The sequence below is a fragment of the Haematobia irritans genome, chromosome 2 (genome assembly GCF_050003625.1).
Source record: "Haematobia irritans isolate KBUSLIRL chromosome 2, ASM5000362v1, whole genome shotgun sequence".
NCBI lineage: Eukaryota > Metazoa > Arthropoda > Insecta > Diptera > Muscidae > Haematobia > Haematobia irritans.
The window spans coordinates 176242093-176386271 of NC_134398.1; the positions used below are offsets into that span (position 1 = coordinate 176242093).

The 144179-nt window shown below is 29.3% G+C and overlaps 6 protein-coding genes across 8 annotated transcripts; 4 read left to right on the forward strand and 2 right to left on the reverse strand.

Annotated features, from left to right (window-relative positions):
- Nucleotides 1-4173: 4173 nt before the first annotated feature.
- mTerf3 (mitochondrial transcription termination factor 3) lies at nucleotides 4174-5608 on the forward strand. The gene is made up of 2 exons (XM_075296895.1): nucleotides 4174-5083; nucleotides 5153-5608. The coding sequence occupies exons 1-2, from the start codon at nucleotides 4213-4215 to the stop codon at nucleotides 5428-5430; spliced, it is 1149 nt and encodes a 382-aa protein (XP_075153010.1). The 5' UTR covers nucleotides 4174-4212; the 3' UTR covers nucleotides 5431-5608.
- A 3701-nt stretch (nucleotides 5609-9309) lies between these two features.
- On the forward strand, nucleotides 9310-18488 carry LOC142226738 (ubiquinone biosynthesis O-methyltransferase-like). Its single transcript, XM_075296897.1, has 5 exons — nucleotides 9310-9445; nucleotides 9544-9711; nucleotides 9974-10349; nucleotides 13190-13349; nucleotides 18278-18488. Exons 1-5 carry the CDS (start codon nucleotides 9393-9395, stop codon nucleotides 18388-18390), a joined length of 870 nt encoding a protein of 289 aa, XP_075153012.1. The 5' UTR covers nucleotides 9310-9392; the 3' UTR covers nucleotides 18391-18488.
- Nucleotides 18489-19373: 885 nt separating this feature from the next.
- On the reverse strand, nucleotides 19374-20702 carry Mpp6 (M-phase phosphoprotein 6). The gene is made up of 2 exons (XM_075296898.1): nucleotides 19814-20702; nucleotides 19374-19716 (listed from the first exon to the last, which is right to left on the reverse strand). Exon 1 carries the CDS (start codon nucleotides 20586-20588, stop codon nucleotides 20055-20057), a length of 534 nt encoding a protein of 177 aa, XP_075153013.1. The 5' UTR covers nucleotides 20589-20702; the 3' UTR covers nucleotides 19374-19716; nucleotides 19814-20054.
- A 2187-nt stretch (nucleotides 20703-22889) lies between these two features.
- Nucleotides 22890-27580, forward strand: E2f2 (E2F transcription factor 2). The gene is made up of 5 exons (XM_075296899.1): nucleotides 22890-23268; nucleotides 23589-23698; nucleotides 23760-24015; nucleotides 26280-26634; nucleotides 26705-27580. The coding sequence occupies exons 1-5, from the start codon at nucleotides 23071-23073 to the stop codon at nucleotides 26809-26811; spliced, it is 1026 nt and encodes a 341-aa protein (XP_075153014.1). The 5' UTR covers nucleotides 22890-23070; the 3' UTR covers nucleotides 26812-27580.
- Nucleotides 27581-30911: 3331 nt separating this feature from the next.
- On the reverse strand, nucleotides 30912-32715 carry pths (probable ATP-dependent RNA helicase DDX47). Its single transcript, XM_075296900.1, has 3 exons — nucleotides 32438-32715; nucleotides 32114-32372; nucleotides 30912-32055 (listed from the first exon to the last, which is right to left on the reverse strand). The coding sequence occupies exons 1-3, from the start codon at nucleotides 32618-32620 to the stop codon at nucleotides 31004-31006; spliced, it is 1494 nt and encodes a 497-aa protein (XP_075153015.1). The 5' UTR covers nucleotides 32621-32715; the 3' UTR covers nucleotides 30912-31003.
- Nucleotides 32716-35183: 2468 nt separating this feature from the next.
- On the forward strand, nucleotides 35184-69322 carry Dap160 (dynamin associated protein 160). Of its 3 annotated transcripts, XM_075296902.1 has the most exons (13): nucleotides 35184-35318; nucleotides 35796-36961; nucleotides 44562-45317; nucleotides 45374-45798; nucleotides 45875-46148; nucleotides 46216-46363; nucleotides 46438-46698; nucleotides 51852-52456; nucleotides 52521-52791; nucleotides 53077-53373; nucleotides 53703-53976; nucleotides 58598-58771; nucleotides 68474-69322. In XM_075296902.1, the coding sequence occupies exons 2-13, from the start codon at nucleotides 36798-36800 to the stop codon at nucleotides 68482-68484; spliced, it is 3660 nt and encodes a 1219-aa protein (XP_075153017.1). In that variant the 5' UTR covers nucleotides 35184-35318; nucleotides 35796-36797; the 3' UTR covers nucleotides 68485-69322. The 3 variants fall into 3 exon arrangements, with proteins under 3 accessions (XP_075153017.1, XP_075153016.1, XP_075153018.1); XM_075296901.1 differs by lacking the exon at nucleotides 68474-69322 and having other exon boundaries at nucleotides 58598-59700; XM_075296903.1 differs by lacking the exons at nucleotides 53077-53373; nucleotides 68474-69322 and having other exon boundaries at nucleotides 58598-59703.
- Nucleotides 69323-144179: the final 74857 nt, after the last annotated feature.

Consider the following 144179-nt stretch of genomic DNA (forward strand, 5'->3'; position numbering starts at 1 on the left):
ATTCTCAGATCATTTTCCACTTAAATTGAATTTAAAACTTCAGCACACTGGCTTCCTTCTGAGAACTCCAAATACCATAATATCATATAAAAACACAAATTGGGATAATTTTCGCCGTGACTTGGATTCTGCCTCAAATCGATTGATGCCTCCGCACAATAATAATTTGGAAAATATAGAAATTGATAATTTAATTAATGGATTTAATGAAACATATAAATCGATACATAATACTCACTCCCAACAAATCCAGATCGTTGATAATAAATTCCCTTTGTCAGAAAGAACTAAAAAACTTTTCAAACTTAAACACAACTGGCAGAAGCAACTGAAAAAAATCTTTCATCGGACAGGAAACAGAGTGAGTATTGAGTATACCATTCTTTCAAAGCAAATACAGCTGTTGAAGATAATCATAAAAGAATCCGTTAATATTGAGCAAGCAGAAAAATTTAATAAGAAATTGCAAAATATAAAACCTGGTCCGTCCGCCTTTAAGGAAATATACCAAATAACTGGTAAAATAAAATCTCCATTTTGTAGCCAAATTGTCATCAACAATGATGTTTCCAAAAATCCCAACGAAATAGCCCATCACTTTCAACAATATTATAACACAGTGTTTCAGAGAACAATTCCTCGTCATCCAGTCTCCGATTTAAATACAAAAGTACCTGCATACATTAGTGCCACAACTCCTCATATTTACTCATTCGATGATGAATTTAGCGCTTGCCAAAATCCTGATAATCTCCATTTTACTAATATAGAGCGGATCGGAAACATTATCCAGAATACAAATAATAAAAAGTCAAGTGGGATTGATGAAATTTCAAACTTTATTATAAAAAAATTCCCCAGTGCAACATTAAAATTACTTACATGCATTTTTAATCACTGTATCAATAATGGATATTTTCCCTCTGCTTGGAAAGTAGCAAAAATATTGCCTATTAAGAAAAAAACGGATAGTGCTGAACCGGCAGATTTTCGTCCTATTTCTCTCCTCTCTAACATCGGGAAACTTTTTGAGCATGTCCTAAAGGAAAAAATTGAAAATGGTTACATAATTGATCCAATTCCAAATTTTCAATTTGGTTTTAAAAAAGGTCATTCCACCCAACATGCTCTTTTGAAATTTCACAACGATATAGTTTCACATCTCAACTATAAAAAATGTACTGTTGCCATTGCACTAGACATTCAAAAGGCATTTGATTCTGTATGTCATATGGGAATCTTATACAAACTTGTTGAATTGGAAACTGACCCATTCATCGTCAAAATGCTTACCAGCTATTTTACAAACCGAAAATTCTCTGTAAATATTCAAGGAATATCATCCAGCTTAGGTGAAGTAAATAGCGGGGTACCTCAGGGCAGTGTCCTGGCACCAATTCTGTTCAACATTTTCCTGAACGATTTTCCACACACCCACGCGGACTCACAGGCAATTCTTTACGCAGATGATTGTTTAATTTACGCCCACAGCACTTCCCCGGCAGAGGCGCTACACAAAGCAACACAACACCTCCAGCTCATTAGCGATTTCTACGTAAAGTGGGGAATAACAATTAACGCATCAAAATCTGAAGCAATATGTATAAGAAATGCTTCCGGCAAATGTCCCAGATTTGTAGTTCCAGAGAGCAAGTCACTGAAACTCACACTAAATGATATCGAAATTCCCTTCGAGACAGAAATAAAATATCTGGGAGTCACTTTCGACAACTTGTTAAAGTTCAACACTCATGCCCGATTATCACTGAAAAAGACAAAACGTATACTTGGGTCATTCTCATACATTCTGGGGAATAAATACTTACCTCAAAAAACAAAGCTCCTACTCTACAAAGTAGCCATAAGACCAATGCTGATATATGGATTTCCGATCTGGTTCACTATCTCCCCGACAGTGGCTAATGAATTAGAAATCTTTGAACGGAAAATATTAAGAAAATGCATCAACAAACATTACCAAAGCCGCGTAAAAAAATACTCCAACTCATACATTTATGAAACTTCTGGAGTACAACCATTATGCAGTTACGCCCTCAACCTCCAGCGATCATTTATAGAGAGGCTTGCCGCACATGAAAATGAATTGTTGAGCACAATTTACAACATTGAAGAAAATTCTAATTGGACTGATTCTAAATACCTCTCGTCTGTTGCCATCATTAATGAATTACTTGACAATGAATCAGCCAATCTTACCTTGCCACAATTCTTCCAGAAAACGACACCTGGAACACATAGAGGATAAATGATAATTATATTTAACTCTCTCTTATAAAATAATCTTTTAAAAGAAATATGTGCAATCATTTATATTAGACCATAAGTCATATTATAATACTTACGTACCTACCCTATGCTCATGCATATTCGCTTCAACTGTGATACTATTGTAAAGACAAATACTTACCATTGTACCTTAAAAGCTATTCTTATTAGCCCTCGACGCTATTATACAAATTGTTAATTCGTTTTAAGTGTTGTTTTTAGTAGTAGATTTAGTATTAATCATTTATTTATGTTTTCAACAGACACCCGCGCTCTGTAAGACAACAACAAAGGTTAATGAGCAAGCCTTTTTTTTTCATTCATCTCATGTGCCATGTACGCACAATCGATAATTGTTCACTATAAAGCAAGAGCTATGTTACATTATTTAACTGTGTATTAGAACAAGACAGATATAGTTCTAAGTTTACCACTAACTTATCGATAAGTTCATATCATCAATGTAATCGAAATTAATAAGTCTCAAATAAACATACTTACTTACTTACTTACTTGAATAAATATTAAACAAAAAAAAAAACAATTACAAATAATAAAAGCATTTTAAGAATTTTCTTACAATAGATAAAAGATACGCCCGCTAAAACATTGAATACTTTGGAAATTAAAATTTTCTCTTCCGAAGATATTGCTCTGAGTTCAGATGCTCTGTAATGTAATTCTAATGGTGTTTTCTTTTCTGAAAAAAGTGCTTTGCCTTCATTTTTACAGAATGCGCATTTTTAAAATGTTACCAGCAACCTAAAAAAATGCTATCATTTCAGCGGGCAGAAAAGAATTCAAAGAAGGAAACAGGGCAATCGCAGCACTCTCTTTTGTTGGCAGTGCTGAAAATGCCCGTAATTGGCTCTAATGGTGGCGCTATTTTCACAACAGAATTCGAAGCCTTTTCGCACTTTTGCCTGTTTTTTTAGAAAAGAATCTAAAGAGTACATTTTCCGGGCAAAATGCAAAAAAAGTGTGCATTTTTTACAAGAAAAGAAAACGCCATAAGCCTTTTCAGCAAAATAAAGTTATTACAATAGACTACTAGGTAGATTTTCATACATTAAATGTATTCAATAATATACAACGGTTTATAAAATAAAGATATTTCATAAAATATTAAATAATCTTTTATGAAAACAAAATTAAAAATCTATAAACACGATGCCTTTACTCAAACAATTCTATATCTTTTGCCAAATTTGTTGCAACAGTAACTTATAATCACTGTGCACAGATCAGCTTTTCCCAATGATGCCAACTCCCGAAGGGCAAAAAGCACCAAAAATATATTATAAATTCTAACATACTAGTTCCCACCATAAAAACTACTCCACTACTGCTACTCAAATTAAAAAAGGACACCATAAGCACTAAAAAACGCCAGAAAGCACCAAGTTAGTGCTTTTTTTGAAAAGGGAATTTGGTACTTTTTGGAAATCAATCCAACAAACACAAGGATGAACATTTTTCGTAGGTAACGCCATATCAATTTGGTGGTAAATCCCGTCTTCAACATTAGTTCAAATGGTCTTGCATATTGCTTGCCTTCAACAAATTTTCCAATGGGTTTGAAGCATTAAAATTAAATTTAGTTTGAAAAGTTGTTGCTACTATGTTGAGAAATTGTTACTAACGTGTTGAATTCTACTGATGAGGGTAATGTCTGTTTTTTTCAGAACGCGATTTTCTCAACAATTTCTAAAATTGAATTCTAAGCTAATTCTTTGAAAAAATGTTTGAAAGCGTATTGCATATAAGCATTTCTCCAATGCTTGTGTTTATTGGGAAAAAGAAATAATTTAGTGCTAAAAGCACCAAATTAGCATCACTGACATTTCCATTCGTAAGACCGTATTTACATTATTATTTGTTTACAAAAATCAGCTGCTACCTAATATATAAGCTACCATCGATAGGATGTTACGAATTTTATCAAGATTTATTATACAAAAACCTAAATTAGTAGAAAATGTAGTAAATAAACGTTATATCAGAGGTTTGCCCAGGCAAAAAGTGGAAGTCAAATCATTACCCCTTATCAATGAAGAGAAATCTAATCCACCCAATGAAGTGGAAATGGCTCGAAAGGAGTTGGCTGAATTGACCGGTGGCATAGAATTCGAGGAGTTGAAACAAATGATGCAAAGGAAAAAAGAGGGCAAACATATCCCATCGGTGAAAGATACAAACCAACTGGAACTTCAAACTGAAGGAGAAGAGAAACAAGCACTAGAGCCCACATATAATTTGGCAGCTTATGTGAATAAATCTGAACTCTTACAGGGTTTCATAAAGTTAGGTGTTGATTTGAGTTCAATAGAAAAACGTAAAGGTTTGCCAGAATTTGTCTTAAAGCTTGATATGGAAAAGGACGTACATCCTCGCTTACTCTTTTTACAAGATCAAGGAGTGCCAGCAGAGTGTTTTGGTGAACTGATTTCCAAAAACCCTTTAATATTTAAAGTTGATCTCGATGACATGCAGACTAGAGTTAACTACTTGGAGTCAAAAAAGTTTACCAAACCCCAAATACAAAGAATCCTAACAATGAATCCCTTTTGGCTAATGTTTTCCACAAAACGTATCGACAAGCGTTTGGGTTTTTTTCAAAAAGAATTCTACCTCAGAGGAGATGATGTAAGATTTCTAAGTAGCAAACAACCTAGGCTAATTACTTATAATATGCAACACATTGCCGATGCCACATTTTGTATCAGAGAAGAAATGGGTTTCACAAAGGACGAAATTAAAGTGCTGCTGCTTAGCAAACCTAGACTTTGGATGTTAAGTAAGAAAAGCAAAACATATTCGTACTTAATTAAACATTTATATAAATTTAATCTATTTCATTTCCCAGAACCTGATGATTTGATTGAACGTTTTTCCTATGCCCATCAAGAAATGAAATTATCCCATCAAATGTTACTCCAGCAACCAGAAATTCTAACATCCCGAGAGTTTCGTTTAAGAGAACGTCATGAGTTTTTGAAAATGTTAGGTCGAGCCCAATATGAACCCGAAAAGGATATGTATATATCACCCAAGGCATTGGTGGAAGGCAATAACTATCATTTTGTACGTAATGTAGCGAAAAGTGATATGGAAACGTTTAATTTGTTCTTAAAGACTCGATGATTTGGATAATTCATGAAAATATTTCTAAGAAATGGACCCGACCAGCTTAACTAGAATATAATTGTGGAATCTGAATTCTTTGTTTTGTAAGCCATTAAAATGGTATACAAGTTTTGAATTTCTATATTTATCTTTTGTTACTAAGCCCTATAAATAAAATCTAATTAAATTAAAAAAAGATCTATTTCATAATTAAATTCAACAAGGAAATTGTATTATATAGGTATCTTAAACTTCGAAGAAAAAACTTAATTCCACATGGATGAGTAACTCCGAGGTTACTCAACCAAATATAATTTTCAACATTATATAAACAACTTTATCGATATAGTCTAATACTGATGACGATGTGGAAATCCGAAAAAGCTGTCTTTCCCTCCATTTAGAACAGTTTTATGTTCCCATAACGCCATAAAAAATAAGTAACAATAGGCTAATGAGTAAGCCACTATATAATTACTTGTACCAAATTACGTTAAAAAAATCTTGAATCCACATCATATATAAGATCATATCGATGTCTTCATTCTAAAGTGCGCTAAGTCTAAAAAGTGAATTTTACAGGAAACAAGTTCAAAGTTTTTGTTTTGGATTTTCTCAAAAACCGTATAAGACCCTTTTTTCGGTCTTAAAATCATATTTATTACAGATTTTTTTTTTAAATATATACGAACTCAAACTAGTGATAATAGAACATGGCTAAAAGTGACTTAGACCACTTTAGACCGAACAAAGTTTTTTGCCCTATTTGGATTGGATATTTTTCAAACTTTAGTCACAGGCTAAGTACAATATTAACCATAACTTTTGATAGAATTGTCCAATAAATTTTGAAATTGACAGGATGTAATTCACATCAATCCGAATAGAAAACAACGAACTCCGTCAAAACGTGCTAAGTCGACTTAGCGTACTCTGGAATGAGGGCATCGATATATAAATAAAATTTGGCCAAAATTTTGTATAGAAATAAAATTTTACAAAATTTTGACACAATTTTCTATAGAAATAAAATTTTGACAAAATTTTCTATAGAAATAAAATTTTGACACAATTTTCTATAGAAATAAAATTTTGACACAATATTCTATAGAAATAAAATTTTGACAAAATTTTATTAGAAATAAAATTTTGACAAAATTTTCTATACAAATAAAATTTGAAAAAATTTTCTATCGAAATAAAATTTTGATAAAATTTTATATAGAAATAAAATTTTGACAAAATTTTCTATAGAAATAAAATTTTGACACAATTTTCTATAGAAATACAATTTTCACAAAATTTTCTATAGAAATAAAATTTTCACAAAATTTTCTATAGAAATAAAATTTTGACAAAATTTTCTATAGAAATAAAATTTTGACAAAATTATCTATAGAAATAAAATTTTGACAAAATTTTCTATAGAAATAAAATTTGAAAAAATTTTCTTTAGAAATAACATTTTGACAAAATTTTCTATAGAAATAAAATTTTGACAAAATTTTATATAGAAATAAAATTTTGACAAAATTTTATATAGAAATAAAATTTTGACAAAATTTTCTATAGAAATAAAATTTTGACACAATTTTCTATAGAAATACAATTTTCACAAAATTTTATATAAAAGTACAATTTTGACAAAATTTTCTATAGAAATAACATTTTGACACAATTTTCTATAGAAATAAAATTTTGACACAATTTTCTATAGAAATAACATTTTCACAAAATTTTCTATAGAAATAAAATGTTCACAAAATTTTCTATAGAAATAAAATTTTGACAACATCTTCTATAGAAATACAATTTTGACAAAATTTTCTATAGAAATACAATTTTGACAAAATTTTCTATAGAAATACAATTTTCACAAAATTTTCTATAGAAATAAAATTTTCACGAAATTTTCTAAGAAATAAAATTTTGACACAATTTTCTATAGAAATAACATTTTCACAAAATTTTCTATATAAATAAAATGTTCACAAAATTTTCTATAGAAATAAAATTTTGACAAAATCTTCTATAGAAATGCAATTTTGACAAAATTTTCTATAGAAATACAATTTTGACAAAATTTTCTATAGAAATACAATTTTGACAAAATTTTCTATAGAAATACAATTTTCACAAAATTTTCACGAAATTTTCTAAGAAATAAAATTTTGACACAATTTTCTATAGAAATAAAATTTTGACAAAATTTTCTATAGAAATAAAATTTTGACAAAATTCTCTAGAGAAATAAAATTTTGACACAATTTTCTATAGAAATAAAATTTTCTATAGAAATAAAATTTTGACAAAATTTTCTATAGAAATAAAATTTTGACACAATTTTCTATAGAAATAAAATTTTGACACAATATTCTATAGAAATAAAATTTTGACAAAATTTTATATAGAAATAAAATTTTGACAAAATTTTCTATACAAATAAAATTTGAAAAAATTTTCTATCGAAATAAAATTTTGATAAAATTTTATATAGAAATAAAATTTTGACAAAATTTTCTATAGAAATAAAATTTTGACACAATTTTCTATAGAATACAATTTTCACAAAATTTTCTATAGACATAAAATTTTCACAAAATTTTCTATAGAAATAAAATTTTGACAAAATTTTCTATAGAAATAAAATTTTGACAAAATTATCTATAGAAATAAAATTTTGACAAAATTTTCTATAGAAATTAAATTTTGACACAATTTTCTATAGAAAAACAATTTTCACAAAATTTTATATAAAAGTACAATTTTGACAAAATTTTTTATAGAAATAACATTTTGACACAATTTTCTATAGAAATAAAATTTTGACACAATTTTCTATAGAAATAAAATTTTGACAACATCTTCTATAGAAATACAATTTTAACAAAATTTTCTATAGAAATACAATTTTGACAAAATTTTCTATAGAAATACAATTTTCAACAATTTTCTATAGAAATAAAATTTTCACGAAATTTTCTAAGAAATAAAATTTTGACACAATTTTCTATAGAAATAACATTTTCACAAAATTTTCTATAGAAATAAAATGTTCACAAAATTTTCTATAGAAATAAAATTTTGACAACATCTTCTATAGAAATACAATTTTGACAAAATTTTCTATAGAAATACAATTTTGACAAAATTTTCTATAGAAATACAATTTTCACAAATTTTCTAAGAAATAAAATTTTGACACAATTTTCTATAGAAATAAAATTTTGACAAAATTTTATATAAAAGTACAATTTTAATAATGTTTTTGGCAACTTTTTCTATAGAAATAAAATTTTGACAAAAATTTCTATTTAAATAAAATTTTGACAAAGTTTTCTATAGAAATAAAGTTTTGGCAACTTTTTCTATAGAAATAAAATTTTGACAAAAATTTCTATTTAAATAAAATTTTGAAAAAAATGTTTTCTATAGAAATAAAATTTTAACAAAATTTTCTATAGAAATAAAATTTTGACAAATCTTTCTATAGAAATAAAATTTTGACAACATTTTCTATAGAAATAAAATTTTGATAAATATTTCTATAGAAATAAAATTTTGACAAATCTTTCTATAGAAATAAAAGTTTGACAAAATTGTCTATAGAAATAAAATGTTGACAAAATTGTCTATAGAAATTATTGACAAATTTTCTATAGAAATAAAATTTTGACAGAAATTCGGCTTAATTTTTACTTTTCGGACAATTATATTTAAAACAGTCAAAGTTTCAACAAACAGCTTTTGTTTTTTCATTTTTCTGCAGATTTTTCTTTTGCTTCGACTAGCAAATTTCTTTCGGTGTAATACTTCCCGGAAATGTCCATAATCTATTTAAAATGTTAAATCAGTTGGACAAGAATGAACAACAATAAACTGGATTTTAACACGTCAAGATGAAAAAATTAAATATCGCAAAGATTGTGATTAACGGACAATTATGAAAACACTTCAGTTTTATAATTCATCGCATCAACATGTCTGGCCGGCTTCAAAAAAGTATTACTCTGGTTCTTCTAAATCATTGCAGGTAGAGAGAAATTGATATGATTGATTTAATTTATATGACGATAAAATTTTAATATATGCAAAAACCACTTTCGCTTTGAATAATCCTCACAACAATAGTGTGCGTACAATTAGTACTACAAGGAGACTTCAAACTAAATCCGTGCAGCCAAAATTAAATCTTAGCGATCAAACTAAAAGCGAAATTATACATCACTCAAAATTGGGCATTCACTGGTGGAATCCCCATGGACCTGTAAAGGCTCTACATTCTTTAAATAAACTAAGGTGGGTAAAATGCAAAAATTAAAAAAAAAAACAAATATTCCCATCGACTAGTTTTCAAGACTTTCGAATAAAAACGATTAACAAAATGGGACATTTTGTTGGCGCTACTAAAAATATAAAGAGGATTTACCAAAAAACTTTGCCTTTGTGATTCAAAACCAAGATATATACTTTGGTCGTGGTTTGCATAAAATTTACTCTAATTTAATTTGATTAAATTTGATTTCTTTACTCTAATTTTTTCACTTTATCCATCATTTAGGGTCCCATTTGTATATGAAGGTTTGATAACACAGGGCAAAATTTCATCAGATTTAATAAATACATCAAAAGTCCTAAAAAATCAACAAATTTTGGAAGTAGGTTGTGGTGGTGGGATTCTCACAGAAGATTTAGCACGTCATGGAGCAACAGTAACTGCTTTGGATTTAAGTGAAGATCTTATAATATTGGCACGCAACCATTTAGCTTCCAAAGAAAATGTTGAGATTTGTGATCGTGTACATTATAAAGTTGAACCAATAGAACAACATGTTAAGAAGAACAATTGTTGCTATGATGCTGTAGTTATTTCTGAAGTTTTGGAACATGTTGATGATAAAATTGGATTTTTAAAAGCCAGTGTTGCGGCTATAAAGGTATAACATATCTCTATAAATACAAATTGTCAAAAATTTATTTCTATAGAAAATTTTGTCAAAATTTAATGTCTATAGAAATTTCTATAGAAAATTTTTCAAAATTTTATTTCTATAGAAAATTTTGTCATAATTTTATTTCTATAGAAAATTTTGTCAACATTTTATTTCTATAGAAAATTTTGTCAAAATTGTATTTCTATAGAAAATTTTGTCAAAAATGTAATTTAAAGAACATTTTCTCAAAAATTTAATTTCTATAGAAAATTTGGCCAAAATTTTATTTCTATTGAAAATTTTTTCAAAATTTTATTTCTATTGAAAATTTTATCAAAATTTAATTTCTATAGAAAATTTTGTTAAAATGTTATTTCAGTAGAAGATTGTGTTAAAATTTTATTTCTATAGAAAATTTTCTCAAAATTTTATTTCTACAGAAAATTTTCTCAAAATTTTATTTCTATAGAATCTTTCTCAAAATTTTATTTCCATAGAAAAATTTGCTAAAACTTTATTTCTATAGAAAATTTTGTCAAAATTTTATTTCTATAGAAAAATTGGTCAAAATTTTATTTCAATAGAAAATTTTGTCAAAATTTTATTTCTATAGAAAATTTTTTCAAAATTTTATTTCTATAGAAAATTTTTTCAAAATTTTATTTCTATAGAAAATTTCGTTAAAATGTTATTTCAATAGGTTTTGCTAAAATTTTATTTCTATAGAAAATTTTATTCCTATAGAAAATTTTGTCAAAATTTTATTTCAATAGAAAATTTTATTCCTATAGAAAATTTTGTCAAAATTTTATTTCAATAGAAAATTTTGTTAAAATGTTATTTCAATAGGTTTTGTTAAAATTTTATTTCTGTAGATAATTTTCTAAAAATTTTATTTCTATAGAAAATTTTGTCAATATTTATTTCTATAGAAATTATTCTAAAAATTTTATTTCTATAGAAAAATTTACTAAAGCTTTATTTCTATAGAAAATTTTGTCAAAATTTAATTTCTATAGAAAATTTTGTCAAAATTTAATTTCCATAGAAAATTTTGTTAAAATGTTATTTCAATAGAAGATTGTGTTAAAATTTTATTTCTATAGAAAATTTTCTCTAAATTTTATTTCTATAGAATCTTTCTCAAAATTTTATTTGTATAGAAATTTTTCTCAAAATTTTATTTCCAAAGAAAAATTTGCTAAAACTTTATTTCTATAGAAAATTTTGTCAGAATTTTATTTCTATAGAATATTTGGTCAAAATTTTATTTCAATAGAAAATTTTGTCAAAATTTTATTTCTATAGAAATTATTCTCAAAATTTTATTTCTATAGAAAATTTTGTTAAAATGTTATTTCAATAGAAGATTGTGTTAAAATTTTATTTCTATAGAAAATTTTCTGAAAATTTTATTTCTATAGAATCTTTCTCAAAATTTTATTTGTATAGAAATTTTTCTCAAAATTTTATTTCCAAAGAAAAATTTGCTAAAACTTTATTTCTATAGAAAATTTTGTCAGAATTTTATTTCTATAGAATATTTGGTCAAAATTTTATTTCAATAGAAAATTTTGTCAAAATTTTATTTCTATAGAAAATTTTATTCCTATAGAAAATTTTGTCAAAATTTTATTTCAATAGAAAATTTTGTTAAAATGTTATTTCAATAGGTTTTGTTGAAATTTTATTTCTGTAGATAATTTTCTCAAAATTTTATTTCTATAGAAATTTTTGTCAAAATTTTATTTCTATAGTAAATTTTATCAAAATTTTATTTCTATAAAGGTAAATGTATAACATATCTCAAAGGTATAACATATCTCAATTAAATACAAAATGAGAAGTATTTGAATACAACTCATTTTCAAACTTGATTATTTGAAATTTAATTGAATTCAAACGTATATCTCTTTCTAATTATTCCTTTTAGCCTGGAGGATCCATTTTTATAACAACAATTTCTATGTGGATTTTTCAAATTTTTCAAAATTTTATTTCTATAGAAAATTTTGTCAACATTTTATTTCAATAGAAAATATTGTCAAAATTTTATTTCTATAAAAAATTTTATCAAAAATGTAATTTATACAGCATTTTCTCAAAATTTTAATTTCTATAGAAAATTTGGTCAAAATTTTATTTCAATAGAAAATTTGGTCAAAATTTTATTTCTATTGAAAATTTGTCCAAAATTTTATTTCTATTGAAAATTTTATCAAAATTTAATTTCTATAGAAAATTTTGTTAAAATGTTATTTCATTAGAAGATTGTGTTAAAATTTTATTTCTGTAGAAAATTTTATTTCTATAGAAAATTTTCTGAAAATTTTATTTCTATAGAATCTTTCTCAAAATTTTATTTGTATAGAAATTTTTCTCAAAATTTTATTTCCATAGAAAAATTTTATTTCAATAGAAAATTTTGTCAATATTTTATTTCTATAAAAATTTTTCTCAAAATTTTATTTCTATAGAAAAATTTGCTAAAACTTTATTTCTATAGAAAATTTTGTCAAAATTTTATTTCTATAGAAAATTTTGTCAAAATTTTATTTCTACAGAATATTTTGTCAAAATTTTGTTTCTAGTATAGAACATTTTATCAAAATTTTGTTTCTAGTATAGAACATTTATCAAAATGTCATTTCTATAGAAATTTTTGTCAAAATTTTATTTCTATAGAAAATGTTATCAAAATTTTATTTCAATAGAGGTAAATGTATAATATATCTCAATTAAATACAAAATGAGAAGTATTTGAATACAACTCATTTTCAAACATGATTATTTGAAATTTAATTGAATTCAAACGTATATCTCTTTCTAATTATTCCTTTTAGCCTGGAGGATCCATTTTTATAACAACTCTTAGCAAAACAATTTCTATGTGGATTTATGGTGTCCTAATTGCTGAATATGTGTTACAAGCTATTCCTATAGGTACACATCATTACGATAAAATGATAAGACCAGCAGATGTGGAAAATATTTTAAAAACGAGTAAGTTACAAAATAATATGAAGTAATTTAGATGGTTTGCATTATTTTCACGGGGAGCGAAGAAGGGTATAGCCAAAAAATTTTGTTACTCATAATAGCAAAAATGTTTGCTGAAACAGCAGTCTTTGTTTGCTGAAAAACAGCAGACAGCGTTTGTTATTAACAACAGACTTTTTTCTATGAGTGTATGCAGCGAGGACGACGAGGCGAAGTTCCTAAGTTAGAAAACTACAGTACCAACGGAAAATTGTGCTACAGCACACAATAAGCAGGCTCACAACAACTCAGCGAGTCATTTGATCGTACGAAAAATGATGTCATATTTTCAATTTAAAGGAATCTGATAAATATCGCAACTTGTATAGGCCCAAGCACTACCCAGCAAAAAAATTTTGGAAGTTCTTCTAAAAGCACTTCCAAAAATGTCCTCCCACAAATGTTCTTTATTTTAACTACACATGAAGTCCTTTTAATTCAATTTTTTTAACTCGCTCTTTATACCCTTCACCACTACTGTGGTACAGGGTATAATAAGTTTGTGCATTTGTATGTAACGCCAAGAAGGAGTAATCATAGACCAACATTTTTGAATACGGATCGTCTTAGAATTAAATTCTGAGTCGATTTAGAGATGTCCGTCTGTCTGTCTGTTGGTATATTTTTGTGTGCAAAGTACAGCTCGCAGTTTTAGTCCGATGGTCCTAAAATTTGGTATAGGGTCCTGTTTCGGCTCAAAGACGATCCCTATTTATTTTGGAAAAAATCGGTTCAGATTTAGATATAGCTGTCATATATATTTTTCACCGATCTGGTCATAATTGGCGTGTATATCAACCGATCTTCCTCAAATTCCGTACATCCGAATATTTTATGAGTCTCGAAAAACTTGCAAAATATCAGCTAAATCGGTTCAGATTTAGATATAGCTCCCATATATAGCTTTCGCCCGATTTACACTCATTTGCCCACAGAGGCCAATTGTTTGCTCCGATTTAGTTGAAATTTTGCATAGGGAGTAGAATTAGCATTGTAACTATGCGTGCCAAATTTGGTGAAATCGGTCCAGATTTGGATATATCTCCCATATAAATGTTTTTCTGATTTCGACAAAAATGGTCAAAATACCAACATTTTCCTTGTTAAATCGCCACTGCTTAGTCGAAAAGTTGTAAAAGTGACTCTAATTTTCCTAAACTTCAAACGTTTCAGACATAACAAATTACAGAAAAATATTTATTTGCCAGAATATCACAATTTGTTAATTCTCATCCAAAACACACCTTAAGAAATTATGCAAATTCAGTGCAGCGGCTGTTGAAACAGTGTATATCCATCCTATGACAAGCCCATGTTAAATTCATTGCTTACGCGCTAATTTTTGCACCACTTCCGGAACCCCAAAGAACATTTTCACAACTTTTTTGTCGACTCTTTTTTTGCTGGGTAAAATTTGCTGATATAAGCCTATTAATTTTATATCTTTATAAGTCAACAAAAACATCCAGATTACAGCATATCAGATAAAAATTGTGATATACGGATGATTTAGAAATAAAAAATAAGGCAATCAACCTAAATTTGGGGTTTAACAAAAAATTAACCGATATAAACCACATTCATTACATTTGTTAATAGATCTTAATTAACTTCATATTTTTAGGTTCATTTCATGTGACTCCACGAAAAACCCCACAATGTAAAATTTCGAATCGGCGAAAAGATCTTAATTATGCACAATAACAGGAAAACTTTTGTATATAATTAGTTTGAAAACAAAAAAGTAATAAAACATTACTAATGCGGAAATTGTAACTATCTTGTAACTTGTAAACATTAATTCGATTGCATACCCAGCAATTAACGATAAAGAGCAACATATAAAATAAGGAAGAAATTTTTTATTATCTTTCTTACTTTGTGTAACCTAACCTAACCTAACCTATCGTTGACGTCGCTCGATACAAAGTTATCGTTTACTATTATTCCACAAATTAAACTAATTTGTTGCAAAATATTAAACGAGTTTGCCAAAGCTATTGGATTTAGCACCACGGTTGCAAAAACACAACTTATAATATGGCCTAAAACAAAAATTACAATTTTAAACGATGTTGATTTTATATAAGATTTAGTCAAAAAGTTATTTTTATAGAAAATTTTTTCTAAAGTGATGTTTCTATTGAATATTTTCTTATCTAAAGGAAATGTCGTCGAAATTTGTTTCTATAGAAAACTTTGGCAAAATTTTATTTCTATAGAAAATTTTGTCAAAATTTTATTTCTATAGAAGATTTTGTCAAAATTTTATTTCTATAGAAAATAATATTTCTATAGAAAATTTTGTCAAAATTTAATTTCTGTTGTTGTTTTTTATTTCAGCTTAAAACCATGCATTGACTAAACTACAAGTGTAGCTTAACCAACAGAGGAAAGGAATGTTTGTCAAATTTATTTGGGCAAAGCCCTATAGCCCTATTTCGGAAGGTTTAAGTGTGGTTCATTGTTGGGTTTATTGAACTGCCTGAATTTATTCTGATAATTGGTTGAGAGTTTTTCTGCAAGTAGATGCTGATGAGAAATGTGGTAATTCCGAAACGTGCGTCCATCCAACCATCTTGCAGTCTATAGGGCTTTGCCCAAATAAATTTGAGAAACATTCTTTTCCTCTGCTGGTTAAGCTACACTTGTAGTTTAGTCAATGCATGGTTTTAAGCTGAAATCAAAAAAACAACAACAATGATTAAAGAACAAAACGAACAATAACAAAACAAAACGAATGAAGATAGAGGAAGCATGCTCAAAATAAACCCAGCCAACTGCACTCAAATCGATGATTTGACGGTGGCAAAGGAAAAGAGATATGTTTGTACGAATTTATTTCGACATAAGCCGGCTATCTATGTAAAACCTTTTTTCGGAAGGTTTAAGTGTGGTTCATTGTTGGGTTTAATGAACTGCCTGAATTTATTCTGATAATTGGTTGATAGTTTTGCTGCAAGTAGAGGATGCTGATGAGAAATGTGGTAATTCCGAAACGGTCGTCCATCCAACCATCTTGCAGTCTATAGGGTTTTGCCCAAATAAATTTGACAAACATTCTTTTCCTCTGTTGGTTAAGCTACACTTGTAGTTTAGTCAATGCATGGTTTTAAGCTGAAATCAAAAAAAAAAACAACATCAATGATTAAAGAACAAAACCAACAATAACAAAACAAAAAAAAAAAAACGAAAATTTATTTTAATTAAATTTTCTCAATTTTATTTCTATAGAAAATTTTGCAACAATTTTATTGCATTAAAAAAAATTCAAAATTTTATTTCTATAGAAAATTTTGTCAAAATTTTATTTCTATAGAAAAATTTGTCAAAATTTTATTTCTATAAAAAAATTTTGTTAAAATCTTATTTAAATAGAAAATTTTGTTAAAATTTTATTTCAATAGAAAATTTTGTCTAAATTGTATTTCTATACAAAATTTTCTCAAAATTTTATTTCAATAGAAATTTTTGTCAATATTTTATTTCACTAGAACATTTTTTCAAAATTTTATTTATAATGAAAAATGTCTTAAAATTTTATTTCTATAGAAAATTTGTCAAAATCGTATTTCTAGAGAAAATATTGTCAAAATTTTATTTCTATAGAAAATTTTGACAAAGTTTTTTTTATAGAAAATTTTAGATAATTTTGTCAAAATTTTATTTTTATGGAAAATTTTATCAAAATTTAATCTAATAGAAAATTGTGTCAAAATTTTATTTCTATAGAAAATTTTGTCAAAATTTTATTTTATAGAGAAAATTTCGTTAAAATTTTACTTAGATAGAAAAGTCATTATTTATCTACCGATTGTTTATCCCCAGTATGCACTAATCGGATGATTATGATTATTATTATTTTTTAACATTAAAAGTAGAACATGTATTCCAACACCTCTTTTGGAAGAGTTAGTACTTTATTTTATTTTTTTTTTTTTTGCGTTTTTGCATCATATAACTTTACAATTCCCGTTCTATATGAATTTCAATCAAATACTATCATAAGCGTAGGAAGGCCTCTGGGGAGGGGGCTTAGACCCCCCCAGAAAAATTTTAGCCCCCCCCCAGAATTTGAAGCTCAATTTATGATTTTCCATTTTTCAATAAATGTCAATAGTTTTTTTAATTTTTATAAAAATTAAACAAGTATATACAATCGCACAAAGTTCCGCTAAAGATTTTCTTTTCGGGTCTAGAAGTGGTGCAAAATTGGCGGAGAAGCAATGAATGTAATATGAGCTTGTCATAGGACAAATGTCCACCGTTTCAACTGCCGTTGCAATGAATTTGCATCACTTCTTAAGGTGAGATCCGAATTCAGTGTTTTGAATGTGAATTAAAAAATTTTGTGATATTTTCCCAAATAAATAATTTTTATATTGTTTTTATGATTTTTAATGCATTCTGACGCTTGTTTGAAACGTTTTTGCTCGAACAATTTCCAAAATTATCGATTTTTCTATAATGGATTTAGCAGTTTTGTGGCAAAATTTGAATAATTTGTACCAATTTATTTATTCTTACTCTTTTTTAAACAATTTGAAAAAAAAAGAAAACAAAAAATTACACATTATAATATGAAAAAAAAATCAATTAAAAAACTTCCTGTGTAGTTCAAATAATTGAGGACATTTTTGGAAGTTCTTTTAAAGTTGTGCCTTTAGAACAACTCACAATTTTTTTGTTGGGAAAAGTGTGGAACTACTTTTAGTTGCTTTATTATAAATTAATTGACGAGTTATTTTGATGTCTAATTTTTTATTCAATTTTATGAAATAAAACATTAATTGAACCTATAACTTCAGTCTATAAATTCTAAGCTAGGGGGGCTATAGCCCCCCCTAGGAAAATTGTCTAGCTACGCTAATGAATACTATTCTCATTTTCAGTGGATTGTGATACCGTACTAGTAAAAGGAAGCATATATGATTTTTTCACTAACAATTGGCGTTGGATTAATTCGACCAATCTTTTTTATGCTCTGCACGCTGTTAAAAAATAACTCTTTTATACGGAGTTTGAGGATGACTGGGAGAAATAGTGAAAAATCAACTATTGTATATAAAAATTTAAATAAAGTTAAGAACTTCATAATTGTAATTAATATTGTACACTCATAGGAAAAGAATCAGGTAGTATTTGCAAACACCGACTACAATTTTAACTCATTTTACAACAAAGCCCAAATGGTCATATACGGTTACAGAGATACTCAACATAAAGAAAATTCATTAAACGTATTAAAAAAAAAACAATAAAAAATGTTTTTGCAAAACCAGCATATCTAAAATGTGAACATTTTTAACATCATTTCATTTTTATTTATTTATATGTTATACTAAGCCTACAAGGCCAATAATTAAAGTACAACTTGTCTTAAAGCCTAGGCAAAGAAATATAATCATAATTCTAACAATAATAATAATAATAAATGCAAATATGAATATAATCATAGTTATAAATGTAACTATCAAGATTGTTGAAAGTTTGTTTGAAGGGCTCCCACCCAAAAAAAAAGAAATACAACGAGTCATTCGTATGGAAGTATGTGTCCTAAACAACACCAATAAATCATAACCATTAATCAGAACGGAAACAAAAAATTATATATTTTCAAGCGAAAAGCATTATTCGTATGAGAAAAAATCCTTAAGTCAATTGGAAGCAAGTTCCAGCAACGAGCAATGCGAACAAGAAAAGAGCGCTCATACAATGGGTACGTTATTCTAGGTATAATTATCTGAGTATTCCTTGTCGAGCGAGTAAAATTAAAGGCCTCATTTCATTTTATTTCGCATCAAATGTTAACGAAATTGTTTGAAATAATTTAAGAGTACTCATAGCAAAAAGTCTGTTGAAAACAGCAGTCCGTATCTGCTGTTATATTTTTGTACTTCAGACTCTAGCAAAAAATAGTAAAAAATACGATCTCAAGCTTGATTAATTATTTTCTATTGGATTAAATAAAGATCAATAAAATCAAAATTTCTAATTATAGTAAAATTTATTTATCCAAATGTTATCCAAAGCATATTGAAGAACAAAAAATACTTGTTTGTATAATTCTGTTCTTAAAAACTCGTAAATACGATCAGCAAGTATTGCTTTCGCTTTTTCATTCTTTTGGTGTAATAACCAAAACTTTCGTCTTGAAGATTCTTCAAGACGACGCCCTATTCTGAATGTGAAACTTTGTAGGATCTGTTTAAGGGTGTGTGTGTGTTGGCCTTTTGTAGAATAAACCGGGTTTTTACTTCGTAAACAGCTAATAAGATTTCTTTGACTGCATGTCAAATACAACCGCCAACTGAATCCGAATAAGTTTTTGCTGTAATTGATAAAATATGTTTTATTTTCATATATATATACAGATTTTTTATATAACAGGTAACGTCTTAAATTGTTATCTAAAAATATATTCATACCATTATCCTAGCTGCGGCATCATGGTTATTTCCATAGTAATATATATATTGAGTCAAATTATGTACATTTGTAATTTTTTTAAATGTTTTAAATTTGACAGATATGGAAAGGGAAATGCGTTATGCTAGGGACAATCTTTAAATATGCATCAAGTACATAAATCCTAGAATTCAATTTCTTAAAAATCGAAATTTAAATCATAAGCAACCGTAGTGCTACGCTAATTCTAAAATTATATAACTAATTGTCATCGTCATCTTTAGGTTTCATAAATTTTCCTTTTTTCTTTTTCGCCGATCCATGATTTGAATTATTTCTCGAACTATCATCGTCATTCATGTGTCTCTTTTGCCCATTGACCTTTTTATATTTATTGAATTTATTTTCCATAGTTCGTCCTGCTCCCGCTGACTCTGACGTTTTATTTAAATGATAAAATTTAGCCATATCTTCTGTTGATACTTCTGCGGTTTGATCTTTTCGCTCTGATGCTGCTTTTTCCTCTCGTTCTAATTCCAAAAGTCTTTCAATTTCCGGATTCATTCCTCGAAAACTTAAACGACCCTCTATAAGATTTTCACAGTGTACGAAACTGGGTTCGATGATAAAATTAGATTTACTATTCAACATGCGCTCCGTAATTTCACTGGAATACATCTTCTGTCCTTCTGCAGCTTCAATTTCCTTATTTACTTTTTCCTTTGTTCGCTGCATAAATTTCATTTCCAATATACCCTTAGAGAGTCGTGGCTTATTGGCTTGTTTATTGGCCATGTTTGAATTTAGAAGTATAATTCGAAATCCTTTGAATTTATAAAAATATTGCCGGTATTATAGGAGAGAAGAAAAACTCGTGGTGGTACTTGAAAACAAATTGTATTAGTGATGGTACATTTGTTACGATTATCGATTAGTATATTTTGTTTGCTCTAATATCTAGGGTTGCCAAGTATTCCAATTATAGCAATAAACAGACGTTCACACTAGTCACGAAATCTCGCTATTTAAGGTGGGTATACAGTTCGAATTTAAGGTGAGTATTAAGTTCGAGTTTAAGCCTAGTTCTAAGATCACGTTTTCGCGCGAAAAACTGTTATACTCCATATAAAAAACGTTAGCGCGGAATAAATGCGAAATCTTTGTTTTGCGCATTTTTAAACACATATTTTAACAACCCTGGATTTTTCGCACGAAAAAATCGGCACGTATATTATTTCGCATAAATAAGTTAACGTCCCTGCGTTTGAGACCCTATTTACGGAGATAGATGAAGATATTCGTTTTTCGCAGAAACGAACTTAGTACTAAGCATTAGCCGCTAAAATCGTTAAATTGAAAACTAAATCAGTAAGAAGAATGCATGAAATTATACATATTTGTTGCAAATTTTATTATAACATGATGGGGAAAAGCCCAAAGCAAATTTTCACAAAGTTTGTATTCCTTAAAATGGATTATTAAAGTATTAAGTAATCATGAAAAAAATTAGGTTTTTAGCGGCTAAACTCGAACTTAATACCCACCTTTAGCCGCTAAAATTGTCATTTTTTTCACTAAAGTGAACAGTAAATCAGTAAAAAAAAGGGATAACTTGATGGGGGAATAGCCCAAAGCAAATTTTAACAAAGTTTGTATTCCTTACGACATTAGCGGCTAAACTCGAACTTAATACCACCTTTAGAACTCAAATCTCTTTACAAATCTCAAGTGTTCGGAATTGAGATTTATAGAGTGACCGCAACTTATATGGGACAAAAAAATGTCGCCTTAACCCCACAAAACGAATCCCTTTTCCAGATATTGGGATAGCCAAAATTTGAGCCTACAATGATTCTTTTACAAACTATCTTAAAATGCACTTTCTCTGATTGTTTGAAGGGGCTCTTATTGGTGTCCTTCTAAATGTATCCAGAAGGGCACCTAATAATTGCACTCATGCGATACTTTTTTGTAGTAACTTGGCGTGGTGCAACTTCTCAATAGTGACGGCGCTTTTCCGAGGAGTTTTGGATATCGTATACGACTGTTTTCGACATAGTGGGGATTCTCAGAAGTGCCCCAAATTCAAAAAATGTTGGGAGGGTTGTTGTTTACAAGTAGAAAAGGTATACATTGAGACACTTTTCAGTTCACACTGAATAATACGATTTTAACATAAAATTAGCCGTTGAGCTATTGATTTCTATTGACTTAAGATAAGTTAGGAGCAAACAATTGAGTTTTTGCCAACATAAAAATTGCTCAAATACAAACACAAACCCCCATGTGCACACGCACACACACATTCATCTTTGGGGCAGAGTCCTCGCCGGCAATTAGCAATTCGTATCGATGGGGGACACAGACATTCCGCCCGGAATAACTTATATTCTGGACGGCGTATAGTCTGTGTTTCGCTTGGCAACCCTACTACGAAAAACGTTGAAATGGAAGAATAGCACAAAAACGGTTTGAAAATTGAAAATTATTTGTTAATTTAAAAGGAATACACATCAATCTATATGAAATTCCCTATAATTCAAGACAATTTAAGGCAGTTCCGGAGGACTAAATTCTTAGAACGGCTTTTCACCTTTAGATATTCCAGAAAACTCGCTTGTAGTAAAAATGGATCAATTATTTTACTTTTAAAAGTAACCTACATCATTATATACATAATTTTGCACGAATGACATTTGCATGAATGAAATTAACAGCAATTCACTCGAGAAAATAAACAACCAAAAAATGTTCGTTGTTTATTTAACCATGTATTTATTGTTATCTGCACTACCGATTTTAAATCATTGGAAATTTAGTTTAAAACGATTACCGAATAGCTTGGTTGTTATTTTTCCTTTTTATCTCTTCTTAACGATGCGACTCAACGTTAAAATTGTTTAGAAAATTCCACTACTGTTTGCCAATTGTCAAAATTGAGTTTTCCAAATTCGTCAATCTCTTACCGCTTTCAATGTGTTTGTCACTTTATTGAAGTACATTATTTTATTTAGTGTTTTGCAACACTAAGCAAAATTCTTGAAATATATTTTGTCCTTCTGCATTCTGTCATTCTCTCAAGTTTCGTAATAAAAGTACCAGAAAAAAGTGAATAAAAATACGAAATGGCGGCGGGCAATCTAACAAGCGCCAAATTTTAGAATTTAATTCGTGAAATAATAAAAGTAAACGCAAACGAAAACGTTATACATTGCTGAAAAACTAAAAGTGCATTACTAGAGAACATTTCAAAAGCGATTTTGGCGCTACAAGCAAAATGGAAACGCCAGAAAATACACCCAAAAAATCGTATCCCCCAAAAGATGGATATGGGACTCCTCGTCAAAAGCCCACTGATAGGGAAAAACACGGAACTCCTCAAACACCTGGACGTGCTATAGGTTCCCTGGTTTTGTTAACGCAAAAATTTGTCGATCTTATGATTGCAAATGGAGGAGAAATTGATCTGAAAGATGTAAGATACCACATTCGTCATGAGTTTCGTTAGAGAGTTGTCAAAATTCCAACAAAAAACAACCACCAAAAGCAATTCGTAAATGATATTGGGCGCCTATGGCAATATTATTGTTACGAACTATGTTGGTAATTCGTGTAATATGTGAGAGTGTGGTGTGTCGTGATTAGAATGTTTTGGTATATTTGTTAAATATTCACCTGAGCGAGCGGGCGAGTTAGCCCGCCAAATAAAATAAAATTGTTAAATTCTTTAAACAGGTGCAAATTGTTTACAACAATGATTTAACTAGAGTTCTTTGATCTTTTGTGTTCCCATAGGCTGCCGATATTTTGGATGTACAAAAACGCCGTATTTACGATATAACAAATGTTTTGGAAGGAGTGGGCCTCATTGAAAAAACACGTTATTCAAGTGTGGTCCGATGGAGGTAAAGGTTTTTCTCATAACGATTATTCATAGTTTTAATTTAATTGGTTTCGTTTATTTAGGGGTGGTCTGGATGGACAAAGTGATGACTCGATATTCAAAGAAGCGAAAGATACATGTGCACAATTAATCGCTCTGGAAGCTGATATTGATGAACAGTTAGACACTGCCCGCCGCAATCTCCAATATGTTAAAGAAGATGCCACGAATAGATCATTTGCATATGTAACCCGCGACGATTTACTTTCGGTTTTCGGTGATGATGTAGTTCTGACAATTCCAAGTCATGATGAAGAAGTTCAAATAACAAGACGAAAGGTAAAATTATAATATGGATATCTTCCTAAGCATATTAATATAACATTTTTTGTTACAATAATGTTCAAATATGTGTCAACATTGTGGTATTGTATTGTTGTTGAAAAGCATTCAGCACGAAATTGCACAGTTCCATCATATTACCTTCAAGCATTGAAAGGTGGCTTTGAAAAACATTCGTAGCATTGGAAATATATATGTACCAATTTTTAGTGGGGGCTTCAAATAGTACAAAGATGCATTTTACTAGTCTTCTAAATTTGATCAAATGGTTACTGTACCAATGATTAATTCGTTTCAATATCACGTCATGGCAAATATGATGAATAATTGAGAAGTATTTTTGTTATTTCTATAATTATGCCGGCTGTCATACTGATGTAACGTTTTTCTTAGCACTTTCTACCACAGAGATATTTGAGACACGAATTGTCTCATTTTATGCAGTGAAAATATTCTTTAAAGATTCAAATGTTATGAAGATAACCTCAATTTCAGAATCCATTTGTTTTTCCTCAATATGACCACCTTTTTCATTGTCTGTTTCTCTGGGTCGAAAAAAAACTAGTTGCAACCGGCACGAATTAAATCTACCGGTGGTACTTGGTACTAAATGTGGTACTTGAAGGAGAGTTAGGGGTCTAGAATAACATTCAAGCTCTGAGTCGATTTACAGATTTTAAGAGAAATAGATTAGGCACAGATAATCCGCGATACATGGTACCAATCATTGAAGACTTATATTTAGATCAGTTTTATTTCGAAAAATTTGTAAAAGGTATTGTCCATCGCCTCTTTACCCATCTTTCTGACGATATATGGATACCACGACGAAAAACGACTTTTCTTTTGTTCACAAATCGAACCTTTGGCTTCCTCATAAGAACGAATTATAACTTTGGCTATGGTATACGTATATCCCGTATATGCCGATCCCGCATTATCATCCATGGCATCCGGATAATTGTTGATGATGTATGCGATCAATCGTTAGACGTTGCTGACCAGTTATTTCATATTGAGGATATCTGTCAACAAATCCTCAGCCAAACTATTCACTACATGGATGGCGGAAGTACGATGGCGAGATAATTCCGACTATAAATTACATTCGACAGCCTTTTTAAGTCGTCTGCCCAAGCGACTGCAGTAGAAACATAAAGATTCGGTAGAAACAAGGACAAAGAATCCTTGTTGACTATATATAAAGCAATTGGCCGGTCAGTGGTAAACTATGCAGCGCCAGTGTAAACACCTTAGAAATACGGTGGGATGTCTTCACAGTACACCCCTGGATCACCAAGACCAAGATCCAAGATCTTCGCAGTGCGTAGACACAATTACAATAGCAGTAGCCTTCCAAATCACCATCTTGTGGATAGGCACCCACCATCCAGGAATGTAAGGGTTGATATTCACCATATAGATCACGAGATCCAGCGTTACAAAAGAGAGACTCTACCAGACGGACAACATACCAGACAGGTCTGAACAACATTCATGAGGAAGCCAGCAAAAAAATTGGAAGTTGTTCCAGCCATAAATTTAAAAGCACTTCCAAAAATGTCCTCTTAAAGATGTTCTTTATTTTAACTACAGAAAGTTCTTTTATCAGGCTCACTTAGACTATTCATTCCATTGTGATACCACATTGGTGAACTTCTCTCTTATCACTGAGTACTGCCCGATTCCATGTTAAGCTCAATGACAAGGGACCTCCTTTTTATAGCCGAGCCCGAACGGCATTCCACATTGCAGTGAAACCACTTAGAGAAGCTTTGAAACCCTCAGAAATGTCACCAGCATTACTGAGGGATAATCCACCGCTGAAAAACTTTTTGGTGCTTGGTCGAAACTGGTTTGCTAACCATTGCACCACGGTGTCTCCCTACCTATCAGTGATTGATAGCAGCGTCACCTTTTCACTTGTCCAGCTAAACCTACCTGACTCACCATCAGATCACTCTGGACACATCCCATCCTAATGTCATATTAAAAAACCATAAACCATATTAAAAACTGTTACAATAATAACAACACTCCTGCATTACTGATTTGCGATCGCAAAATATTTTTAGAAAAGTTTATTAAAACAATGTTTGGTTTATTATGTTTTACTTAGTTGGACAAGATCAAAATTACTTTAAAATATAATGGGGAATTTGCTGAGTAATTATTCTTATAGGCGATTATTGTAATATTAGAAACAATTTGTTATTAATTATTTAGTATAAATTTTTCGTATTTTTTTTTTAATCTTTCAGAACTCATTACATATTTCCCTCGACAATGGTAGTACAATCGATGTGCGATTGGTTACAAATCAAGGACGTTGTAGTACTACTAAACCGGAAACTGAATCAGCAAGACATTTTTCACGTTTGGAAACACCCTCACCCACATTATCAGCTTCATCGACACACTCTACGTCATCGGGTACATTGCAACAAACAACAACCAAAGCCAATCTAGTCACCGAAGAACATACATATTTTTGCAATCCCGAATTGAAAGAAGAAATGGAAGCCCTTGAGAACAAAATGACAGCGCGAATAATTCTGCAAAACTGCACGGCAGGGCATTCATTGCGAAGATTCTTTCCTGACGATCCTAATATGGGTAAGATGCAAATAGCCCCAGTACAATGTATAAATATTTACTCATAATAAAATTCTAAATTCTTTTTCAGAAAATCCCCCTTTAATGCCTTTAAATCCTCCACAAAATGATTATACTTTCGATTTAAGTCAAGACGAAGGCATATGTGAATTATATGACATACCATGTTGTCCGTAGCAATAAAAACCACAATAGCGGCTGGATAAGGTTTAAGCAATGTGGAAAATCCTTCTTACCATCCCAAAACCCATCATATTCATGAAAATAGTGCAAATATTTAAAATTAAAAAAAAAATGTAAACATTAAAAGCTAGCAGAATTAGTTTCACCACACAGAGAGAGAGAGAGATAGTAAGAGGTTTTATATCGAAATTAGGTTTTATGAATTTTTACTTTTACTTTTATTTTCAAATTTTGAGAAAAGTAGTCTATGGAATCATTATATGCTTCCTATTCTCTGCTATAAAGGGACATTTTATTTTGGTTGTTTCATATACATTTTAGATCATAGCAAATGTTTTTCTCTCATTTACAAATTTGGATTGACTTCTATAAACGATCTTGACCAAGAGTTCAATTATAGATTATTGTTTTATTTTATTATTATGATTTTTTTTTTTCATTTTTATTTGTTAGTATGTATTTAGTTGCATTTCAAACTGATCTTTCGTAGAAAATTATTTTAACAAAACGCAAGGTTTTGTTTAGGTTGTTCGTCCAATATATTATGCTTTAACCCCCTTCCAATTTGTTGTGTGAAAAAAAAAATATTTAGCTGATCGCATTTTTTGACCAAGCAATTTTTTGCGTTCAATTTCTTCGTATTGTAATTTTCTGCTTTCAAACGAATTCTTAATAATAGCTAATATGGTACTTTAAGATCTATTTAATAAATATTTTAAATAACCATTGATGACATTTATTAATAAATAATTGCCTAAAAATATTTTTGCGATTTATTATATTTTCATGTTCATGTTTTGTCCATTCAGAGTTCCATACGAGGAAAGAAATGTGGAGCAGTTTGCAGAACTTGTTTCTCAAGAAATATATAATAAACCCACTTATTTTGGGGAAGAAATTGGCCAAACTCGGAATGAATGAAGGTAATACTACTGTAGATCATGAAAACTTGGTGAGACGATGGAAGACTCCGATTTTTTGGGCCACTCTTAATAGAAATGTGACCCTCTAGTTACAGCATTGTAAAATGGAATGTAGAGCAGTTTGGATTATTATAGTTTCATGTTCAAGTTTCGTCTATTCAGAGTTTCATACGATAAAACGAATGTGGAGCAGTTTGCAGAACTTGTTTCTCAAGAAATATATAATAAACCCACTTATTTTGGGGAAGAAATTGGCCAAACTCGGAATGAATGAAGGTAATACTACTGTAGATCATGAAAACTTGGTGAGACGATGGAAGACTGCGATTTTTTGGGCCACTCTTCATAAAAATATGACCCTCTGGTTACAGCATTGCAAAATATGAATGACGGAAAACTGTATTTGTATTTCCTAGAAGAGCGCTTAATATCTGAAGAAAAACAAAATCTGCGTGAGTACAAAACAAGTGAGTACTAAGGGAAACCATAGAGGAATGACGTTTGCACATTCAGTTGGTGTAATCCCTCTGCCAGTACTAGAGTAGACAATTTCGCCACTGGCGCATAGCTATCCAAACAATCGATTCCGTACTTTTGAATGCAACCTTTTACTATCAACCTGACATTGGCTTTACTCAAATTGTCATACTCGTCCTCTTTCGAAATACCCACTTTGAATTAAGTAATTTTATATTGATAGGAATCTGGACTAATTGCCACACACAATTTTTTTTTTCATATGAAATTGTTTATCCCTTTGCTAGTTTTCGCTATCGTCTCTCAAATAATCGATTTCATACTCTTGAGTATATCCTTTTACTAACTTCAAGGCTTTGTTTTTTTTTTCTCAAATTAACAATCTCGTCGACTTTTATACGAAATTCCCACTTTGCTTTAAGTAATTTTGTATTGGAAGTGATCTGGACACAAGATTTTTCTACATAGAAAGCAATTCATCATTTATAGCCTGATGCCACTTTTCGCTGTCATCGTAGACAAAAATGCACACGTGAACAAGATTCATGAGGATACTGTGCGAAGCTACAAAGTTAATCCTGTTTTCGGAGTCCGACCACCGCCCATAGCACTAGAATAAAGAGACCTCCCGCGGCAGACCAGGGTAGTTTTGGCCCAACTAAGATCAGCAAGTACAGCCACCTCAATTCGTACCAATTGGTTGATTGATAGCAGCCTATTTGACGTGTGTCCCACCTGTAACCAAGGCCCACATAACACTCGTCACCTTTTCGCTTGCCCAGCTAAACCTACCCGATTCGCCACCAGATTACTCTGAACGCACCCCATCCTTGTCGCAGAGTTCCTAGATTTGGATACTAGTTGAAGTACCAAAGCATAGAAAAAAATGGATGAAATTACACTAAAAACTGTTACAACAACAAAAATGCATACATTTGGTCCTGTACGCCGAAAATTTACTCATTGGGAATAATGAAAACGGGTCTTGCGTATAATTTCGATTTTTCTGATTGTAGCCTTGGAATCAAGTTTGTATTAGAGGTGTGCACGTGAGTAATATTTTACTCACGCTCATGCACACTCACGAGGGAGAAATCTTATTCACGCACACTCACGCACGATATTTTTTGGTAGGACTCATGCTCACGAAAAGAAAATTTGTACTCACTTTAAATGACGTGACTCACGAAAAATGTCGTGACTCACGAATAATTTTATGTGTAATTTACCTATAGAATAGAGGTGTGCACGTGAGTAATATTTTACTCACGCTCACTCACGACGGAGAAATCTTATTCACGCACGATATTTTTTGGTAGGACTCACGCTCACGAAATGAAAATTTGTACTCACGCACGAAAATCTTTTAAATGTCGTGACTCACGAATAATTTTATGAGTAATTTACCTATAGAATAGACGTGTGCACGCGAGTATTATTTTACTCACGCACACTCACGACGGAGATATGTTATTCACGCACACTCACGCACGATATTTTTTGGTAGGACTCACGCACGCTCACGAAAAGAAAATTTGTAATCACGCACACTCACGCACGAAAATCTTTTAAATGTCGTGACTCACGAAAAACCTCGTGACTCACGAATAATTTTATGAGTAATTTGCCTATAGAACCTGATTGAAAACATGAGTATAATTAAAATCGAGAGCGTTATAAGAATCTTTACACCATGTCACTAATATTATAAATGAATTCAACTCGTAAGCATTTTATGTTCGTACGCGGAATTATTTTCGTGAGTGTGTTTTTCCGAAATTCGTTACTCACGCACACTCACGAAGATATTATTTTCGTGACTCACGCATGACATTTGTTTGGTTAATCACACTCACGCCGTTACCATCAAAGTGACAACAATTTCGTGTCACGTGGACACCTCTAGTTTGTATATGAAAATGGGAAGCTATAATTAATATCGCAAGAACCCAGTACTTGAGAAATTTGGGAGAAAAGAAGCCAATGGAGCAGGGGTTACAACTTCAAGCAGCTGAAGAAGAGGAACAACTAAATCAACCACATCGCGATCAATTGGGCAACTTGATAGACTCAATGTCTGCTATCAAGTCGAATATCTAGGGTGATTCCACCAAAATCCATATGAACTGCATTGGAAGAATTTGAAGAAAATCTCTATCTGAAAGGAACGATTTCCATGAAGTTAGCATTCACTAAAGAAAATTCTGACAGTTATTGGCTATGTGGCTGCTGACTGGGCTTCAGATACAACCGGAAGGAAGTCAGTCAGCGGGTATATTTTACAAATTTATGGTTATTATGGCTCATGGTGCAAACCTTGGCAACCTAATCTTCGGAAGCTGAATACGATGCTTTAAGCCTTGCGAATGATGAAGCAAGACTTACATGAAATATAGAAATCATCATCAATCATATGCAATAAAATTTTTATATGGCAATTGAGGATGTATTGCAATAGCAAATAATTGGGAAAGTAAACTGTATTCGCTGAAATAAGAAATATTGTTTGCTATTTTTCATATTCGTTTATAGTAAAACATTTTTTAGCTCGTGCCTATTCTGGTACGCACATTTATCGCTTTCGTGGGGTGCCACACGTAAAAGGTGGTCTGATCTACACTTTACACCGTCACATACTAAAGTATAATTTGAACGCCGGACTAATAAATTGATTTAGTAAATTTAACAGTAACATTTTGTTCAAAATAGTACATAATGTATTTTTTACATTTTCTTTTCTCATTTACATAAAATAATCACAAATAAATCAATTATGAAACAACTATTCACTTCCTTTTCGCTTTCTTCCAATTAGTTTTTCCCCCACCACCGCCGGTTTTCATACGTTTACGTGCCCCTGTGAAATGTTCGGAATCGTCATAGTCATCACCACCTCCTTTCTTAAAACGTCCTTTGGTTCCTTTTGACTCTTCAATATCTTTTAGTTCAAGTTTGGCCGTACGTTGAGCCTCGCTGACACGTTCCTGCAAAGCCATTACCTCATCTTCTTCACACTTGTATAGTGGTAACTGTTTTCCCAATAAATGTTCGATGCGCTGATACAACTCCACATCGTATTGGGTAACAAATGTTATGGCTTTACCGGCGCGTCCTGCTCTTGCAGTACGACCCACACGATGAATATAATCTTTGCTGTGTGTTGGTATATCGAAATTCAACACTACGTCTACATGGGGTATATCGAGACCTCTTGAGGCAACATCAGTGGATATGAGAATGGAACGATTCTTTGCTTTAAATTTATTAAGAGCAGCCAAACGTTTGTTTTGGGACATTTGACCGTGTAGCGGAATGGCAGCCAAACCTAACGCTCTTAACATAAGAGCTGTCTTCACTGTATTATTACAAGTACTGCAGAATATCATAAAACTATTGCCAGCCAGTTCGTTCAGTATATGCACAAGGTATACATCTTTATATTTGACAGGTATGAAAATGTAGTACTGCTGCAATTGTTCCACTGTCTGAAATTTATTGGATACTTCCACTTTGACGGGATCTTTGAGGGAAGCTCTTTGCAATTTCTTTACTTTCTTGGTCATGGTGGCGCTGAATAAGAAGGTTCTTCTTTCTCGTGGTAGAACTTTTAGAATTTTATCCAATTCAACTTCAAAATCCATGTTCAATATACGATCGGCTTCGTCCATGACTAAGTATTTAATTGCTTTTAAATTGAAACCCTTTAAATTCTCCAAGTGATCAACGAGGCGACCAGGAGTGGCAATAATAATGTGGGGCTTTTTGCCCAGCTGTAAAGCCTGTGATACCATATCCATTCCACCGACAACTACACAACATTTGACACCAATAGAACTTCCTAAAAATTATAATAAATTATTATGTAGTCATATTACAAGATCGCATCAAATACTTACCTAATGCCTCAAATTGCTCGGATATTTGAAAAGCCAACTCTCTTGTTGGAGTCAAGATCAAAGCAAAATATCTTTGAGGATTATCTAGAAGAGCTTGTAGAATGGGCAAAGCAAAGGCTCCTGTTTTACCGGAACCTGTTTCGGCCAGTCCTATTACATCTTTGCCTTGCAAAGCAACAGGTATAGCTTCCTTTTGAATCTTGGATGGCGCCTTCCATTTTAATTCTTCGCAAGCCTTACACAAGGTATCGTTTAGACCCTAAAAATGTGAAATATCTTTTTAAATTAAATATATGAAAACATCCGTAACATATTGCCTTTTACCAAATCTCTCCACGTAGGTTCCTTCTCAGCGTTTTCATTTTGTGACTTTTCTTCTCCCTCATCTTCTTGCTCAGAGCCTTCATCATTAGATTCTTCTTCATTGGATTCATCTCCACTAGCTTCCTCCTCCTCTTCTTCTTCACCACTTACAATATTTTCTTCATCCTCTGATGTTATGGACATTTTGGATGGATTATTAATTAATTGTATTTATGGTGACAAAAACACGTGCAGCTGCTTGTTTATTTTCACAAAGACCAGAGTAGTGTTGGGAAAGTAAGGAGTATTTGATGACAAGTACTCGTTACTGACGAAACGAATAAAGAGGTTGAATCACGATTACAAAAACAAAAATTTCAATATGTTGTTTACAATTTTAAGAAGTCAAAATCAGCTGATAAAAGAATCGTATAGCATTGGTAAAAGTGACAATTATTTATTCTTTCAATTGTCCTGAAAAAATAATTCAAATCCAGAGAAAAGTGAAGGTTCAAATTTAATTGTGTCACCTATGACTCTGCCAGCATTTCAAAGTTCCATTTCATCCTCATCACTACCACAGACTCATGACACTGCAACAATCGCCAACTGTGATGGGGGAAGTGTATGAAAAAGTATAAAATGTACATAAAAGTATTTTCCCATCGCTATTGTTACAAGAGCCATTTTATATTTTGTGAAACCCCAAGCGCAACTAGCTTCTTATAATTTTGTTAACTAAAATCGATAATGAAGTGCTGAAAACATAGTTATTTCACTTAAAATTGTAAAAGGTATATTGGTGAACAATTTTGACTTTCCAAATGGAATAAAGTGATTGTTTTTCAGATACATTTAGAAGGACGCCAATAAGAGCCCCTTCAAACAATCGGACAAAGTGCATTTTATGATAGTTGTAAAAGAATCATTGTGGTCAAGTAAAACACGATTGTTTAGATGTTTATTAATTTTGTTAAAAATTTATAAATTCTCATAATATAACATTTATACGACTATCACATTTAACATATTTTTATGTATTGATAAAAGATTGATGTTGAGTTACAACTCTGCCAACATTTTTTGAACTTGGGGGCGCTTCTGAGAATCCCCATCACGTCGAAAACAGTCGTATACGATATCTAAAACTCCTTGGAAAAGCGCCGTCACTATTGAGAAGTTGTACCACGCCAAGTTACTACAAAAAAGTATCGCATGAGTGCAATTATAAGAAGGACACCAATAAGAGCCCCTTCAAACAATCAGAGAAAGTGCATTTTAAGATAGTTGTAAAAGAATCACGATTGTTTAGATGTTTATTAATTTTATTAAACATTTACAAATTCTCATAAATATTACAATTATACGGCTATCACACAAGGCATATTAAAAAGGTAAAGTCATGCAATCAGGTGACTAATATCGACATTCATCTTGCCAAAGGCTTTGTTTACGTTTTGTAGGTTTGTTTACATTCTTTGTGTACATAAATATTGCTTTTATTTACATTGTGTTACAATACAACAACACTACACATACACAAAATGTCAACTTAAGTGACCTGCCATTTTAGTTTGACTTTCTAAATATCATGGGGTGTACACACGTTTGCTCGTGACTTTACCTTTAATTAATATGCCTTGGCTATCACATCAAATTCAATATATTTTATGCATTAATAAAAGATTGATGTTGAGATGCAAGTTGCAAGTTACATGTTGTAGCGTCTATCAGCCAGTGCTTTTATTCCCAATGGAAGCAGCGTGTCTGGAAAAATATTTGAAAAACTATCACTTTATTCCATTTGGAAAGTCAAAAATTGTTCAACAATATACCTTTAACAATATTAAGCGAAATAACTATGTTTTCAGCACTTCATTATCGTTTTTATTTAAATTAATTATAAGAAGTTGGTTGTGCTTAGTGTTTCACAAAATATAAAATGGCTCTTGTAACAATAGTGATGGCAAAATACTTTCATGCAAATAGTGATGGCAAAATACTATCACAGTTGGCGATTGTTGCAATGTAACTTACGGGTCTGTAGTAGCGATGAGGATTAAATGGAACTTTGAAATGCTGGCAGGGAAGTTGCAAGTTAAGGTAAGTACTATGTTCGAGTAGAAATTTTCGCGGTTACTTTATTAAAAAAGTTTTGTTCCTCTAGATTTCGACAAGACTTTACAGGAATATGTTTGGTTTCATTTGTTATTTTGATTATTTCATAAAAAGTAATCGCGAAAATAAAGTGATTTTCAACTCGAAAACCGAACATGGTACCCACCTTTACATGTTGTAGCGTCTATCAGCCAGTGCTTTTATTCCCAATGGAGGAAGCGTGTCTGTAAAATATCTGAAAAACAATCACTTTATTCCATTTGGAAAGTCATAAATTGTTCAACAATATACCTTTTACAATTTGGCGATTGTTGCAGTGTCACTTAGGATGAAATGGAACTTTGAAATGCTGGCAGGGTGTGTATCAGAACAGGCACGATTCTAATTTAGAAAATTTTTGGGGGATTTTATGTAACATTTCAATAATTAAATCAACATATAAATCAAGAAAACTTGTAGGAGATATCTAAAAGCGGTTTCGTTACTCCGCGGATAAATTCTATGAATGAAACAAATCCCTTGTTGTACAATGATTGTTACTAACTGAACATCCCCTTTGCCCTACGCTTTCCACTAATTGAGCTTACATTTTCTTAAGTTAGTGCTATACATGGTAACCCTGGACTTATTGATTAAAGTGACGTTTAATAGTAGTAGAAAAAATCATCGCGAAGAGAAAAAAGCAATTTGATGACCGATTTAATTATTACTATTATACAAATTAATATCAAAAGCTATTGGATATATTCTAGTTTCTAAAGTGAATAAACCTTCAGTAGCCGAGGTGATTTGGAAAAATTTCATATTTTAGTCTTTAAAAAAGAGTATACAAAGAAAATTAATAGACAAAAATATTGATGTGTTCACAGTCATAAAGATAAAAAATGCCTATGTATTTATCTATACATAAAATGCAATCCATTGATGAAAAGCAATAATTTTAAGCAAAGAAATTCCTTATGATAAAAATTGAAACAAAAAAAGAATTAGGTATGCAAAAGGAAAATTAAAGATTTCCAAGCTTGAAAAGAAAGTGGAGACAGTGAATCTGAGAAAAGTTTGCAATACAGTGGTTCTCTATAACAAGATGTAATGTTTAATTAATTGAGGAATTTAGTGTTTTTAACAATTAAAAAAACGTTTCTTTTTCTACTTTTTTTGATACAACTTCTTTTACATATTTTTTTTCAATCATCCATTGGTGGATACACAACCTACGTTGTACGTTTTCCTTTTCGCCTTTCGGTTTCGGTACCTTCAGGCCAGCAGCTGAGAGTGAGAGGGGCTCTTGTATGTGTGTGCGTGCATCTTTCACAAATTTTATCACAACTCTCCTCCGACAACATCGTCTAAACGAGGTGACATTTCGTTAGACAGTAGCAGCAGCAGCAGCACAGAACGGGAACAACAAAAAGCGGAGCAAACGAACAACTTCAACGAAATAATAACCATTAATATCACTTGCCATTTAGCAAGCACCAAACCAAGAGTAAGGAGAGTAAACGAAAGCGTATAATAGTAGAGCGGGTGGTGGGAGTTTAAACGCAAACGCAATAGCAAGGAACAAGGAATATGTAAAAACACCAACAACAAACATTTGATTCACATGAAAATATATAGAGGCACAAGCAACCGACCGACCGACCAATCGACCTAAACTAAAAGGAAGAAAGTAGTACAATTGCAAAAAAGAGCAAAATAACTATATAGAATCCAAGAGTAGTGAAAAAATAACAATCCAAAGGAATCACCCACATTGCCAGGAATTTATAACAAAAAAGCAAAACTATTTCCTTGTAAAAAAATAGTTTTTTGATGCAAAGGGAGAAGCTAAAAACACAAATTGGAACACTGTATGTTTGATGCATCTTAATGATTCCATAGAGGAAAAAAAGGAAATTTGGTGTCTATCAGCAAAGCCGGAAGCAACAAAGTGTGTCACTTCCCACTTGTGACATCCATCGTGCATTCATTCAAAAAGCTGTTGTCCCAATTTTAATGTCGTGTCATCAAAACTCTTAGAGAACTAACATCGACGAAAGAACAATTGAAAAAGGCAAAGAGCCGTTGTTCAGTCATTATCTATACCACCACCAGCACCTCCATACACCACATTAATCATAACGTCCTCAATAACAACGATATCCACCCACAATTAAAATTGTCTTTTAGATCGTCTCCATTTGTTCCACATTAAAAACGCTTAAAAATCGTTCTAAATTATCTACTTAACCACACCAACAATAATAATCAACTATCCACCATGAATCCAGCAACGGATCCCTGGATAATTACACAACGAGAAAAACTGAAATATATGGAGCAATTTAAGGCTTTACAACCACAAGCCGGCTTTGTTACCGGTGGCCAGGCAAAAGGTTTCTTTTTGCAATCACAATTGCCTCCTCTTATACTTGGACAAATATGGTGAGTATTGGTTCTCTTTTAGGTTTTGATAAAGTTTCTTTATTATTGTCATTGAGTTGATGCAATAATCATTTATGATTCCATTTATATACATACAAGTTGAGAAATTACTTACAGGCATATAAATAAATGTTTTTTCTGATATTTATTATTTTATCTGAACTGGCTACTCGAGTGTTTTGCCAACTGAAGTGGGAGCATTGTAGCTATTAGTCCGGAAATTCTAATGGAATTTAACTAATAAAATTCTAATGGAATTTAACTAATAAAACAAAACTCGAATATTTAATAATCACATGTGTCTTCCCGTGAAACCCTAAATATGGACCCATCTCATATCTCAGAAAATAAAAAAATGCAAGATTAACAAAACACCGTGCTGGTGTTTTTGTTTGAAAACATTTTTCGTATAAGAAAAAACTTATGTAGGAACATTACAATCGAACCACTTGGCTATTCTATAAAAAATATATTTCTTATAAGAATATTTGGTTTTTCAATGGCAACACTATAATGCACTTCATGTGAGGAAAAATAAATTCGTATATAAATATTCGTATCAGAGACGCCTATATGGCAAAAAACCACTTACGAATACAAAAACAAAAAAAGAAAAAAAGAAAATTGCGATATAATTCTTCATAGAATTTGGCATATATTGGGAGAGGCAAATTTTATCCAGTGATAAAAAAAACGTTTGTCGAAATCCTATTGAATCATAGTAAAGCAACTTATAAAACTGGGACAAATATGTCCAATATGACCAAATGGGTCCAATTATGGTCTCCGCGTCCCAATTATGGTCTACAAAAACGTGGAGGCTGTGCTAGTCGTGCGAAAAATATCCACTATGATCAAAGGCAAATTATTGGTTTTCAGTTTTATATGGGAAAGATAGATACTTTTGTGAATGTCTATCATTCATATATAAATATGGGTAGCCATTTTTTTCCATTTGCTCCCAATGATCACATATCTCTCGAGGAGCAGTGCGTCCATTTGTTTCTAGGGCCACTAAGACACATTTTGCAATATCACATATAAATCTGGATGCCCAACTTTACGAATTTGCCCACAGTACTCACAGTGCGTTCACTTCTTTCCAGGCCATATATTGAGACAGCCAAACACATTTGCCATTTACCACTACATAGAGGACTATAAGATCTATATTTTCCATATAAAGCTGGATGCCTATCTTTTCCAATTTGCCCGCAGTGGTCACATTCCTCCCGAAGAGCAGTGCGTCTATTTTTTCTAGGCCAAATTCAAAGACTTCCAAACACGTTTTGCAATATCCGTTTTCACCATCGGAGCACATATTGAGCACTAAAAGATCTAGCTTTCACATAGAAAGATCAATCCTTCACATATAAATCTGGATGTCCACTATTTCCAATTTGGCCGCTGTGGTCACATTTCTCTCGAGGAGCAGTGGGCCCATTTTTTTCTAGGGCTCCCAACGCATTTTGCAATATCCATTTTAACCTTCGGACTAAAAGATCTATCTTTCACATATAAATTTGGATGCCCATCTTTTTCCATTTGGCCACAGTGTTGAAATTTCTCTCGAGGAGCAGTGCATATATTGAGACTCCCAAACACATTTCGCAATATACGTTTTTGCCATCGGGTAGAGCACTAAAAGATCCACCTTTCACATAGAAATCTGGATGCCCATCTTTTCCAAATTGGCCACAGTGCTTATATTTCTCTCGAGAAGCAGTGCGTCGACATTTTCTAGGCCATATATTGGGGCCTCCAAACCCGTTTTGCAATATCCGTTTCTATCATTGGATGAAGGCCTAAAAGTACCATCTTTTTTGCTTCATTACTGCGATCCAGAAGACTTTTTTTGTCAAAATTTTATTTCTATAGAAAATTTTTGTCAAAATTTTATTTCTATAGAAAATTTTGGACAAAATTTTATTTCTATAGAAATTTTTTGAAAAAATTTTATTTCTATAGAAATTTTTTTCAAAATTTTATTTCTATAGAAAATTTTGTCAAAATTTTATTTCTATAGAAATTTTGTCAAAACTTTATTTCTGTAGAAAATTTTGTCAAAATTTTATTTGTATAGAAAATTTTTGAAAAATTTTTATTTCTATAGAAAATTTTGTCAAAATTTTATTTCTATAGAAAATTTTGTCAACATTTTATTTCTTTAGAAAATTTTGTCAAAATTTTATTTCTGTAGAAAATTTTGTCAAAGTTTTATTTCTATAGAAAATTTTGTCAAAAATTTATTTCTATAGAAAATTTTGTCAAAATTTTATTTCTATAGAAAATTTTTGACAACATTTTATTTCTATAGAAAATTTTGTCAAAATTTTATTTCTATAGAAAATTTTTGACAACATTTTATTTCTATAGAAAATTTTTGACAACAGTTTATCTCTATAGAAAATTTTTGACAAAAGTTTATCTCTATAGGAAATTTTGTCAAAACTTTATTTCTATAGAAAATTTTTGACAAAATGTTATTTCTATAGAAAATTTTGTCAAAATTTTATTTCTATAGAAAATGTTCTAAGGAAAATTTTGTCAAAATATTATTTCTATAGAAATTTTTGTCAAAATTTTATTTCTATAGAAAATTTTGTCAAAATTTTATTTCTATAGAAAATTTGGTCAAAATTTTATTTCTATGGAAAAATTTGTCAAAATTTTATTTCTATAGAAAATTTTGTCAAAATTTTATTTCTATAGAAAATTTGGTCAAAATTTTATTTCTATAGAAAATTTTATCAAAATTTTATTTCCATAAAAAATTTTGTCAAAATTGTATTTCTATAGAAATAAAATTTTTGTCAAAATTTTATTGTCAAAATATTATTTCTATAAAAAATTTTGTTAAAATTTTATTTCTATAGAAAATTTTGTCAAAATTTATTTCTATAAAAATTTTGTCAAAATTTTATTTCTATAGAAATTTTTTGACAAAATCTTATTTCTATAGAAAATTATTGACAAATTTTTATTTCTATAGAAAATTTTGTCAATTTTATTTCTATATAGAAAATTTTGTCAAAATTTTATTTCTATAGAAAATTTTGTCAAAATTTTACTTCTATTGAACATTTTGTCAAAATTTTATTTCTATATAGAAAATTTTGTCAAAATTATATTTCTATATAGAAATTTTTGTCAAAATTTTATTTCTCTATAGAAAATTTTGTCAAAATTTTATATCTATATAGAAAATTTTGTCAAAACTTTATTTCTATAGAAAATTTTGTCAAACAGTTTTTATACCAAACGAAAGCTATCGTTTGAGTGTATCTATGGTTCAAAATTGGATTTCCTATCTCTTGAGGTTTGGTAAAAAAAAATATTTTTCTTGCCTCTTTTGTAAACCATTCAGCAGTAACGATTTGTCAGCCCACGTATTTTCAGTTGGAAGGAATTTGGAAGTTTCCCCCTAGGATGAAGGGCTCATAATGCAATATAGACAATATCTCGACTCCCCAGCTGCTCAGGAACACAGAAATTGTGTTTTTGAACAGATCTCGGTTTCTACCTCTATTCTACCCGATTGCAGTCAGCCCACATATTTTTAGTTGGGTGCCATGTAGCTCACTTTAGACCAATAATTGTTGATCGAACAAAATGAATATAATAATATCAACTGTGTGCTCTATCTATCGATGTTATAATACCATAACCACATAGTGATAATTAGAATAAAATATCCTGAAATTTGGTAGGAAAGAAGTTGAAATGACAATTCATGGGTTTACTGTAAAAAGTGTGGATAGAACTTCTAATACCAAAAAGGTCACAGTGATGAAATCAAAGCTAATGTGCAAAAGATATATACATTACAACTTACATGCATTTCTTATTTCCTCCTAAAATGTCTTGTCCTTTGCAAACATATCATTGTTCATTGTTTACTTACCCTCTTATCCCTCGTGTCTTCCTGCATACAAAGTTGTATACACACTTACCTGAATACCCTATCAATGCAGTTGCAAAATTTAAATGGCAACTTGTTATGCTGTGGCTAGAAATAAAACAATGACATGACATGAACCTAGAATTTTATGAATGGTTAAAATACATTTTGGCAAAGACCCAAAATAGTAGTATTCGTACAAAAACATTGGTGATATCTTATTATCGATTATCCATGGGATGATTTTCTTTGTCTTGTCCAAAAAAACAAAGAAATAATTTATGGCTTTGTAATGAATATGATGACAAATGGGCTAAATGAAGATGTCCAAATATTATGTGCAGCAAACTATTGCTGAGAGTTATTCTGTTGATTATGCTGGAGTGTTTGTTATTATATCATTCGACATAGCATAGGGGAAGAAGGGCTCAATTTGCCTTTAAGTTTTCCCCTATCATTTCATAAACTACACATTTCGTCCTTGTGTAGAGAAATTATACCTTATAAGTAACTACGGCCGGTATTAGAAAACCCTTCGGGAATATGTCGAGACCGAGTTCATAAACTAAAACAAATAAGGAAAGTCTAAAGTCGGGTGGAGTCGACCTTATAGAACCCTTAGCCACTTTGTAGATGTATATTTACCCTCAAATGTATTGGGTGCAATATATAAAGTTTTATATTCCCATATAAATATATTTAAATCTGATTTGGTTTAAAAATTAAAATTAATTTAAACCGGCATATCCCCAGGGACGAAGCAGAATGTCAATGAAAATGTGGCAAATATTTAAAGCTAAATCCAATTGTATAAAACTTTCCAAAAAGCGCGTTTATAATTTGTCGGAAGATACATATCAGTTAGAGATTTAGTTAAATTTCAGGCATTTTTCTAACCTAGCAGCGACGATTTTCAAGGAAATGGGCTAGATCCACGGTTGCCACTCGTGCCAAAAATAATTTACCAAAATTTGAAGAACATTTTACCATTAGCGAAATTTTTTTGGGCGTATACATTTAGATTCTCTAATTTGATAGTATGACCGACCTAAAACGAAAATTAAAATTTTTAAAGATATTGAATTTATAGAAACTTTTTGACAAAATGTTATTTCTATAGAAAATTTTGTTAAAATTTGATTGCTATAGAAAATTTTGTCAAAATTTTATTTCTATAGAAAATATTGTCAAAATGTTTTTTCTATAGAAAATTTTATCAAAAATTAATTTCTATAGAAAATTTTTGACAAAATTTTATTTCTATAGAAAATTTTTGACAAAATTCTATTTCTATCGAAAATTTTTTCAAAATTTTTTTCTATAGAAAATATTGTCAAAATTTTATTTCTATAGAAAATATTGTCAAAATTTTATTTCTATAGGAAATTTTATCAAAAATTAATTTCTATAGAAAATTTTTGACAAAATTTTATTTCTATAGAAAATTTTTGACAAAATTTTATTTCTATAGAACATTTTGTCAAAATTGTCTTTCTATAGAAAGTTTTTTATTTCTATAGAAAATTTTGTCAAAATTTTATTTCTATAGAAAATTTTGTCATATTTTTATTTCTATAGAAAATTGTTGACAAAACTTTATTTCTATAGAAAATTTTTGACATTTTATTTCTATAGAAAATTTTTGACAAAATTTTATTTCTTAGAAAATTTTTGACAAAATTTTATTTCTATAGAAAATTTTGTCAAAATTTTAATTCTATAGAAAATTTTTTCAAAATTTTATTTCTATAGTAAATTTTGTCAAAATTTTATTTCCATAGAAAAATTTGTGAAAATTTTATTTCTATAGAAAATTTTGTCCAAATTTTATTTCTATAGAAAATTTTGTCCAAATTTTATTTCTATAGAAAATTTTGTTAAAATTTTATTTCAATAAAATTTTTTTGACAAAATTTTATTTCAATAGAAAATTTTTGACAAAATTTTATTTTAATACAAAATTTTATTTCTATTAGGCGATAAGTCTAAAACTTAAAAATTTAAAAAACTTATAGTGTAAAAAAGATCAACATACAAAAACGTAAAATCTGTTTATATTTGCATAATCTATCCCAGGAAGATGGGATTGTTTTGTCAACAAAATATTTTTCTGAAAATCTCATAGACTGTCAAAGACCCCGTTGGGCATATTTACGATAACATGTCTGTGCAATTTTAAAATTCTTTGGCTATATCAAATAGCTATAGAAAATTTTTTTAAAATTTTATTTCAATAGAAAATTTTTGTTAAAATTTTATTTCTATAGAAAATTTTGTCAAATTTTATTTCTATAGAAAATTTTGTTAAAATTTAGTTATATAGAAAATTTTGTTAAAATTTTATTTATATAGAAAAAATGTGTCAAAAATTTTCTATGGAAAATTTTGTCAAATTTTTTTTTCTATAGAAAATTTTCTCAACATTTTATTTTATAGAAAATTTTGTAAAAATTTTATTTCTATAGAAAATTTTGTCCAAATTTTATTTCTATAGGAAACTTTATCAAAAATTAATTTCCATAGAAAATTTTTGAAAAAATGTTATTTCTATAGAAAATTTTTGACAAAATGTTATTTCTATAGAAAATTTTGTCAAAATTTTATTTCTATAGAAAATATTGTCAAAATTTTATTTCTATAGAAAATTTTATGAAAAATTAATTTCTATAGAAAGTTTTGTCTAAATTTTATTTCTATAGAAAATTTTGTCAACATTTTATTTCTATCGAAAATGTTTGACAAAACGTTATTTCTATAGAAAGTTTTGTCAAAATTTTATTTCTATTGAAAATTTTGTCCAAATTTTATTTCTATTGAAAATTTTGTCCAAATTTTATTTCTATTGAAAATTTTGTCAAAATTTTATTTCTAAGGAACATTTTGTCAAAATGTTATTTCTATAGAAAATTTTGTCAAAATTTTATTTCAATAGAAAATTTTGTTAAAATTTTATTTCTATATTTCTCCAAGTTTGTCCAAGTTTTATTTCTATAGAAAATTTTGTTAAAATTTTATTTATATAGAAAAAATGTGTCAAAAATTTTCTGTGGAAAATTTTGTCAAAATTTTTTTTCTATAGAAAATTTTCTCAACATTTTTCTCAATATTATGTCAAAATTTTATTTCTATAGAAAGTTTTGTCAAAATTTTATTTCAATAGAAAATTTTTTCCAAATTTTATTTCTATAGAAAATTTTGTCAAAATTTTATTTCTATAGAAAATTTTTTTCAACATCTTATTTCTATAGAAAATTTTGCAAAAATTTTATTTCTATAGAAAATTTTGTTAAAATTTTATTTCTATAGAAAATTTTATTTCTATAGAAATTTTTTCAATTTAAAAAAGTTAAAGTGTAAAAAAGATCAATGTACAAAAACGTAAAATCTGCTTATATTTGCATAACCTATCCCAGGAAGTTGGGATTTTTTTATCAACAAAATATTTTTCTGAAAATCTCATAGACTGTCAAAGACCCCGTTGGGCATATTTACGATAACATGTCTGTGCAATTTTAAAATTCTTTGGCTATATCAAATAGCTGGATTCATATGAAATGCTTTGTTCATCATCATCATCAACCTCATCATCATTTTCGTAATATATAAGCATCATCAAATAATCCTCAGTTCATTTCCACAATGATTCAAATTTATTTGTATTTATTTTTTTCCATTTTGTTTTAATTCTTTTCTTATCAGGGCCTTGGCCGATACGGATTCCGATGGAAAAATGAATATCAACGAGTTCAGTATTGCATGTAAGCTGATCAATTTGAAATTGCGTGGCATGGAAGTGCCAAAAGCTTTGCCACCATCACTTTTGGCCTCGTTGAGCACCGGTACAACTCCAACATTGACACCAACAGGCGCTGGTAGCCTAAGTCCATTGGAAGCTACAAAAGCGGCCGTAGCAGCGGTTAAACCAGCCGAAGTTCCAGTGATGCCCAATGTAGCTGCAACAGCTGCAGCTCCAGCACCTATGGTGCCAATGCCTGGAGCTGTTCCCATTGTTCCAGGTATGGTACCTGGTTCACTTCCTGGTGTAGTTCCACAGCCTAGTATGGCCCCAGCAGCCATGGTTGGTATACCACCCATGCAACAAATGACTGGGGCAGTTCCAGTAATGCCAGCTGCCATGCAAGCTGGTATGATGCATGGCGCAGTGGCCGGTGTACCTGGAGTTCCTGCTGTTGCCGGGATGCCTGTAGTAACACAACCTGGGGTAATGCCTGGCATTCCACCAGCAGCTGGAATGATACCCGGCGTGGTTCCTGGTGTGGTACCCACCGTTCTCCCAGGGGCTGTGCCAGGTGTTGCGCCTGGTATGGTTCCGGCAGTGGCAGCAAAAGTCGTATCTCCTCCAACGGCCTTGCCGGCGGGACCAACACCACCCGGTAGTAATCCTCCTAGTCGAAATATGTCTATATCTGAAAGAGCTCCTTCGCTGGAATCACCGTAAGTTGGAATTTCCTTTAAATATCGATTTTGTTATTACACTCTCCTATTTTCAGACAAGGCGAATGGGCTGTTAAGGCTCCGGCCAAACGCAAATATACCCAAGTCTTCAATGCCACCGATCGTAATCGCACCGGCTATTTAACTGGACCCCAAGCACGTGGAATTCTGGTTCAAAGTAAATTGCCTCAGGCCACTTTAGCCCAAATTTGGACACTTTCGGATTTGGATAGTGATGGCCGTCTAAGTTGTGACGAATTTATATTGGCCATGTTTTTGTGCGATAAAGCCATGAATGGGGAAAAGATACCTCCCACACTTCCAGCTGATTGGATACCACCAAGTTTCCGCAAGAGTAAATCGCGACAAGGTTCAGTTTCAGGCAATGTTTCAAGACCAGGATCTCAACCAGCTTCAAGGCATGCCTCAGTATCCTCGCAAGGAGCAGTAGATGCTGATCCTTTGGCTGGTTTACCACAAAGTAAATATGTTTAGGCTTTTAATCAGCTGGCATAGTTGAAAATATCTTTGTATTTTGTTTTATTATCAATGCCCAGCTTCATTTGAAGACAAACGCAAGGAGAACTTTGATAAAGGTCAGGCTGAACTTGATAGACGACGTAAACTTTTGCAAGATCAACAGCGTAAAGAGAAAGAAGAACGAGAACGTAAAGAACGAGAAGAGGCAGAAAAACGTGAAAAAGCTCGTCTGGAAGCTGAGCGTAAACAGCAAGAGGAGATGGAAAGACAGTTGCAAAAGCAACGTGAATTGGAAATGGAAAAGGAAGAACAACGAAAGCGTGAGCTAGAAGCCAAAGAAGCTGCCAGAAAGTAAGAAATTCTTCGCCTATACTAAAAAGGTAACGAAGCTAATATTCTCTTTTGTAAAATTTTGCAGGGAACTGGAAAAACAACGCCTTTTGGAATGGGAACAGGCACGCATTGCTGAACTGAATTCACAAAAGCAACGTGAACAAGAAAGAGTACTCAAACAAAAGGCCCATAACACCCAATTAAATGTGGAGTTGAGCACTTTAAATGAAAAGGTTTTGCAAAAAAAAAGTTTTTCCTTCGTTTTTTGCTTTATTAAGATGTGTTTCTATTTTATTTTTTATTTCAGATCAAAGATTTATCTCAAAAGATTTGTGAAACTCGTGCCGGTGTTACAAATGTAAAATCTGTTATTGATGGTATGCGTTCCCAGCGCGACACTTCTATGTCCGATATGTCTCAACTAAAGGCTCGTATAAAAGAACAAAATGCAAAACTGCTACAACTAACACAGGAACGAGCCAAGTGGGATGCGAAAGCCAAGGCTGCTGGTGTATCAGGAGATGCGGCACAACAAGAACAACTAACGGCAGCATTTGCCAATAAACAAGTAAGTTATAATCTAAAATGGATCTAAACGTCGAGAACAAAAGCCGAGTAAAAATAACTCTGCAGTGATTTCCTTAAAACAATTGACCTATTTGTGCAAAAAAAAAATGGATAGGATTTATATTTTGATTTCAAATCCTTCTTAAGTTTAACTACAAATGCTGTATAGGAAAATATAACTGTTTCGTTTCAGAACATCTAATCGTATACTTAATTTTAACTTATCATGAGTTTAATACGTATACGTCATAAAACGACAAATATTTTTTTTCTATATACGTTGATATTAAGAAAATCATCAGAAAGTTAAGAAAAATAAAATTCAAATGAATTTTGATCTTCTGATTAATTTATTATAAAATTGTAGATGTGTTTTAGCTTATGGTCAGGTTTGCCATTTTGGTCCGATCGGACCAAAATTGGTCCAAAAAATTATTAATTTTTAAATTTGGTCCGATGGTCGAACCAAATGGAATTTGGTTGATTTTGGTCCATTATCGTCAAATCGGTATTTTTTTCAAAATTTTCTATAGAAATAAAATTTTGACAAAATTTTCTAAAGAAATAAAATTTTGACAAAATTTTCTAAAGAAATAAAATTTTGACAAAAATTTTCTAAAGAAATAAAATTTTGACAAAATTTTCTAAAGAAATAAAATTTTGACAAAAATTTCTATAGAAATAAAATTTTAACAATATTTTTCTTAGAAATAAAATTTTGATAAAATTTTGTACATAAAATAAATTTTAAAATAATTTTGTATAAATACAAAATTATGCAAAAATTTGGTTAGGAATAAGATTTTGATAACTTTCCATAGATATAAAAGTTTGACAAGTTTTCTATAGAAATAAAATTTTTCTAAAGAAATAAAATTTTTGGTTAAATTTTCTATAGAAATCAAATTTTGGCAACATTTTCTACAGAAATAGAAGATGGACAAAATTTTCTAATGAACTAAAAGTTTAACAAAGTTTTCTACAAAAATAAAATTTTGACAACATTTTATTTCTGTAGAATTTGCGATAACTTTCTATAGATATTAAAGTTTGACAGATTTTCTATAGAAATAAATTTTTTCTATAGAAATCATGTTTTTCTATAGAAATGAAATTTTGACAAAATGTTCTATAGAAATAAAATCTTGACGACATTTTCTATAGAGATAATATTGTGACAAAGTTTTCTATAGAAATAAAATTTTGACAACTTTTTTTTTTATAGATATACAATTTTGAGAAAATTTTTATAGAAATAAAATTTTGACAAAATTTTATATAAAAACTAGTATATACGGCCGTAAGTTTGGCCAGACCGAAGCTTATGTACCCTCCACCATGGATTGCTTAGAAACTTCTACTAAAGACTGTCATCCACAATCGAATTACTTGGGTTGCGGTAACACTTACCAATGCCACGGTATCTCAAAACTTCCTAACACCGTCTTCTAAATTGTATTTTTAGAAGACGAGGTATATATTAGACAGGTATATATTAGGTAAGTCTGCAAGACGAGGTATATATTAGATAAGTCTGCAAATAATTACGATATCGGTTCGGACTTTTGCGCCGTAATTAAAGAGCCAGAATCGAAATATGGGAGGTCGTTTTATATGGGGGCTTTGTACAATTATGAACCGATATGTGAGGCTATATATAACTATAGACCGATATGGACCTAGTTTGGCATGGTGGTTAGCGGCCATATTTCAACCAGATCGGATGAATTTTGCATCTCCAAAAGGCATCGGAGGTCTAATCTGGGGATCGGTTTATATGGGGGCTATATATAATTATGGACCGATATAGACCAATTCCTGCATGGATGTTAGAGACCATATACTAGCACAATGTGCCAAATTTCAATCAGATCGGATGAATTTTGCTCTTCCCAGAGGCTCCGGAGCTCAAATCAGGGAATCGGTTTATATGGGGGCTATATATAATTATGAACCGATGTGACCCAATTTTGCATGTATGTTAAAGACCATATACTAGCACAATGTGCCAAATTTCAACCAGATCGGATGAATTTTGCTCTTCCAAGAGGCTCCGGAGCTCAAATCTGGGGATAGGTTTATATGGGGGCTATATATAATTATGAACCGTTATGGACCAATTCTTCCATGGTTGTTAGAGACCATATACTAACATCATGTACCAAATTTCAACTAGATCGGATGAATTTTGCTCTTCCAAGAGGCTCCGGAGGTCAAATCTGGGGATCGGTTTATATGAGGACTATATATAATTGTGGACCGATATGGACCAATTCCTCCATGGTTGTTAGATACCATATACTTATACCATGTACCAAATTTCAACCGAATCGGATTAATTTTGCTCTTCCAAGAGGCTCCGGAGGTCAAATCTGGGGATCGGTTTATATGGGGGCTATATATAATTATGAACCGATGTGGCCCAAGTACCAAATTTCAACCGAATCGGATGAATTTTGCTCTTCCAAGAGGCTCCGGAGCTCAAATCTGGATATAGTTTTATATGGGGGCTATATATAATTATGGACCGTCATGGACCAATTCTTCCATGGTTGTTAGAGATCATATACTAACACCACGTACCAAATTTCAACCGAATCGGGTGAAATATGATTCTCCTAGAGGCTCCGAAAGCCAAATCTGGGGATCGGTTTATATGGAGGCTATATATAATTATGGACCGATGTGGACCAATTTTTGCATGGTTATTATAGACTGTATACTAACAAAACCTACCAAATTTCAGCCAAATCGGATGAAATATACTTCTCCTAGAGGCTCCGCAAGCCAAATCTGGGAGTCCGTTTATATGGGAGCTATACGTAAAAGTGGACCGATATGGTCCATTTGCAATACCATCCGACCTACATCAATAACAACTACTTTTGCCAAGTTTCAAGTCGATAGCTTGTTTCGTTCGGAAGGTAGCGGGATTTCAACAAACGGACGGACGGATGGATATGCTTAGATCGACTCAAAATTTCACCACGGCCCAGAATATATATAATATTTCGATGTGTTACAAACGGAATGACAAAGTTAATATACCCCCATCCTATGGTGGAGGGTATAAAAATGTTGACAAAATAGAAATAAAATTTTGACAAAATTTTTTATCGAAGTACAATTTTGGAAATATTTTAACTTTTAAATTATATTAATTTAATTTGTAAAAATGGTCAACTGGTAGGAATTTTGGTCTAATGTTTGAAAAATCTTGGTCCAAAATAAAAATTAATTGTGGAAACGCTGATTGTGGTACATGATATAATCAAAATTTGTGCAATTTTATGTAATGCCGAGAAGGACCTGTCTTAGACCTATTATTTAATGCACCGATCGTCTTAGAATTAAATTCCGAGTCGATTTAGCGATGTCCGTCTATGTGATTGTTCATGTATTTTTAATGTGCAAAATACAGTTCGTAGTTTAAGTCTGATCGTCCCAAAGGGGGAGTAGAATTAGCATTGTAGCTATGCGTGCCAAATTTGGTTGAAATTTTGCACAGGGAGTAGAATTAGCATTGTAGCTATGCGTGCCAAATTTGGTTGAAATCGGTTCAGATTTAGATATAGCTCCCATATATAGCTTTCGCCCGATTTACACTCATATGACCACAGAGGCCAATTTTTTGCTCCGATTTAGTTGAAATTTTGCACAGGGAGCATTGTTGCTATGCGTGCCAAATTTGGTTGAAATCGGTTCAGATTTAGATATAGCTCCCATATATAGCTTTCGCCCGATTTAGACTCATATGACCACAAAGGCCGATTTTTAACTCCGATTTAGTTGAAATTTTGTACAGGGAGTAGAATTAGCATTGTTGCTATGCGTGCCAAATTTGGTTGAAATCGGTTCAGATTTAGATATAGCTCCCATATATATGTTTTTCTGATTTCGACAAAAATGGTCAAAATACCAACATTTTCCTTGTAAAATCGCCACTGCTTTGTCGAAAAGTTGTAAAAATGACTCTAATTTTCCTAAACTTCAAATACATATGTATATATCGAGCTATGAATCATAAATAAACTTTTTCGAAGTTTCCTTAAAATTGCTTCAGATTTAAACGTTTCCCATATTTTTTTACTAACATTGTGTTCCACCCTAGTGCATTAGCCAACTTAAATTTTGAGTCTATAGACTTTGTAGAAGTCTATCAAATTCTTCCAGATCGAGTGATATTTAAATGTATGTATTTGGGACAAACCTTTATATATGTTATCGAAAATTTAGATCTACAAAGTGGGGCAGGGTATAATATAGTTGGCCCCGCCCGACTTTAGACTTTCCTTACTTTTTTTTTATAAAAGAGCCAAATTTTAAAAATTAAATTTATTGGAAGAAAACGTATTGCAAATTCATAGACACAAGAGTACAGTCTGCAAAGAAAACCTGAAAAAAAAATTACGCATTTAATTCAATTGTAATTAAAGAATTTCTGCTTGAATTTTTCAGAAGATTTCCATTCTTTTTCTTCATCGTTGAAAAAATTCCCTAATACATCAACCCTGGTATCACTAAGTTGCAAGATTTTATGTTCTGGGACTTTCAAAAAAAAAGTTTTGTTTTCCCTTGTAATTGTTCGACGTCATGTATTTTAATATGGCCTTGTTAACTAAATTCATTGATTGACAAAATCATTCAATACGGACCAGATTTATTTTTTTTACTCATTCATTTACAGCCTGTTTCTGTATGTCGAACGAGATCTATCGATCGACTGAAATGCATAGAAACAACTGATTTATGGTTATAAATTCAGCTGGTTGTTTCCATTTCAGTCGATCGATAGAGCTCGTTCGACATACAGAAATAGGTTGTTAATCAACCAATGTCCGTCCCTATGGACTATAGGGATTTATTTAGGATTTTTTTTTCTTTAACATGGTGGTTGCTTAGATCCAACCCTACAATCTGCTTAAGATTTCCTCTGTCGCCTTAAATTTAGTCACTTTAATTAAAAATGAAAGAGCTAAAGTTGAAGCCAGAAAAAGGCCAGCAGATCAAAAAGAGTCATTTTGTCTCTATAGAGCCAGTAACGGAAACGATGTACACAGGGTCATACTTCGGCTCAAAGACAATCCCTATTGATTTGGGAAAATGGGTTCAAAATAAACATGTGCATAATTTTCACGATTTCTTTTATTTCAGCTAATTATCAAACAACTGAAAGACAAAGTGGAAAATATCAGATCCGAAATCGATTCAAAGAAAGAAGACATCAATTCACATGATTTACAAGTAACCGAAGTCAAAGGAGAACTCTCGGAATTAATTAAAAAATGTGAAGAACTCTATGCGGATTATGACAAACAACGCACTCAAATCTTGGAAATGAAATACAATAAAAAGAATGAAAATGTTACGGCAACATCGACGTGGGATACCAGTTCAGCATGGGGCGCTACAACTACTTCCAGTATTGATCAATATGGTATTACGAATGATAATAGTACGGCGCCAGCAATGGAAAATGCTGTCGATACAAGTGGGCCAGCACCCGAAGGTTTTGTAAAATATAAAGCGGTCTATGAGTTTTCAGCACGAAATGCTGATGAAATATCATTTGTACCGGGTGACATAATATTGGTGCCGTTAGAGCAGAATGCTGAACCCGGTTGGTTAGCGGGTGAGATTAATGGTCATACGGGATGGTTCCCAGAGACATATGTGGAAAAAATGGAAGAAGATGCGGTGGCAACACAAAGCTATACCAGTGCACAGGATACCTATAATGATAATAGTCAGCAATATAGGTAGGTTGTAGACACAATTTGAAGCTTGAAGCATTTCAAAAGAGTTTGTTTTTATTTTCTATAGCACCACAGAGACCACAGACGTTGCTCCAACCGATGCCTATAATGGAGATGTAGAATATTATATAGCTGCTTATCCTTATGAATCTGCCGAGGCCGGTGATTTAACCTTCAGTGCGGGTGAAATGGTTATGGTGATAAAGAAAGAAGGTGATTGGTGGACGGGAACAATAGGAAATCGAACTGGTATGTTCCCTTCAAATTATGTCCAGAAAGCTGATGTGGGCGGTACGGCGACAACGACGGTTCCCGATACAACGGATGATACCTATAAGGTAGGTGTGCAAATGCAAAAAAAAAAAAATGCGCTATGCCAAAATACACAATGTGAAGCGTGCACTAGCTTAACAAATGTTAATTGTAAGTACTAACGATAAAAAATGTTTTTTGTTAGATTAAAAAAAAACGAGATAAGCTCAAAATGATTACCAGAGAGCACATGAAGCACTTCTCTATTAGAAACCATTCGATTCATTAGCCGTTAATATCCCTCCTTTAATTGTAAAACCCGCAAATTTTTGTGTGTTTCTCTCTCTCTCTCTCATTTACCCATTTTCTAGGATAATACATATAATGGCAATGCTCATAATGAACAAATAAATGAAAATGCTTCGGTGGCTTTGTCAGAAACAGTGCCCGCTGGCGATATGCAATTAACCAATGATATGCCCCCCGCCTCAAATGATAGCGCAAAAACGCATGATGATGCAGAAGCTGTAGCCGATGAGACACGTACAAATGAGGAACTGGATACTGAAGTCTCACAAATAAATACACAATCTAACAATAAGACCCAGTCTAATGAACCTGCTGAATCGTATAGTCGTCCCATGTCACGTACTTCTTCCATGACTCCAGTAATTAAAATTCAATTTTTACTCTCCTCTCTCTATCTCTCTCTATCATAGTACTCTACTTATCACTATCTATCGAAATCTGTCTGTCTATATATATTTGTATGCTTGTGTTTTTTTAATTGCAAATGTGTAAAATGCAAAGGTTTTTGTTTTTTATTCTGTGTAAAGCTTTTTGTTTTGTCTTTTTTTATTTAAAGCTATTTTAAAATTTTTATTTTTGCTTTTTACCAAACTCAAAGTACTAATTGTATAAATGGTGTAAAATCCACTTATCATTTACTTAGTAACACCTATTGTGTTTTCTTTTTTGGTTTATATTCTCTTATTAGGGTATGCGAGCTAAACGTTCGGATATTGCACAAGTTATTGCTCCTTATGAAGCTACTAGCGCTGAACAATTATCATTGACCCGTGGTCAACTGATAATGATCCGTAAGAAGACCGAAACTGGCTGGTGGGAAGGTGAATTACAGGCTAAAGGTCGTAGACGTCAAATTGGTTGGTTCCCCGCCACTTATGTGAAAGTGTTGCAGGGAGGACGTAACAGTGGTCGTAACACCCCCGTCTCTGGCAGTCGAGTAGAAATGACGGAAACAATTTTAGGTAAGTATATATGATATAGTGTTTCATGGTTCTTTTAACTTTTATTTGATTTCATGGGGATTTTTTATTTTGTTTTCGTAGAAATCTGATTTTTGATCTTGGATATTTATATTTCCAGCTCAGTTTTTTATATCGTTATTCAATGATGTGTTATAACCGCTCAGAGACAACTTCTTAAAGCTTCTCACGTAGGAGGTTTTAAGCAGCATCAATAATTGCCAATGACCAATTATTCTTCCATTTATTAAAGACTATAAATTTCAATACCGTACAGCTAGATCTATACTCACACTAGGGATACAAAACGTGGATTTTTTATAGTGACTAAAATCGATTTTTAACAAAAAATCGAACCTACTTTAAAAAGCAAATGTGTAGATACTTTTATGCTTATAATTCATCAAAAAGTCTAAGGTTGCGAGGTCAAAAAGTTGACTTTTCAATAACTGCAAGAGTCGAATGTTGACTTTTTCAAAAATTTTAAAAGTCAAAATTTGGAGAAAGCCGAAAAGATATTAGTCGAAAGTCGAATTTTTATTTTATAATATGAAAAAATTACTACCCTGTTTTGAGAAAGTTGATGCCGAATACCGGACGCCGAATATCGGATATTTATTTTTTTTATATACGAAAAAATGAATTTTACCTGTTTTGATGTGAGTTGATGTCGGATGCCGGCTTTTTTGACTCGACCCTCGAGAAAAAATCCCCTTTGGAGAAAATTTTGATTGTTCGAAAAGTCTGATGTCGATTTGTAAATCTGTAAACTATACAAATCGGATTTTTTGACAAAAAATCTATGTGGAGTTTTCATAATTTTCCTTTGTAGTACAAGCCATGTAATTCGGTAAAACAACTGATGTGCCGTCAGCCAAGAAATTATGCACGTATTAAATCAAAGTGTTTAAAGTTGGTGGGACCCTTATCACGGTTGCCACAATTAGTAGAATTCTACAAAAAAGAATTCTTTATGTTTTGGTAGATGTTGTAAAATTGTCCTCTCCAAGTAGTTGGTACTTCACAAATTTTCTCTAGAAAAAAAATTTTGACAAAATTTTTTATAGAAATAAAATTTTGACAAAATTTTCTATAGAAATAAAATTTTGACAAAATTTTCTATAGAAATAAAATTTTGACAAAATTTTCTATAGATATAAAATTTTGACAAAATTTTCTATAGATATACAATTTTGATAAAATTTTCTATAGAAATAGAATTTTGATAAAATTTTCTAAAGAAATAGAATATTGACAAAATTTTCTACAGATATAAAATTTTGACAAAATTTTCCATAGATATAAAATTTCGACAAAAAATTCTAAAGAAATAAAATTTTGACAAAAAATTCTATAGAAATAAAATTTTACAAAATTTTCTATAGAAATAAAGTTTTGACAAAATTTTCTTTAGAAATAAAATTTTGACAAAATTTTCTATAGAAATAAAATTTTGACAAAATTTTCTATAGAAATAACATTTTGATAACATTTTCTACAGAAATACAATTTTGACAAAAAATTCTAAAGAAATAAAATTTTGACAAAAAATTCTATAGAAATAAAATTTTACAAAATTTTCTATAGAAATAAAGTTTTGACAAAATTTTCTTTAGAAATAAAATTTTGACAAAATTTTCTATAGAAATAAAATTTTGACAAAATTTTCTATAGAAATAAAATTTTGATAAAATTTTCTATAGAAATAACATTTTGATAACTTTTTCTACAGAAATACAAATTTGACAAAATTTTCTATAGATATAAAATTTTGACAAAATTTTCTATAGTAATAAAATTTTGACAAAATTTTCTATAGAAATAAAACGTTGACTAAAATTTTGATAACTTTTTTTTATAAAAGTAAAGTTTTGACAAAATTTTTTATACTAATAAAATTTTGATAAAATTTTCTATAGAAATAAAATTTGGCAAAATTTTCTATAGAAATAGAATTTTGATAACATTTTCAATAGAAATAGAATTCTGATAAAATTTTCTATAGTAATAAAATTTTGACAAAATTTTCTATTGAAATAAAATTTTGACAAAATTTTCTATAGAAATACAATTTTGACAAAATTTTCTATAGAAATAAAATTTTGACAAAATTTTCTTTAGAAATAACATTTTGACAAAATTTTCTATAGATATAAAATTTTGACAAAATTTTCTATAGTAATAAAATTTTGACAAAATTTTTTATAGAAATAAAATTTTGACAAAATTTTCTATAGAAATAAAATTTTGACAAAATTTTCTATAGAAATAAAATTTTGACAAAATTTTCTATAGATATAAAATTTTGACAAAATTTTCTATAGATATACAATTTTGATAAAATTTTCTATAGAAATAGAATTTTGATAAAATTTTCTATAGAAATAGAATTTTGATAAAATTTTCTAAAGAAATAGAATATTGACAAAATTTTCTACAGATATAAAATTTTGACAAAATTTTCCATAGATATAAAATTTCGACAAAAAATTCTAAAGAAATAAAATTTTGACAAAAAATTCTATAGAAATAAAATTTTGACTAATATTTTTCTATAGAAATACAATTTTGACAAAATTTTCTATAGAAATAAAATTTTGACTAATATTTTTCTATAGAAATAAAGTTTGGACAAAATATTCTATAGTAATAAAATTTTGAAAAAACTTTTCTATAGTAATAAAATTTTGACAAAATTTTCTATAGAAATAAAATTTTGACAAAATTTTCTTTAGAAATAAAATTTTGACAAAATTTTCTATAGAAATAAAATGTTGACAACAATTTTCTATAGAAATAAAATTTTGACTAATATTTTTCTATAGAAATACAATTTTGACAAAATTTTCCATAGAAATAAAATTTTGACTAATATTTTTCTATAGAAATAAAGTTTGGACAAAATTTTCTATAGTAATAAAATTTTGAAGAAAAAATTTCTATAGAAATAAAATTTTGACAAAATTTTCTATAGAAATAAAATTTTGACAAAATTTTCTATAGAAATAAAATTTTAACAAAATTTTTTATAGAAATAAAATTTTGACAAAATTTTCTATAGAAATAAAATTTTGAACAAAATTTTCTATAGTAATAAAATTTTATAATAGTATTTTATTTTAATTAGATATAATACATTTGGACGTCAATTGCCTGTTTCTGTATCAGGCTAACATGAAATATAGTAATAAAATTTTGACAAAATTTCCTATAGATATAAAATTTTTACAAAATTTTTTATAGAAATAAAATTTTGACAAAATTTTCTATAGAAATAAAATTTTGAAAAAAATTTCTATAGAAATAAAATTTCGACAAAATTTTCTGTAGAAATAAAATTTTGAAAAAATTTTCTATAGTAATAAAATTTTGACAAAATTTTCTATAGATATACAATTTTGAGAAAGTTTTCTATAGAATAAACATTTTGACAAAATTTTCTTGAGAAATAAAATTTTGACAAAATTTTCTATAGAAATAAAATTTTGACAACAATTTTCTATAGAAATAACATTTTGAGAAAATTATCTATAGAAATAAAATTTTGAGAAAATTTTCTATAGAAATAAAATGTTGACAAAATTTTCTTTAGTAATAAAATTTTGACAAAATGTTCTATATTAATATATTTTTAACAACATTTTCTATAGAAATAAAATTTTCTATAGAAATAAAATGTTGACATTTTCTATAGGAGCAACATTTTGACAAAATTTTCTATAGTAATAAAATTTTGGGAAAATTTTCTATAGAAATAAAATTTTGCCAAAATTTTCTATAGAAATAAAATTTTGACAAAATTTTCTATAGAAATAAAATTTTGACAAAAATTTTCTGTAGAAATAAAATTTTGACAAAATTTTCTATAGAAATAAAATTTTAACAATAATTTTCTATAGAAATAAAAATTCGGCAAAATTTTCTATAGAAATAAAATTTTGACAAAATTGTCTATAGCAATAAAATTTTGAGAAAATTTTCAATAGAAATAAAATTTGGAGAAAATTTTCTATAGAAATAAAATTTTGACAAAATTTTTATATAGAAGTAAAATTTTGACAAATTTTTCTATAGACATACAATTTTGAGAAAGTTATCTATAGAAATAAAATTTTGACAAAATTTTCTATAGAAATAAAATTTTGATAAAATTTTCTATAGAAGTTAAATTTTGACAAAATTTTCTATAAAAATTAAATTTTGACAAAATTTTCTATAGTAAGCAATGGTGAGTGATTTTGAGAATTATCGGTAGGCAGGTTGAAGCTGAGGTAATGTCGGGTTGCCAGGATGCGTCACCATATAGGCTAAGCAATGCCAAGTGAAGTCATCATTATGGAAGAAACTTTCTATAATCTCATACAGAGAAGAACACAGAATTCAGATTCGAGAGGGTCCGAACGAATATTTACAACCATACGCATGTTAGTTTCCTAAGGATGTTTTTGTTTTCATTATTATTGAGAAAGTTATATAAGACACACGAAAAAAATAGTTAAATTTAATTTAAAAAATATTTAATTGATCCAACAAATAGAATGGAATTTTATCGAAAATTTTTATACACATTTCTATAAAATATTCAAAATTCTTTTATAAAAACTTTTTCACTTTTTAATTTTAGATAAAGTCATTGCTCTGTATCCCTACAAAGCACAAAATGATGATGAATTGTCATTTGATAAAGATGACATTATCAGTGTATTGGGACGAGATGAACCCGAATGGTGGCGCGGTGAATTGAATGGACTCACCGGTCTCTTCCCCAGCAATTATGTAGGACCTTTTGTGACGTCCGGTAAGAAAGCCAAAGGCAAATAATTCTGCATTTACAAATGGCATTAAAGGTCATACATACACAAGAAGCCAATTCACAAAAATAAAACAAATAAATTCAAAATGCTTTAAATTAATTTAGTAACTCCCAAATAATGCTCTCTATTTAAATGCTGTACATTATTACTGTTTATTGTTACGATTATCATTATTATTGTCTTTATATAGACATTTTATAAGCATTTTAGTTTTTCTTAAATTTGTTGATATTAATTTTTTTTGAACACGAATATATTCGAACATTCCGTAAAGCAAAAAAACAAAAAATTCGAAATTTTTTATCCTTCTCTCTCTTTTTTTCTTTGACCAATGTATTCTCGAACGAATGTTAAAAACATTTTTTATTTAAGTTTTTTTCTGTTATCTTTAAGTGAATTATATGATTTAAGTTTAGGCTATTTGCAATAATCTGTTTTGTTTTTTGTAGGTAGCCAAGTTATGTTCATTATTATTATATGCTATTGTCCTTTATATATATATAATTTTCAATGCCACCCAAGAATTAATGCAATTTTATTAATTAGTTTATGCTATCCCTAGACATACACTATTATTATGAAATGTGTATGCATTATCATGTTTTGTAAAATTAGCTAAATTAGTTAATATATTACGTTACGTTTTGCACGTAATTGTGTTTTCTTTTTCGTTTGGTTTCCTGGCTTTATTTTGTTTTATTTTTTTTGCAATACCTTATTAAAGTCTGTATAGAGTTATATATATTTTTTTAATATTATTTATGTAAAATTTGTTTAAGTTTCATTTTAAGTTTTTTTTTTTTTTTCAAATTGCCAATGTATATGTAAATAAATATTTATATATGTATTCATTACACATACAAAAATTATTATTCGATATTACCAAAATATACAAAAACGAAAAATACATGCCTATGTATGTTTAATAAAAACCAAAATACACTATTGTTAAAATTTAGTTTGTTTTTGTTTTTGTTTTTGTTTTATGATTTTTATATTTTATTTCTTAAACCATGGATTAGTTATATGGTTAGCATAAGCGCGATATACGCGATACACGTGGATCATAAAGAAAAATTCATAGCGATTCTCGTGAATGTGCGTGTTTGCAAAGTGACAGTAACGATAAAATTCGCCTTCATTTCCCAATTTACGCCTACGATTGTCTTAAGATTATGATTTTAATCTCCATGGTGATAATTTTGTTTATATTTTTTTCAGCTTTTTATCCCCAAATTATGATTTTTTCGTCCCCAAAAATCCCCAATACATTTTTTACAAGTTTTTTTGAAAACAAAAAATAAAGCAAAAGGCTCTGCTGAAAAAAATCAGTAATAATTAAAAATTAAAATTTTGTCATATCCAGCAAGCAATATTAAAATTTCGTACCACAACACCAAGAGACTGGAGATATATATTCTGGATATAAAAATGGGAGTTCGGTCACCTTGTATTTATGAACGAAAATTTACTTCTAATTATTCAATTAGTAAAATTGGATGGTAGACACGTTGCCAAAGTTGGTAAACATTTTCTATAGAAATAAAATTTTGACAAAATTTTCTGAAGAAATAAAATGTTGACAAAATTTTCGGTAGAAACAAAATTTTGACAAAATTTTTTTATAGAAAAGAAATTTTGGTAAAAATTTCTATAGAAATAAAATTTTTACAAAATTTTCTATAGGAATAAAATTTTGCCAAAATCTTCTATATAGAAATGACATTTTGATAAAATTTTCTATAGAAATAAATTTTTGACAAAATTTTCCATATATTTAGTAATAAAATTTCGACAACATTTTTATATAGAAATAAAATGTTGACAAAATTTTCTATAGAAATTAAATTATGTCAACATTTTCTATAGATATAAAATTTTGTCTAAATTTTCTATAGAAAAAAATTTTTTTGAAACAATTTCCTATAGAAATATAGTTTTGACAAAATTTCCTATAGAAATAACATTTTGACAAAATTTCCTATAGAAATACAATTTTGTTAAAAAATATTAAACTGTTTTCTCCAAAAAATATCACCACAAAAATCCCCAAATTTATGGAAATTCCCCACCAAATCCCCAAGTCCCCAACTCAGAAATGTCCTCCCCATTCACGAAATATATTCCCAATTTGGGGGGGGGAAATCCCCAATACTGGCAACATTCCCCATAAAGTATATATTTTCTTGATCGTGTGGAAATTTTTAGTCGATATAGTGACGACCGTCCGTCCGTCTGTTGAAATCACGCTAACATGCGTGATTTTCTATAGAAGTAAAATTTTGACATAATTTTCTATAGAAGTAAAATTTTGACAAAATGTTCTATAGAAATAAAATGTTGACAAAATTTTCTATAGAAATAAAATTTTAATAAATTTTTCTAAGAAATAACATTTTGTCAAAATTTTATTTCTATAGAAATAACATTTAGTCAAAATTTTATTTCTATATAAATAAAATTTTGAGAAAATATCTATAGAAATAAAATATTGACAAAATTTTCTATAGAAATTAAATTTTACTAAAATGTTCTATAGAAATAAAATTTTAATAAATTTTTCTACGAAATAACATTTTGACAAAATTTTCTATAGAAATGAAATTTTACCAACATTTTATTTCTATAGAAAATTTTGTCAAAATTTTATTTCTATATAATTGTCAAAATTTTTTTCCATAAAAAAATTTGTCAAAAGTTTATTTCTATAGAAATTTTGTCAAATTTTTATTTCTAAAGAAAATTTTGTCATTTTTTTTGTAAGATGCCTGTTAGCTGTTTATTCTTATACCCGTACGTGTCAAATGCGGTTAACATTGGTCAATCTCCCGATTTATTTTTTTTGGGGGACGGAATTTTTGATCGATTATACCACACACAAATGGATATTCCATATGCAAGGCCGTATTCAGGGGGTGGGATGAGGGGGATCAAACCCCCCCCCCCGAAATGAATGAATATTTTTATATAAATAAATATATATTTTTAGCTGAATAGAAAAATCTTATCGAAGATGTTGAAGGAAAGCTGAAGGTTTTATTTTGAAAACGCTTACCTATAAAACTTGCACAAATCCTAGAATACTAGTTGAAAAGCCCGTCAAACGACGGTCGAAAAAAACAAATTGTTTTTGTTCTCGCACCACAAATTTCATTTTTGGAAAATGTATTTCTGCTTTTTATGTGTGTTTGTTGTTCTTTTTGTGAACATGACTCACTTTGTTTGGCCATAGCAACAACAAGGAAACAGCCAAACACACATGTGTAAATGATATGGCGCAAAACATGCGAAAAGAACCTTCCTAATTCAGCGATGGAAGCACTTGGAGAGTGCAATAAAGAGATATTTCCATACGTGCATATTCGTTTAAAAATTTTGGTCACTTTGCCAGTAACTCAGGGATGGAAAATACAATTTTTAAGAAAGTACAAAAAAGGTATTTTTTGAGCGGAAAGGTACTTTTTACTAAATTTCAACAAAAATTTAACTGGAAGATTATTGTCAAGAGACTGAATTTTAAAGAAAATAAAATTTTGACAAAATTTTCTATATAAATAAAATTTTGCAAAAATTTTCTATAGCCGGCTATCATACAAAAACCTTTTTTTCGGAAGGTTCAAGTGTGGTTCATTGTTGGGTTTAATGAACTGCCTGAATTTATTCTTATAATTGGTTGATAGTTTTGCTGCAAGTAGGGGATGCTGATGAGGAATGTGGTAATTCCGAAACGTGCGTCCATCCACACAGAGAATACAAATTGGTTGTGACAATCGAATTTATTGCCAACCTCCTTTTGGCAGTTGTAGCAACTACCAGTTGGCAGTTGTGACACCCAACAAATTCGGTCAACTCAATCGAATGATGGGAAACCCAACTAATACTATATATGGAGTTGGTTGTGTCAGACGATGAAATTGGTCGTTGCTCCCTTCTTCATTTGGTTGTATCTCCCAACTTTAAAGCACCATGACCGAATTGAATAACAAAATCCCACAAAATACTGCATTTTATTTATATTTTGTAGATGATAGGAAGGTACATATACTTAAATACAATATATTAATACATTCTAAAATACATTCCTTAAAAGTATACCCTCCAGCATGAATAGGTTATGGAATCGACAGATAATGGAGCTAAATCTTTGGTACTCTTTGCATATTAGTATTTATAGATGGTGTCCGAACTGTCTATAGCCCGTCTAAAACACACAATAAATTAAGTAAAGAAATTAGTGTGGAGTTTTAAAAACGACATACGAACCTATCCCCGATGGTCACTTTCTTGGGGTTTCATATATATAAGGTAGATGTAGAGATGGATTGTTTCAGAGCCGCCGTGTTAAACACAATGAAATTATTCCATATTGAGGATGCGCACCGCAGCATTTAGTACCCTGAAGCTATTTGCAATATAGCCAATATTGCTGTGTATTATTTTAGTTTCACAGCCAATATAGTGTACCAAGGCCAGTTTCGCACGGCGCGAATTGTTCACGACAATATTTTATAGGCAGCCTACGGATGAGGCAGATAAAATTCGAAACGAATAATAAATATATCGTTTTCAGTTGTAGTTATTTGAAATAAAAAAAAAACACTATACTTGAACGTTGATGGTAATAATTTTATTGACATTTCAAAAATATGTTCAAAGGAATTCGGCTGTGAGTACCAAATGGAAGTGCTGACTACTAAATGTCAGTTACAAAGGCTTTATAAGGTTGGTTGTGCCTATCGAATTCGATCAAAATTTTTCAAAAGAAAGGCATTTAGTTTAGACAACTAATTGTCTTGTATTACAAACAACAAATGGTATAAGGAACGAAATAACGATTGTAAATAAAGTAAAATGAATGACACAACTGTGATTTGATTGTAAATGTAGAATTTTCGTTACAATAATCGATTTTCAACCTATCTGTTTTCTGTGTGCAACCATCTTGCAGTCTATAGGGCTTTGCCCAAATAAATTTGACAAACATTCTTTTCCTCTGTTGGTTAAGCTACACTTGTAGTTTAGTCAATGTATGGTTTTAAGCTGCAATAAAAAACAACAACAATGCTTAAAGAACAAAACCAACAATAACAAAAAACGAAGGGAAATAAAATTTTGCAAAAAAATTCTATAGAAAAAAAAATTTGCAAAAATTTCCTATAGAAATAACATTTTTACAAAATTTTCAATTGAAATTAAATTTTGACAAAATTATCTATAAAAATAAAATTTTGCAAAAATTCTATATAGAAATAAAATTTAGACAACATTTTCTACCGAAATAAAAAATTGATAATATAGAATCGCATTCTTTTTTCGACTAAAACATTCTTGAAGTTCAATAAAATCCTGTTTTTGACTATATCTTTTACAAAATCGAGATTTTCTTCCCACATGAACATGTCTTTTTTGCCATATTTGTAAAAGACTATTAGCAAATAAGGTTGATAAAGACTTTCTCAAAATATTTTGTCAAAGCTATTGTACCATAAATATGATATCGACTCAAAAATGTCTACACAAAAGGTACTAACTCATTCGCGGGGGTACTACGGTACTGACCGGGGTGAAAAAGTATTGAAAAAAGTACTTTAGTACTGCATTTTCCATCCCTGCAGTTACTACGTGCTCATCCGAACGTTCATTTTCAAAAATGAAGAGATTAAAGACGTGTCTTAGATATTCGACTGGCGAGAGTAGACTCAATGGATTGGCATTAATGTCGGTTCATCGCCGAATAAATGTGCCGACTGAAGAAGTTGCTGCCCAAAAAGCCCGTCGGCTCAATTTAATATTATAAAAATATTGTATACATACCTATGCATAAATAAAATTTTCTACACATTAGATTATATGAATATTTTTTTTTAAAGTTGAACCCCCCCGAATTAAAATCCTGGCTACGGCCTTGTCCATATGTAGTTCTGTCTGAGAACTATAGTTGTTTCTATTGAAAATTTTGTCAAAATTTTATTTCTATAGGGAATTGTGTAAAAATTTTTGTTTCTATAGAAAATTTTGTTAAAATTTTATTTCTGTAGAAAATGTTGTCAACATTTTATTTCTATAGAAATTTTTTCTCAACATTTCGTTTCTATAGAAAATTTTCTCAAAATTTCATTCCTATAGAAAATTTTGTCATTTTTTTTTTCTATAGAACATTTTGTCACAATTTTATTTCTATAGAAAATTTTGTCAAAATTTTATTTCTATATAAATGTTTGTCAAAATTTTTTTCTATAGAAAATGTTGTCAAAATTTTATTTCTATAGAAATTTTTGTCAAAATTTTATTTCTATTTAAAAGTTTATTTCTATGGAAATTTTTATTAAAAGTTTATTTCTATAGAAAATTTTGTCAAAATTTTATTTCTACAGAAAATTTTGTCAAAATTTTATTTCTATAGAAAATTTTGTCAAAATTTAATTTCTATAGAAAATTTTGTCAACATTTTATTTCTATAGAAAATTTTGTCAAAATTTTATTTGTATAGAAAATTTTGTCATTTTTTTTGTAAGATGCATGTTAGCTGTTTATTCTTATACCCGTACGTGTCAAATGCGGTTAACATTGGCCAATCTCCCAATTTATTTTTTTTTTGGGGACGGAATTTTTGATCGATTATACCACACACAAATGGATATTCCATATGTAGTTCTGTCTGAGAACTATAGTTGTTTCTATTGAAAATTTTGTCAACATTTTATTTCTATAGAGAATTGTGTAAAAATTGTTGTTTCTATAGAAAATTTTCCCAAAATTTCGTTTCTATAGAAAATTTTGTAAATTTTTTTTTCTATAGCACATTTTGTCACAATTTTATTTCTATAGAACATTTTGTCACAATTTTATTTCTATAGAAAATTTTGTCAACATTTTATTTCTATAGAAAATTTTGTAAAAATGTTATTTCTACAGAAAATTTTGTCAAAATTTTATTTCTATAGAAAATTTTGTCAAAATTTAATTTCTATAGAAAATTTTGTCAAAATTTTATTTCTATAGAAAATTTTGTCAAAATTTTATTTCTATAGAAAATTTTGTCAAAATTTTATTTCTATAGAAAATTTTGTCAAAATTTTATTTCTATAGAAAATGTTGTCAAAATTTTATTTCTATAGAAAATTTTTTCAAAATTTTATTTCTATAGAAAATTTTGTCAAAATTTTATTTCTATAGAAAATTTTGTCAAAATTTTATTTCTGTAGAAAATTTCGTCAAAATTTTATTTCTATACAAAATTTTTGTCAAAATTTTATTTTGATAGAAAATTTTGTCAATTTTTTTTTGTAAGATGCCTGTTAGCTATTTATGTGTCAAATGCGGTCAACATTGGTCAATCTCCCGATTTCATTTTTTGGGGGTCGGAATTTTTGATGGATTATACCACACACAAATGGATATTCCATATGTAGTTCTGTCTGAGAACTATAGTTGTTTCTATTGAAAATTTTGTCAAAATTTTATTTCTATAGGGAATTGTGTAAAAATTTTTGTTTCTATAGAAAATTTTGTTAAAATTTTATTTCTGTAGAAACTGTTGTCAACATTTTATTTCTATAGAAATTTTTTCTCAACATTTCGTTTCTATAGAAAATTTTCTCAAAATTTCATTCCTATAGAAAATTTTGGCAATTTTTTTTTCTATAGAACATTTTGTCACAATTTTATTTCTATATAAACGTTTGTCAAACTTTTTTTCTATAAAAAATTTTGTCAAAATTTTATTTCTATAGAAGTTTTTGCCAAAATTTTATTTCTATGGAAATTTTTATTAAAAGTTTATTTCTATGGAAATTTTTGTTAAATGTTTATTTCTATAGAAAATTTTGTCAAAATTTTATTTCTATAGAAAAGTTTTATAAAAATGTTATTTCTATAGAAAATTTTGTAAAAATGTTATTTCTACAGAAAATTTTGTCAAAATTTTATTTCTATAGAAAATTTTGTCAAAATTTAATTTCTATAGAAAATTTTGTCAAAATTTAATTTCTATAGAAAATTTTGTCAAAATTTAATTTCTATAGAAAATTTTGTCAAAATTTTATTTGTATAGAAAATTTTGTCAAAATTTTATTTCTATAGAAAATTTTGTCAAAATTTTATTTCTATAGAAAATTTTGTCAAAATTTTATTTCTATAGAAAATTTTGTCAAAATTTTATTTCTATAGAAAATTTTGTCAAAATTTTATTTCTATAGAAAATTTTGTCAAAATTTTATTTCTATAGAAAATTTTGTCAAAATTTTATTTCTGTAGAAAATTTCGTCAAAATTTTATTTCTATACAAAATTTTTGTCAAAATTTTATTTTTATAGAAAATTTTGTCAATTTTTTTTGTAAGATGCCTGTTAGCTATTTATGTGTCAAATGCGGTCAACATTGGTCAATCTCCCGATTTCATTTTTTGGGGGTCGGAATTTTTGATGGATTATACCATACACAAATGGATATTCCATATATAGTTCTGTCTGAGAACTTTAGTTGTTTCTATTGAAAATTTTGTCAAAATTTTATGTCTATAGGGAATTGTGTAAAAATTTTTGTTTCTATTGAAAATTTTGTTAAAATTTTATTTCTGTAGAAAATGTTGTCAACATTTTATTTCTATAGAAATTTTTTCTCAACATTTCGTTTCTATAGAAAATTTTCTCAAAATTTCATTCCTATAGAAAATTTTGTCAATTTTTTTTTTTCTATAGAACATTTTGTCACAATTTTATTTCTATAGAAAATTTTGTCAAAATTTTATTTCTATATAAATGTTTGTCAAAATTTTTTTCTATAGAAAATGTTGTCAAAATTTTATTTCTATAGAAATTTTTGTCAAAATTTTATTTCTATGGAAATTTTTATTAAAAGTTTATTTCTATGGAAATTTTTGTTAAATGTTTATTTCTATAGAAAATTTTGTCAAAATTTATTTCTATAGAAAAGTTTTGTAAAAATGTTATTTCTATAGAAAATTTTGTCAAAATTTTATTTCTATAGAAAATATTGTCAAAATTTTATTTCTATAGAAAATTTTGTCAAAATTTTATTTCTATAGAAAATTTTTTCAAAATTTTATTTCCATAGAAATTTTTTTCAAAATTTTATTTCTATAGAAAATTTTGTCAAAATTTTATTTCTATAGAATTTCTTTTTTTTTCAAAATTTTATTTCTATAGAAAATTTTGTCAAAATTTTGTCAAAATTTTATTTCTATAGAAAATTTTTTTAAAATTTTATTTCTATAGAAAATTTTGTGAAAATTTTATTTCTATAGAAAATTTTGTCAAAATTTAATTTCTATAGAAAATTTTGACAAATTTTATTTCTATAGAAAATTTTGTCAAAATTTTATTTCTATAGAAAATTTTTGTCAAAATTTTATTTCTCTAGAAAATTTTGTAAATTTTTTTTGTAAGATGCCTGTTAGCTATTTATTCTTATACCCGTTAACAATTGTCAATCTCCCGATTTAATTTTTTGGGGGACGTTATTGTTGATCGATTATACCACACACACAAATGGATATTCCATATTTACTTCTGTCGATTTTTTGGCCATATCTATATTTGCTTAACGGCACATTGTATATGTTTTTTGTTTATGAGTTGCAGTTAAAACTCTTAATTCCCAATTTTTTTCTTGAAAGACTTAATTTTGAGTTTTAACTAAAATAAAAAAATTTCATTATTTTCCAGGTAATGTATAACAAGTTATGCCCGCTCCTGCATATTAAGAACTAACAAAAGGGAAGTAGAAAATATATATGTGTTAAATATATGTTAACAACATGCCCCACTTATGTAATTTGCTAAATAAAGCAAATATATATGTATTTACATAAACACAAGTCAAAGCAACTATGAATTGTAAGTGAAAAAAAAAAAACGAAATTAAGAAAATTAGTTTCAATTTAGTAAAAACAAAATTAAAGAAAATTACAATTTATAAAAAAAAAAAAATCTGGCAAGAAACAATAATTAATAGAAGATAAAATTCACAAAAGAAAAATTAAAAAAAAAAAAATGAATTTGCAACATATGGTATTAAACAAATAAAAGAAGAAATTAGAAATTACTAGAAAAACATTTATTCATTCATTATTCAAATTCACTTAAAATGGAGACAAAGTTTATTAATGATGGATCTGTAATGAGTCAAAAGAAAAACAAAAACCTTTCCCTTCTCCATCTTCCCAAAATTACCCCACCACCCCATTCATATGTATTAAGGACAATATAAAGCTTTCTTTAATGGTACATACATATAATAAATAATCGAAAAACAAAATATAGTTAAAGAAATATGATATTGAGAAAGTAAAATGTAGCATTCATTTAAATTATATAAAAGAATGGAAATCATATTATATACATACATACATATAAATGGGAAACACTTAAAATGAATTTCAGACTAGTTATTTGCATCTATATATATACTACAATATATGTAAATTAATAATAAATTACAAGTATATATAAAAAAAACAAAGGTATTATAAAAAATATAAAAACCAAAATAAAATTATAAAAGAAAACTTAAAATCATAGGTGTTTTTTGTGAAAAATCGTTTTTTTTTTTAAATAAATTTTCATTAATTGATAGGAAATAATATGGCAGAAGATATATGCATTTGTACTTTAAATTTTAATGTAAAAATTGATTTTGTATTGTTTGCTTTCAATACGATTTCCAGTAATATCATAGACCAAGAAAATATAGAGACTAGAGGTGTGCGCGTGACACGAAATTCTCGTGACACGCGTGAATCACGTGAGTCGTGAACAAAATCCAAAGCATTTCTCGTGAGTGTGCGTGAATGGGACTAAAATAATTATGTCGTGCGTGAAAAATAAAATCGGTTCGTGAATGTGCGTGAATAAAATTTCTGCAAAATCACGCTCACGAAAAAAAAAAAATAAAAATTTAATTCATACTCGTAGGTTAACTGAAATTAATTTTGCTATCGGACTATATTCTATTTTGGAATTTTGTTACCTTTGCTGATTTCCGTTTGGAAAATGTCGTGAGTATCGTGAATCCCGTGAATTGTCGTGAATCGTGAGCCTTTAAAAGTAGTTCGTGCGTGAGCGTGCGTGAGTACTGGTTTTCATTTCGTGAGTGTGCGTGAGTGGGATTGGCTACTACACGTATCGTGCGTGAGCGTGCGTGAATAAACATTTTGCTTCGTGAATGTGCGTGAGTGTGAATGAAATTTCAGTCACGCGCACACCTCTAATAGAGACATACCTTGATAATTCACCATGGTTTTGTTTATTTGCAGTGCGCAGTCATTCCACTCAATTGCGCAGTCAAGTGACTCAATTTCTTTTTGGAAAACGAGAATAACCGTATAAATTAGTAAATTTGCATTACAAAAAAGGTGTAGATGAATAGTATTTTATAAACTTTCACAATATTTGGTGTTTCAACGAGAGAACAAAGGAAAGAAAACAAATTAAAGCCAAATTAAAGAATCACTCAATTGCAGACGAAAAAGAGCCATCTACGGTGTGCAGACAAACTACAGCGCTGTGAATTCACTTGAGATGTCTATACCTTCCTTGGTCTATGGTAATATTCATTTGAAAGAGTTGTGAATTCAATTGTTTTCTCAATCTTCTATCCCGCTCAGTGAATAATAATAGAGTGAGTGTACAAGTGAGAAATAATAACTGGTACATGGTGGCGTATGGTACACACATACATATAAAATCATACGCCACCATGTACAACATACTAGTTACCAGGTGTAGAGTTGTTACAGTTGCCAACTACGCCTTGACGAAGCCAAGACGCTTAAAGTGCGTTTCATTGCCCGCAAATACTGTTTTAAAGAGTTTCAATGTGGTCGCACGCCTAGTTAAGGATATAGTGACAAAGGTTAGGTTAGGTTAGGTTAGGTGGCAGCCCGATGTATCAGGCTCACTTAGACTATTCAGTCCATTGTGATACCACATTGGTGAACTTCTCTCTTATCACTGAGTGCTGCCCGATTCCATGTTAAGCTCAATGACAAAGGGACCTCCTTTTTATAGTCGAGTCCGAACGGCGTTCTACATTGCAGTGAAACCACTTAGAGAAGCTTTGAAACCCTCAGAAATGTCACCAGCATTACTGAGGTGGAAAAACTTTTTGGTGTTCGGTGTATGCAAGGCGGGCATGCTAACCATTGCACCACGGTGGCTCCCATATAGTGACAAAAACGCCCGATCTCGTATTGGCAGACCGCAGATTGAAGTGCGCATAGTAACTGAGACCGTATGTACGAGGGTCGCCTTTTATATTTCGGTTTTAAAGAACAAAATCAAATATTAATCATTGTAAATCGCTTTATTGTTTTTTTTTTAATATTAAGATCTATACAATTGTGCATACTTTTCAACCAATTGTCGAAGCACTTTTTGAGGTATATTCAAAACATGCATTCTGAACGCATCAACCTCTTCTTCAGTTGGTGGAAATGGTTGACCTCTCATTGAGTGATCCACTCTACGGGAAATTGGTGCAAACTGCCACTGACGGACCTATCACAGGACTGGTACCGGTGATTCAGTTTGTCGCAGTTTTTAAGTAGTCATAATTTAATGATTTCCATAGTCGCTTGATGTAAAAACCTACACATTTAGTGAAGTAGAATTACCAACTTATTTCAAAATTTTTCATTTCTGGTGCGATTCGGATAACCAAAATGAAATAGATTCCTAAGAGTTTGTCCGAGACTGGTTCATGAGGACCTGTCTATGGAGTGCTAATACTAAAATGTCCCAGGATGTGTTCTTAGGAACGAGTCCAAGACGTGTCCTAAAGTGTAAATTTACCCCGTCAATGACAAACCCATGTTAAAACAAGTAAGGAAAGTCTAAAGTCGGGCGGGGCCGACTATATTATACCCTGCACCACTTTGTAGATCTAAATTTTCGATACCATATCACATCCGTCAAATGTGTTGGGTGCTACATATATAGGTTTGTCCCAAATACATACATTTAAATATCATTCGATTTGGACAGAATTTGATAGACTTCTACAAAATCTATAGACTCAAAATTTAAGTCGGCTAATGCACTAGGGTGGAACACAATGTTAGTAAAACAATATGGGAAACATTTAAATCTGAAGCAATTTTAAGGAAACTTCGCAAAAGTTTATTTATGATTTATCGCTCGATATATATGTATTAGAAGTTTAGGAAAATTAGAGTCTTTTTTACAACTTTTCGACTAAGCAGTGGCGATTTAACAAGGAAAATGTTGGTATTTTGACCATTTTTGTCGAAATCAGAAAAACATATATATGGGAGCTATATCTAAATCTGAACCGATTTCAATCAAATTTGGCACACATGACTATATTACTAATTGTACTCCTAGTGCAAAATTTCAACCAAATTGGGCCAAAACTCTGGCTTCTGGGGTCATAAAAGTCCATATCGGGCGAAAAATATATATGGAAACTATATCTAAATCTGAGCCGATTTCAATCAAATTTGGCACACATGACTATACTAGCAATTGTACTTCTTGTGCAAAATTTCAAGCAAATCGGTATAAAACTCTGGCTGCTGGGTCCATATTAGTGCATATCGGGCGAAAGATATATATGGGAGCTATGTCTAAATCTGAACCGATTTCTTCCAAAATCAATAGGGTTCTATTATGACCCAAATTAGGAACATGTGCCAAATTTGAAGGCGATTGGACTTAAATTGCGACCTAGACTTTGATCACAAAAATGTGTTCACAGACAGACGGACGGAATGACAGACGGACATGGTTATATCGACTCAGGGACCCACCCTGAGCATTATTGCCAAAGACACCATGTGTCTATCTCGTCTCCTTCTGGGTGTTACAAACATATGCACTAACTTATAATACCCTGTTCCACAGTGTGGCGCAGGGTATAATGACCGGTCCCTTCCATACGTCTTGATCAGAACTAGGTTAGGTTAGGTTAGGTGGCAGTCCGATGTATCGGGCTCACTTAGACTATTTAGTCCATTGTGATACCACATTGGTGAACATCTCTCTTATCTCTGAATGCTGCCCGATTCCATGTTAAGATCAATGACAAGGGACCTCCTTTTTATAGCCGAGTCCGAACGGCGTTCCACATTGCAGTGAAACCACTTAGAGAAGCTTTGAAACCCTCATAAATGTCACCAGCATTACTGAGGTGGGATAATCCACCGCTGAAAAACTTTTTGGTGTTCGGTCAAAGCAGGAATCGCACCCACGACCTTGTGTATGCAAGGCGGGCATGCTAACCATTGCATCATGGTGGCTCTCTTGATCAGAACTGGGAGTGGTCCATACACACCAGGGCCTAGTCCTGTACTGGTCCTGTGGTTGATCCATTTCCATTTCATAAGGCATCTTTGGAAGTTGATTTTCTTGATTTGTTGGAAGACAATTGGCAAACAGATGGTTGTGTTCTACTCAAAATTCACTGCTATGCGTTTTTCTAGTGGTACGATTGCGATATATCCAGTTTTTTTTTTCAAAAAAAGAAAAAACAGACGATCATTTACTTCGAAATAAGAAAGAAATAAAATTTCTATAAAATTTTCTATAGAAATAAAATTTTGACAAAATTTTCTATAGAAATAAAATTTTTACAAAAATTTCTATAGAAATAAAATTTTGACAACATTTTCTATAGCAATAAAATTTTGAAAAAAAATTCTATAGAAATAAAATTTTGACAAAATTGCCTATAGAAATAAAATTTTGACAACATTTTCTATAGAAATAAAATTTTGACAACATTTTCCATAGAAATACAATTTTGACAAAGTCTTGACAACATTTTCTGTAGAAATAAAAGTTTGACACATTTTTCTATAGAAATAAAATTTTGACAAAATTTTCTATAGAAATAAAATTTTGACAAAATTTTCTATATAAATAAAATGTTGACAAAATTTTCTATTGGAAATAAAATTTTGGCAAAATTTTCTATTGGAAATAACATTTTGACAAAATTTTCTATAGAAATAAAATTTTGAGAAAATTTTCTATTGAAATAAAATTTTGAGAAAATTTTCCAAAAGAAAAAAAATTTGACAAAATTTTTTGTAGAAATATAATTGTGACAAAACTTTCTGAAAAAATAAATTTTTGCAAAATAATATTTTTTGGTAGTTTTAGGTTCTCATCTAGAAAGTGTTCGTGTGCAAGCGTAATATAGAAACGCGTGCTTTTTTCGACTAAAGCAAAAATTGGTGTTTTTGACTATGGCTTTTACAAAATCGAGATTTTATTCTCGCATGAACTTGTCTGTTTTGCCAAATTTGTAAAAGATTATTAGCAAATAAGTTTGTTAAAGACTTTCTCAAAATATTAAAATATTTTGTCAAAACTATTGTCTACACAAAAGGTACTAAATCATTCGCGGGGGTACTAAGCTACTGACCAGGGTGGGAAAATATTGAAAAAAGTACTATAGTACTGCATTTTCCATCCCTGTCACCAACATAAAACGCTTAAGAGTTAAATTCATTTACAATTTTAGTGACACCTGGGATGTTTGTTAAGAGTGTAATAACGCTCTCGATTTTAATAATGCTCATATTATCAGACACGTCGCTAAGGTAAATTACTCAAAAAATTGTTCGTGAGTCACGACATTTTTCGTGAGTCACGATATTTTTCGTGAGTCACGGTATTTTTCGTGAGTCACGACATTTTCGTGCGTGAGTACAAATTTTCTTTTCGTGAGTGTGCGTGAGCGTGAGTCCTATCAAACAATATCGTGCGTGAGTAAGATTTTTCCGTCGTGAGTGTGTGTGAGCGTGAGCAAAATATTACTCACGTGCACACCTCTACTTTCGGGCTCATACTCGTAAATTCACAATTCATCAACTGTCACGATGTAATAGACGTGTTTCTAAACACTGTGTATTTTTGGAGCATTTCTTTCGACCAATTGACATGAGGCCTTTTTTAACAATTTGTGTGGGATCCAACGCAAAAAAAAAAAATTTTTTTTGACGGTCAACTATTCATAAAATATTGGTCCCACTAAAGCCTAAGATTGTCTCAATTTCACGATAGGCCACATGACGATTTTGTCAAATCAAAAAATTGGCACACAGCATCAATGGTTTCCGGAATAAAAACTGAAGAAATCTTTCTTATTGAAGTACGCCCCCCCAGGTATTTCAAATGGAACACATGGTCTAACAGTGGATGCAGAGGCCCAAGTGCTAACTTACACTTTTATTGGGGACAAGAACTAAAAAAATTTGGGGTCAAGAACTAAAAAAAATGACAGCTCTGTAACAGGGTGGTTGATATGTAACGCCCCAAAGTAAAGCGTTATATATTTCATATATTCGTTGTTTTTGTTTTTTTTTTTTGTTAAAAAGCAAAAAATATCGGAAATAACCACAAATTTTAGAATAAGTATAGATGATGTGTTGGCTGAAAAAGCCTTCACATGCTGTACGAAAGTGGAATTTGTGGGATTTGGGGTCATTTCTGCGGCGGAAAACTCCGACGGATTGAGATCCAAAGATTTTTGTGGCCATTATGAGGTAGAAACGAAGCGAGGAAAATTGTTTTTAAGTCAAACTTAATTGACTTAAAAACAATTCCTGTTAGATATTCCAACAGGACACAGTACCTGTTGGAATATCTAATCTTGTCTGCCCAGGGCTTCAATATTGTCTTTAGGGCATTTTCCCTATAATATTTGACATTTATTTTCACCTCACGATCGATGAGTACAAGTGGGGAGCGACCATCGGCCATTACGGCAGCCCCCACCATTACCATCGGCGGTATTATTTTGGGAGCCATCGTGGTGCAATGGTTAGCATGCTCGCCTTGCATACATAGGGTCGTGGGTTCAACCCAAGTTTTGAGCGAACACAAAAAAGTTTTTCAGCGGTGGATTATGCTCTCTCAGTACAGCGGTGGATTATGCCCTCTCAGTAATGCTGGTGACATTACTGAATGTTTCAAAGCTTCTCTAAGTAGTTTCGCTGCAATATGGAACGCCGTTCGTATTCGGCTATAAAAAGGAGGTCCCTTGTCATTGGACTAAATAAAGAATCCAACACTCAGTGATAAGAGAGAAGTTCACCACTGTGGTATGACAATGGATAGAATAGTTTAAGTGAGCCTGCATGTGGATGGCTTCTCATCGGAGAAAACCGAATTCGGTAACTGGTTGCATTAATTTTCCCGATATGTTTAGCTCACGAGCAATTTTTTTGACACGTGCTGAATGCGATAGTGCTGGGCGGAAATATTTGTCTGCCTAGGGTTTCAATACTGTCTTTAAGACATTTTCCCGATAACATTCGGCATTTACCATTGCCATTGGCGGCGCTTGAGTACGGTGGACAAACAAAGGTGGACATATTTTTCTGGCAAGTAAACCCACTTGGCCACTTGCAAGCGATACAACTCTTTGTTTTTTTTTTCAGGGAAAATTTTTTTTGTGCATTGATGAATTCTTGCACATTTTGGAATTTCAGTGGTTTTAGTCCAAGCTCATTTTTAAATATGTGTTGCATTCGTTCTTATGAGCAATTTGTTTTTATCACTGCGGCATTGATTTCGATTAAATCTGACACTCATTTTTCAATATGTGTTGCATTCGTTCTGATGAGCATTTTTTTTTTGATTTTACCACTGCGGCATTGATTTCAATCAAATCTGACGTTCATTTTTAGGACCATTGCTGGTGTTGTTAGCGGGTTTTTTCATCCACTTTTTGAATGCGATGCACCACTGTCTTAATGCTGAAGGGCTCTAACGATAGCCACTTCTGGGTTTCCAGCCGAATATAAAAAACCATATATTTTCATTAGTTCATGATCTCAAGTAAAACAATACAAAAATTTTAAATTTCGAATAATTTTACACCGATATAGATTTGAAATCTATGTAAAATTTATTCGTATTTATTTATCGATTAATTACATTTACAATAAAATTATAAATATAATTCAAAGATTTGACTGCTATGGTCTTAAGCTAATTATTCGTATTAGTTTTATTCGTTTATAATGTCTATTGCATTTTATATTATTTTATGAAAAATTTCGTTAAAAAAATTTTCAATTTTATATTTTTTTATGATAAATTTCGTTAAAAAAATTTTCAATTTTTTTTCTTAATTTTCTAAATGTTTTAAATTCGAAATATTTATGACAAATGTTTTCCCATAATCTTCTGCTTAATACCACTAACCAAAGTATATCAAATCAGGTTTGAATTATGGAAATAGATAAATAAAAAAAGTTTCTTTTTTTGGTATATTAAAATACATAAACTACCCACAAAGGAAATTCTCCAAGAAATTGATAACAATGAAATTAAAATTAAATACAAAAAATACATATACCTATATAACCACCTTATTAAGTGTTTCTTAAAATTTATACCAGATACCAGACGAAAACGAAAAAAAAGAAAATTATAAATCTAAAAAAATGGAAATCAAATATATCAGATGTATTTCAAAAGACAAATTACCATTAAATGAAAAAAATCGTATTACTATTAATAGAGCATAGAGAACATTCCAAAGAAAAAAGTAAAAAAATACTAAATCCACAACAGCAAACATTTCTTTGTATATAAATGAGTTATTTAAGTAAAAAAATTGAAGGTTATGCGTTAATCAAACCAAGAAGAAAATTACTAACACAATAAAAAAATTCAACTACTTAAAAAAATGGAAACGCAATATATCACATAAATAAATGGTGACTTGAAATTATAGTACATGTTGGATTTTTTGCAAGATTTTTTTTTTATTCAAAATATTCCTTGGTGATTTAAGAAGTTTTACTATGGACTATGTCTTACAAATATTCAACGAAATATATATAAAAAAATACTTTTATATTTTATTAAATTTTAACTATTCTCTCATAAAAAAAAATTATTTTGTAAAAATTTAATTCTTCAGAAAGTTTTGTCAAAGTTTTCTTTCTATCGAAAATTTTGTCAAAATTTTATTTCTATAGAAAATTTTGTCAAAATTTTATTTCTGTAGAAAATCTTGCCAAATTTTATTTCTATAAAAATATTTGTCAAACTTTTATATCAATAAAAAATTTGTCAAACTTTCATTTCTATGGAAAATTTTGTCAAAATTTTATTTCTATAGAAAGTTTTGTCAAAATGTTATGTCTTAAGAAAATTTTGTCAAAACTTTATTTCTATTGAAGATTTTGTCAAAATATTATTTTTATAGAAAATTTTGTCAAAATATTATTTCTATAGAAAATTTTGTCAAAATTGTATTTCTGTAGAAAAATTTGGCAAAATTTTATTGCTGTAGAAAAATTGCCAAATTTTATTTCTATAGAAAATTTTTATTTCTATAGAAAATTTTGTCTACATTTTATTTCTATAGAAAATTGTGTCATAGTTTTATTTCTATAGAAAATTGTGTCAAAATTTTATTTCTATAGAAAATTTTGACAACATTTTATTTCTATAGAAAATGTTGTCAAAATTTTATTTCTGTAGAAAGATTTGGCAACATTTTATTTCTATAGAAAATTTTTATTTCTATCGAAAATTTTTATTTCTATAGAAGAAGTTTGTCTCTATAGAAAATTTTGTCAAAATTTTATTTCTATAGATAATTTTATCAAAATGTTATTTCTACAGAAAATGTTGTCAAAATTTTATTTCTATAGAAAATTTTGTTAAAAATTTATTTCTATAGAAAATTTTGTCAAAATTTTATTTATATAGAAAATTTTGTCAAAATTTTATTGCTATGGAAAATTTTATCAAAATTTTATTTCAATAGAAAATTTTGTCAATTTTTTTATTCTTTATTTTTTTATTTATTTCTATAGACGATTTTGTCAAAATTTTATTTCTATAGAAAAATTATTCAACATTTTATTGCTATGGAAAATTTTGTCGAAAGTGTATTTCTATTGAAAATTTTGTCAAATTTTGTTATTCTTTATTTTTTTTATTTATTTCTATAGAAGATTTTGTCAACATTTGATTTCTATAGAAAATTTTGTTAAAATTATATTGCTATGGAAAATTTTGTCAACATTTTATTTCTATAGAAAATTTTGTCTACATTTTATTACTATAGAAAATTTTGTCAAAATTTTATTTCTATAGAAAATTTTGTCAAAATTTTATTTCTATAAAAAATTTTGTCAAAATTTTATTTTTATAGAAAATTTTGTCAAAATTTTATTTCTATAGAAAATTTTGTCAAAATTTTATTTCTATAGAAAATTTTGTCAAAATTTTATTTCTATAGAAAATTTTGTCAAAATTTTATTTCTATAGAAAATTTTATCAATATTTAATTTCTATAGAAAATTTTGTCAAAATCTTATTTCTATAGAAAATTTTGCAAAAATTTTATTTATATAGAAAATTTTGTCAAAATTTTATTTCTATAAAAAATTTTATCAAAATTTTATTTCTATAAAAAATTTTATCAAAATTTTATTTCTATAGAAAATGTTGTCAAAATCCTATTTCTATAGAAAATTTTGTCAAAATGCTATTTCTATAGAAAATGTTGTCAAAGTTTTATTTCTATAGAAAAGTTGTATTTCTGTAGATAATTTTGCCAAAGTTTTGTTTCTATAGAAAATTTTATTTCTGTAGAAAAATTTGCCAAAATTTTATTTCTGTAGACAAATTTGCCAAAATTTTATTTCTATAGAGAATTTTGTCAAAATTTTATTGCTATGGAACATTTTATCAAAATTTTGTCAAATTTGTTTATTCTTTATTTTTTTATTTATTTCTATAGAAGATTTTGTCAAAATTTTACTTCCTTAGAATTTTTTTTCAAAATTTTATTTCTATAGAACATTTTGTCAAAATTTTATTTATATAGAAAATTTTGTCAAAATGTTATTGCTATGGAAAATTTTGTCAAAATTTTATTTCTATAAAAAATTTTGTCAAAATTTTATTTCTATAGAAAAGTGTGTCAAAAATTGTTATATCTATAGAAAATGTTGTCGAAATTTTATTTCTATAGACAATTTTGTCAAAATTTTATTTCTATAGAAAATTTTAGCGAAATTTTATTTCTATAGAAAATTTTATCAAAATTTTATTTCTATAGAAAATTTTGTCAAAATTTTATTTCTATAGAAAATTTTGTCAAAACATTATTTCTATAGAAAATTTTGTCAAAATTTTATTGCTGTGGAAAATTTTGTCAAAATTTTATTTTGTAAAGAAAATTTTATCAGAATTTTATTTCTATAGAAAATTTTGACAACATTTTGTTTTTATAGAAAATTTTCTCAAAATTTTATTTCTATAGAAAATTTTCTCAAAATTTTATTTCTATAGAAAATTTTCTCAAAATGTTATTTCTATAGAAAATTTTGTCAAAATTTTATTGCTATGGAAATTTTTTTTTGCTATAGAAAATGTGTGTCAACATTTTATTTCTATAGAATATTTTGTCAAAATTTTATTTCTGTAGAAAAATTTGGCAAAATTTTATTTCTATAGAAAGTTTTGTGAAAATTTTATGTCTATAGAAAATTTTGTCATCATTTTATTTCTATAGAAAATTTTGTCGAAATATTATTTCTATAGAAAATTTTGTCAAAATTTTATTTCTGTTGAAAAATTTGACAAAATTTTATTTTTATAGAAAATTTTGTCTAAATTTTATTTCTATAGAAAATATTGTCATAGTTTTATTTCTATAGAAAATTTTGCCAAAATTTTGGTAATAACATTTGTAACATTTTCACCAACATGTATTTACCATGAAAAGTTATTCTCCATAATTTTCACCATCACATTCCATTAGCATATAAACAAAAAAAAGTATGTATCTTCTAGAGTCCTAAATACTTTACCAATCACACTGTGTCAGCCTTTACAATGAAAACTTTAAACCTTAATTAAAAAAAGATCTATAACTAAAACGATAAAAAAATGCATTAATTTTCTAAAGTATCATTGAATATTTGTTGCTTATTATATTAATGAAGAATTTAATTATAAATGAATACTGCCACTTGATTATTTTTTAAGTTTATTAAATGGGTTAAAATTACAAAACAAAAAAAAAATATGAATGAAAAATGGAAAATCCTTAAAAAACACAAACACATGTAATTGTTTATTAATTTATAAGAGAAAAAGATGAAGCTAAGAAATTCTTGTTATTTGTATTTTATTGCTATTATCATTAATGTTATATTAAAATTTTAGTAAAATTATGTTTAGCTAAAAGTCCTGTATTCATGTTTTGTAAATACAAAAAAAAAAAATTATTGAAGGAAGCAGAATGAGGTTGTTTGGGCATATATAATAAAACTTGTTTTTTCCTAGTGCAAATACACGATTGCATATATAAGTACTTGGGGTTGTATTAAGAATATTAATTGAAATAAAGAATTCTCCTGGTATTATAAGAACAAAAAATATATAGGTATTCGAAATAATTCAATGTTCAAATGCAAAAATCGAAGATGGTTGCCTAGGTCTTTATATTAACCAAAAAAAAAAAATTTTTTTTGAATGATTTTTCTATTAAATCTCTTTCATGGATCTATTGAACTTTAATATAAATTGATATTCATAAACTGTTAACAATAATTAGTTTTCTATTAAATCATATTTTAGAATACATAAACTTTCACTTTGTGTGCAACCATATATTATCATAAAATCGGTGGCCAAACCTTTATGAATATTTGTAGACCATTAATGAGTCAATAATATTACATAATTCATATTTTCCTAGTAAAACCATTTTGTATGTGTACAAATTTACGTGAAAGACTCTACAGTCCTATGAATAACCAATGGAAAATCGTTCTGTGTGTATTTTTATTAGCTGTTTAAACAGCATTATAATTTCTGAATGAACTCTCCTTTCACTATATTTTATTTCCTTTAATGAATTCATCCATCTATCATTGGTGTATATCACAATGGACTGAATAGCCTAAGTGAGCCTGAAATATAATTGGGCTGCCATTGGTGTTTTGAATCGCAATATAAATTGATATTCATAAATTGGTAATTACATTCAGTCCAGGAATAAATTGTATTTTAGGCAACATGAATCAAATCTTTGTGTGCAAATATTTATTATTATAAAATCAGCCTGTAATGATACATTAAAATATATTTATATATTAAGTCGATTATATTATAATCATGAAACGTTAACTACTTTTATTAACAAGCTCTTTTGATGAGTCCATCCCTTCTTAGATTTATTGAATCGTTATATGAATTTATATTCCTACAGTAATAACTACATTTAGCCCTTCATTAAATAATAATTCTGAGTCCAGGAACCAGTGTTGTGTGTGCAACCATATTTGATCATTAAACCAGTCGTCAAATCCATTTGAATATATTCCAATATACACATTTGAAGATCTATGGGTATGATCTACTTAAGCCCATTAGATTGTAATATGAATTTATATTCATAAACTTCTAGTCACAGTTAGTTTTCGGTTTCATGTATAAGAACTTGTGGTTTAATGAGTGATATTAATTGTTATTAGTTTTATAGATTGTCGGTTTTATGTATTAGTACTTTTAATATATTTACATCACCTTTAATGAGTCCATCCCTTTTTAGATTTCTTGAATCGTTCTATGAATTGATATTCACAAACTAATACATACAGTTGGACTTGCACTAAACAGTATTTCCGGATATATTAACAAATATTTTGTGTGCAATAATATCTTATCATTAAAGCAGTCATAAAATCCGTATCAACATATATTACCATATATTTTTAGAACTACCATTAATGATTTTTTAATACTATTCGAGTATGGTGCATATAGGACGTATTTGAGGATGATGAGACCTTGGAACACTACCTTTGTCACTGCCCTACCTTTACTAGGCAAAGTGTTAACCATATCGGTAAAGAAGTGATTCGGGACTTGGCACAGCTTGGAAACAGGAACTGGAAAAAATTAGGGAATTCGTTAGGGACACAAACTTCCTGAAAAACAGAAGGGTGCAATGGAATGTTAGAGCACACATACTGGCCGAATACTGGCTAAGGAATATTTGAATATATTTCAATATACATATTTGAAGACCTATGGGTATGATCTACTTAAGTCTATTAAATTGTAATATGAATTTATATTTATAAACTTCTAGTCATAGTTAGTTCTTGGTTTCATGTATAAGAACTTGTGGTTTAATGAGTAATATTAATTGTTATTAGTTTTATAGATTGTCGGTTTCATGTATTAGTACTTTTAATATATTTACATCACCTTTAATGAGTCCATCCCTTTTTAGATTTCTTGAATCGTTCTATGAATTGATATTCACAAACTAATACATACAGTTGGACTTGTACTAAACAGTATTTCCGGATATATTAACAAATATTTTGTGTGCAATAATATCTTATCATTAAAACAGTCATAAAATCCGTATCAACATATATTACCATATATTTTTAGAACTACCATTAATGCATTTTTTTTGATACTATTCGAGGATGGTGCATGTAGGAAGTGTTTGAGGATGATGAGACCTTGGAACACTACCTTTGTCACTGCTCTAGCTTTACTAGGCAAAGTGTTAACCATATCGGTGAAGAAGTGATTCGGGTCCTGACACAGCTTGGAAACAGGAACTGGAAAAAATTAGGGAATTCGTTAGGGACACAAACTTCCTGAAAAACAAAAGGCTGCAATGGAATGTTAGAGCACACAAACTGGCCGAATACTGGCTAAGGAGTATGTCAGACGAGATGAGACAGGGCAAACTGAATCCTGAATTTCAATCTAACCTAACTCGTAATACTCGAAGAGTACATTGGCTCATTTGAGCAATTTGTAAATTACAATATTATATAATAAAGCTTTGTCTTAAATTGATCTTCAGAATTTGTGAAGATTGTGCAACCATATTTATGACAAAACCAGTATCCAAATCCTTGCAATATATTTGCTGACCTTTGATGAGTTTCACCTTTCTTAAGTCAATCAATACTTAATATGAATTGCTATTTAAAATCTGCTAATTTCAGTTAGTTTTATATTCAATCCTATTTCATACTACATCATCCAGTGATCTGTGTGCAACTATGTACTTTGAATTGATATTCATGCACTGATAACTATAGTTAGCTTTGCTTTAAACTGCGCTTTATAATATTTGAATCTGTGTTCTGTGTGCAAACCTTATGAACAAATTACTACATATTTGTTGACCTCTGACGAATCCCACCTTATTTCAGTCGATCAATTCTTAATATGAATTGCTATTTAAAAACTGCTAACTTCAGTTAGTTCTATATTCAATCCTATTTCAGACTATATCATCCACTGATCTGTGAGCAGCTATGTGATTTGAATTGATATTCATGGACTGATAACTATAGTTAGCTTTGCTTTAAACTGCGCTTCAGAATATTTGAATCCGTGTTCTGTGTGCAATCCTTATGAACAAATTACTATATATTTGTTGACCTCTGACGAATCCCACCTTTTTTTAGTCGATAAACTCTTAATATGAATTGATATTTAAAAACTTCTAATTTCAGTTAGTTTTATATTCAATCCTATTTCAGACTACATCATTCAGTTATCTGTGTGCAACTATGTGCTTTGAATTGATATTCATGCACTGATAACTATAGTTAGCTTTGCTATAAACTGCGCTTCAGAATATTTGAATCCGTGTTCTGTGTGCAATCCTTATGAACAAATTACTATATATTTGCTGACCTCTGACGAATCCCACCTTTCTTCAGTCGATAAACTCTTAATATGAATTGATATTTAAAAACTGCTAACTTCAGTTAGTTTTATATTCAATCCTATTTCAGACTACATCATTCAGTGATCTGTGTGCAACTATGTGCTTTGAATTGATATTCATGCACTGATAACTATAGTTAGCTTTGCTATAAACTGCGCTTCAGAATATTTGAATCCGTGTTCTGTGTGCAATCCTTATGAACAAATTACTATATATTTGCTGACCTCTGACGAATCCCACCTTTCTTCAGTCGATAAACTCTTAATATGAATTGATATTTAAAAACTGCTAACTTCAGTTAGTTTTATATTCAATCCTATTTCAGACTACATCCTTCAGTGATCTGTGTGCAACTATGTGCTTTGAATTGATATTCATGCACTGATAACTATAGTTAGCTTTGCTTTAAACTGCGCTTCAGAATATTTGAATCCGTGTTCTGTGTGCAATCCTTATGAACAAATTACTATATATTTGTTGACCTCTGACGAATCCCACATTTCTTCAGTCGATAAACTCTTAATATATATTTAAAATTTAAAAACTGCTAACTTCAGTTAGTTTGATATTCAACCTTATTTCAGAATACGCCATCCAGTGATGTGCTTTGAACAGATATTTATTTATTTATTTCGTCTAGGGAAAATATTCCTTACAGACTAATGCTTAATAATAATGCACTGAAAACTATAGTTAGCATTAGCCTTAGACTACGCTTCAGAAGAAGTCAATCAGTGTTCTGTGTGAAATGATGAACCAAATATGAACTGATTACTATATATTTGTTGCTGATGAGTACTATGTTTTCGTCGATCAACTCTTAAAATGAACTGCTATTAAAAAACTGCTAACTGCAGTTATTTTTGTATTCATCCCTATTAAAGAATACATCACCAATTAACCTGTGTCCAACCATATGATTTTAATTGATATTCATAGACTGGCGGCTATTTAAAATTTTGTCTTGAATTGCACTTTATAATACGTGATCTAGTGCTATGTGTGCAATCCTATTCATAATAAAAACATGTTGTCAAATTCTTATGAATCGATTACAATATATTTGCTGACCTTTATTGAGTTCCATCATTCTTCAGTCGATCAACTCTTAAAATGAATTGCTATTCAAGAATTGCTAACTACGATTAGTTTTCCATTCAACTTTATTTCATAATATATCACCCCTTGATCTGTGTGCAACCATATGTTGTGAATTGATATTCATAGACTGATTGCTGTAGACACTTTTATCTTAGATTGTACTTCAGAATACATCTACCAGTAATCTGTGTGTAACTATGTCCTTTGAATTGATATTCATGCCCTCATAACTATAATTAGCTTTGCCCCGAAATGCGCTTCAGAATAAGTGAATCCGTGTTCTGTGTGCAATCCTTTTGAACAGATTAATATATATTTGCTGACCTTTGAGGGGTCCCACCCTTCTACTGTTTATCAACTCTTAATATGAATTTATATTTAAAAACTGCTAACTTCAGTTAGTTTTATATTCAACCTTATTACAGAATACATCACCCCTTGACCTGTGTGCAACCATATATTTTGAATGAATTGCTATTCAAAAATTGCTAACTACGATTAGTTTTCCATTCAACTTTATTTCATAATACATCACCCTTTGATCTGTGTGCAAACATATGTTGTGAATTGATATTCATAGACTGATTACTGTAGACACTTTTATCTTAGATTGTACTTCAGAATACATCGTGTTCTGTGTGCAATATGTTACTTATGAACAGATTACTATATATTTGCTGACCTTTGAGGGGTCCCACCCTTCTACAGTTTATTAACTCTTAATATGAATTGCTATTCAAAAACTGCTCACTACGGTTAGTTTTATATTCAAACTTATTTAAGAATACATCGCCCCTTGACCTGTGTGCAACCATATATTTTGAATTGATATTTATAGACTGATGACTATTTAAAATTTTGTCTAGAATTGCTCTTTAAAATACGTGAATTAGAGCTATGTGTGCAATTATATTCATAATAAAACCAGTGGTCAATTCCTTATGAATCGATGACGATCTATTTACTGATCTTTGGCTAGTTCCACTTTTTCTCAATCTGTCATTTTTTCATATGAATTGATATTTATAAACTGGTAATTGATATTAGTCTTATATTAAACTATGTTTCAGAATAAATTATTTAGTGAACTGTGTGCAACCATTTTTGCTTTTCATAAAATCAATTTGAAATATGCATAAACATATTATATGTGTATTTAGTTTTTTTCTTACGAAATGAATTTTCAAATTATCTCAATATTTTTAGCTGCATGCCATATCTTAATGATATTGTTAGTTGATATTATTGCCCCCAAAATCATTTTGCTTCCTCAAAAAATATTATATCACCATATGTCTTTGTATAATTTCCTCCATCACCATACACCCTATGTATTCTGGCTTTAACTATCATCTCTTCCACAATATTTCTTTAAATAGTTATGCAAAAACCATATATACATCTCTATAGAAAATTGAGAAAAACGGTTATATATCTCTGTCTAATAAACTATAAAAAAATCTTTAGTTCTTAAACTATCTATTATTATTATTATTAAATTATATATATGAATAAGTAAGCTTTTTGTGCGAAGATTTGTGTTAATTTTAAATTATAACTATTTAAGTATTTACTGTTCGAATTGTTGATAAGATATATGAAATTTAATTACTTATTAATTACATAATTTAACAAAGGAATATATATCTAAGAAAAATCTAATAACAATACAAAAAAAATTAAAACTCTCCCCTCCCCCCCCAAAAACGATATTAATATTCCGATTATGAATAGCTATGCTACTATATTGCTGAATTACTTCAAAATGAAATGAATATCCTTATCCGCATAAATCCTCTCTACCTTGCATACTTACATACATATTATATATATATAAAGTTATTTACTTATATACATACACAGAACATATGTAACTACTTACTTACATATATATTTATAGCTAATGTTTGTTTGCGTTGAGTTTATTAACAAGAAAGAAAAAAAAACTTACAAAAAATAATGAATGAAAATAAATTTAAATGAATTTCAAATTGAGAAAACCGATATCTATATGACAAGAAACAAAGGATTACTCGTAAAAAAGGATACTATCGTAAAGGATTTAGAAAATTTACCAAAGGAAATACATACAGACACTTATACATAAACTACCTATACATACATGCATACATACAAACAAATGAAATTAAATAAAATAAATTAAAAATAAAACGAGATGCTATCAAATAGGTGTTGGTGTTTGAATTCAATCATTTTGCGATATTCACGTAAGTAAATGGGTAAGTTAGATAACCTCAGGAAAAAATCAGTGATAATTTAATATTTTTTTAAGTTCATGAAAATTAGTTGATTTTAGTTAACTATAACCAAATATGAAACAATTTTCCTTATTTTAACATTTCACTTTTAATAAATCGATATATTGGCCTCAGACCATGGTTGCCACAGTTGGTATATTAATTAATTCTACGAAAACTGGTGGATTGTTTACTGTTTGGTAGATTGGTAGAACTGTTGATGTTTTGGTACATTTTGCAGAATATTCATACCCAACTAAGAGGTACTAAGAGGTATTTTGTTTTTGACAAAATTTTCTATAGAAATAAAATTTTAACAAAATTTTCTATAGAAATCAAATTTCAACAAAGTTTTCTATGGAAACAAAATTTTGGCAAAATTTTCTATAGAATAAAATTTTGACAAATTTTCTATAAAAATAAAATTTGAACAAAATTTGAACAACATAAAATTTTTACAAAATTTTCTATAGACATAAAATTTGAACAAAATTTTCTATAGACATAAAATTTTTACAAAAATTTTCCATAGAAATAAAATTTTGACAAAATCTTCTATAAACATAAAATATTGCAATTTTTTTTGTAGAAAAATTTTCAAACACTTTTTGTAGAAAAAGAATGTTGCAAAAATTTTTATTGAAATAAAATGTTGACAAAATTTTCTCTAGAAATAAAATTTTGACAAAATTTTCTATAGACATACAATTTTGACAACATTTTCTATAGACATAAAATTTTGACAAAATTTTCTATCAAAATAAACTTTTAACAAAATTATCTATAGACATAAAATTTTATCAAAATTTTCTATAGACATAAAATTTGAACAAAATTTTCTATAGATATAAAATTTTTACGAACATTTTCAATAGAAATAAAATTTTCACAAAATTTTCTATCGAAATAAAATTTAGACAAAATTTTCTATAGAAATAAAATTTTGGCAAAATATTCTATAGAAATAAAATTTTACAAAAATTTTCAATAGAAATAAAATTTTGACAAAATTTTCTATAGAAATGAAATTAAGACAAATTTTTCTATAGAAATAAAATTTTGACAAAATTTTTTATAGAAATAAAATTTAGACAAAATTTTCTATAGAAATAAAATTTTGACAAAATGTTCTAAAGAAATTAAATTTTGACAAAATCTTCTATAAACATAAAATATTGCAATTTTTTTGTAGAAAAATTTGCAAACATTTTTTGTAGAAAAAGAATTTTGCAAAAATTATTTATTGAAATAAAATTTTGACAAAATTTTCTCTAGAAATAAAATTTTGACAAAATTTTCTATAGACATAAAATTTTGACAAAATTTTCTATCAAAACAAAATTTTAACAAAATTATCTATAGACATAAAATTTTATCAAAATTTTCTATAGACATAAAATTTGAACAAAATTTTCTATAGATATAAAATTTTTACGAAAATTTTCAATAGAAATAAAATTTTCACAAAATTTTCTATAGAAATAAAATTTAGACAAAATTTTCGATAGAAATAAAATTTTACAAAAATTTTGAATAGAAATAAAATTTTGACAAAATTTTCTATAGAAATGAAATTTAGACAAAAAAAATATAGAAATGAAATTTACACAAATTTTATTTCTATAGAAATAAAATTTTGAAAAAATTTTTTATAGAAATAAAATTTAGACAAAATTTTCTATAGAAATAACATTTTGACAAAATGTTCTATAGAAATTAAATTTTGACAAAATCTTTGTTAGCAATCGATGTAATAAATGAAAGTCAGACTAAGTACATGAGAACAAAAAGGAAACTTTACTATACAAAAGTTGTTACAGAAGTGAGTCTTAGATTACAAAATCGATAACTTAATCTATGGAACATATAGAGTTCACACGTAGGTACTAAAATCATATGATAGTTGTTGGGTTGTAATACATAACAGGGTGATATATTTTACATACTCTACCTCAACCCAAGTACTATCGTATTAAATTCAAATTAATACATTAACAATTTACAAAACTGGAAATGTTTTTCTTTGGACAAACATTTTGTAAATAAATCGGCTACGTTTTCATTCGTAGGTACATATTCAATTTCAATATCATGATTTTCAAATCGATCTCTAATAAAGTGATATCGTATATCGATATGCTTGCTCCTTTTGTGTGCAACTGGATTTTGAACCATGAATTGGGCACTCTGGTTATCGCATCTGATCTTAGTTGGAGTTTTGATGTAGTCTTCAAGTCCAATTTCGGCTAACAGACTTCTTATATAAACGACTTCCTTCGTTCCTTGACACATCGAAATATATTCAGCTTCCATTGAACTGAGCGCAACGATTTTCTGTTTTTGCGATTCCCAGGAGATTGGACCTCCACCAAGAAATATTACAAAGCCACTATAAGACTTTCGATCCACTATGTTGGAACCCCAGTCGGCATCTGTATAACAAACCAAACCATTAGTAGAATTAAAACACAACGTACCTTTTGGTTTGTGTTTGAGATATCTCAACACGTTTTTAGCCGCATCAAAATGTTCCTTTTCTGGATGACTGTTAAACTGCGAAAGTTTTGAAACAGCATGTGATATGTCCGGGCGCGAAGCTACAGCAAGATATGTCAACGACCCAATTAATGATTGATATCTCTTCACATCGTAGCCTTCGCAATTCTCCTTTGAGCATTTGTTCAAAACAGTTCCGACAGCTAAGGGTGTGTGTGATGGTTTGCAATTTTCCATTTTCCATTCTCGAAGAAAATTTTCCGTAAAAGTACTTTGATGGACAGATATTGGTCCACGAAGGCCATCTCTTTCTATCTCCATTCCTAGATAGTACTTTACTGGTCCTCTGTCGATAGCATCCACATATTTATTCAAATTTGTCACTATTTCATTTAAAGTGCTTTCGTTGGAACATGACAGCAATATGTCATCGACATATAGGGCTAAGAAAATCTTTTCATCACCTTTATCCATCACATACAAACAATTATCGGTTTTGGTACGAACAAATTTTAGATCTATTAAAATTTTATTTATTTTACGGTACCAATCTCTACCGGCCTGCTTGAGACCGTATATTGATCTCTTCAGCTTACACACTCGTTCGGGGAATTTCTTATCAACAAACATGGGTGGTTGTCTCATATACACCTCTTCTTGTAGATCCCCATTTAAAAATGCAGAAACAATGTCAATATGGTTGACCAAGAGTTTTCGTTGAGCAGCAATTGCAAGCAACATTCTAACAGCTGTGAATCTCACCACGGGAGAGTATGTGTCAGCATAGTCAACTTTGAATTTTTGGGAGTAACCCTGAGCGACAAGACGAGCTTTGTGTTTGATCACATCTCCACTTGGATCTCTTTTGGTGACATACACCCACTTGCATCCAACTACGTTTTTGCCTTCAGGTTTCTCTACAAGTTCCCAAGTTTTATTTTTTAAAAGAGAATCAAATTCTTTCTCCATAGCACTTCGCCATTCATTGGCTCTCTCGGATTCCATCGCCTCCTCAACCGTATTCGGATCATTGTTTATTCCTTTTATTTTGTTTATTGTTTCAGATTCTACAACAAAAACTTTTCTTGGACGTCCTCTTTGTCCAGTTTTCACCTTTTTCGGTCTGCCTCTTTTTCGTTTTTCGCCTTCTCTCACTACAACCACATCGTCCTCGGATGTTTCACTATCACCAGAATCGTTTATTTCCAATCCATTATCTGACGTTTCCATGGGTTGACATTCGTCAGGAGGTGGAGTAGGAGGTTTCATTTCTACGCATAACCAATCATCACCATTGTTGTTTTTGTTGTTGTTGGGGGCATCAGCTGATCCACAGGTGAAATTGTTTTCAAAAAAGATGACATCTCTGGCTATCGTTATACTTTTGCTTTCTTTTTCATAAAGACGATATGCCTTCGACTGATGTGCATACCCAACAAACACATATTTTTTACCTTTTGGCTGCAATTTTGAACGACCAGGCTTTTTGTCCAACGCCACAACATCACATCCAAAAGTCCGTAAATGAACCACTGTAGGCTTTTTACCGAACCAGCACTCATAGGGGGTTCTATTTTTCAAAACTTTTGTAGGACAACGGTTCCTGAGATAAGTTGCTGTATTCAGGGCTTCAGACCATAGCGAGTGTGGTAGACCAGAGTCCAGCAACATACACCGTACCATTTCGACTAAGGTTCTGTTTAACCTTTCCGCTGTTCCGTTTTGTTGCGGGGTGTAACAAACGGTCATTTGGTGTCTAATTCCTGCGGACGATAAGTACAATTGAAATTCATTAGACTTATACTCACACCCATTGTCACTTCTTATGGTTTTCAACGTGAACCCTGTTTGCCTTTCTGCTACACAGCGAAACTCTCGAAATGCCTTAAATGCATCTGACTTTTGCTTCAAAAAGTACACGGAAGCAAAACGGGAATAATCGTCCATAAATGTTATGAAGTACCTGGATCCACCTTCGCTCGCCACACGCATCGGACCACAAATATCCGTATGCACCAGCTCCAAGGGATTTCTTGTGAAACACTCACCATAGCTAGGAAAAGGTTGTATGGTGACCTTTGACATAGCACATGTCATACACGAAATATTTTCTTTTGGATCCACTGACAATCCTCGTACCATATCATTTTTGTACATTTTTACCATGTCATTATAATTTAAATGACCTAATCGTCGATGCCAAATTTCATTTTTATTTTCAGCTGTTACCATCATCGCTTTTTCATTTGAAAGAAATGTTGTTGTAAAAATACCACCATTAGAACGGGCTTCAAAAATCATATGGTTATCTTTATTTTTTGCATAAACCTTCTCATTCGTAAATTGCACACTATGTCCATGCTCAATTATTTTGTGGACAGACAAAAAATTGGCATTTAATTTCGGCACGAAGAGAACATTGTATAGAATAATGTCGGTGTACTCCGATTTAATATTTACATTACCTATACCCTCTGCAAGTACATAATCACCAGATGCCAGTTCTACATTCTGCTTGTGTTCTCTTAATGAAGAGAAAATACTTTTAACACCTGTCATATGTGATGAGGCTCCACTATCAATAATCCACTCGTTGTGATTTGGGCTTAAGCTGCTCTTAAATCTAGCACTCATTAACATAGCTTTGTTGTTGTTGCCACTGTTATTGTTACAATTCGCCTTAATGTGGCCTCTCTTCCCACAAGCGTAACATCGAACATTTTTGTGTCTGCTATGCTCCCCACTCTCTTTGCTTTGTTTGCTCTTATGCTTATACCTGCGTGTTGAATTCGCCCCAAATACTTGTTCATCACTTACAGCTACTCTTTCCCCACGACGTTGGTGTTCTTCCAATATTTTGACCTTCAGCTGATCGAACAAGGGCATTATATCTCTACTTTCCATCGCTACAATGAAACTCTCATACTCGTCTGGAAGACTGCACAACAGCAAAATGCTTATAAAGTCATCGGGGACAGACACATCGATCTCCTTTAATGACTCAACCAAAGCGCTAAACTCATTCAATTGTTGTTGGTATCCAATGGAATCTTGGATTTTGAAGCGAACAAGCTTTTTGAACAAATTTACCTTTCTAGCAGGGCTTTTTGCTATATAAGTATCACTCAACTTATGCCACGCTTCAAAAGCTGTTTTACATTTCTTGACGTGAATCAACTCGGATGGTTTTATCCCCAACATAATTGTTGCTAAAGCTTTAGAATCAATAGATCTCCACGCTGCTTTTTCCTCCGCCGTTGCTGCCATCGGGCACATTTTCTCGACCACATCCCAGTAGTCCAAAGTGATTAACAGGCTCCTCATGTGGACCGACCAACTCACATAGTTGTCTCCAGCTAATTTTTCAATTTGAGCCGAACTTGCCATTTTACAAATATGGACAAACAATCACGATCAACAAAGTTTACTCGACGATAACTTCTCAACCGACTTAGGCTTTCAATCAAAATTACATGTGCACATGGGCAATGACTGGGCCCATAACCTATGTTAGCAATCGATGTAATAAATGAAAGTCAGACTAAGTACATGAGAACAAAAAGGAAACTTTACTATACAAAAGTTGTTACAGAAGTGAGTCTTAGATTACAAAATCGATAACTTAATCTATGGAACATATAGAGTTCACACGTAGGTACTAAAATCATATGATAGTTGTTGGGTTGTAATACATAACAGGGTGATATATTTTACAATCTTCTATAAACATAAAATATTGCAATTTTTTTGTAGAAAAATTTGCAAACATTTTTTGTAGAAAAAGAATTTTGCAAAAATTATTTATTGAAATAAAATTTTGACAAAATTTTCTCTAGAAATAAAATTTTGACAAAATTTTCTATAGACATAAAATTTTGACAAAATTTTCTATCAAAATAAAATTTTAACAAAATTATCTATAGACATAAAATTTTATCAAAATTTTCTATAGACATAAAATTTGAACAAAATTTTCTATAGATATAAAATTTTTACGAAAATTTTCAATAGAAATAAAATTTTCACAAAATTTTCGATAGAAATAAAATTTTACAAAAATTTTCAATAGAAATAAAATTTTGACAAAAATTTTCTATAGAAATGAAATTTAGACAAAAAAAAATATAGAAATGAAATTTATACAAATTTTATTTCTATAGAAATAAAATTTTGACAAAATATTCTATAGAAATAAAATTTTGGCAAAATTTTCTATAGAAATAAAATTTTGGCAAAATTTTCTATAGAAATAAAATTTTGACAAAATGTTCTATAGAAATTAAATTTTGACAAAATCTTCTATAAACATAAAATATTGCAATTTTTTTGTAGAAAAATTTGCAGACATTTTTTGTAGAAAAAAATTTTGCAAAAATTTTCTATTGAAATAAAATTTTGACAAAATTTTCTCTAGAAATGAAATTTTGACAAAATTTTCTCTAGAAATGAAATTTTGACAAAATTTTCTATAGACATAAAATTTTAACAAAATTTTCTACAGAAATAAAATTTTGCAAAAATTTTCTATAGAAATAAAATATTGACAAAATGTTCTATAGGAATCAAATTTTGACAAAATCTTCTATAGAAAAAAATCGACAAAATTTTCTATAAAAATAAAATATTGCAAAAAAATTTTTGTAGAAAAATTTGCAAAATTTTTGGTAGAAAAAGGATTTTGCAAAAATTTTCTTTAGAAATAAAATTTTGACATTTTTTCTAGAAATTAAATTTTGAGAAAATTTTCTATAGAAATTAAATTTTGACAAAATCTTCTATTGTTGTTTTTGTTTTCAGCTTAAAACCGCATTGACTAAACTACAAGTGTAGCTTAACCAACAGAGGAAAAGTATGCTTGTCAAATTTATTTGGGCAAAGCCCTATAGACTGCAAGATGGTTGGATGTACAGCTGTTTCGGAATTACCACATTCCTCATCAGCATCTAAAGAAATAAAATATTTACAAAATGTTCTATAGAAATAAAATTTTGACAAAATCTTCTATAGAAAAAAATCGACAAAATTTTCTATAAAAATAAAATATTGCAAAAATTTTTGGTAGAAATAAAAATTTGCAAAATTTTCTATTGAAATAAAATTTTGACAAAATTTTCTATTGAAATAAACTTTTGACAAAATTTTCGCTAGAAATAAAATTTTGGCAAAATTTTCTATAGAAATAAAATTTTGACAAAATTTTCTCTAGAAATTAAATTTTGAGAAAATTTTCAATAGAAATTAATTTTGACAAAATTTTCTATAGAAATAAAATTTTGCACAAATTTTCTATAGAAATAAAATATCGGCAAAATGTTCTATAGAAATCATATTTTGACAAAATCTTCTATAGAAAAAAAATCGACAAAATTTTCTATAAAAAATAAAATATTGCAACAATTTTTTTTGTAGAAAAATTTGCAAAATTTTTTGTAGAAAAAGAATTTTGCAAAATTTTTTTTTTTTAGAAATAAAATTTTGACAAAATTTTCTCTAGAAAATAAACTACAAGTGTAGCTTAACCAACAGAGGAAAAGTAACGTGCAAGATGGCTTTAAGCTGAAATCAAAAACAACAATAATGATTTAACACTAAACCAACAATAACAAACAAAACGAATGAAGATAGAGGAAGCACGCTCAAAAACAAACCCAGCGAACTGCATTCAAATCGTTGATTTGAGTTTAGCAAAGGAAAAGAACTATGCTTGCAAATTTGTTTAAGCAGTAACCTTGATAGTCGGTTACTTTTCGGGAGGTTCAAGTGTAGTCCACTTTGGGTTGAGTGAATTACCCGACTTTATTCTGATAATTGGTTAATAATTTTGCTGCAAGTAGAGGATGCTTATGAGGAATGTGGCAATTCCGAAACAGCTGTACTTCCAACCATCTTGCAGTCTATAGGGCTTTGCCCAAATAAATTTGACAAGCATACTTTTCTTCTGTTGGTTAAGCTACACTTGTAGTTTAGTCAATGCATGGTTTTAAGCTGAAATCAAAAACAACAATAATGATTGAAGACTAAACCAATAATAACAAACAAAACGGAAAAAATAAAATACTGCAAAAAATTTTTGTAGAAATAAAAATTTGCAAAAATATTGACAAAATCTTCTATAGAAAAAAATCTGCAAAATTTTCTATAAAAATAAAATATTGCAAAATTTTTTTGTAGGAAAAAAATTTGCAAAAATTTTCTTTAGAAATAAAATGTTGCAAAAATTTCTCATAGAAATAAAATTTTGCAAAAATGTCTATAGAAATAAATTTTGCAAAAATTTTCTATTTAAATTACATTTTGCAAAAATTTCTACAGAAACAAAATTTTAACAAAACTCTATAGAAATAAACCAATAATAACAAATAAAACGGAAAAAATAAAATATTGCAAAAAATTTTTGTAGAAATTAAAATTTGCAAAAACCTTTAAAAAAATGCAAAAATTTTCTATAGAAATAAAATTTTTCAATAGAAATAAAATATTGACAAAATCTTCTATAGAAAAAAAATCGACAAAATTTTCTATAAAAATAAAATATAGCAAAATTTTTTTGTAGGAAAAAAAATTTGCAAAAATTTTCTTTAGAAATAAAATTTTGCAAAAATTTCTCATAGAAATAAAGTTTTGCAAAAATTTCTACGAAAGAAAATTTTGCAAAATTTTTCTATTTAAATTACATTTTGCAAAAATTTTCTGTAGAATTAAAATTTTGAAAAAATTCCTATAGAAGTTCAGTTTTGACAAGCTTCTACAGAAACAAAATTTTAACAAAACCCTATAGAAATAAAATGTTGACTAAATTTTCTAAAGAAATATTTTTTTTTTAAATTGGGTCTGTCTTTAACTTCGTATAACGCTAAAAATAATTTCACAATAATGATTTTAACAAAACTTTATATAGAAATAAAATTGTGACAGATTTTTCTATAGAAAAAATGTGGACCATATTTTCTATAGAAATATAATTATAAATTAATGGTTCTTCAAGCTCGAGGTCTTTTTAAAATATTTTATTTATTATTCCCAATATTTCACGATTACGATATTGAATCGCTTCCTCAGGGGTATGTATAGTATCCACAACACAAAATACTTAAAGCTACTGTAGATTCACTACCCTCGTCAGCTGTCTGTATTGCACTTTTTTTTGGAAATTTTTTTTTGGAAATTTTTTTTGTAGAAATAAAATTTTGAAAAATTTTTGGTATAAATAAAATTTTGCAAAAATATTTTGTGGAAAGAAAATTTTGCAAAAATTTTCTTAAGAAAAATAAAAATTTTCTGTAGAAATAAAATGTTACAAAAATTTTCTGTAGAAAAAAAATTGCAAAAATTTCCATAGAAATAACATTTTGACAAAATTTCTATTGAAATAAAATTTTGAAAAAATTTATAGAAATAATGTTTTGACATGCTTCTACAAAAACAAAATTTTATGGAAAGAAAATTTTCCATAGAAATAGAACTTTTACAAAATTTTCTAAAGAAATAATTTTTTATACCCACCACCATAGAATGGTGACGGGGTATAATAAGTTTGTCATTCCGTTTGTAACGCATCGAAATATCGATTTCCGACTATATAAAGTATATATATTCTTGATCAGGGAGAAATTCTAAGACGATATAAGCATGTCCGTCTGTCCGTCTGTCTGTCTGTCTGGCTGTCTGTTGTAATCACGCTACAGCATTTAATAATGGAGCTATCGTCCTGAAATTTGGCACAGAATCGTCTTTTGTCTGCGCGCAGGTCAAGTTCGAAGATGGGCTATATCGGGCCATGTTTTGGTATAGCCCCCATATAAACCGACCTCCCGATTTGGGGTCTTTCGCTTATAGAAACCGTAGTTTTCATCCAATTTGCGCGAAATTGAAAATCTAGAGGTATTTTGGGACCTTGAAGAGGTGTGCCAAAAATGGTGAGTGTCGGTCCATGGTTTGGTATAGCCCCCATATAAACCGACCTCCCGATTTGGGGTCTTTCGCTTGTAGAAACCGTAGTTTTCATCCAATTTGCGCGAAATTGAAAATCTAGAGATATTTTGGGACCTTGAAGAGGTGTGCCAAAAATGGTGAGTGTCGGTCCATGTTTTGGTATAGCCCCCATATAAACCGACCTCCCGATTTTACTTCTTGGGATTATAGAAACCGTAGTTTTTATCCAATTTGCCTGAAATTGGAAATCTAGAGGTATTTTTGGGCCATAAAGAGGTGTGCCGAAAACGGTTAGTATCGGTCGGTATTTTAGTATAGCCCCCATAAGAACGATTTCCCGATTTAACTCCTTAGGTTTCTAGAAACCGTAGTTTTTATCCGATTTGCCTGAAATTGTAAATATTCTCGTATTTAAGGCTCACAAAAACGTGTATCGGATTAAGTTTTTATCGGTCCATTTGGTAATGCCTCCATATAGACCAATTTCACTTCTTGTGAGTATAGAAGGCGCACTGATCATGAAAATTGCTTGAAACTCAATGTAAAATTTCCAGATTTTATTTTTCGGGTGAAAATCTACAGATTTAAAATTTCAAATCAAGACGTTATTTTATAATTTTCTTGCACACTTACAAGAGATGTTAATGATTCCTCTAAAACTCAAACAAAAATGGTTCTTATAAATCCAGAATCTGATATAGTCCTCATAGGTGAAATCTTTAAATGTATCTTCGGGAAGTGTCCTCAAGTCCTCAAGCCCTCCTGAAATTTCAAAGGAAATCCTAATATTTGGTTCATGGTGGTGGGTATTTAAGATTCGGCCCGGCCTAACTTACTGCTGTATATACTTGTTTTATTTAAATTGGGTCTGTCTTTAACTTCGTATAACGCTAAAAATAATTTCACAATAATAATTTTAACAAAACTTTGTATATAAACAAACATTTGACAAAATTTTTTATAGAAATAAAATTTTGACAAAATTTTCTATTGAAAAAAATTCGGACAAAATTTTCTATATAAATAAAATAAAATTTTGCAAAAAATATTTTGTAGAAATAAAATTTTGCAAAAAATATTTTGTAGAAATAAAATTTTGAAAAAAATATTTTGTAGAAATAAAATTTTGCAAAAAATGTTTTGCAACATTATTTTTCTAAAAAAATTTCGTTTAGAAAAAAAAATTCTGTAGAAATAAAATGTTGCAAATATTTTGTATAGAAATTAAATTTTGCAAAAATTTTCTATATAAATAAAATTTTGCAAAATTTTTCTGTAGGAAAAAAAATTGCAAAAATTTTCCATTGAAATAAAATTTTGTTAAAATTTCTGTAGAAATAAAATTTTGAAAAAAAATTCTATAGAAATAAAGTTTTGACAAGCTTCTACAGAAACAAAAGTTTAACAAAATTCTATAGAAACAAAATTTTGACAAAATTTTCCATAGAAATAATATGTTTACAAAATTTTCTAAAGAAATATTTTTTTTTTATTTTAATTGGATCTTTCTTTAACTTCGCTAAAAATAATTTCACAATTATTACATCACATTTTTTTGCTCAAAATATGAAATTTTCTTAAACAACAGCAAAAAAATGTTTTATGTTTCTTAAATTTGACAAAAAGTATTAAATTTGAAATTGTTATGAAATTTTCTTAAATAAATCTACATTTGCTTTCATGGTGGTTTCAATTTGTTTTCGTATAGTGTTTGATATATAAATAACATAAAGAGGTTAAAATTTTACATAGAATTGCTAGTTTTAGGTGGAGTTTCTATCGATTGCTAATATTTACTTTCCTTAAGAAAAAAAAATAAGAACTGCCTTAACAACATTCAAGTTGTTCTCTTGATGGCAACCCGTATAAACCAATAAGCCCGATATGAATAACATGCGAAAATTCCTGATTCATGCCAATAATATAGTTTTGCAAAGTATTTCTTATTGAAAAAAGATGTAGACAATCGATAACAACGCTTCATGGAATTTTCAGTATCCAAAGTTTTTTAAAGCTGGAATGCACCTCTAACTATATTTCCGCTACCCATAAGAAGTACATTGTTATATTTGCTAACGAAAATTCCATGACATTTTTCTGCCATAAGAAATACATTTCAAAACTGTGTTACACCAAAGAAATTCCCGTTCGAGGTACACACACCGGCCTTTAAGGCCGGTATACACCTCCAGCAGAAATTTCCGCAACCCATAAAAAATGTATTGCTATATATATTTGCTAACGCAAATTCCATGAGGCGTTATTATCGATTGTTTACATTTTGTACACATAAGAAATACATTTCAAACTGTGTTACTACTGATACGCAAACGAAACTTCTGCTAGAGGCGCATTTGGTGAAAAATACCTTCACAGGTCGATAAGACAGTTTTACCATGGGCCGATAATATGAACAATCTATAGCGAACTTTTATCTACTTTTTTTTGCGACATAACACGTTGTTATCGATTGTTAACATTTAAAATTTACAACACATAATAATACTATCTTATATGCAAACCACATTTTTTTGCAAGCGGTGCATAATGGGCTAAGATGTAAAACCATTTTGCAGCAAAATTTGTTCGTTTGTGCTTTATAATGTTGCCGACATAAAATGTAGGTAATGTGCGAAAGCCGTACACTTCTATCTAAATTTCCACCACCCATAAACAACATATATGCTAATGAAGAGGGGTGTTATTATCGCTTCAATAAGAAATAGTGAAAGTTTTGCTACCCCTAAGAAATGTGTTGGTGTTTATGTTAACAAAAATTCCATTATGCGTCTTACAGACTATAAGTTTTTCCGGACGGAATATCTGTGTAAAGAATTTTACAGTGTGTCCAATCGATACGACAATTCGTTGATGACTACATAATCGGTAAATGTGTTATCGATCCCATAAACATGCAGCAGTATTGATTGTGCCTTTGGGCTTAACTTATAATGTGGCCAATATATGGGATATGTTCGACACCACCACTTTCGTCCGGATAAACTTATAGTCTGCACGGCGCATTAGGCGATGTTATCGATTGTTTACATTTCGTTTAATATGAAAAAAACGAGCTTTCAGGTTTTTGATTTTTTTTTTCTAAAAATTTGGAAAAGTGACTTATCGACGTTTTGGCTTTTTAAAAATATCTATTTTTCCAAGTTTTTTAAACTTGAAAAAACCCGCCATTTCGGCTTTTATCTTTATTCTTCTCTCGAACTGAGGACATATGAACCAAAATTAATTATATAAAGGTTTAGTATTACAATGATTTCTTCAATGGCTTTCTCAAAACTCTACTCCAGTGATATGTTACACATTTCCTTCAAGCCATCTGTAGGAGAGATTTATTTTAGAAATCTTATCTAGGGTAAAAATTATATTTGTTGATAATATAGTCTTTTTATGGTTTATATATATTTGGAATTTTATGTAGATAGGAAAGTTTATGGTTTTATTTATAACATAGATAATTCATGGAAATATAAGATGGTATAATTATTTCCTTCTAGATAGTGCGCATGTCCTATATATTATGGAGTTTAGTACATAAAGCTATAATCTAAGTAGTCCTTTATCATAATGTTGTCCTTCCTATTTGAAAAAGTTTGAAATGCTTAGGAATGCGTGTGTTGACACAAGTTTCCCAAATTCACCAGTAGATGGGGTTGTTCGAACTAAAGATGTCAGTATAAATGCTCGTAGTTAATCTAATCGCATGATGAAAGATTGTCACAAAAACCATTTTGTTCTACAGTGTAGCGAGGAGTAGTTGACACGAAATGTTACCAATTCAAATGATCCTTTCTTGTGTGAATATAATTTTATTCTATTGCACACAAAGTTGTATTTAATTGGATGCCAGAATAGAAAACAAGTAAGTAAAGTAGAAAGTCGGGCGAGGCCGCCTATATTATATCCTAAGGCACCCTACTGAATTAGTAAACATAAGCATTTATGGGCTACCATTGGTATAGGTTTGAGAGATAAACCGCATTTCCATATTTAAGAACATTAAGGGGTACATTTTTATGGGATTTCTGAACAGAAATGTCTGATATTAGGGCCCAGAAAGAAGAGCCACAGACCCATCTCTAAGTATATCGATCGTCGTAGAATTAAATTCTTAGTCGATTTAGCGATGTCCGTCTGTCTATCTGTCCGTTTGTCTATCTGTTGATGTATTTTTGTGTGCAAAGTACAGCTTGCAGTTTAAGTCGGATCAAAGACGATCCCTATTGATTTTGAAAAAATCGGTTCAGATTTAGATATTGCTGCCATATATATTTATAACCGATCTTGTCATAACAAAAGTACGTATTTATTAACCGATCTTCTTCAAATTTCGGCTATTCAAATGTTTTGTGAGTCTAGTAAATCTTGCAAAATATCAGAGAAATAGGTTAAGATTTAAAGGGTGATACGGTCAAAATTTGGTCAAGGGAAAACGCATGTAAATCGGTGAAATCGTTTATTATAAATCACGCTAACTTCCGAACGAAACAAGCTATCGACTTGAAACTTGGCACAAGTAGTTGTTATTGATGTAGTTCGGATGGTATTGCAAATGGGCCATTTCGGTCCACTTTTACGTATAGCCCCCATATAAACGGACCCCCAAATTTGGCTTCCGAGGCCTCAGCCGATCCGGCTGAAATTTAGTACATGGTGTTAGTATATGGTCTCTAACAACCATGCAAATATTGGTCCAAATCGGCCCATAATTAAATATAGCCCCCATATAAACCGATCCCCGATTTGGCTTGCAAGGCCTCTGAGAGAATCAAATTTCATCCGATCCGGCTGAAATTTGGACAATAGTGTTAGTATATGGTCTCTAACAACCACGCAAAAATTGGTCCACATCGGTCCATAATTATATATAGCCCCCATATAAACCGATCCCCAGATTTGACCTCCAGAGCCCCTTGGAAGAGCAAAATTCTTCCCATTCGGTTGGAAGAGCAAAATTCTTCCCATGCAGGAATTGGTTCCTATCAGCCCATAATTATATATAGCTCTCATATAAACCGATTCCCAGATTTGACCTCCGGTGCCTTTAGGAGAAGCAAAATTCATCCGATCTGCTTGAAATTTGGTACGTGGTGATCGTATATGATATTTAACAACCATGCCAAAAGTGGTCCATATCAGTCCATAATCATATATTGCCCCATATAAACCGATCCCGAGATTTGGTTTTGGAGCCTCTTGGAGGAGAAAATTTCATCCGAGTCAGTTGAAACTTGGTACATTGTGCTAGTATATGGTAGTTAACAACCATGCCATATCGGTCTATAGTTATATATATCCCTCAGATAAAGCGATTTCCAATCACACAAAGATTGGTCCATATCAAGTTCATAATTGTATATAGCCCCCATATAAGCGACCCCCATATATCAATTCTGGCTCTCTACGTACCGTACAAAAAGTCCATATCAATTCGTAATTATTTGTAGACTTAACTATACATAACTTTTTTGTCTAATATATACCACGTATGGACTAACTCACAATTTAGAAAACGATGTTAAGAAGTTTTAAGATACCACAACCCAAGTATTTCGATTGTGGATGACAGTCTTTCGTAGAAGTTTCTACGCAATCCATGGTGGAGGGTACATAAGATTCGGCCTGGCCGAACTTACGGCCGTATACACTTGTTTTTAAAAATCAAATTAAATTTCTTTTTCAAGTTCAATTAGTATAAAATTCAGGAAAAATATTCAGTTAGGCTTTCGCTTTTCCAAATTCGAATTGCCGGGCCTCACGCTTGACACCTGCCATCAGATTTTGTACAGCCACCTTGTCCACCTTCTTCGCCGCAGAAAGCCAGTTTGCCTTGATCTGCTGCTCGTCCTTAGCAGTTTTTTTTTTTGGTCTTCTTTAGGTTCCGCTTGACAATAGCCCAGTTTTTCTCAATTGTATTTCTCTGGCGTGTTGGGAGGGTTCTTGTCCTTGGGAACCACCTGCACGTTGTTGGCGGCGTACCACTCCATGGCCTTTTTACCGTAATGCCAAGATGCCAAATCCGGCAAAAATAGTACGGAACAACCGTGTTTCTTGAGGAAAGGCAGCATACGTTTATTCAAACACTCTTTCACGTAAATTTCTTGGTTGACAGTCCCGGAAGCTATGAAAATGCTGCTTTTCAAGCCACAGGTACAGATGGCTTGCCAAACCAGATATTTCTTTGCGAACTTTTACAGTTTTATGTGCTTGAAAATATCTGCTACCTTTCCCCTTCCTTTTGCCGTATAAAACTCCTGTCCCGGAAGCTGCTTGTAGTCGGCTTTGACGTAGGTTTCGTCGTCCATTACCACGCAGTCAAACTTCGTCAGCATCGTCGTGTTCAGCCTCCGGGATCGCGCTTTGGCCGTCGTATTTTGTTTATCATCGCGATTTGGAATCACTACCTTCTTGTAAGTCGATAGTCCGGCTCGTTTTTTGGCTCGATGCACGGTTGTAGACGATACACCCAGCTTATTTGCGGCATCTCGGAGAGAGAGGTTAGGGTTTCGATTGAAACTACCGGCAACTCACTTTGTCGTCTCAGCGGCTTCCGGTTTTCGATTTCCCCCCAATCCAGACTTCCTGGCAAACGACAAAACGACAAACGTTCCCCAAACACTTTAATTACATTTGTAACGGTTGATTTGGCAACTTTTAGCGATTTTGCCAGCTTTGCGTGCGAGTAGTTCGGATTTTCGCGATGCGCGAGCAAAATTTTGATACGCTGCTCTTCTTGCTTGGACGGCATTTTAACAACTGAACAGTGAATTCCAAAATGAAAACAGAAGCAACATTTTACACACACACACCTTCAAAATGAGGGGTGTTCAGATTTTTTAAATGCAAAATTGAAAGAAATACGTCAAGTTTATATTGACCAAATTTTGACCGTATCACCCTTTATTTATACGACCCCAGATACTAGAGTTTTACTTTAATTTTCTTTAAATTTTGCACAGGGAGTTGAACCAACATTCTTACTATGCATGCTAAATTTGGTTGAAATCGATTCAGATTTAGATATAACAGTTTGGCTGATAAGTCCCCGGCCTGACACATAGATGGTGTCGCTAATGCACAAACTTATTATACCCTGTACCACTACTGGGGTACAGGGAGTAGAATTAGCATTGTGTGTGCCAAATTTGGTTGTCATCGATTCAGATTTAGATATAGCTCCCATATATATGTTTTTCTGATTTCGACAAAAATGGTCAAAATACCAACATTTTCCTTGTTAAATCGCCACTGCTTAGTCGAAAAGTTGTAAAAATGACTCTAATTTTCCTAAACTTCTAATACATAAATACAGCGATAAATCGATCCCGCACGACTTTAGACTTTACTTACTTGTTTTTATATACCAACCTTCAAATGATTCGTGTCAAAATTTGATGTCTGTAGGCATTAGCGTAGCTAGACAATTTTACTAGGGGGAGGCTATAGCCCCCCTAGCTAAAAATTTATAGACTGAACTTATAGGTTCAATTATTGTTTTATTTCATAAAAAAGAATACAAAAATAGACATCAAAATAATATATAATAAAGCAACTAAAAGTAGTTCCACACTTTTCCTAGGAAAAAAATTGGGATTTGTTTTAAAGGCACAACTTTAAAAGCACTTCCAAAAATGTCCTCACAAAGAAGTTAATTGTATTAACTACACAGGAAGTTTTTTACTTCAGTTTTTTCATATTTTAATGCGTAATTTTTGTTTTCTTTTTTTTCAAATAATTTAAACAAGTATATACGGCCGTAAGTTCGGCCAGGCCGAAGCTTATGTACCCTCCATCATGGATTGCGTAGAAACTTCATCTAAACACTGCCATCCACAATCGAATTACTTAAGTTGCGGTAACGCTTGCCGATGGCAAGGTATCTTAAAACCTCCTAACGCCATCTTCGATCCAATACGTATATAATTCAGTTTGACAAAGTAGACATAAAATTTTGACAAAATTTTCTACAGAAATAAAATTTTAACAAAATTTTCTATAGAATAAAATTTTCACAAAATTTTCTATAGAAATAAACATTTTGACAAATTTTCTATAGAAAGAAAATTTTGACAAAAATTTCTACAGAAATAAAATTTTAACAAAATTTTCTATAGAAATAAACTTTTGACAAAATTTTCTATAGAAATAAAATCTTGGTAGGTTATTTTTGGCTCGAGTGGCAACCATGATTATGAACCGAATAAAATTTGAACAAAATTTTCTATAGAAATAAAATTTTAAAAAATTTTTCTATAGAAATAAAATTTTGACAATGATGAAAATTTTATTATGAACCGAATAAAATTTTAACAAAATTTTCTCTAGAAATAAAATTTTGACAAAATTTTCTATAGAAATAAAATTTTGGAAGATTATTTTTGGCTCTAGTGGCTACCATGATTATGAACCGATATGGACCAATTTTTGTGTGATTGGACCAATTTTGGTATGGTTGTTAGCGACCATATACTAACACCACGTGCCTAATTTGAACCGGATCGGATGAATTTTGCTCCTCCAAGAGGCTCCGGAGGTCAAATCTGGAGAATGTTTTATATGGGGGCTATATATAATTATGGACCGATATGGACCAATTCTGGCACGGTTGTTAAAGATCATATACTAACACCATGTTCCAAATTACAACCGGATTGGATGAAATTTGCTTCTCTTGGAGACTTCGCAAGCCAAATCTGGGGATCGGTTCATATGAGGGCTATATATTATTATGAACCGATGTGGACCAATTTTTGCATGGTTGTTAGAGACCATACACCAGTATCATGTACCAAATTTCAGGCGGATCGGATGAAATTTGCTTCTCTTTGAGGCTCCGCAACCCAAATCTGGGGATCGGTTTATATGGGCGCCATATATAATTATGGACCGATGTGGACCAATTTTTGCACGGTTGTTAGAGACCATATACCAATACCATGTACCAAATTTCAGCCGGATCGGATGCAATTTGCTCCTCTTTGAGGCTTCGCAAGCCAAATCTGGAGATCGGTTTATATGGGGTCTATATATAATTATGGACCGATTTGGACCAATTATTGCATGGTTGTTAGAGACCATATACCAACATCATGTACCAAATTTCAGCCGGATCGGATTAAATCTGCTTCTCTTTGAGGCTCCGCAAGCCAAATCTGGGGATCGGTTTATATGGGGGCTATATATAATTATAGACCGATGTGGACCAATTTTTGCATGATTGTTAGAGACCATATACCAACACCATGTACCAAGTTTCAGCCGGATCGGATGAAATATGCTTCTCTTTGAGGCTCCACAAGCCAAATCTGGGGATCGGTTTATATGGGGGCTATATATAATTAAGGATCGATATGGACCAATTTTTGCATGGTTGTTAGAGACCATATACCAACATCATGTACCAAATTTTAGCCGGATCGGATGAAATTTGCTTCTCTTTGAGGCCAATTTGTGCATGGTTGTTAGGGACCATATACCAAATTTCAGCCGGATCGGATGAAATATGCTTCTGTTAGAGGCTCCACAAGCCAAATCTGAGGGTCCCTTTATATGGGGGCTATACTTAAAAGTGGACCGATATGGCCCATTTTCAATACCGTCCGACCTACATCGATAACAACTACTTGTGCCAAGTTTCAAGTCGATAGCTTGTTTCGTTCGGAAGTTAGCGTGATTTCAACAGACGGACGGACGGACGGACATGCTTAGATCGACTCAGAATTTCACCACGACCCAGAATATATATACTTTATGGGGTCTTAGAGCAATATTTCGATGTGTTACAAACGGAATGACAAAGTTAATATACCCCCATCCTATGATGGAGGGTATAAAAATAGTAAGAATAAATAAAATGGTAAAAATTATTCAAATTTTGCCACAAAAATGCTAAATCCATTATAGAAAACTCGATAATTTTTGAAAATATTCAAACAAGCGTTAGAATGCATTAAAAATCATAAAAAAAAATTAAAAATTATTATAAATTAATGTTTCTTGAAGCTCGAGGTCTTTAAATATTTATATAATTCAAACAAAAGTTCGACCAAAAATCAAATAAAAACCGAATAAATAAAAATTATTTATTTGGGAAAATATCACACAACGATATGTATCACACCGTAAGAAGTGATGCAAATTTATTGCAACGGTGGACATTCGTTCTATGACGAGTTCCTATTACATTCCTCGCTTCTCCACCAATTTTGCACCACTTCCGGACCCAAAAATAACATTTTCACTTCTTTTTTGGCGACGCTTTTTTGCAGCATTTTTAAGATATTAATTTATGAAAGAATAGTTTTAATACCAATTACTGTTTTTAATTAAGATGACTAAACCAGACTAAACAATATAATAAAGGAGGTTTACAGCCTGTTTATGTATGTCGAATGAGCTCTGTGGATCGACTAAAATGGAAACAAACAGCTGAATTTATAACCAAAAAACAGCTGTTTCTATGCATTTCAGTCGATCGATTGAACTCGTTCGACATACAGAAACAGGCTGTTAGTTATTCAACTAAACCATACGTTCAATCACAGCTCTATTTCATAAATATCAGACTTCAACCACAACCCAAGTAATTCGATTGTGCATGAAAGTCTTTAGCGGAACTTTGTGCGGTTGTATATACTTGTTTATTTTTTATAAAAATGTAAAATCGTAAATAGGTTTTCAAATTCTGGGGGGGGGGCCTAAATTTTTTCTGTGGGGGGTCTAAGCCCCCTCCCCAGAGGCCTTCCTACGCTTATGTCTGTAGGTCAATTAGTTTGTTAGATAGAGCGTCTTTTGTGAAGCAACTTTTGTTATTGAGAAAAAATGAAAAACAAGGAATTTCGTGTTTTAATAAAATACTGTTTTCTGAAGGGAAAAAATACGGTGGAAGCAAAAACTTGGCTTGATAATGAATTTCCGGACTCTGCCCCAGGGAAATCAACAATAATTGATTGGTATGCAAAATTCAAGCGTGGTGAAATGAGCACGGAGGACGGTGAACGCAGTGGACGCCCGAAAGAGCTGGTTACCGACAAAAACATCAAAAAAATCCACAAAATGATTTTGAATGACCGTAAAATGAAGTTGATCGATATCAAAGGAAGATGTTGGTCATATCATTCATCAATATTTGGATATGCGGAAGCTCTGTGCAAAATGGGTGGCGCGCAAGCTCACATTTGACCAAAAACAACAACGTGTTGATGATTCTGAGCGGTGTTTGCAGCTGTTAACTCGTAATACACCAGAGTTTTTCCGTCGATATGTGACAATGGATGAAACATGGCTCCATCACTACACTCCTGAGTCCAATCGACAGTCGGCTAAGTGGACAGCGACCGGTGAACCGTCTCCGAAGCGTGGAAAGACTCAAAAGTCCGCTGGCAAAGTAATGGCCTTTGTATTTTGGGATGCGCATGGAATAATTTTTATCGATTATCTTGAGAAGGGAAAAACCATCAACAGTGGCTATTATATGGCGTTATTGAAGCGTTTGAAGGTCGAAATCGCGGCAAAACGGCCCCATATGAAGAAGAAAAAAAAAAAACAAGTATATAAAGAGATAAGTTCGGCCGGGCCGAATCTTAAATACCCAACACCATAAATCAAATATTATAGTTTCCTGTGAAAATTTCAGGGGGATTTGGTGACAAGCAGATCAGTTCAACCAGTACGCTTCCCGAAGATAAATTCAAAGATTTTACCTATGAAGACTAGATCAGATTCTGGATTTATAAGAACCATATTTGTTTGACTTTTAGAAAAATCATAAACATCGTGTGCAAGTGTGCAAGAAAATGAAATGAAAATGAAATAACGCCTTGATTTAAAATCTAACATTATTTAAATGATTATCAGAAGTAAAATCTGGAAACTATAATTCAGTTTCAAGCAATTTTCATTATCAGTGCACATGGACCGATATTCACTATGTTCGGCACACCTCTTTATGTTCCTACAATACTTCTAGATTTAAAATTTCATGCAAATTTGATAAAAACTATGGTTTCTAAAAGCCCAAGAAGTAAAATCGGTCTATATGGGGGCTATACCGAAATATGGCCCGATACTCACAATTTTTGGCACACGTATTTGCGGTCCTACAATACCTCTAGATTTCCAATTTCAGGTAAATTTAATAAAAACTGCGGTTTCTATAAGCCCAAGAAGTAAAATCGGGAGATCGGTCTATATGGGGGCTATACCAAAACATGGACCGATACTCACCATTTTTGACACACCTCTTTATGGTCATAAAATACCTCTAGATTTCAAATTTCAGGCAAATTTGATAAAAACTACGATTTCTATATATATATATTATATAGCCCATCTTCGAACTTGACCTGCCTGCATACAAAAGACGAGTTTGTGCAAACAGACAGACAGACGGACAGACGGACAGACGGACATCGTTATATCGTCTTAGAATTTCTCCCTGATCAAGAATATATATATACTTTATATAGTCGGAAATCGATATTTCGATGTGTTACAAACGGAATGACAAACTTATTATACCCCCGTCACCATTCTATGGTGGTGGGTATAAAAACGCACCGTGCCACAAGTCATTGAGAACGATGGCAAAAATTCATGAATTGGGCTTCGAATTGCTTCCCCACCCACCGTATTCTCCAGATCTGGCCCCCAGCGACTTTTTCTTGTTCTCAGACCTCAAAAGGATGCTCGCAGGGAAAAAATTTGGCTGCAATGAAGAGGTGATCGCTGAAACTGAGGCCTAGTTTGAGGCAAAACCGAAGGAGTACTAGCAAAATGGTATCAACAAATTGGAAGGTCGTTATAATCGTTGTATCGCTCTTGAAGGGAATTTTGACAAAAAAAATGTGTTTTTCTTTGTTAGACCGGGGGCCAACCTGTTATACGTGGAATTTTGCACAGGGTGTAGAATTAACGTTCTTATTTTGCGTGCAAAATTTTATCGAAATCGGTTCAGATTTAGATATAGCTCCCATATATATCTTTCGCCGGGTGTGGACTTATAGGGCCCCAGAAGCCAGAGTTTTATCCCAATTTGCTTGAAACAACAATTAGTACTATAGTGAAGTTTGTAAAATTTTATTTAAATCGGTTCAGATTTAGATATAGTTCCCATATATATCTTTCGCCCGATATGGACTTTTATGGCCGCAGAAGGCAAAGTTTTACACCAATTTGATTGAAATTTTGCAGTAGAAGTACAATTAGCAGTGTAGTAAAATGTGCTAAATTTTATTGAAATCGGTTCAGATTTAGATATAGCTCCCATATATATATCTTTTGGCCGATTTAGACTCATGTAACCACAGAGACCAATGTTTTAGCCCGATGTACTTCAAACTTTGCACAGGGAATAGAGTTAAGGTTATACATGCCAATGTTGGTTGAATGATATGGTGAATGTGTTAGGTGAAAGTGCTCCTTCATATGCAACAGTAAAAGATTGGGTTCAGTGCTGCCAATTTGGCGCTTTTAGCACCAAATTTAGTGCTTTTTGATTTCTAAAAAGCACCAAATTGCCTTTTTGGTGCCTTTTCAAAAAAAGCACCAACTTGGTGCTTTCTGGCATTTTCATTTAGTGCTTTTGGTGCTTTGTTTTATTTTGAACAGTATTAAGTTTAATTGATACAAAAATTTTGATTAGACTGTCAAGAGCCGAAGAAACTGAAATTTATTGCCAAATATAGAATTTGATTGTTAGGAAGTTGGTATTGATTATTTTTTAATTAATATTGTTATTTAGGGTATTCTGTAGGAAAGTCGAGCGATGAGTGTCGAATTTTTGAATTTGGTAAAGATGTCATTAAAAACGTTTGTATTAAATTCACAAAAGCACGTACAACTGAAATAAGCAATAGACTCCTTCCATATATTAATATTTTGAAAGGTGAAAAACATCACTGATCAAAATGAATTGGACGAAAGCATTAAAACTGATCTTGAATAGCGGTTCATAATGGTGAGTACTGAGTTTGAGTTTTGCCGCTAAAGTGAAAACTATTTCAGTAAAAATGGGCATAAAATTATGCATATTTGCTGCAAATTTTATTATAACTTGATGGGGAATAACCAAAAGCAAATTTTCACAAAGTTTGCTAAAATGACTATTTTAGCGGCTAAACTCGATCTTAATACCCCTCTTAATACATCTTCGGAAGTTTTTTTATACCCTCCACCATAGGATGGGGGTATATTAACTTTGTCATTCCGTTTGTAACACATCGAAATATTGCTCTAAGACCCCATAAAGTATATATATTTTGGGTCGTTGTGAAATTCTGAGTCGATCTAAGCATGTCCGTCCGTCCGTCTGTTGAAATCACGCTAACTTCCGAACGAAACAAGCTATCGACTTGAAACTTGGCACAAGTAGTTGTTATTGATGTAGGTCGGATGGTATTGAAAATGGGCCATATCGGTCCACTTTTACGTATAGCCCCCATATAAAGGGACTCTCAGATTTGGCTTGTGGAGCCTCTAACAGAAGCATATTTCATCCGATCCGGCTGAAATTGGTCCACATCGGTCCATAATTATATATAGCCCCCATATAAACCGATCCCCAGATTTGGCTTGCGGATCCTAAAAGAGAAGCAAATTTCATCCGATCCGGTTGTAATTTGGAACATGGTGTTAGTATATGATCTTTAACAACCGTACCATAATTGGTCCATATCGGTCCGTAATAATATATAGCCAACATATAAAACGTTCTCCAGATTTGACCTCCGGAGCCTCTTGGAGGAGCAAAATTCATCCGATCCGGTTCAAATTAGGAACGTGGTGTTAGTAAATGGTCGCTAACAACCATACCAAAATTGGTCCAATCACACAAAAATTGGTCCATATCGGTTCATAATCATGGTTGCCACTAGAGCCAAAAATAATCTACCAAAATTTTATTTCTATAGAAAATTTTGTCAAAATTTTATTTCTATAGAAAATTTTGTCAAAATTTTATTTCTATAGAAAATTTTGTCAAAATTTTATTTCTAGGGAAAATTTTGTTAAAATTTTATTCGGTTCATAATAAAATTTTCATCATTGTCAAAATTTTATTTCTATAGAAAATTTTGTCAAAATTTTATTTCTATAGAAAATTTTGTTCAAATTTTATTCGGTTCATAATCATGGTTGCCACTCGAGCCAAAAGTAATCTACCAAGATTTTATTTCTATAGAAAATTTTGTCAAAAGTTTATTTCTATAGAAAATTTTGTTAAAATTTTATTTCTGTAGAAAGTTTTGTCAAAATTTTATTTCTATAGGAAATTTTGTTAAAATTTTATTTCTATAGAAAATTTTATTTCTATAGGAAATTTTGTTAAAATTTTATTTCTGTAGAAAATTTTGTCAAAATTTTATGTCTACTTTGTCAAACTGAATTATATACGTATTGGATCGATCTGTTTTGATCTAATATATACCACGTATGGACTTACATACAATTTAGAAGATGGTGTTAGGAGGTTTTAAGATACCTTGCCGTCGGCAAGCGTTACCGCAACTTAAGTAATTCGATTGTGGATGGCAGTGTTTAGAAGAAGTTTCTACGCAATCCATGATGGAGGGTACATAAGCTTCGGCCTGGCCGAACTTACGGCCGTATATACTTGTTTTTTTTTTTTTTTTTTTTTTTTTTTTTAGTAGAGCATTTAATTTTTGATTTTGTGGTGAAAGGTGGTATGTTAGAATTTATAATATTTTTTTTGGTGCTTTTTGGCCTTGGGGAGTTGGCAATACTGATTGGGTTGCTGAATTTAAACGTGGTCGTAAAAGCATTGAAGATGAACCACGTAGTGGACGTCCAAAAACAGCAACAACAACAGAAATTGTAGTCAAAGTGCATGATATGGTATTAAATGATAGACGAATAAAGGTGCGTGAAATTGCTAATAACGTATCATGGGCATCTCAAATGGTCGAGTCCATTTAATTTTGCATGAAGAACTACAGATGAAAAAGCTTTCTGCAAGATGTGTGCCGCATTTGTTAACAGTCTATCAAAAACGCATAAGAATGAGCATTGCTCAAGCTTGTTTGGATCGTTTTAAGCGTCGTTTCATAACTGTTGATGAGACATGGATCCACCACTATACTCTAGAGAGAAAAGAACAATCCAAACAATGGACTCGTGCTGGAGGAAGTACCCCAAAGAAGGCAAAAACAATTCAATCGGCTGGTAAGGTTATGGCAACGTTTTTTTGGGACTTCAAAGGTATTTTATTGATTGACTATCTGCAACAGGGTAAAACAATAAATTCAGAGTACTACTGCAACCTTTTGGATCAATTAAATGTAAAAATTCAAGAAAAACGACCTGGCTTACAACACAAAAAACAAATAATTTTTCATCAAGACAACGCACCAGCGCACAAGAGTGTTTTAACAATGGCTAAAATCAACGAATTGAATTACGAGCTGCTTGACCACCCACCTTATTCTCCTGATTTAGCTCCCAGTGACTTTTACTTGTTCCCAAATCTAAAAAAATTCCTTGCTGGCAAGCGTTTTTCCTCAAATGAAGATGCAATTACAGTTGTAAACCACTATTTTGAAGACCTTGAGGAAAACTATTTTAATAAAGGGATAGAATTACTAGAAAAGCGTTGGACTAAGTGTATTGAAGTTTCAGGAGATTATATTGAAAAATAAAAATATTTTTGAAAAACTAACTTTACCCTTTCATTGATAGGCTAAGAAGTTTCCGAACCGCCCTCGTATATATTTTTCGGTCGATATGTATTTATATGACTCCAGATGCTATAGTTTTACTTCGATTTGCTTTAAATTTTGCACAGGAAGTTGAACTAACATTCTTACTATGCATGCTAAATTTGGTTGGAATTGATTCAGATTTAGATATAGCTCTCACATATATCTTTCGCCCGATTTACACTCGTATGACCCCAGAGGTCAAACATTTTACTCTGATCTACGTGGAATATTGCACAGAGTGTAGAATTTGTGTTCTTATTTGGCGTGCTAAATTTTATTGAAATCGATTTAGATTTAGATATAGCTCCCATATATATCTTTCGCCCGATATGGACTTACAGGGCCCCAGAAGCCAGAGTTTTACCCCAATTTTGTTGAAATTTTGCACTAGGAGTACAATTAGTAGTATAGTCATGTGTGCCAAATTTGATTGAAATCGGTTCAGATTTAGATATAGCTTCCATATATATCTTTCGCCCGATATGGACTAATATGGTCCTAAAAGCCAGAGTTTTGGCCCAATTTGGTTGAAATTTTGCACAGGGAGTAGATTTAGCATTGTAGCTATGCGTGCCAAATTTGTTTGAAATCGATTCAGATTTAGATATAGCTCCCATATATATCTTTCGCCCGATATGCACTTATATGGACCCAGAAGCCAGAATTTTATCCCGATTAGCTTGAAATTTTGCACAAGGAGTACAATTGGTAGTATTGTCATGTGTGTCAAATTTAATTGAAATCGGTTCAGATTTAGATATAGCTTCCATATATATTTTTCGCCCGATATGGACTTATATGGCCCCAGAAGCCAGAGTTTTGGCCCAATTTGGTTGAAATTTTGCACTAAGAGTACAATTAGTAATATAGTCATGTGTGCCAAATTTGATTGAAATCGGTTCAGATTTAGATATAGCTCCCATATATATCGTTCGCCCGATTTACACTCATATGACCACAGTGGCCAATATTTTACTCCGATTTAGTTGAACTTTTGCACAGGGAGTAGAATTAGCATTGTTGATATGCGTGCCAAATTTGGTTGAAATCGGTTCATATAGCTCCCATATATATGTTTTTCTGATTTCGAGAAAAATGGTCAAAATACCAACAGTTTCCTTGTAAAATCGCCACTGCTTAGTCGAAAAGTTGTAAAAATGACTCTAATTTTCCTAAACTTCTAATACATATATATCGAGCGATAAATCATAAATAAACTTTTGCGAAGTTTCCTTAAAATTGCTTCAGATTTAAATGTTTCCTATATTTTTTACTAACATTGTGTTCCACCCTAGTGCATTAGCCGACTTAAATTTTGAGTCTATAGATTTTGTAAAAGTCTATCAAATTCTGTCCAAATCGAGAGATACTTAAATGTACGTATTTGGGACAAACCTTTATATATAGCCCCCAACACATTTGACGGATGTGTTATGGTATCGAAAATTTAGATCTACAAAGTGGTGCAGGGTATAATATAGTCGGCCCCGCCCGACTTTAGACTTTCCTTACTTGTTTTTCATCAAAAATGTTTTTCTTTATTTTAAGGAAAAATTTCCTTAGCCCAAAGACATGCGACTTTAACGGAGGGACGCAAATTTACAAAATTGGTGTCCTAAATATAATGAAAAAAATTTTTGAAGTAAATATTATAAACTTTGTTTTAATTAAAATGTCATTATTTTAAAGAAATTTGTCCTTATTATATTGTAAATTGCGAATCCAAAAAATTTAGGTTGCATCATCTTTAATATCACGTAAATATTTTTTTCAGTGTACCATTGATTAGCATTGACGGAGCTTCATCGCCGCAAAGTGTATTACTCGTAAGTTCATCGATGCACTGTTGTTGAGTTGAGTCCGCGTCGAAAGTTGTACAAAATAATCACAAGAAAATGTTAACGGCTCAATTCATTTTTTAGGCGATATGAACCCTTTTAGTAAAAATATGAGTCCTGTAAAAAAGCGCTCGTATCTCAAAGCGTTTTGAGTACTTAAATAAAAATGTCAAGCTTTACGATAGAGCTGTCATTTGGCAAATTTGCAATACTGGAGTTGCCCAATCCCACCAACTAAACCCTCGCATATAAACAAAAGGACATTAGCAAAATTGGCTTTTAATTTCCATTAATTGTTTTCTTTTTGGCCAATTGGATGATATGTGTTTTGGAAATTTCAGTTTTAAAGCAAACATATATTCCTCCTCACAATGCAGAAGTTGGTGTATAAAACCAGACAGACAAAAAACAATAATAATGAAAAGAAAACATTTTTTTTTTGGGGGGTGTAAGAGATTTTCATGGACATACAGATTGGATTGGTAACGTACGATTGTGACAAACAGGCAGGCCATGGATGTGTTGTGTCTAAGTTTTGCGTGTTATGCCTGTTAATTTTTGTGATTTTCCAACTTTAAAATTCATGACAATTGCCGTACTACTGGGTGGTGAATTGGTGAACCAGGATGTTGTTTTCTTTTGCATCATCTTTTGGTTTTTATTATGTGGACGATTGCAATCCATTTCACATTCATTCGAAACTGCATTTACATATGTTTGTGTGTGTGTGTGTGCGTGTGTGTAGGAACGAATGTTTCTATGTAATAAGGAGTGTGATGGTTTTATATTTAGTTGGGAAATCCATGGGGCCCTGTAATAGTAGTCCCTCTGAACCGAGGACATAACATAACATATCACGAGAACAGAAGCCACAGATCCCAACAAAAAAAGGGCCACCAAATTAGTAGTGATTTTTTTTGGGATCCGGAATTGGCGCAGAAACGATGAATTTAACATGGGCTTGTCATAGGATGGAAGTCCATCATTTCAACAATCGCTGCACTAAATTTGGATCACTTCTTAAGAAATAATTAAAAAAAAAATTTCTATAGAAATAAAATTTTGACAAAATTTTCTATAGAAATAGAATTTTGACAAAATTTTGTATAGAAGTAGATTTTTGACAAAATTTTCTATAGAAATAAAATTTTATAAATTAATGGTTCTTCAAGCTCGAGGTGCAATACAGACAGCTGACGAGGGTAGTGAATCTACAGTAGCTTTAAGTATTTTGTGTTGTGGATACTATACATACCCCTGAGGAAGCGATTCAATATCGTAATCGCGAAATATTGGGAATAATAAATAAAATATTTTATAAAGACCTCGAGCTTGAAGAACCATTAATTTATAATTCTAACAAAAAGGTCGACCAAAAATCAAACAAAACTTAATAAATAAAATTTTGACAAAGTTTTCTATAGAAATAAAATTTTGACAAAGTTTTCTATAGAAATAAAATTTTGACAAAATGTTCTCTAGAAATAAAATATTGACAAAATTTTCTATAGAAATAAAATTTTAAACAAAATTTTCTATAGAAATAAAATTTTGACAAATTTTTCTATAGGAATAAAAATTGTTACAAAATTTTCTATAGGAATAAAATTTTGTCAACATTTTTTTATAAAAATATAATTTTGTCAAAATTTTCTATAGAAATATAACTTTGACGACAGTTCCGTTAAAAATAGAATATGGACAAAATTTTCTATAGAAATAGAATTTTGACAAAATTTTCTATAGAAATATAATTTTGACGAAAGTTCCGATAGAAATAAAATTTTGAGAAAATTTTCTATAGAAATAAAATTTTGACAATATGTTCTATGGAAATAAAATATTGACAAAATTTGCTATAGAAATAAAATTTTAACAAAATTTTCTATAGGAATAAAAATTGTGACAAAATTTTCTATAGGAATAAAATTTTGTCAAAATTTTTTATAAAAATATAATTTTGTCAAAATTTTCTATAGAAATAAAATTTTGACAAAATTTTCTATAGATATAAAATATTGACAAAATTGTCAATAGATCTAAAATTTTGACACAATTTTCTATAGAAATAAAATGTTTACAAAATTTTCTATAGAAATTAAATTTTGACAAAATTTTCTATAGAAATAAAACTTTGACCAAATCTTCTATAGAAATAAAATGTTGACAAAATTTTCTATAGAAATAAAGTTTTGACAAAAATTTCTATAGAAATAAAATTTTGACAACATTTTCTATAGAAATAAAATTTGGACAACATTTTCTATAGAAATAAAATTTTCATAAAATTTTCTTAGAAATGAAATTTTGACAAAATTTTCTATAGAAAAAGAATTTTGACAAAATTTTCTATAGATATAAAATTTTGACAACATTTTCCATAGATATAAAATTTTGACAAAATTTTCTATAGAAATAAAATCTTGAAAAAATTTTCTATAGAAATAAAGGTTTGAGAAAATGTTCTTTAGAAATAAAATGTTGGCGAAATTTTCTATAGAAATAAAATTTGTACACAATTTTTTTTAGAAATAAAATTTTGTCAAAATTTTCTGTAGAAATAAAATTTTGTCAAATTTTTCTGTAGAAATAGAATTTTGACAAAATTTTCTAATGAACTAAAATTTTGACAAAATTTTCTATGGAAATAAAAATTTGAAAAAATTTTCTATAGAAATAAAATATTGACAAAATATTCTATAGAAATAAAATTTTGACAAAATTTTCTATAGAAATAAAATGTTTACAAAATTGTCTTTAGTAATAAAATGTTGACAAAATTGTCTATAGAAATAAAATTTTGACAAAATTTTCTATGGAAATAAAATTTTGACAAAATTTTCTATAGAAATAAAATATTGACAAAATTTTTCTATAGAAATAAAATGTTTAAAAAATTGTCTATAGAAATAAAATTTTGACAAAATTTTCTATGGAAATAAAATTTTGACATAACTTTCTATAGAAATAAAATATTGACAAAATTTTCTATAGAAATATAATTTTTACAAAATTTGATATAAATATAAAATATTGTCAAACTTTTCTGTAGAAATAAAATTTTGTCAAAATTTTCTAATGAACTAAAATTTTGACAAAATTTTCTATGGAAATAAAATATTGACAAAATATTCTATAGAAATAAAATGTTGACAAAATTGTCTATAGAAATAAAATTTTGTCAAAATTTTCTAATGAACTAAAATTTTGACAAAATTTTCTATGGAAATAAAATTTTGACAAAATTTTCTATAGAAATAAAATGTTGACAAAATTGTCTATAGAAATAAAATTTTGACAAAAGTTTCTAATGAATTAAAATTTTGACAAAATTTTCTATGGAAATAAAATTTTGACAAAATTTTCGATAGAAATAAAATTGTGAAAAAATTTTCTATTGGAATAAAATGTTTACAAAATTGTCTTTAGTAATAAAATGTTGACAAAATTGTCTATAGAAATAAAAATTTTAACAAAATTTTCTATGGAAATAAAATTTTGACATAACTTTCTATAGAAATAAAATATTGACGAAATTTTTTTATAGAAATAAAATTTTGATAAAATTTTCTATAGAAATAAAATTTGGCAAAATTTTCTATAGAAATAAAATTTTGACTAAATATTCTATAGGAATAAAATTTTGACAAAATTTTCTATAGACATAAAAATTTCGACATAACTTTCTATAGAAAAAAAAAATTTAACAAAATAATAGGTAACATGTTTGTCGTAACCATCACCCCATTTTGGCGACAAAAATGTTGCATGTTCATCGTTAAAAAATAACATTGTGCTCTTGGAACATGTTCGGAGTAGAGGTGTACACGTGAGCGTGATTAACTAACCAATTGTCGTGCGTGAGTCACGAAAATAATATCTTCGTGAGTGTGCGTGAGTAACGAATTTCGGAAAAACAAGCTCACGAAAATAATCCCGCTTACGAACATAAAATTCTTACATTGAATTCATTTATAATTTTAGTGACATCCTAGGTGGTAAGAGTTTTATAACGCAGTCGATTTTAACCATACTCATGTTTTGAGTCAGGTTCTATAGGTAAATCACTCATAAAATTATTCGTGAATCACGACATTTTTCGTGAGTCATGAAATTAAAAAGATTACCGTGTGTGAGTGTGCGTCAGTACAAACTTTCTTTTCATGAGCGTGCGTGAGTCCTACCAAAAAATATCGTGCGTGAATAACATTTCTCTGTTGTGAGTGTGCGTAAGCATGAGCAAAATATTACTCACGTGCACACCTCTAGTTTGGATGATCATTCTGCGTGCACGGACAACACCATCGCAATCAGACTGTGTCAACCAAGGGTGGCTTAAAATGAAGGGTCCTTGCTTCAGCAATAAAATTAAAAAGAAAAATAAACATAAAAAACTTTATGTTTATTTAGCTGTGTTAGCTCTCTTTTGAGGCATAGACTGTGTAGGAATAGGAATCGAAAACTTAATTTTTGATAATGATATTTTTCTCAAACCAAGTCTATAGTCGAAATTGATTATTGTCGAACTTCAAAATTTCACTATCGAATTTTCATGATTTTCAAAATCGAACCCATTTTCCCCACTGGACTCTTCCATGCATCTGATTCTTCATATGAAACAGTTTTGCCATTTTGACAAATGAAAATGGTTTGGTTTTTGAAGGGATTACCACTCCTCCATTCCCTGTTTCTATAGAATCCAATTGCTTGGCAGCTGCCCCAAGTACTAGGTTCCCAGTTGCCACACTATGATGTTGATGCTCTGGTGATACTTTTATTGCTGGCATCAGACATTCGCCTGAATCTGCCAAGAAGGCGTTAACTGTGGATGCAAACACATGGAATCGCTATAAAGTTGAAATATGTTGGGACTGTTCACTCAGTTATTTTTCTCCAAAAACTTTGTAGTTTTTTTTTGTGTCCCCCCATCAGCACCTCATACACCACCGGACTCGGATGGCCTCCTAGTCCGGATGAAAGGCGAGTTACGAAATCTGAAAAAGAACAAAGACACACAAAAAAATGTGAATGCAATCGAATGGATGGAACTTTGTTATTTTTATCGTTACCCTGCGGATGTACATCCGTAGTCCATAAAACATTTGATAGATTAAAACAATATGCCATGGGTTGAGTAGGGAGAAGAAAAGGGGAAAGGAGAGTCACACAGCCAATGCCCATCCGTTCAGGGGGTTTATTTTAGTAGCTGGGGTGTGATAATGTCATTTTTGTCCCAGTCTATAGTTGACTTTCATTTGGGGGATTTGGTTTGCTTCTCTCACATTTTTTTTCTTTTAGTTTTGAATTTGTCCATCGTTTTGGTTTAGAAAAATTGTAATGGGATTGTTACAATTTCGATTAAAAGATTTAAATTACACTTTGGGAATTGCACTGAAACATGACTGACAATATTGGAAGATATTATGATTTCAGTGAATGCTATTTTTGGATTAAAATGTCAACGATATTTCAATGTGGGGATTTTAAAGAGGTACTAAATTAAAAAAAAACGTTTGAACTGAATTCACCTTTTATTTTAAGACACTTATATAATGAACCTAAACATTGTAAATAACCCTCGTATATCTCCCTCCAACTTTAACAATGATAAGTCAAAATTTTTTTCAAAATTTTATTTCCATTTGTTTTGTTTTGTTATTGTTGGTTTTGTTCTTTAAGCATTGTTGTTGTTTTTTTTATTTCAGCTTAAAACCATACATTGACTAAACTACAAGAGTAGCTTAACCAACAGAGGAAAAGAATGTTTGTCAAATTTATTTGGGCAAAGCCCTATAGACTGCAAGATGGTTGGATGGACGCACGTTTCGGAATTACCACATTCCTCATCAGCATCCTCTACTTGCAGCAAAACTATCAACCAATTATCAGAATAAATTCAGGCAGTTTATTAAACCCAACAAAAACCACACTTGAACCCTCCGAAAAAAGGTTTTACATTGATAGCCGGCTTATGCCGAAATATTTAAGCTGAAATAAAAAAACAACAACAATGCTTAAAGAACAAAACCAACAATAACAAAACAAAACAAATGGAAAAAGAAGAGGAGGCACGCTCAAAATAAACCCAGCCATGTGAATTCAATGCATGGTTTTAAGCTATAATCAAAAACAACAACAATTATTAAAGGAAAAAAAACAACAATAACAAAACAAAACGAATGAATTTAATTTCTATAGAAAATTTTCTCATAATTTTATTTCTATAAAAAATTTTGTCAAAATTTTATTTCTATAGAAAATTTTGTCCAAAATTTCTTTTTATAGAAAATTTTGTTTCATTGAAACTTTTGTCAAAATTTTAATTCTATAGAAAATTTTTTCACAATTTTACGTTTATAGAAAATTTTGTCAAAGTTTTATTTCTATAGAAACTTTTCTCAAAATTTTATTTCTATAGAAAATTTTGTCAATATTTTATTTCTGTAGAAAATTTTATTAAAATTTTATTTCTTTAGAAAATTTTATCAAAATTTTATTTCTATAAACATTTGGTCACAAAGTTTATTTCTATAGAAAAATTTGTCTTAATTTTAATTCCATAAACATTTTGTCACAATTTTGTCACATAGTTTATTTCTATAGAAAATTTGCCCAAATTTTATTCCTATAGAAAATTTTGTCAAAACGTTACTTCTATACAAAATTTTGTCAAATTTTTATTTCGATAGAAAATTTTGTTAAAATTTTATTTCTATAGAAAATTTTTGTCAAAATTTATTTCTATATTTTGACAAAATTTCCTATTGCTATAGGAAATTTTGTCAAAATTTTATTTCTATAGAAAATTTTATAAACATTTTATTTCTATAAACATTTGGTCACAAAGTTTATTTCTATAGAAAAATTTGTCTTAATTTTATTTCTATAAACATTTTGTCACAATTTGGTCACAAACTTTATTTCTATAGAAAATTTGCTTAAAATTTATTCCTATAGAAAATTTTGTCTAAACGTTATTTATAAATTATTACAACCAGCCTGCATTGATATCAGGCTAACAGAAAAATAGTAACGTTATTTCTATACAAAATTTTTTGAAATTTTTATTTCGATAGAAAATTTTGTAAAATTTTAATTTTGTAATTTTGTTAAAATTTTATTTCTATAGATAATTTTTGTCAAAATTTATTTCTATAGAAAATTTTGTCCAAATTTTATTGCTATAAGAAATTTTGTCAAAATTTTATTTCTTTAGAAAATTTTATTAAAATTTTATTTCTATAAACATTTTGTCACAAAGTTTATTTCTATAGAAAATTTGCCTAAATTTTATTTCTATAGAAAATTTTGTCAAAACGTTATTTCTATACAAAATTTTGTCAAATTTTTATTTCGATAGAAAATTTTGTAAAACTTTTATTTCGATAGAAAAATTTTTTTAAAATTTTATTTCTATATAAAATTTTATCAAAAATTTATTTCTGTAAACATTTGGTCACAAAGTTTATTTCTATTGAAAAATTTGTCTTAAATATTTGTTATTTTGTCACAAAGTTTATTTCTATAGAAAATTTGTCTAAATTTTATTCCTATAGAAAATTTTGTCAAAACGTTATTTCTATACAAAATTTTGTGAAATATTTATTTCGATAGAAAATTTTGTAAAATTTTTATTTCCATAGAAAATTTTGTTAAAATTTTATTTCTATCGAAAATTTTTGTCAAAATTTATTTCTATAGAAAATTTTGTCAAAATTTTATTGCTATAGGAAATTTTGTCAAAATTTTATTGCTATAGGAAATTTTGTCAAAATTTTATTGCTATAGGAAATTTTTTCAAAATTGTATTTCTATAGAAAAATTTCTCAAAATTTTATTTCTATAAACATTTGGTCACAAAGTTCATTTCTATAGAAAATTTTGTCTTAATTTTATTTTTATAAACATTTTGTCACAAAGTTTATTTCTATAGAAAATTTGCCTAAATTTTATTCCTATCGAAAATTTTGTCAAAACGTTATTTCTATACAAAATTTTGTCAAATTTTAATTTCGATAGAAAATTTTGTAAGATTTTTATTTCGATAGAAAGTTTTGTTAAAATTTTATTTCTATAGAAAATTTTTGTCAAAATTTATTTCTATAGAAAATTTTGTCAAAATTTTATTGTTAAAGGAAATTTTATCAAAAGTTTATTTCTATAGAAAATTTTATCAAAATTTTATTTCTATAAACAGTTGGTCACTAAGTTTATTTCTATAGAAAAATTTGTCTTAATTATATCCTGCGCCACACTGTGGAACAGGGTATTATAAGTTAGTGCATATGTTTGTAACACCCAGTAGGAGACGAGATAGACACATGGTGTCTTTGGCAATAATGCTCAGGGTGGGTCCCTGAGTCGATATAACCATGTCCGTCTGTCCGTCCGTCCGTCTGTCTATGAACACATTTTTGTGATCAACGTCTAGGTCGCAATTTAAGTCCAAACGCCTTCAAATTTGGCGCATGTTCCTAATTTGGGTCAGAATAGAACCCTATTGATTTTGGAAGAAATCGGTTCAGATTTAGATATAGCTCCCATATATATCTTTCGCCCGATATGCACTGGAGCCAACAGCCACAGTTTTATACCGATTTGCTTGAAATTTTGTACAAACATAACACTTAGTCGTATAGTCAAGTGTGCAAAGTTTGATTGAAATCGGTTCAGATTTAGATATAGCTCCCATTTATTTCTTTCGCCCGATATGGACTTATATGGCCCCAGAAGCCAGATTTTTGGCCGAATTTGGTTGAAATTTTGCACTAGTACAATTAGTAGTATAGTCAAGTGTGCAAAATTTGATTGAAATCGGTTCAGATTTAGATATAGCTGCCATATATATCTTTCGCCCGATATGGACTAATGTGGTCCTAAAAGCCAGAGTTTTGGCCCAATTTGGTTGAAATTTTGCATAGGGAATAGATTTAGCATTGTAGCTATGCGTGCCAAATTTGGTTGAAATCGATTCAGATTTAGATATAGCTCCCATATATATCTTTCGCCCGATATGCACTTATGTGGACCCAGAAGCCAGAGTTTTATCCCGATTAGCTTGAAGTTTTGGACAAGGAGTACAATTGGTAGTATAGTCATGTGTGCCAAATTTGATTGAAATCGGTTCAGATTTAGATATAGCTTCCATATATATTTTTCGCCCGATATGGACTTATATGGCCCCAGAAGCCAGAGTTTTTGCCCAATTTGGTTGAAATTTTGCACTAGGAGTACAATTAGTAATATAGTCATGTGTGCCAAATTTGATTGAAATCGGTTCAGAGTTAGATATAGCTCCCATATATATGTTTTTCTGATTTCGACAAAAATGGTCAAAATACCAACATTTTCCTTGTTAAATCGCCACTGCTTAGTCGAAAAGTTGTAAAAATGACTCTAATTTTCCTAAACTTCTAATACATATATATCGAGCGATAAATCATAAATAAACTTTTGCGAAGTTTCCTTACAATTGCTTCAGATTTAAATGTTTCCCATATTTTTTACTAACATTGTGTTCCACCCTAGTGCATAAGCCGACTAAAATTTTGAGCCTATAGATTTTGTAGAAGTCTATCAAATTCTGTCCAAATCGAGTGATATTTAAATGTATGTATTTGGGACAAACCTTTATATATAACACCCAACACATTTGACGGATGTGATATGGTATCGAAAATTTAGATCTACAAAGTGGTGCAGGGTATAATATAGTCGGCCCCGCCCGACTTTAGACTTTCCTTACTTGTTTTCTATATAAAATTTTGTCACAATTTTATTTCTATAGAAAATTTTGTCAAAATTTTATTTCTATAGAAAGTTTTGTAAAAATTTTATTGCCTTAGAAAATTTTGTCAAAATTTTATTTCTGTAGAAAATTTTGTCAAAATTTTATTTCTATTAACATTTTGTCACAATTTTGTTACAAAGTTTATTTCTATAGAAAATTATGTCTATATTTTATTCCTATAAACATTTTGTAACAAAGTTTATTTCTATAGAAAATTTACCTACATTTTATTTATATTTTGTCAAAACTTTATTTCTATACAAATTTTTTTTCGATAGAAATTTTTGTCAAAATTTCATTTCTGTATAAAATTTTTTGAAAATTTTATTTCTATAGAAAATTGTTGTCAAAATTTATTTCTATAGAAAATTTTGCCGAAATTTTATTTCTATGATAACTTTTGTCAAAATTTTATATCTAGAGAAAATTTCATCAAAAATTTATTTCTGCAGAAAATTTTGTCAAAACTTTATTTCTATTATTATGAACCAACATTGAATTCAGTTTTTATTATAAAAAACTAAATTTACGCCATCGAAATTTGTTTTTGGTGTATATTTTGAATTAAATGAAAAATTCTATTAAAATCTACTAGTTTTATTTACCATGCGGGCATTTAACAAGCATTTTGTTATTTTGTAATATAATTCTGTTTTCTACGACACATATTTAACTGGATCTGTCAACATTCACATGCGATTTGAAGGACCCAATAACTTCACAAATTATCGTAACAAAATTTCCCATATGGATGTTGTGAAAAATGCTTACAGCTACATGAGGTAAACTTGTGTTAAAAAAAAACAAATAAACGTAAAAACAACAACATACAAGCACGAAAATGCCACAAGGACTTTTATGTCAAATGAAATCGTGGGCCAATGTCTAGAGACCATATGTATTCACACATAATGGTTCTTGTGTTGAAATATAATATTTTCTTTTGTCACGAAAACTAATATGAACCATGGTGTGGAGTAAGTAATTTTAGTTGGAGAATACGATTGATACAAGACGACTAGAAATATCGGCTATGAATAACATTTCTCCGTTACAACACTAGAGTTTAGATATATTGGAAAATTTTTTATTTAATTTCTAGAGGGAGTATTAATTTTTTCTCTAAGCGTTCGAGAAAATTGTAGGTATATGTTGTCTTACATATAATTGTGGTCGAGTGATAATTAATGAGTTATATCGAGTTATATCGAGGGCCGATATGTCACAGTTCATAATTGACCTAAACTACCTTTATATTTCAAATTTAAAGCAAATCGGATGAAAATTGTTTCCATGCCCTCTATAACCTAAATCGGGAAATCGGTCTATGTTCAACCACGGTTGCCACAGTTGTAAGAATTCTACCAAATTTTTTACTGTTTGGTGGATTGGTAGAATTCTTGTTGATTTGGTAGATTTTGCAAAATATTCCTCTCCAACAAAGAGGTACTTCATCAATTTTCTATAGAAATAAAATGGTGACAAAATTTTCTATAGAAATAATATTTTGAAAAAATTTTCAATAGAAATAAAATTTTGACAAAATGTCCTATATAAATACATTTGTAGCAAAATTTTTTATGGAAATAAAATTTTGACAAAAATTTTCTATAGAAATAAAATTTTGACAAAATTAGTTATATAAATAAAATTTTGACAAAATTTTCTATAGAAATAACATTTTGACAAAATTTTCTTTAGAAATAAATTTGTAGCAAAATTTTCTATAGAAATAAAATTTTGAAAAATTTTTTTTATAGAAATAAAATTTTGACAACATTTTTTATAGAAATAAAAATTTGACAAAATTTTCTTTAGAAATAACATCTTGACAAAATTGTCTATAGAAATAAAATGTCGACAAAATTTTCTATAGGAATAAATTCTGATAAAAATTTTCTATAGGAATAAAATGTACACAAAATTTTTTATAGAAATAAAATTTTGAAAAAATGTTCAGTAGAAATAAAATTTTGAAAAAATTTTCAGTAGAAATAAAATTTTGACAAAATGTTGTAAAGAAATAATTTTGTAGCAAAATTTTCTATAGAAATACAATTTTGAATAAAATTTTCTATAGAAATAAAATGTTGACAAAAATTTCCTATAGAAATTAAATTTTGACAAAAATGTTCTAGAGAAATAAAATTTTGACAAAAATTTTCTATACAAATAAAGTTTTGACAAAATTTTCTATAGAAATAAAATTTTGACAAAAATTTTCTATACAAATAAAATTGTGACAAAATTTTCTATAGAAATACAATTTTGACAAAAATTTCTATAGAAATAAAATGTGACAAAATATTCTACAGAAATAAATTTTTACAAAATGTTCTATAGAAATAAAATGTTGACAAAATTTTTTATAGAAATAAAATTTTGACAAAATTTCTTGTAGAACTAAAATTTTGACAAAATGTCCTATAGAAATAAAATTTTGAAAAAAAAATTCTATAGAAATAACATTTTTACAACATTTTCTATAGAAATAAAGTTTTGACAAAATATTGTAAAGAAATAAAATTTTGACAAAACTTTCTATAGAAATAAAATTTTGAAAAATATTGTAAAGAAATAAAATTTTGACAAAACTTTCAATAGAAATAAAATTTTGACAAAATATTGTAAAGAAATAAAATTTTGTCAACATTTTCTATAGAAATAAAATTTTGGCAAAATTTTCAATAGAAATAAAATTTTAACAAAATGTCCTATAAAAATAAAATTTTGACAAAATTTTCTATAGAAATAAAATTTTGACAAAACTTTCTATAGAAATAAAATGTTGACCAAATATTCTACAGAAATAAAATTTTGACAAAATATTCTACAGAAATAAAATTTTGACAAAATTTTCTATAGAAATAAAATTTTGACAAAACTTTCTATAGAAATAAAATTTTGGCAAAAAAAATTCCATAGAAATAAAATTTGATAAATTTTTCTATAGAAATAAATTTTGACAAAATACTCCACAGAAATAAAATTTTTACAAAATTCTCTATTGAAATAAAATTTTTACAACATTTTCTATAAAAATAAAGTTTTGACAAAATTTTCAATAGAAATGACATTTTTACAAAAATTTTCTATAGAAATAAAAGTTTGGTAATTTTTTTTTAGAAATAAAATGTTGACGAAATGTCCTAAAGAAATACATTTGTGACAAGATTTTCTATAGAAATAAAATTTTTACAAAAATTGTCTATAAAAATAAAATTTTTACAAAAATTTTCTATAGAAATAAAATTTTGACAAAATTTCCTGTAGATATAAATTTTGACAAAATTTTCTATAGAAATAAAATTTTGCAAAGTTTTTTGTTTGGTAGTTTGTTTGATAATATTTTCTTCATATTTTGATTTCAATACACACAGATCTTTATGAACCTAAAATATCTCTAGATTTAAAATTTCAGGTAAATCTACTTAAAATTGCGGTGTCCATAGCCTCGTTCTATATGGGGTCTTTTTCACCGATAGATACCAAATTTAGCATTCCTCTTAACTGATCTTAATATACCACTAATTTTTACATTTCCACATAATCGGAGGAAATTTGCTGCTTTCAAGTCCTCAAGAAGTCAAATCTGGAGATCGGTCTATATGGGGGCTATATAAAATCATGAATAGATATATACCAAACTTAGCAAAGTTCTTTATGAACTTAAGATACATATCTTCTATAAATATAAATTCCGAATTGTTTTTATTTTCCGGGAAAGCTCGGAAGCGGCTCAACCGATTTACTTGAAATCGAATGTGCTCATGTGGGAAAATAAGGTACCTAATTTTGTTTATGATCTGGCCGACAAGGGGACCAAAACAAGGGGACCAAAGTTATCCGCTCTGCTTGAAATATTCAGGGAAGGTTAGGGATGGTGTTTAGACAAAGATTCACTACTTTTGATATTCGGGGAGGGCACGGTTGTCACTCGTGCCAAAATTAATCTACCAAAATTTTAATAAATGTTCCAAATTAATTTTTTTTAATAAAATATTTGTGGTTATTATGAAAAAACGTTTTTCCTCGAATGAATGATTCCTTCTATTAGCGACAAACACATTAAATTAAAATTTTTAATGATATTGAATTACAAAAATTTTCTCAAAATTTTATTTCTATAGAAATTTTGTTAAAATTTTATTCCCATAGAAAAGTTTTCTCAAAATTTTATTTTTGTAGAAAATTTTCTCAAAATTTTATTTCTATAGCAAAATTTCTCAAAATTTTATTTTTATAGCATCTTTTCTTAAAATTTAATTTCTATAGAAATTTTTTTTGTTAAAATGTTATATCTATTGAAAATGTCGTCAACATTTTTATTTCTATAGAAAATTTTGTCAAAATTTTATTTCTATAGAAAATTTTGTTAAAATTTTATTTCTATAGAAAATTTTGTCAAAATTTTATTTCTATAGAAAATGTTGTCAAAAATTTATTTCTATAGAAAATTTTGTCAAAATTTTATTTCTATAGAAAATTTTGTCCAAATTTTATTTCTATAGCAAAATTTCTCAAAATTTTATTTTTATAGCATCTTTTCTTAAAATTTTATTTCTATAGAAAATTTTTGTTAAAATGTTATATCTATTGAAAATGTCGCCAAAATTTTATTTCTGTAGAAAATTTTCTCAATATTTAATTTCTATAGAAAATGTTCTCAACATTTTTTTCGTATAGAAAATTTTCTCAAAATTTTATTTCTATAGAAAATTTTCTCAAAATTGTATTTCTGTGGAAAATTTTCTCAAAATTTTATGTCTATTGAAATTTTTCTCACAATTTTATTTCTATAGCAAATTTTCTCAAATTTTTAATATATTTTATCTATTTACATTAAAAAGTTGTCAATTCTCTTAATTTGCAAAAACTGCTCTAAGAACTTCAATAGAAGAGTAGAATGAAAATGCACAGTTTCAAATCCCGGCTCGGATGAAAATTTTAATATTAGTTTTAATGTTTTTTTCATATTTATTAGTTTTATACATTTTGCACCATTTAATTATTCAAAATTTTCACTTAAAACGGCCCAATAGAGTATTTGCTAGACTTTTGCATATCCCAGGTTACTGGAGCAACCTGGGATATGACTAAAAAGAAACGTTTGTGAAACAACTTTTCAGTTTTTGTTGGGTAAATGTCTTTAAGAAATTATAAAAATGTTTCTTGAATGCTTACTTTGTTCTCTCTTCTTCTGAAAGGAATACGTTTTTTTTTTAAACTTATCACATTTTAGTGCAGCCTATAAGCTACAATTTCACATATGGTTCATGTGGTAGAATACTTTCCCCGTTAGAAATATAAATAACGCCTTTAAATAACTTTAATATTTATATTATGGCTTATTTTAAAGTATTCGTAATCCATCCCATAGAAAGCAATGCATGCAGTTATCCAGCAAGTAGGGTATTCTCAAGAAGCAAACAAGAAAAAAAATCTCCATAAAATGAGTTGCATCCATAAATAAAAATGTAAACAACTTATAAATTATACAAAGAAGCGCATTGGAATTAACTATGAAATGAAACAAGAAGTATGGAGTAATACATGTAAGGATCCTATAGCCCCTCCATTTATAAGTTTAAGACAAACACACGGCCATCTGCTCTATACTCTCCAAGCCAAGTGACTTTGTTCAATACAACATACAAGTGAAGCAAATAGACCAGAAGGCAAACCGAACTGGGAGAGAAAGAGTGAGAGAAAAAACATCCATATATTTACACATATTTGAATTGGAGGGCATTACACTAGTGGCAAGAATTGCAGTAACAATAGTGGAGTGTTAATATATATTGAGAGGGAGTGAGAGCTGGGAAAAGAGAAGAACAATGGTTATCATTAACGGTTTGGCTTACGGAAAATAGTCAGCCATGAAGGAGATTAGATTGAATATGACGAGAGAATGGATTAAGAAAGAGAGCGAGATGAACCATCAGAGCAGGGATGCCAATAAAATTTCAAGAAAAATCGTCACTTTTTTTCGCAAAAATCTTCATAATCGGCACTTGCATTTTAGGAATCGTCAAATATTAAATTAAAACATATTTTTTGGGTAAAAACAAAACAAAAGTATTTATTTCATATACAAAACAGAAAATTAATCTGCAAAACTATGTATTTCAATTAAAAAAAACATAACGAAGTCAGTTTTGTATAAAATTAACATTAAAATAAAAAACATTTTGTGGTTAAACAAAAATATTTCGTATAAAATAAATAAATCAATAAATAAACATAGCTATGCTATTGAAATAACGAACATTAAAAAACGTTTTTGTAAAAAAAAATATATTTTTCTAAAATATTGTTATATGTTATTATGTTATATATTGTAACATTTTTATTTAAAAATAAAATAAACTCAAGATAAAGACCCGTGTTTTCCAAAACGCGAGGTTTATCAGATAAATACATGTGCCTATATGTACTTATTTTTTTCTACTGTACTAGAATTTTATCATCATTTATAAATTTTTTTATATCACACATTCTGAGTAAATCATAGTCAAAACAACAAGAGTTTTTTAATTTTAGGTCATCTTTTGTATTCATTCCAATGAATTATTCTCCAGCTGGCTTCTAATTTTAGTTTACCTGATTAAACATTTCCACATTTGCTGTGGAGTATGGAAAAACCATCATTATTTGAACGTGTTTTGACAAAACTCGAAAAGTAAAAATTTAAAAATTTTAACTCCCTATACAATGAGTATAAAGATTAGCTCCGCTCTTTATCGTCATCTTCGAGACAAAAATCGGAATTGTCTATTTTTTAAAAAAATCGTCAATCGACAAAATTGGCAACCCTGCATCACAGAATATTGTTGGAAGTCATGCTATTGCTTTAAGATCATACGTTCCCTGTATATTTCAAGAACACCGCGAAACTTTAAAATTAAAAAAAAAATGTGACAAGGAAAGGATATATCTCCTTGACCAGATATCGAAAAATCACAAAATCCTATAACCAGTTACTCACCTTCTCCCAAGTTCCCTGTAAGTAAATCGAAGAAGTTTAGTTTTGCGCTATTATATTAAAAAAGGGACGAGCCCTTCTCCGACCAAATAACGAAAAACTAATTAGAGATATTTTGTCCAGAGACAAACACGGTTGTCAATCGTGCCACATCTAATCTACCAAACATTGAAGAAAATTTTACCATAAATCTATAAAATTTTTTACTTCTATAGAAAATTTTGTCAAACTTTATTTCTGTAGAAAATTTTGTCAAAATTGTATTTCCATAAAAAATTTTGTCACAATTTTATTTCTATAGAAAATTTTGTCAAAATTTTATTTCTATAGAAAACTTTGTCTGAAGAATATTTTATCAAAATTTTATGTCTATAAAATTTTTTTACAAAATTTTATTTCTTTCCTTCTTTTATTTTATTCGATCAAAATTTTATTTCTATAGAAAATTTTGACAAAATTTTTTTTTTTGGAAAATTTTCTCAAAATTTTATTTCAATAGAAAATTTTCTCAAAATTTTATTTCTGTAGAAAGTTTTGTCAAAATTTTATTTCTGTAGAAAGTTTTGTCAAAATTCTCTTTCTATAGAAAATTTTTTCAAAATTTTATTTCTATAGGAATTTTTGTCAAAATTTTATTTCTATAGAAAATTTTGTCAAAATTTTATTTCTTTATAACATTGTATTTCTATAGAAAATTTTGACAAAATTTTTTTTCTATAGAAATTTTCTCCAAATTGTATTTCTATAGAAAATTTTCTCAAAATTTTATTTCAATAGAAAATTTTCTCAAAATTTTATTTCTGTAGAAAGTTTTGTCAAAATTCTCTTTCTATAGAAAATTTTTTCAAAATTTTATTTCTATAGGAATTTTTGTCAAAATTTTATTTCTATAGAAAATTTTGTCAAAATTTTATTTCTTTATAAAATTTTTGTAAAATTTTATTTCTATTGAAAATTTTGCTACAAATTTATTTTTATAGGACATTTCGTCAAAATTTTATTTCTATATGAATTTTTGTCAAAATTTTATTTCTATTGAATTTTGTCAAAATTTTATATCTATTGAAAATTTTGTCAAAATTTTTTTTCTATAGAATATTTTGTCAAAATTTATTGATTAAAGTATATTTAATCAATATTTTATTTCCATAAAAAATTTTGTCAAAATCTTATTTCTATAGAAAATTTTGTCAAAATTTTATTTCTATAGAAAATTTTTGTCAAAATTCTATTTCTTTAGAAAATTTTGTCAAAATTCTATTTCTATAGAAAATTTTGTCAAAATTTTATTTCTATAGAAATTTTTTTCCAAAATTTTATTTCTATAGGAATTTTTGTCAAAATTTTATTTCGTTAGAAAATTTGGTCAACATTTTATTTCTATAGAGAATTTTGTCAAAATTTTATTTTTATAGAATTTTTTTTTTTCAAAATTTTATTTCTTTAGAAAATTTGGTCAACATTGTATTTCTATAGAGAATTTTATCAAAATTTTATTTTTATAGAAAATTTTCTTAAAATTTTATTTCTATAGAAAATTTTCTCAAAATTTTATTTCTATACAAAATTTTCTCAAAATTTTATTTCAATAGAAAATTTTCTCAAAACTTTATTTCTATAGAAAATTTTTGTAAAATTTTATTTTTATAAAAAAATTTTGTAAAATTTTATATCTATAGAAAATTTTGTAACAATTTTTTTTATAGGACATTTTGTCAAAATTTATTTCTATAGGAAATTTTGTCAAAATTTATTTCTATATGAATTTTTGTCAAAATTTTATTTCTATTGAATTTTGTCAAAATTTTATATCTATAGAAAATTTTGTCAATTTTTTTTTTAAAGTATATTTTATCAATATTTTATTTCCATAGAAAATTTTGTCAAAATTTTATTTCTATAGAAAATTTTGTCAAAATTTTATTTCTGTAAAATATTTTGTCAAAATTCTATTTCTTCAGAAAATTTTGTCAAAATTCTATTTCTATAGAACATTTTGTCAAAATTTTATATCTTTAGAAAAATTTTGTCAACATTTTATATCTATAGAAAATTTTCTCAAAATTTTATTTCTATAGGATTTTTTGTCAAAAATTTATTTCTATAGAAAATTTTGTCAACATTTTATATCTACAGAAAATTTGGCCAAAATTTTAATTCTATAGAAAATTTTGTCTAAATTTTATTTCTATAGAAAATGTTGTCAAAATTTTATTTCTATAGAAAACTTTTGGAAAACTTTATTTCTATAGAAAATTTTGTCAAAATTTAATTTCTATAGAAAATTTTGCCAAAATTCTCTGTCTGTAGAAAATTTTGCGAAAATTGTATTTCTATAGAAAATTTTGTCAAAAATTTGTTTCTGTAGAATATTGGAATACTTTTTATATGGATAGAAATGTTTTGCAAAATCTACCAATTATCAAAAATTCTATCAATCTAACAAACTGTTAAAAAGCTACTATTTTTGGTAGAATTCTACCATCTGTGGCAAACCTAAAGTATCACGAATCGGGGAACTTTTCTTCAATATTCAAAATTTGTCCCCAACCTAAGATCGAAAAATAAAGTTACGGATCGTTGCCTAGATGCCAACTTCATCTTTCCCTTAGAAATGTCAAGCAAATCGGAGAATTTTGGTCCAAATTACTTAAAAACGGGCAAGTTGGAGGTACTCCTCCCTGTCCAAATTAAAAAAAACAGGTACCCAATATTTTCAGAACATGCCCCACGTCATCTGTAAATTTCATCTAAATCGGATAATATTTTAATACACTCCTCCTACCACTGATCATTTTTCGCAATATACAAATTTCGATATTTAGGAGAAGATATGGTACATGACATCAACCAGATATCGCCGTGTAATGTCTGAGAGAATCTTGAATTACACCTCAGAGCGTAGGATGGAACTAATGTTGCTATTTTCTTGCACATTATTGTACCAATGTGTGTAGGAAGAGGAACCCAGAAAAATATGTAATAACAACCCAATATTACCATGTTGCATTCCACGCAGCAACATATGTACGAACGTGTGCACCAGCTGTCCTCTGTAAATACCTCATCGTCCTATGTCTTTTGGAAAATTGTTCTCATTGTCGTATTTCATGTTTGGTTCTGTTTGTGCCATAAAGTCGTGATGTTATCACGACACAAGGATGTGACTTTAGAAGATATACTAAAGTCACATCCTCAACAGAACCCAATAAACAGCGGAAAAAGAAAAAACGAAAAAGAAAGCAAAAGAAGGCAAAGCTTATGATATAGAAGAGAGAGAGAAGAAGCAATGAAAGCTAAAGGATGTATATCAAATAGTTGCAAAAAGGATAATGATATTGCATGCAATATGTTTTTCTTGCATTTGTTTTATTTTGTTGCTGTCTTTTGGCCTCTACGTGGATTTTCAGTAAATATCGAGCGAATGGATTTAATCACTATTTGGGGCCTTGTCGATGAACTAAGGCCTTGATATGTCCCAAACTATAAAGTTCCATATGCTAATGCTGTATTCGTAATTGAAATTAGAGTTACAGTGGATTAGGATCACGATTGCCACTCGTGCCAAAGATAATTCACCTAAATTTGAAGAAAAGTTCACCAAGAATCTACCACAATTAAAAACCCTTATTTTGAAGTTTTTGTCATGAAAACATTATTTATTTATTTTAGTTTTAGATTATTTATTTTAAAAATTTGGCCCTTACTAGAGAAAATTTTTTGGGTGTATAAATATCCCTTGCACTGTAAATGTGTCGAATTTTACATGTTTTATGTTTTTTCAAAATTTTATTTCTATAGAAAATTTTATCAAAATTTTATTTCAATAAATTTTTTTTCAAAATTTTATTTCTATAAAAAATTATTTTTTTATTTATTTACAATTAACTTAAGATTAAAATTTTAAGCTATTTGAAAACAAGGAGCTATAGCTTCGTAGGCTTTTAGCTCATTTTAGTTCATAGCATTTGCTGGATTATATGTTGGTTGGTAATAATTTTATTATATTATATAATACATTTTATAAAGTGTTCTATATGCAAACTCGACTAAAATATAGAAAATTTTATCAAAATTTTATATCTGTAGAAAATTTTGTTAAAATATTATTTCTATAGAAATTTCTGTCAACGTTTTATTTCTATAGAAAATTTTGTCAAAATTTTATTTTTATAGAAATTTTGGCAAAGTTTTACTGCTATAGACTAGAATTTATTTTTTCAAATTTTTGTTTTCTATACAAAATTTTGCCAAAATCTTATTTCTATAGAAAATTTTGTCAAAATTTTATTTTTATAGAAATTTCTGTCAAAATTTTATTTATATAGAAATTTCTGTCAAAATTTTATTTATATAGAAAATTTTGACAAAATTTTATTGCTATAGAAAATTTTGTCAAAGTTTTATTTCTATAGAAAATTTTCTCAAATTTTTATTTCTATAGAAAATTTTGTCAAAATTTTATTTCTATAGAAATTTTTATCAAAATTTTATTTCAATAGAAATTTCTGTCAACATTTTATTTCTATAGAAAATTTTGTCAAAATTTTATTTCTATAGAAGATGTTGTCAAAATTGTATTCTATAGGAAATTTGGCAAAATTTTATTGCTATAGAAATTTTTTGGTAAAATTTTCTGTAGAAATAAAATTTTGCCAAATTTTTCTATTTACTATAGAAATAAAATTTTTACAAAATTTTATTGCTATAGAAAATTTGGTGTAAATTTTATTTCTATAGAAAATTTTGACAAAATTTTATGTCTACAGAAAATTTTGCCAAAATTTTATTGCTATTGAAAATTTTCTCAAAATTTACTTCAATAGAAATGTTTTAGAATATTTTATTTCTATAGAAAATGTTTGCAAAATTTTATTTCTACTGAAAATTTTGACAAAATTTGTTGTCAAAATTTTATTTCTGTTGTTTTTTTGATTTCAGCGTAAAACCATGCATTGACTAAACTACAAGTGTAGCTTAATCAGCAGTGGAAAATAAGCCGGCTATCATGTAAAACCTTTTTTCGGAAGGTTCAAGTGTGGTTCATTGTTGGGTTTAATGAAATGCCTGAATTTATTCTGATAATTGGTTGATAGTTTTGCTGCAAGTAGAGGATGCTGATGAAGAATGTGGTAATTCCGAAACGTGCGTCCATCCAACCATCTTGCAGTCTCTAGGGCTTTGCCCAAATAAATTTGACAAACATTCTTTTCCTCTGTTGGTTAAGCTACACTTGTAGTTTACTCAATGCATGGTTTTAAGCTGAAATTAAAAAACAACAACAATGCTAAAAGATTTTTTTTTCAAAATTTTATTTCAACAGAAATTATTTCCCAAAATTTTATTTCTATAGAAAAATTAGTCAAAATTTTATTTCTATAGAAAATTTTGTCAAAATTTTATTTCAATTGAAATTTTTTGTAAAGTTTTATTTCTATAGAAAATTTTCTCAAAATTTTATTTCTATAGATAATTTTATCAAAATTTTATTTTTATAGAAAATTTTGTCAAAATTTTATTTCTTTAGAAAATTTTGTCAAAATTTTATTTGTGTAAAAAATTTTGTCAATTTTTTTTTTCTATAGAACATTGTGCAAAATTTTATTTCTATAGAAAATTTTCTCAAAAGAATTTTTTTTTTCAAAATTTTATTTCAACAGAAATAAAATTTTATTTCTATAGAAAATTTTGTCAAAATTTTATTTCTATAGAAAATTTTGCAAAATCTTATTTCTATAGAAAATTTTCTCAAAAGAAATTTGTTTTCAAAATTTTATTTCAACAGAAGTTATTTCCCTAAATTTTATTTCTATAGAAAATTTTGTCAAAACTTTATTTAAGTAGAAGATTTTGTCAAAATTTTATTTCTATAGAAGATTTTGTCAAAATTTTATTTCTATAGAAAATTTCGTCAACATTTTATTTCTACAGAAAATTTTGACAAAATTTTATTGCTATAGAAATTTTTGTCAAAATTTTATTTCTATAGAAATTTTTGTCAACATTTTATTTCTAAAGAAAATTTTGTCAAAATGTTATTCCTATAGAAAATTTTGTCAAAATTTTATTTCTATAGAAAATTTTGTAAAAATGTTATTTCTATAGAAAATTTTGTAAAAATTTTATTTCTATAGAATTTTTTTCAAAATTTTATTTCAACAGATTTTTTTCCCTAAATTTTATTTCTACAACAAATTATTTCTTTTATTTATTTACAATTAACTTAAGATTAAAAATTTAAGCTAATTGAAAACAAGGAGCTGTAGCTTCGTAGGCTTCTAGCTCATTTTAGTTGATAGCATTTGTTGGTTGGTAATATATGTATTATATTATATAAAAAATTTTATAAAGTATATGCAAACTCGACTAAAATATAGAAAATATTCTCAAAATTTTATTTCTATAGAAAATTTTCTCAACATTTTATTTCTACAGAAAATGTTGTCAAAATTTTATTTCTATAGAAAATTTTGTCAAAATTTTATTTCCATAGAATATTTCGTAAAAATTTTATTTCTATAGAAAATTTTGTAAAAATTTTATTTCTATAGAAAATTTCGTCAAAATTTTATTTCTATACAAATTTCTGTCAACATTTTATTTCTATAGAAAATTTTTCAAAATGTTATTTCTATAGAAAATTTTGACAAAATTTTATTGCTATAGAAATTTTTGTCAAAATTTTATTTCTATAGAAAATTTCAACAAAATTTTAGTGCTATAGAAAATTTGGTTTAAATTGTGTTTCTATAGAAAATTTTGTCAAAATTTACTTCAGTAGAAATTTTTTACAATATTTTATTTCTATAGAAAATTTTGTCAACATTTTATATCTATAGAAAATTTTTGCAAAATTTTATTTCTACTGAAAATTTTGACAAAATTTGTTGTCAAAATTTTGTTTCTATAGAAACTTTATGAAGTACTTTTTGACTAGTGGACACACATCAGTTCGCTTTTTCCAGCGCATCTGATGGGTTAATTATAACTTGGGAAACTAAATTAGTTAATAAACGTCATCATCCTGCACTATATCTGTCCTATATATTTGCGTATCAAACGAAAGCTCTTGAATAGTAATACAATTGAAAGAGGGGTTATTTTCGAAAGCGTCCCAAAAAATGTTTATGTTTTGTTTTAAAAGTTAGTTGGCACAATTTGAAATAAAGTTCAAATGGGTCCACTATGCTATATCTGCTTCACATTTTTTGATATCAGAAGAATGGTCTTGAGGAGAATTATAAATGTAATGAAGCATTATAAATGTAATGAAGTTCGGTCTCAACTTGGTGTGAAACGTGAGTTTTAATGGCATTACACTTGGCCCTCTCATACACATAAAGGCCTACATGTGTACGCCTTGCTTTTCTTTCTTTCCACTCTCAGTCTATGTTAAGAAAATTGAAGCTGGATGTTAATGCTACTGTTATGACTATTGTTTTGGTATTTATGCTCTCACGAGCATTTGTGTGTGTGTGTATTTGTAAACGGGTTATATGCGTATAATATACACGATTGTTTATTTTGTAATAAAGCTGATTTATAAAGTTGAGAAAACAGAAGACAAACCCCAAAAAGCGCTAACAACACAACATCATCAGCGTTCAGAAATCACGTGAGTGTATGACTTACGAAGAAAACCAAGCAGCATATACTGAGAGTAATTTCTTTACCAATGAGAAACTATTCCAAGATCCCTTTGGGAAATGCTGAGGGATTTTTGTTTGTGTTGAAATTTCGACAGTAGATAGGGTTCTTTGTTAACGGGGAAAAATGTGGGGAGGATAAAGCCTGGAATATGATATACAAATTCGATAAATAATTAACTCTCTCCGTAAGAGATATATATTTGTACAAAATTTACTTCATTAGACATCAGAAAAAATATTGACCTAATATGGAGGATTATGCTACATAAATTGTAAGGCACGCAATCTGCAAAACTTTTGTTTGTTTATTTCAAATAATAAAGCCACTTAAATTATATTGATTCACACATAAAACTAATGAACACTGCAGTAGACTTAACACCAGTGTAAATGAGAGGATATATAGGCAAGACATAAATAATAAAGTTGAAAATAAAATATTAAAATGTAAGTAAAAAATTAATAATAATCAGATAAATTAAATTAATTTATTAAAGGAAGGTTTATAATCTTTGGTTAAAATTTTTTCCATTGAATTTAGGACACGAATCTTTAAAATTTGCGGTTCTTCGCTAAAGTTGTGTGTCTTTGAAGTTAGGCAAAGGTCGATAAATAAATCGATATCCACGGCCATTTCATACGCTTGAATTTATAGCTTCTATCGCCATTGCCATGGACGCACAGTGGTTCCAAATCGTTTGTTTTATTTGAAAATAATTCTGAAACTATTGAACGGATAAAGATATCAACATAATTTTTTTTTGTGTGGAAACTGAGGTGTTTTTGCAAGTTTGTGGCTCCAAATCAAAGAAAAACTTACGAAAATTGAGAGTTTTGGGGGCAAGGAACATTTTTTTAATTCCATTTTTTTGGGAATTAAAATTATGAATTGAAATCTTTAAAACTTTTATACTACTTACATCATTATGATTTTTATTGAGCTTTCCAGAGAAAATTGATTTAAGAATTACTGCTGAATATACCATTCCCAAAATTCGTATCAAAAATCCCCAAAAACCCCAAAGTGGCGACATATGTTAAAAAATTTTATATTTTTGTAATTTGCATATTTCCCATCTGTCTATCGGTAGGATGTTGAAACCTTTTACAGTTGCTTAGTGGACACATGAAGCTTTTTGGCTTAGTAATCGGTGCTTTCCCAAATGAGAATTGTTCAAAACAAAATTGTTTCATTTGTAAAAATTGCCGATTTTGTGATGAGAAGAACTCATGCCCTACTTGACCAAAATGGCTGATAAAACCTTTAACATACCCTCATTTGGTGTTCTATAAGAAAAGTGGAGGAAGTCTAGAACACAAATGTTACGGCAGAAAGAATGTATGTGCCTTTTCCGAAAAAAATGGTAAAAACTCGGTATTTTTTGAAATTGTCGAGTCTACAACTTTAATCTACAGCCCTCAGGTACACCATTTTTTCTTCTAAAGTGCGTCAAATTTTGTAGAGAATGGTAAGAAATTAAAACATGGATGGGCCTAAAAACGGACCTTCTATGTTCAAAATACTGACCCCATTTGTTAAAATTTTGCCAAACAATAAATTGTGGAACTCATATCTCGCAAACCTTAAAAGATATTCTTACACGCACGGAGTTTACAATTCTATCCTGGAAAGGAAAAATCATCGAAATTGGTTTATAATTGCGGATTTGACAGCAAAAATAAACTTTTATACTCCCGAGGTGACCAACTATCAATGCCTACAGGTCAGCCCGTGGACCCACTATGGTCCCACAAACTTAGAGGAAAACACCTAAGCTTTCACAAATAGAAAAAATTATGTTGATATCGTTCAAAAGTTGCAGAATTATTTCCAAAACCAGCGATTTGGAAATAAAATTTTGGCAAAATTTTCTATAGAAATAACATTTTGACAACATTTTCTATAGAAATAAAATTTTCTATAGAAATAAAATTTTGACAAAATTTTCTATAGAAATAAAATTTTGACAAAATTATATAAAGAAATTAAATTTTGACAAAATTTTCTATAAAAATAAAATTTTGAAAAAAAATTTTATAGAAATGAAATTTTGATAAAATTTTCTATACAAATAAAGTTTTGACCAAATTCTGTATAGAAACAAAATGTTTACAAACTTTTCTATAGAAAGAAAATTTTGATAAAATTTTCTATAGAAATAAAATGTTGACAAAATTTTCTATAAAAATTAAATTTTGACAAAATTTTCTATAGAAATAAAATTTTGACAAAATTTTCTATAGAAATAAAATTTTGACAATATTTTCTATAGAAATAAAATTTTGACAAAATTTTCTATAGAAATAAAATTTTGATAAAATTGCCTTTAGAAAAAAAAAAAAAAAATGATAAAATTTTCAATAGAAAAAAAAATCACAAATCACATTTGACAAAATTTTCTATAGAAATAAAATTTTGAAAAAAAATTTAAAAAAAATGAAATTTTGATAAAATTTTATATACAAATAAAATTTTGACCAAATTTTGTATAGAAATAAAATATTGACAAAATTTTCTATAGAAATAAAATTTTGGTAAAATTCTTTATAGAAATAACATTTTGAAAAATTTTTCTATAGAAATAAAATTTGGAGAAAATATAGAAATAAAATTTGGAGAAAATATGGAAATAAAATTTGGAGAGAATTTTCCATAGAAATAAAATTTAGACAAAATTTTTTATAAAAATAAAATTTTGACAAAATTATATATACAAATTATATTTTGACAAAATTTTCTATAGAAATAAAATTTTGAAAATTTTTTTTTTTTAGAAATGAAATGTTGATAAAATTTTCTATACAAATAAATTTTTGACCAAAGTTTGTATAGAAATAAAATGTTTACTAACTTTTCTCTAGAAAGAAAATTT

What these genes read in the sequence shown, in the direction of transcription:
- mTerf3 (XM_075296895.1), top strand. Translation starts at nt 4,213, where the DNA reads ATGTTACGAATTTTATCAAGATTTATTATACAAAAACCTAAATTAGTA. An exon ending in ACCTAGACTTTGGATGTTAA is followed by an intron (nt 5,084 to 5,152) that starts GTAAGAAAAGCA and finishes TTCATTTCCCAG; the next exon opens with AACCTGATGATTTGATTGAA.
- LOC142226738 (XM_075296897.1), top strand. Translation starts at nt 9,393, where the DNA reads ATGTCTGGCCGGCTTCAAAAAAGTATTACTCTGGTTCTTCTAAATCAT. An exon ending in CATTCTTTAAATAAACTAAG is followed by an intron (nt 9,712 to 9,973) that starts GTGGGTAAAATG and finishes TCCATCATTTAG; the next exon opens with GGTCCCATTTGTATATGAAG. An exon ending in CCAGTGTTGCGGCTATAAAG is followed by an intron (nt 10,350 to 13,189) that starts GTATAACATATC and finishes TATTCCTTTTAG; the next exon opens with CCTGGAGGATCCATTTTTAT.
- Mpp6 (XM_075296898.1), bottom strand. Translation starts at nt 20,588, where the DNA reads ATGGCCAATAAACAAGCCAATAAGCCACGACTCTCTAAGGGTATATTG.
- E2f2 (XM_075296899.1), top strand. Translation starts at nt 23,071, where the DNA reads ATGGAAACGCCAGAAAATACACCCAAAAAATCGTATCCCCCAAAAGAT. An exon ending in TCAAGTGTGGTCCGATGGAG is followed by an intron (nt 23,699 to 23,759) that starts GTAAAGGTTTTT and finishes TCGTTTATTTAG; the next exon opens with GGGTGGTCTGGATGGACAAA. An exon ending in TTCAAATAACAAGACGAAAG is followed by an intron (nt 24,016 to 26,279) that starts GTAAAATTATAA and finishes TTAATCTTTCAG; the next exon opens with AACTCATTACATATTTCCCT.
- pths (XM_075296900.1), bottom strand. Translation starts at nt 32,620, where the DNA reads ATGTCCATAACATCAGAGGATGAAGAAAATATTGTAAGTGGTGAAGAA. An exon ending in AACCTACGTGGAGAGATTTG is followed by an intron (nt 32,373 to 32,437) that starts GTAAAAGGCAAT and finishes TCACATTTTTAG; the next exon opens with GGTCTAAACGATACCTTGTG. An exon ending in CGAGCAATTTGAGGCATTAG is followed by an intron (nt 32,056 to 32,113) that starts GTAAGTATTTGA and finishes TATAATTTTTAG; the next exon opens with GAAGTTCTATTGGTGTCAAA.
- Dap160 (XM_075296901.1), top strand. Translation starts at nt 36,798, where the DNA reads ATGAATCCAGCAACGGATCCCTGGATAATTACACAACGAGAAAAACTG. An exon ending in TGAGCACTTTAAATGAAAAG is followed by an intron (nt 46,364 to 46,437) that starts GTTTTGCAAAAA and finishes TTTTTATTTCAG; the next exon opens with ATCAAAGATTTATCTCAAAA. An exon ending in GTACTTCTTCCATGACTCCA is followed by an intron (nt 53,374 to 53,702) that starts GTAATTAAAATT and finishes TTCTCTTATTAG; the next exon opens with GGTATGCGAGCTAAACGTTC.